Here is a 114,375-nt window from a genome sequence, read left to right as displayed (position 1 = left end):
TGGAAAATAGCATTGATAGAAAATGCAACCCACAAGCTAGAAGAAGATATTTTTAACACATATAGCTGACAAAACACTCACATCAAGGATATATGAAGAATGCCTACAAATCAATGAGAAAAAGACAGATACAACAGAAACACTGGCAAAGAAACTGAACATAAAATTCATTAAATGGAATCTCCAAATGGCTAATAAAAATGTGCTTGACTTCGTAAGTTATTAGGAAGATGAAAGCTAAAAACTATAGATTTTTGGTTTTTGATACTACTACACACCTACCAGAACGGCTAAAAAGAAAAAGATTGACAATACTAGGTGTTGACGAGGATGTGGAGCATCATATACAGCTGTGGGAGTGCAATTTGGTGCAAGTACTTTGGAAAACTGTTTGGCAATATCCACTGTATCTGAATATATGAACACCTGGGATGGAGAAATTTCATTCCTAGATATCAGAGAAAGGAGTGCATATGTCTTCCTAAATCACGTACAAGAATGGTCATAGCAGCACTATTTATAGTAGCTAAAAGTTGGAAACAAACCAAATATCCATCACCAGTAAAATATATTAAACACTTGTGGTGTATTTATGTAATAAAATACTGTACAGCAATGACAATAAACTAAACCACAGCAATAACATAGATGAATCTTGAATTTCACAACATAATGTTGAGTGAAATAAGTCCGACACAAAGAATTAAATATACAGTAGTTCAAAAACAAAATTAATCTACAGTGTTGGAAGTTAGGATGGTTGTTACCCACAGGATGCTGAGGAGGATGATGGGGAGGTGAGGAGAGAAGGTCTTCTGGGGAGGATAACCTATTTTTAATGTGGATACTGATTATATGGCTATACTCACTTTGTGAAAATTCTTCTAGCTGTAAACTTATGCTTTTCTGTATGTACTTCAATGTTAAGATAACTGAAAAAGAATTTTGAAGGACTGTGTCAGGAAAACACAAGAGCCAGCTTAAAGAAGCCCCACTGACCAAAGATTAAAAGTTTAAGTATTGAAATAATAATAATTATAGTGGATTAAAACTCATTGAATCAATGAAAATTTACAAGTTCATAGTGATACTCAAAAATAAAGAACAATTGAAAAATCACACGGTGCGCATTAAGCTGAAAGATTGACTGCATCTCCTCACTAGCCCAGGAAAATCCTGACTTAATTACTAATGGCACCCACTTTTACTCTCAAATTCTCCCTGTTTGGACACTAGATTATATACTATCCCACTAATAAACCAGCCACCTACCTTGTATTAATGAATTGGTAAATAAAGCAAAAGAATTGAGCATTCATCCTACCTTTTTGGGGTAACTAAACAGACTCAGATGAAGCGACTTACAGGTTTACTTTACAGAAGAATTTCTACTACAGAGACAGATGACATAGAATTAGAAAATCATCTTTCTACAAACCCTAACAAACGTATTGACTCAAAGAATGATTGTCAACTGTTAAAAGTGTTATTTTAAAATTATTATTATGGTTGATAGGAAAAGGGATATTCCTATAGTTCCAAAATAAAACCACAATAATCACTTGTTTTTGTTACTAAAGGAAAACATATATATATAGATGAAGAATGGAGGTATCAATTTGTTATGACCCTAATCCCAAGAAAAATTTTAGCATATTGAAGGCTAAATCAACAAGATATTACATCTCTGGATATGCTGTCATGTCACTTATGGTATATTCTAGAAACTATTTAACTTGATTCCAACAAACCTTTAGATTTAAATTCCAATTTACTAGAAATACAAGACAGAGAAACAAGCTACATGACATCATCAGACAAATCCAGAAGATAGAACAAACTGTAGGAAAACTGGTTCAGTGTTTTTTAACAGGTCAGAGTCAGTGAAAACAAATGTAGTGTGATTAAAAAGACTTAAGGGGCGTAACAACGAGGGGATTGCAGATCCTGGTCTGGATAAACCAGGTTTATAGTGCATTTTGAGAATCTTGGGGAAATTTAAATATGGATTGGGCATTAGATAAGATGGAAATGTATTGCTGTGAAAAGGCAGAGAGAGTTAATGGGGAAAAAAAGTAAGTTACACAACAACACATCCAGAATGATCTCTTAAAAAAGAAAATAATTATGTCCATGTGTGTCTTTGTGTGTGTGGGTATAAATGAGAATATCTGGAAGGATGTACAGATATTCAATACGGTTGTAGGAGTAGTGATGTTCTAGATGGAGAGAATTTAAAGCCCCTGTATTTAAACAAGATACATTTTTGGTTTGTTTATGTTTTCCAACTTTCTACAATGCATGTATACAAGTTTTATAGTAACAAAAGGCTAATTTCAATTATAATAGGATATTAGAAACTAAATAGTTAAAAAAAGGATAGGTAAATACAATTATCCAATTTTATAAATTTTATTTTTTCTTATTGCCATTAACAGGATATGACTAAATTATAGTACCCAGAATTTAGTGCGCTGATGTTTCAACCTAATAATCTCGTATGTGTATGCTTTGAGTTTATGTTACTTTTTCTTTCTGGGCATGTGTAGCCACCACCATGTCAGTTACTACTTCTTCACTATTTAATATTTGTATTGCTGTTCACTAGTTGATATACAAAATATATTCTTCATTATGCTTTAGATTGTGATGCTTCATCCAATTATATTCGAATAGGAATAACATTCCCAAAGAAATTAAAAGAAACAAATACTAATATTCCTTCCAGGGTATCCAAAACACTTTTATTGAGAAAACATTCAAAACAGCCATAGATGTCGAATATTGCCTTAATCCTCTGAAATATTTCCTCATACAAATAAAATCTTTAAGGAGGGAAAAATTTGAATCTCTAAAAGCTAATGAACTATTTAATTAATTTTTATCTTGCCTTTCCCCAGAAGGATTTCAAGAGACTTATTAGGATATACAAAACATGACCAATATTATATCATAAAATAAAGGTGGAAATAAAAATTTTAAAAACCAATGTTGAGAAAAAAGTACAATACAAAAAAAAGTTTTAAAATGCATAGAATAATACTTATGTAACTGGTAAACATGATCTAGAAATAACTTTTTACATTTAAATTACACAATTAATAATATCCATGAAATAAAAGTGAATCAATTGCTCTTAACTGTAAGATTAGATTGGAATTTCTCCTAAGAATATTGGTAAAGAGACAGCGTGTGAAGTCATAAACATCATTCTCAACAACATTAATATATGTATTAGGATTTTGTCATCTCATTTTCACATTATTTTTAGCTTTTAAATTTGGAATACTTCTTTAGGGGTCCTGAGAAATTTACAATTCAATTTCCATTTTTCCAGAGAACTGATTTCTAGTTCAGTTGAGAGTCTGTTAAAGTATTGCAAGGGTATTAATGCTATTCATGTGAATTACAAGGAATCAGGAAACTTGAGATGAAATTTTATAACCTTTTTAAAAACCCTACTAATTAAAAAATTCAAGGTGATTACATTATGAATATGAGTAAAATCCCTTTAGCAATCATTCACTGATTTAAGTATGTATATAATTCTATTTTTTCAAAAAAGCACATATTTTATGAGGAAAATTGATTTTTCCAGTAGAGAGTTGTGAACCTTTATTTCTTTCAATAAATAAATGTTTGCTAAATTTTATCATGTAGGATCTTTTGCTGGATGCTGAGGATCCAGTAGTGAGCAGACACTTGAATCTGCAAATTCTAAAATGGTAAATTCATGAAACGCATTTGGATACCCAATCAATAAATTAGTCAACTTCCTGGCTTAGCTACTACTGCTCTAGTCTAATAATTCACCAATGTTTAGGCAAAGTTGGAGTAGTGATATAATAATACACAGATCTCTTATGTTGTTAATGAGGAAGAAAGTCATCACTGATTCTGGTATTAATTTAACACTGTGCTTTTGACATCTAGAGTGTGGAGGGGAAACTTCTCATCTTTAACTCCCACCAGTGGCTAGTACATTAAGCTGTTATTCTCTTTTTCTACTTAAACAGAATCAGAGCAATGGAAGGCTTTGACATACTAGTTTGAATTTGGAAGAATCATCTTCTTCAAAGTTATCAAATAACTCACTCAGCTGAGAATACAGAAAGTGAACCAAAAGCCTGGGAAAGAACTAAAAGCTTGTCAATCTCTTCAAAGATTAGAATCTCTGGCTTCTTCTGAAGCTTGCTTTCTATTCTTAAAACGTCTTTTTATTTTAATGTCACCATGTCACAATCTCTAATAGCAATACAGAAATCACAAACAAATATTTTTCTATCCTAGCAAACTTATCTTAAAATATACGAAAATGGTGTGTGTGTGTGTGTGTGAGAGAGAGAGAGAGAGAGAGAGAGAGAGAGAGAGAGAGTGAGAGAGACAGAGAAAGAGAGAGAAGGCAGGAAGAATGAGGAAGAACATGAGAATAATAGAAATGGAGAAGTTATGGAGAATCAAACTGTTTGATTAAACTGAGCAATTAATTTAGTTGAACATGAAGCCTAAATAACTGTTCCTGGATTGACCCTATTCTGTTAACCTGAACATATTGATTGATTACTTAAATAGCACATACACACAGACTGATATGTGGCACTTTACACTCTTGTGTCGATAGCATACATTTTGGCAGTCTCTGTCCGAGGGGCCACATATGACTTGGCCATGGAAACATCTGCAGTTGAATAGGCCTTCCTCATGGAATAAGGATAGTTCCTCTCAGGTCCAACATCTGTTTGAAAGAGAAAAATGTAGATACAAAAATAAATATGACTCGTTAAACTTTGGAAAATTTAAAAAAAAAGTCACTTTATATATGCTTTCCTAAAAGAGGCAAGAATATGAATCTTCTAAGAAGAAATCGTCTGAAGAAATTGAGAAGAAAATCCAAAATTTTCATCCTGAAAGCTAATTTTAGATTTAAAGATCAGCCAAGCAATTTCCCTTTTTTCTTTCTGATGAGGAAAGGAATTCCTTTTGTTTTTTAAGTGATATCTTTGTTGTTGTTGTTGTTTCTGGTGAGCTAACATCTGTGCCAATGTTTCTCCACTTTGTATGTAGGATGCCTCCACAGCATGGCTGATGAGCGGAGTAGGCCCACACCTGGTATCCAAACCCAGCAACCCTGGCCACCAAAGCAGAGCATGCAGAACTTTGAGCCACAGGCCAGCACCTTTAAGTGATATTGGACACAGTTGTAGCTGTGGGGTTTGGGGTTTTTTTCCCCTACAAATAAACCACTAACTGGGTAATAAGATTTGAGTATTGCAAATCATTTGTCTTTGAACAATTGAAATTTTTAATGGTAATAGGTAGACATCAAGTAAGCAACATTATTTTGGGCTGGTGAGATGTGTTTCCATTGGGTTGGGAAGAATGATACTGGAGGCAAAGAAGTATGTTATTTTATTTTGTTCTTACCTCTGAAGAGGTATAAGCAGCACGTGAGGATAGCACCAGCCAAAAAACAACCGAGAGACCCAGCCATTCCAAGCCAACAAGACCAACCAAATTTATACTGATTGCCAAGAAATATATTGTGGAAAACCAGAGAAGAGCGTTCCACGTAAACATCAACAGCGTACCACACAGAGCCAATGATTCCTGGGACACCTGAAAGAAAGGAAAGATGCCAAAAATAACACAAGCCTTTTTCAAATTTAAATCTAAGGGGATCTGCCTGCTGCCCAAAATGGATGGCATCATTTAGAGGGATAATAATGATACTACGGATTCATGGTCAACTCAAATTTTGGTCACCTCTTCTATGTCTTCCATTTGCCTTCTATCTTGTATTTCTTCCCAATTATACCTCAGTTTATGCATAAAGAGAAATGCAAAAATTAAATAGTGCAGGACTCATCTGTGTAAACCTAAAATAGTCACTACGGTTTTCTTTAATTTTCCTATCTTTTCAATGCTATTTTAGTGCTATATAAAGGAAAATATTAAAAACAAAGGGAAAAAACACAAAATAGCAGATGAATAATACGGAGCATATGTTCATTCTATGTTAATTTTTTTTAAAATTGAAAGTATTTGTCTTCAAGAGTATTCTTTTGCTCCCCTGCCCCAATCACCCAGACTCACCATTGAACCTATGCCGGCTACATAATCAGCACCCACATGGAAACTATGTTTTTAAAGTCATTCATTTTAGTGTGTGAGATTAAAAATAAATACTAGAAAAATTGTCTTCATTTTAAAATAAATCTCATCTACCATCCACATACCATATGAGAAGAGTCTAAGAAATTTTACTCCTTTTACATAAAATTTAATCCTCACAGGTTAGTCTATCTGACAATTGATTGGCTTGAAATGATGCCTCTAGAGTCTTCTTGCTTTAAAGGTATAAGTTCATGTCAGGGACTAGATATGAGAAAAAAACGTAGGGAGTTGTAGGGTGAAACGCTATGTAAAAATGGTGTTTCCGAAATTTGTAGCCTCCAAAAACCTTTCAGATTCTTTTTCTAGGGAAGCTGTGATATCTACTTAAGTCACCGTTTCATTGCATTCTTTTCCCAATTGTTCAATGCAAGAAGTTTAAGAAGGGCCAGGTCATGAACATATAATCTCCTTTAGATAACAGGGTATAAATTATAAATTACCAAGCCTTTCCTATAATACTGTAACTTACAGGTTTAGGATGGAAATTCCTTTTTTGAAACTTAGAAACAGATTTTGAAATAGATATATCTCATACTAATTTCAAATGATGGTGCCAAGGCTTTGGCCATCTCTGGCAATTTAATTTAGTCATTTCTTCAGCCATTCCTGCAGGAATTTTCACCATCTACTTGATTTTCTTTAAATTTAACTTGTTTTGTCATTTTATAAAACATGGAATATCCAGATGTATCTCAAAAAATATTCTGGAACAAAATCACATAGCATTAAATGATGTTTAAATTTGTTAAATAAAACATTGTTACATACAAAGCTTTATGTTATTACTACAGTGGATATGGAAATGAATATCCTAAAAAGGAAAAACTACGAAATTCTTGTGACTTTTTAATACAACTTAAGAAGCATCAGGGCCTTGACTCCATATTTGTGTGTGAAAAATTCAGGGAGGCCCTAGTTTTGACTGTGTGGTGGGTTAGGCTCTCTGCTATGGGCTTACTCTGCCCACGTTAGATCTTCACAACAGGAATTCAGAGTAGATATTATTGCTGAGGCTTCACCCTATTCTGCAGACCAAGAAAAGGTGACAGGTTAAGTAACTGGCCTAAAGTCACACATCACGCATATATCTCTCCAGGTATTTTTAGTTCCCAAATCCCTGTCCATTTGCCCTACATTGCCTGGTCAGGTTCCCACTTATATTTGCTTTGCTAACTTTTTGCTGCTACCAAAAAAGAAGACGATTTTGTCTCTGGAAGATGCGCCCATTGGTTTTCAATCTGCCTGCATATTGATGTCTTCAACAGTGTACTTCCTCCCAACTTGCATTAAGATCCAAAGAAGCCATCATGTTGTGAAAAAGAAAGACTGAACTTTCAATTTGATGGCAGACCTGAGTAAAATATCAATTTTGCTGTTTCTCTGGTAAACACCGTGTGAAGTGATTCTTGACTTATCATTCGTCTTACTTGATCTATCAGTCTTCAGAACTCCATTTATTTCACCTGCTTTTTGATTGGAGATAATAATATGATCTGTTTATTGTTACATTTCTGATCAAATGAGTTGGAATATGAGAAAAGTCTAACATAGGACTTGGCACAATTTAGTTCTTTGCTAAAAAGAATTGGGGGGGGGAGGTAAGTACAAGTAGATAAGGAGGAGGTGGCTTGGGGCTTACTTTAGGAATAATCACAAAAGAAATTATTTCTAAAATTTAAAGCATTTTATAACTTTTTAATGGTTAAAAAACAATGTGAGGGCTTCAGTAAACTGTGATCTGGGATATTAACAAAAGATTAATTATCTGATTCCAAAGCTAAGGAAAGGAGGGCTGGTGGATGGGTTCTTTATTCCTTCAATCTAGAAAAGAAAATCACGTGATCCTGAAATGAACTGCTTCAGAACAGCAGCCTTCCCCTTCATATTAAGATCTTAGATGAGTGTCTCTACCCCCATCACTAGACCAGACCAGTACCTGCTATTAGTAATGTCATCCCGGCAACAAAGCAGATGCGGACTTTGATGTATGGCTCATCAGGGAGGAATTTCACGCAGTCAAGACCAAGGAGGAGGGTGATAAATCCAAATCCAGCTAAAATATCTGCAGTAATCATCAACGCCCGAGTTGCCACCAGCTTTACTGGAAGATCAGGGCATGTGGTTACAGCAGAGTCAGAGGAAGGAAACACGTTAATGCACAGACGTACACCAAAAAACAGGTAACCACAAATATTAACACATGCCCACTGAAAGAATCAGACTTTAAATTTGCATGAACTTGGAAATGAATATCCTTTATTTTTTCATAAAATGCAAAAATATTATGAGACTATTGACATTATCATCTGTTTCCACACTGATTATTACATAGTCTTTTCAGCCTCCTAGCAAAATGCCCAGCATGTAGTGGGAACTAAATAAATGTTTCCCTTTTTATCTCCTGTTCTGGACTGAGTCTTGTTCACAAGTATTATAGCTGAATGCTGAATTGAAAGTAGAGTGTCAGTTCTGCAGAAGTTACCTAATACATATTCAATAAATAAATGATCACTATCTTTGTTTGAAGTTTTACTGAAAACAATGAAAAATAATTGGTCAAAATTTGGCATAGGGAAGCAGGATAAAATACTTGAATACACGTCTTGTCTATTTGGGCTGATGGGAGCCATGAACAGATGTTTAGAAGGAGAAGGAGCTTCTGTTATTAAGTACATGACTATTTCTGGAAGCCAGACCATATTCTGTTTCATCCCTTCAGGCTGTAACCCTTTTCCGCCAATACTCCATATTAACCTTCAACCTTGCATTGTCAACTGAGCACATTTTAAAGCTATATCCGATGAGAATATACAGTAGAAGCTCCAGAGGAGAGAAGATCAGGTAAATGGAAGTGGAATCATGGCAGTCGTCTTCTACACTGTAAGCATCTTCAACTGTGAAAGCCTCCTGAACTGAGTCCTAGTTATGCTAAATCAAAAATCGGGAAATTTTGCCAAAAATGGAGAGTTAATTACCTGAAGCCAGAACTGCTACTATTTTAGCTGGCTAATGGAGAGGAATAACAAAATTTATTCCTTTGATGGTATAGTAATTGTTTTATTTTCATAGTGATTTGAAGTTTCCTTGTATTTTAAATAATTTTTTCCCAATGGTGACATAAACGTAGGGCCTGTTTAGTAATAGGTCATTTGTAAAAGTGTGACCAATTTTCCTTCTTTAAAATAAAAAATATTTTTGTGATCCATCCAAGAGAGGACATCAATGCATAAAATCAACTTCTACCTTATTAATAGGTGAATATTTGATATCTCAAAATGTGGCATTATTCAAAAAGTATAGGCTCAAATTTCAAATTTAGGCCAATTCTAGGGTTAATTTTCCTCAAAATTGAGGAAAGAAAAAAATATGTAACTCTTTAGGTGATGTCAGTTTTTATTTCAACTGATCTTCTTGATCCTCAAATGGTATGTACTGATGGGCCTCCCACTCAGCGCTCCAAGTCAAGGGGTCCCACACTTAGAAGTGCCTCCCTTGAAATGTTCTAAGCCCCTTTTGAAAGCAGGGACCATCCAGGTTTGCCATCTGGATGGGGTGTCCTGAAATCATTGTGGGCCCTGATCGTCCCCTTTCTGACCCTTGATCGCACACATGGCATGATTCAGATGCTCTGTGAAACTCCAGGACTTATACCTACTCTGTCTTCCAGGCATCCCATGGCTAGCCCCATTCCAAGAGGGCAGCTTTGCAAGCAGGTTGCTAAGGCTGGCCAGCCAGAAATTTGGGGGGATAGTCTGAGATTTGGCTGCCACAGTAATGTTAAACACTCTAATTAGAGGGAGACTCAAACTATATGAACAGGAGCCCTGAAAAAAAAAGATTTATCTGGGTCTGCATACTCTAGGTATACAGGGCAATGGAAAAGGTTATCTAATTGTGATTGTATAAAAGACACTAAAGACTAAAGATAAAATCCTACTCCCTTATAGGTAGCATCCTAACTTAGAAGGTATAAATATATTATTTTCTTAGAATACATTTTCATCTTTGTTGTCTTTAAGCTTACGATAGAATTTTTAAAGGAAAGTAATGGGTATGTAGATATTATTTGAAATTTAAAGGTAAGAATATATCCAAAGAAAAAGATGAGACAGCATAGGCCAAATATAAAAAAAGAACTTTAAAGCCTAAAAAAGATAAAAAAAAATAACTTTAAAATATATATAAACAATGTTTTTCTCTTTGCAGTGAGCTCATAAGTGATTTTATTTCTTCCTGCATAAATGTACATAACGACACTTAAAAGTTTGAAATATTTCATCTTTCTTTTTGCTTCTCAGCTGTAAACACAGCATGGCATTTCTGGAATAGTCTAGCGTCCACATGGACTCCATTCCTATTGACCAAATCATACTTCTTTACAGATAGAACTAGGTTAGTGCAAGGAGGGAAAAAGAGAAAGAATTAAGAAATTTTTTTTAAAGAAATGAAGTAAAGGCTTTACGAACTATGTTAAAAAATGTTCCAGGCGCTCAAATCCTAAATGGTGGAGGGAGATATTTTAGAGCACTGCTCTTTTTTAGTGCTTTTCCCTGGACTGAAATAGCTATCCAGGGGAAAAAGTCACATTCCAAGGATTTACGTTTCATTGATCTTGAGAAAAGAAGTTGCCATGTTATATCATCACCCATCATTTGCTTTGAAAGAGACTGAAACCAATTTGCTTTAATAACAGCACCAGCCTTTCTTGGCACGATTTGATGTTCTAAATAAATAAATAAATGGGATAGAGAAGAATTGGGAGAATCAACAGTAAGATTTTCTAATCTATGAAATCTCTTTATTCACGGAAACATGCGCTTTGCTAACAGCAATTATAATTTAAAGCGAAAGGTAAAGAATTTGAAGCCTCTGGTTTTACTATTTCTGCTAATAATGTCATGTTTTTGTTTTGTTTTTTTTTCATTCCTGATCCCATAGTCTGTGTCTCTCCTTGCCTATCTACCTCCTTATCTGTTTTTATGGCTCTCTCTCTACCTCTCTATCTCCACCTTCTCTCTTTCTTAGCAATTGTTCCTTTGAAATACTGTAAACTTTCTCCTTGAAATAAGACATGGCTAAAAGACATTTTGGAAATGCTTTTCATCCAATCTGTCAATTCCAATCACAGAATTACAGCACCCTAAATAATTCATTTCCATTTAAAAAGTGTTTACTATGAGCATACTGTGTATAAGTCACTATGCCAGGCCCTTTGAGGGATAGCAAGATGAATAAGATAATGTTTTTACCATAAAGGAATTCATAAATACATGGGAAAAGATAAAATAGACTAAAAATATTTCAATTCACATTTCAGAAGTAAACTAAATTTCTAGTCTAAACATTTAAAACTTGACAGAACCTTAATACAGTACTATTGAAAACAAAAACACGCAATGGAAACCTGAGTTCAATGTACTTTGGAATTCCCTCCCTGGCAAGGGGGGATGTCAACGCCATACGTACAGGAGTGTTCGGCAAGTATAGAATCATAATCCTCACAGGTGCGAATCCCGTCAAAAGCATTTGTGACACACTCCCACCAGAGGCCTCGGCATTTTGAGCTCACCTAGATGTTGGAGAAGACAACATGTGAAACAACTCGTGCAGACGCACTTCAGTCCCCCTTGATCAAAGAAAGAACTTGGCTGTGGCGACTTTGACAGCAAAGTACAGTGGTTACAAGCGTGATCAGAATTTCATTTACAACAAACACAATCAATGCACTTTAGAGTATTTTCCCTTAGGCACTAACAAGGAAAGGCTTTCCCGACCAGGAAATGAAGTCACTTCCTGATTTGGGGTGGGGAGAGGCTGGATAAGTCATGTCTAAGATGGATAAAATCAGAACTAAATATATGCCAATTCTTATGGCTGGTTCCATCACTGAGTCATAGGTTAACATGGAGACAATTCATTTCACTTTCCTGTGCTGACATTTATTCATCAAAAAACAATTTTAAAATCAATATAACAATAGGTGGTAACTGTGACATCTAGAGTTTATTAGGAATGTACGTTAATTTTTCTTCATCATGAACAATGAGTTCCATGAAGAAAGATGTTACTATATGTATATGAGGCTCGTAAATTAAAAATAATTGCCAAAGAAAGGTGTACATAAAGACGCCAGTAAATGAAATATAAAGACCCCAGAACTTCTTCCTCCTTGCTCCACTGACAGACTACAAATGCTTAAGTTATGATATGGATATGAACAAACTGAGCATTAATTTCATACAGTCTGACTGGTGTAAACCACTTTTACTTAGAAATGCTGTGCAGGTGATTCTAAGTATCCACTTAGAGCTAAAAGGTACCAGTGCTCTGAGCTTTCACGTACTTTGTTCACGGACTGTAAGCCACGATAGATTTCTTAGAATTGTAAACATGCCAACAGAAAATAGCTTCAAGTATTCTTGACAGAGCTCATGCATATGGAACAGAGCTAATATGATTGTTTCTTCTGACTCAATTACAGATTCACATTACCTTGGAAATCTGGGAATAGTCTAGTGAGATTTAACTGAGAATTATCTTGGAAAATGAAGACTTCAATTCTTCCTTAAAGAAAGAATAAATAACAGGGCAGAGCAGGGAGAGAAATGCAAAGGCAGGGGAATTAAGACAGGAAGGAACATAAAACACTGATTTGCAGAAGAAATCATATCAGTGAATATTTGCACTATGAAACGCTCCACCCCGTGTTCTGTTTTGAAGCTGTGTTGTGTGCCAAATAAAACTCTACTGCTTGCTACACCATCACAATTTTGAATGTGGTACTTCTGTTATCCCTTTATATGTAAAATACTTATAACTGGTAATAATTAATAATTCTATATTGAGTCTATACTATTGCAATTACTGTTTAGCATATTATTATCTCAGTTATTCCTTAAAGGACCCTGTGAGATATAAATTATTATCATCTATTTTACAAATAAGGAAAATGAGGCACAGGAAAGTTAAGTGATTAACTCCAAGAAAGCCTCATTAATAAATGGAGGAAATAGGACTCGAACACAGCACTCCGATTATATGTTTTCAAGAGTTCCACTACGCTTAACCCCCATTTTCAAAAGTTCCAGTCCATTTCAGGCTACAGAACTCTAGAAATGGAAAGTGAGATAACTTGTGAAGTGGTAAACCCTAACTTTGTTCTCATCCTATGACCATTATTCTACAAAACCTCACTTTGGCTTACTCTTCCCAACGTTGAATTTGGAAACACTATTCTGGAATTTATGGAGTATTATCTGAGGAACCTGAGGAACCATAGAGACCGAAAATTTACTGAAGAAAATCCATCTGGTGAAATTAAACAGATCAATTTCTAAAGAAGGATGTGAATGAACATGGAAATTTTTATATGCATGAAATTTAAGCCAAACTTTAAAAAATATATATTTTAGATATAAATTGACGCTCTTTTTAGCTGTGTTCTATCCTTGGTCGAGATCTCACCTTTTTTGAGCCTCATTCTCCCATCTGCATAAAGGAGACAATGCTAGGATGGTTATAAGAATTAAAAATAACAAACACACACACAATATAAATGATTTTCTCAATAAATAATAATATCAGTAAAGTACCAAAACATAATAACCTGAGTAGTGACCATGTTCAGCTTTACTAACTAGCCATAATGAAAGTGGAGAAAGGTAGGTGTCATGGGCTGAACAATGGCCCCCAAAAAGATATATCCATGTCCTTATCCCCAGAACCTGTGAATGTGACCTTATTTGGAAAAAAGGACTTTGCCTATGTAATTCCGTTAAGGATCTTGAGATAAGGAGATCATCGTAGATTACCAGGGTGGGCCCTAAATCTAATGACAAAGTGTCCTTATAAGAAAGACGCAGAGGAGAGATGCAGACAAAAGAGAAGGAGGTAATGTGACCAGGGAGGCAGAGACTGGAACGCTGTGGCCATAAGAAGTGCCCACAGCCACCAGAAGCTGGAAGAGGAGAGGCATGCTTTCTCCCTAGAGCCTTCAGAGGTGGTGCAGCCCTAGTAACACCTTGATTTCAAACTTTTGGCCTCCAGAACTATGAGAGAATAAATGTCTCTCGTGTTAAGGCACCAAATTTGTGGTAATGTGTTACGGCAGATCTAGGATTTGAATGCAGTGGAGATGATTTCTACTGAACTATTGCACCGTGTCAGAAAACAGGCCTTGTCACAGCCTGTTGCCCTTCGGTCTCTCAATCAACAGGAACATACTGGAGCCAGTTTATTCCAACTTGAGCTAGTTAGGTGGATTTGAAGTCACCGCTTTACAATTAGACAGTGACTGTCTACGATTTCCTGCTGTCTAACTCAGCCACTAAAACAAAGGAACGAACCGACTCCAGCCACTCTTGTTACATATGAGGTTATTTAAAAAGTGGCCTGAGATATACATGTGAGAATACTTATGTTACGCTGAGAAGAGTATTTCTTTCTTGCCAAAATAATTCAGTAGTGGTGTCATTTTCAAGGCTATTGATCATTTACCTGCAATGACCATATTTAGAAAAGCAATGAGCTCATTAGAAGAAACAAAGAATCCAATTTCATTAGGTATTAATGCTCAGGGGCACACTACTAGATTGCTTGGTATTCGCACTCAGTTAAGGTATGTGAGAATAGTGGCTGAAATTAACTAAACTTCTGTGTTAATATGGCACTTACTGGAGACACCCTTAAAGGTGCCTTTGTGTACAAAAGACAAGGTTAAAAGATTTTACGCTATTTGTCATATTTAGGAAAGCCCTCTTTGTCTATAATATCCACTCTTCACTTACTTATCCCTCTGTGGTACAATGGCTTATAAAGAACTCTCTAAAAGGCAAGTAAATCTAAGTTCTTAAAAGTTTTAACATGAAGTTCTTAAAAAGCAAACTGATGCTTAAAATGTTATAGTTAACCTTTCTGAAGGGACAAAAATGCAAAATGTTAACTAATAATTTTTACCTCACAGGATCATTCAAAACAGAGGATTCCAAATTTAAGCTTTCTCCTTTTAATGTGCAATTTATATATTAATAAATAGTATAGAAAATGATTTGTGTGTTTTTTCAATGAATATCTGTTGATCCTGAAGTGAGGAGAGGATTGTCTCCTAAATCCGGAGAAGTCAGTTTATCCAAGGTGTGACAATAGAATTACAAGCAGCAAGCATGAGGCCAGCATAAATCTCTTAATATTAATTCGTTGCCAATAGTACAGAACAGTCCAGAGCTCTGGCTTCCCTTGGAAACTTGTCAGTCTGGCCACCTGGACTCCATGTCCCATTTGGCAAGAATTAACACCTAAATGGGAGCTGAGTGGCTGCTCCCCTGTGGGTGAGGCTTGTGCTCACGGGTTCCTCACTATTCCTACCCAGTCTGCCTCTCTCACAGATCTCAGCTACCTGGTTCCTATAGGCATCTGAGTTCCCCCTCAACACCGACCACGACAGTATATAATAATATGGATAACTCCCCTTGCTCTCAACTTGTCAAATTTCTATGTATTATTCAAATCCCACTTCAAAGATGTCCCTTCTTCCATGAAGTTTTCCCAGTGTCCTCCAGCTGGAGTTAATCTCTTCCTGGATCCCACAGTAATTTGTCCATATTTCTATAATGTTTTTAGTATTGCGTTATCTGTTTTTATGTGCATTTATATGCATCTGTCACCTAAGTTTGTTTGTTGGTTATCTTTCAAACTATATTCATTGAATGTCTGTCATGTGTCAGTCAACAGGCTAATTAAATGCTTGGATGCTGCAATGACCAAAACAGGCATGGCGTCTTGCTTCAAGGAGCTTATAGATCCTCCTTCTTGGCACATAACAAATGCTCCATAGATGTTTATTGAGGAAAAATATCTGTCAATTTTTCTAATCCATACACATTAGCTCTCCTTTGAATTTCAGTGTAGAAAATGATTACTGATACACTGTATGTACAATTGACGCATAATATGTGCTTTTGCTTTGACTGAATAGACTAGAACAGCTAAATCCAGGAGCCAAAAACTATTATTGAGACTAGAGAGTGCATGCTGATTTGGGTCAGCCTGGAACCTATCTACTCAATTGGCTCTGGAAAGTATTTCCCACAGTACTAAGGATGAGCAGGACATCATTCAGAAAAAGCCTTAGGAAACCACACTGGGGATGTCTCTTCCCGGTTGGGTTTATGGTGGCATCAATTAACACCTTAGTCCTGGGATTCCTTGTTCCGAACCCTGTAGCAGACTCCCATTAAGGCTTCTCTATCCTAGTCTTTGCCAGTTTCTCTCACCACTTCAGAAATACCTGCAAGCAGTAACATACAATTTTGCCTGCCTTGTCTTGTTTACTGTAGTTTTGGGTGTGTTTGTCTCGCCTCCACATATTTTATATATCTCTTGAGAATTAAGGAAACTTAAAAATAGTTTAATTAGTTGGCATTTATTTCTCCTCCAGTTATAAAGGAGAAAAAATATTTATGTAGTAATTAGACACAGTAGGCTTAGTAAATATTTATTGTTGATTGACCACTAATAAACAAGATTTTTCTTTATCAATATGCATTAGATTATAAACGTATGTGCACTGAAATTTGTGTATAAATAAAATATATATGAGAAGAATAATGCACAAACCAAGAGAAAAATAAAATAAGTTATGAAGATGTATTATTTTAAAAATCACATTGCAAACATATTATTGGAATTTATACTTTTCACATCACTTTAACATCCTTGTGCTAGTATGCTTTAACATTGAAGATACAACTTACCTGCTTCCAGTATTTACTTAAATATATTTATTAAGATGCAAAAGTTTTAGTAATATTATAGTAAATAATTTAGTATAATTTAGTATAAATAATTATAGTAAATAATTTAGTTTTACTACTAAAACTTGAAACATTTTCAATTTTAACACAAATTACATTTGAATTTTTTATACTAGGATTCCAAACTTTTTATTTTTATATTTTATCTTATTTTTCTTTACTATCCTAGAGTCTAAAAGAACTTAAGACAGGCATTTATAAAGATGAGGATACAAGATTAAAATAAACATAATAGACATTGCCTTGCTTTTCTGCATACTCCATTTGCGCACTATGAGTTTACTTGCTAAAATATATTTGGTTTAGTCCTGCTTGCTTATTTGTGGAGCACTGCCTAAAAGTATACATGACAAAAATGGGATAACACAAACTTCGTAGGTAAAATATAATTTTTGTGGCCTTCGTGATTATACTACTTAATTTCTATATCTGAACTATCTAAATATTTCAATTTTAACATTTATTGTTTAAATTATTTGTCACATATTTACTCATTTTAGAATTTTTTCCTTACGAAAGCATAGCATCACAATTTTACAGTGATTACTGCCCAGTGACAGAGATCACAATATTTATTGAAAGAATGCTTATAAAATATTATTTTCTTTCCATCTCCCTCCTTTTCTTCATTTCTTTCTCTCTCTGAAGCACCAAGCAGAACAGTCATATTCTCTAGACCAGAATATACTCTTCACCAACTTTATTATGTATCCCAGAGATTAGATAGTCATTCCTATCTTATTAAAAAGAGGAACCAAATCCGTATCTCAAAAAAGTTTAAATTGTGTCAAGATAAAAGATCCTGCCTAAAATAGTGGTGCTGTCTCTAAAGAGATATTTCTCATTTAGGTCTCAAAGTGAGACTTCCAAAGATCACCTCACATTATATTTCATTCATTTATTCATTCTTTTAATAAATATGCCAAATATCTTAACAGGTACCCAATCTATTCATGTTAACAAATGGATTATAAGTCCCCATTATGTGGAAGGCGGTGCTAGGTGCTGTAGAAGATCAAGAGATGAATGAGAGAATATCTGTAGCTTCCAACATCTGCTGAAGGAGTTTGAAATCAGTTGGAAAGTAAAACTAGTATATATATATTATTAGAGTACATGTGAAATGTAATAATTTTAATATTTATGTATGAAAGAATTGTAGCATCATTAATGCAAATAGAAATCCTAGCAGAGAACCTGGTTATAGGGATAAAATAAACTCAAACAAATTCAAAAGTGGGGAACTTTCTTTCGAGGTAATAAAATTTTAGTCACAACCACGCTTGCTGTATAGAAGGTTCTCAGTAAATAATTAACAAAAGATTAACTAAAAATGGAATAATCTTGTAAAAACATCTTTTCGGTCCCGATAACTGAGAAACCAGTAACTTTGTTCCCAGAAGGAACTACCTCTCTATTTCAATGTGAATAATTAAGAAGGACATATCTTATGATACAATTAACATATCAATAATGTTATTAACCCATAATTTTTCTTTTTAAAATATATATAATAGATAACATGCCATTTTGTCTCTATTATCTGTCTTGTTCTTTTGGTTAGACAGAAAAGTAACAGTCATAAATATAAAAATGAGCAAACCACTACTCAGAGAAATAAACAAAATTTCTCCAAGAGAATCAATAGTGAAAATAGGAATAGAACTTACATCTCATATCTCTCCCTTAAGTGAAAATTATATAAAATGTCATCTCCTCCTCCAGAACAAAAACAAAACAATAAACTGCAAATAGACAATAATATATCTAATGTTTATTGACTGATTTGTATTTGCCTGGTACTGTGGTAAATGCTTTAGAGATACAAACTCATTTAATCCTCGTAAGACACTTATGATGTGCATATTATTATTCTCCCTTTACAGAAGAGGAAATGTGGTTTATAGCAATTTAAACGTCTGTCTAAATTCACACAGCCACTGCCTGGTTAGGTCTCTCCAACATCAAGTCCAACCTGTAAACTTCTCCACTACAAAGCATTGTATTCTTGGCTCCCCAAGGTCTGTGTCATAATCAAAGTATGAAAACAATAGTGGGATGGTCCAGGGACATTGCTGCTTGATGACTTCTGTATAGAAACTCATTTTCTTCCATTTAAGCTCTAGGTGAGCATTCCTCCAATTGCCCAAGAACAGTAAAGTGGATTTCAGCCTTGACTTCTCCCTCTTCATCATTCTTCTTTCCCCACATGCAGTCAATTAGAAATCCTATCAATTGGTGTTCTTTAGAGTTTTCCCATATCTTCACATGTCTCTTCATGCTTGCTTCTGCACTGGTTCAGACCATCATTGTTTCCCTCTTATTTTATGGCAAAGCCTCCTAACTTGTCTCCCTATACTTCATCTTACCCTTTCTAACCATTCTTCACAAGTAGCCAGATTGATTGACCTTTCTATGTTTGTTTACAGTGAAGCGCCCTTGTCTATGGCATACGATCTATATCTTACATGTACACAAAGCCCTTGATGACTCAGCTCCTATATTCTCCTCCCTGCATTGGAAACTCTTCTCATGCTGAAACACGTCCAAAGTCACGAACACACAGTGCTCTCATACCTGGATCTCTGCCCATACTATTTCCTGTGCTTGGAATACTCTCTGCTTCTCCCACCTTACTCTCCTGTCCTTCAAGTACTAGTTTAGATATTTCTTCTTCTAAGTAGCCTTCACTGTTTATACAAGACTGGGTGATCAGGCCACTCAGAGTTATTGGTCATCACAGCTCTTGTCATATCATACTGTAGCAATCAGTTCACTGTCGGTCTCCCTCAATATGCTGGGAGCAACTTAAGAGAGATCCAGGTGTCATCCTCCTTCATAACCTTGAACCTACCACAGTACCAGGTAGACAGCAGGTGTCAAAGACAATTTGTGGAATAAAGTAAGATAGAAAGAAAAGAAAAAAGGGAGAGAGAAAGGGAGGGATAAAGAGATGAAGGAGAAATGGAGGAAAGAGAAAGAAGAAAGGAGAAGAGTGTAAGGGATAGAAAAGGGAGGAAAGGGAACAGGGAAGAAGGAAGAAGAAAGAAGAGGAAGAAAAAAAGAAAGAGGATGGAGGCAAGGAAGGAGGAAGAAAAACAGTAAGGAGAGAAAGAGTGTGGGAGAAAGGAAGAAAGAGCATATGAAGTTACAGAAAAGTCAAGAATCTTCATACCAGAGTCCCAGTGGAAATTTCTGGGGAAGCTCTAGATGCTATTGGTCCTTCAGTGATTAGCTGTCTCTCTGGGATTGCAGACATGGTCAAAGTCAAGGAGTCCTGGTGTTAAAGAATGTAAAGACTAAAAAAGATCTTAAAGTAACTGAGTTCAACTTTGCCTATAACTGAGGAAACCGAACTGGAGACATGAGCTGTGACTTGCTCAACAGAAGACAGTTAAGATGTGAACACAGGCTGAAATAATCTCAAAATCCAAGTTCTCATCACCACATCAGTCTTCCAGAGACACAAGTGAATCAGTAATGACAACGGCATGATGACTTAGAGCCCCAGGTCCCTGGTTTAGAGCTGTGTACACTGCAATTCCAGGTGCTATTTCTTTTTTCCTAACATTTTTACTTGATGTAAAGAACTTCAGGGCAGGTAAAATAATATTTCGTAGTCTTTTGAGTATCCTGTGTAAGACAAAAGAATATTTGAGCTCTTTCTGCCTCGTGCTGCCTGTTGCTCACCTTATCCTCTAAGCAGCCTGGAGCTTTTCCCCATTCTGTTCTTCTGCTATGTGTCCTCTTGTCTGGAAGGCTGCTGCTGTCGTTTCTACGTTTTGAAATCCTCTGCATCTTTTCAGGGTTTTGCTCAAACGCCTTTTCCTCCCTGTGGCCTGCTTCAATGTCCCTGACGGAATAATCATTCCATCTTCGTTGCTCCAGTGGTACCATGTTGATTTCTTTCTCAAATATGAATTGGCTTCTGCGTTTTTATCATAGCTTCATGTGTATCTTTTTTCCTCCCTAAATGGACCCTCCTGGAAGGCAGGACTCCCTCTAGCTTTATCTTTGTCTCCTCTAGTAGGATTAACCCTGTACCTTTTATATGACATGCATTTCACGTTTGTTATGTCAAATTGAACTACAGAATCCATGTTCCAACTTTGATGCCTATATCACCTTAAAATATTAACAAAGCTGAAAATTCATAATACTCCTTTTTAAAAATTTTCCATGGGTATGATTTTTTTGAAGCATTTTTGTGTCAATTTTGTCCAATAATCATTTAAAGTAAGCTGGTAATATGGACCAAAGATGATATACACATGAGAAGGGAAGCAAGGAGAGAGAACAGTATAATTGAGTCAGTGAGGATCAGAACACTGAAGTTTATGGATAATAGTATGACTTGATATGCTGGCCAACCAAAGGAGCAATTATTATGAGAGTTCCCTGTATCTTTAAAAATATTGACAAATAAAGAGATTGTTGGGTGAAAGGGGGCCTCATTTGTTACAAGGTTCTTCTTTTAATGTGGAGATTTCTTGGGGAATATTTATGGAAATACATTTCAAGAATGGGAAATAAGAAAGAAGCTAAGAAATACTCACTAACTCTTGTCCAAGGTTAGCAAGGATTTACTCGAGGTGAATAACCTGGACTGCTCATTCCATTCATTTTAACTAGAAGTGTTGCACAGAGCGGATGGCAAATTGGTTGGATGTACTGAAATGAAAGCAAGAAGGCACTTTAAATGCCAGACTCCCAATCTCTCTTAGCAAGGTTTGACCCTTTCTAAACCTCCATTCCTTACCAAGTGAAGTTAGCTATTCCATCAGTTTAAGCAGAAAGATTTTGAAATTGTTTTAGAAAATATTTTAACATGCTTTTAGATGAGATTTTGCAAATTTTTAAAAACATAATTTTAAGTGTGATCAAGTACAATGTATTTTGGTGTTAGTCACCCACTATTGGCAGTCCAGATTCCAGCAAGCTAATGGCACAGATATTTTTATCTGCACTTTTCTCTGAGCACTGTTCAAAGAGCATTGTTTTTTCATTGCCCACTTATATGCCTGGCCAGATAAAATGCATCACTGGACTCATGTATAGTAGATAGTGTTTCAATTCTCTCACAATTTTCAGAAATATAGCATTAAAGAAGTGTTTATAACTCCATTGGTTTTGAACTGCCATGTAGACGTCAGAGGAAAATTAAAAGCAAGAAAAAAATAAACAGCAAACATAATACACATCAAAATAGGAAGATTATTACTTTCCATTTCTAACTCCAACTTGAGAGTCTAATAAATAAAATTAGGAGAAAAAATATATAAACTCACTGTCGGGTATCTTCCTTAAACTTCACAGAAGTGACATTATAGCATTTATTAGAGTAAATTGTTCCCTTCAGGATATACATAGGAGAGCATATTGAGTTGCTATATTCTCTTTATTTGAGCTCCTGATACATGCTTTCTTTTTCTTACCAACACCTTCTGAAACCTTACTAATGAACAGTAACTGATTCTGAAGTTTGATTTTCACTCTGGTTCTACCTCTCTCAGATACCTATAGCCACAGGAAACACTTTTAAACTTCAAAATTACTTCTTTCTGAGCTTCTCCAGTGAGAAAAGTAAACTCTTCAAACATAAACTGCTCACTCGTCTCTTGTATAACAGCTGGTTCCCAAGAGCAACTCACTTTTGAGAGAGGGTTTCTTAGCTGCCCACTGTACTTTGGGACAGACTGAAATGGCTTGTCATCCCTTGGGATGTTTTCTCCTACTTGGGAACTCCTTAAAATAACATTTTTCTATTGCATACTAATTGAGTAGGTTTTATATGCCTCAAGTTTGATTTCTCAGACTATTATTATGTCTTAAGAAAGCCTATCACATTACTCTTAATGCTGTCATCAAGATTAGCAAATTTATATTTGAGAGAAAGTATGCTACTGGAACTTTATTCGGTTTGGTATGCAGCAATGGAAGAAGTGAATTTCTGAATGCTCAGTGGCAGAGATTACATAATTACCCCTGTGTGAATTTATCCTTCTGAAAAAAGAGGGATTATTCAGTTACCCCACCTGTAAAATGGGATGACAACAATACCTACCTCATAAATTAGCTGTGAGAATCACATGAGTTAATAACGTAGAAACTCAATATGTAGTAAGTAAGGAGCAAGTCTGTCCATGTTGGCTATCATTTCTGTCATTAGTCCTAGTAAACATACGGAGGCAGTGGGGCTGGGAGAAAATTTGTGTGGGCTTGGATCAGAAAAAGAAGTTGCTGACTTCTTACCTCCAGGGAGTCATCGGCATTCACCATCCAACAGTCTGTCCAGGTGGCCACAACCAAGAACCCGGTAGAGAAAAAGGCAAAGAAGCAGGCAACATACTGAAAAAGATCCCTTATTTCAGCAAGCATTCTGCCTGGAAGAGACACCTGGGCAGCTGCCAGCCCTGGGCCCATGCAGATAGCTGGAACACTGTCAGTCTTCTGAGCTTCTGGTAGCTAGGGATGTGAAGATACTGTCTTTTCCTTTTCCTCACAACCCACTGCAGGCGTCTTAAATTGTGGTAAAAGCCATACCAACAGGCTGTAACCCACAGAGGGGTCCTGGAGGTCATCATACGAAGCAACCAGCCTCCAATCAGAAGCCAGGTCAGTGAAAGGACTGAGTATGCTTTGAGTGGGGGAGAAAAAGGGCCCTGTTAACATTTTCTGCCCAAACTTGGGCTAATGTGAGATGATGGTCACCAGAGGCACGTGCTAGAGTCAAGATGGAGAGAAGGAAGAAGGGTCACACCCCATGCTGACGCCTGTAAGCTGATCTTTCTCAGGCCCTCCAGGGAAAGTGAGCTATTCGCCTCCCGCTCAGTAAGGAGGCTGCACGGTTGACTGAGTGCTGTTTTGTGATTAGGACAATTTTAATAGTCGCTGACTACCTTAGACAGACAGGTTATTGGTGAAACTATGCTAAATAAGCGCTTGCTCAAGGGAGCCTGCATTCCAAAGTGTTGGGCAGAACAGCCCCATGAAGAGTTTCCAGCACCTGGGCCCCAGGGAGAGCCACGGCCTCCAACCTTTCAGCATCACAGAGTGGGAAAGAGCACGCATTTTAATCCAGACAGCTCTGGGTATAAATCCTTGCTCTGAAGCTTATAGGCTGAGGGTACTTGGGCTGCAGTTTCTGTAAAGTGAGAGTATTAATACTATTTTTATAAGAAGTTTGTGAGAATTAAATGATATTGTATCTGCAAATCATTTAGAATAGTGACATAACCAAGAATTCCCTATATGATCACTTTTCCCCCATGCACCAATTTTTTTCTCCCCCAGAAAGAAAGAAAGAAAAAGAAAAACCTATTTATGTTAGGAAAAAGGTTGTTTTTTAAAAAAGTTTTTGACGTGGCAGGGGCAACTGGAATTTTACCTATCCCTGAATGGGTAGCCTTATTGGGTATAAATATTCCATAACCACTAGTATTTGAAAAAATACTTAAAAGAGCATACATAGCTCCATTTTATCAACATTGGATAAGCTTCTCTATACTAAAATACAAAATTCAAGTAATAATAATAAAAAATATTTTGCATGGTTCTTAATGCAAGAGAGAGAAAGAGAAAGGCAGAGAGAGAGGAGCAGGGAAAAGGATTAGAAATAGGTCATTACTCTGGGAAGAACCAGCTACTAAGATAGTTATTTTAGTCACAGCTCATGAAGGGATTATTTTTTCCACTTGATAATGGTTTTGACATAGTATTCAGGGTATAAGGCTAAAATCAGTATCAATACAACATCTTTCAAGAATATATTAAAAGAACGTTTTGTGACTAAAATTTGTTGTTTTCTAATTCTAATCCTTTTGTATTCAAATATGTAAAATGTAAATTTAAATGCAAAAGCTGGATATAAAACAGCATGAGGAATATAAGCCCAATTATTGCTATAAATAGGGATATATACATATATGTTAACAGTAGTTATCACTAGTTTGTCAGGTGCGTTACAAAGGATTTTACTTTTACATATTTTATTTGACTTATTTCACTCAACAGTTAGGAAAATAATACTTATTTTTTAAAGTGCTCATTCAAACAATGGAATTACCTATTGCGTAAGGCAGTCACAATGCATGCAATGCATGCTGCTTCGCTGAGTCACAGAAACTCTTTCCCTATGCCCTAAAATCTAAAATGCTCGTGCTCTGTTGCTCTGGGAGAGGAAACCAATTCCGAAAGCACATGGCCATAATAGGAAAAGTACTGAATTTAGCTGCTAGTTTTCCACCCAGGGACCTTTCACAACGTACCTTTCCTGCTAACAGAGAGCCCCAGGGCAATGGTTCTTCAACTTGCCTGCACCCTGGAATCTCCAAAGCCACTTGTTATAAATGCAGACCAGGGAGCTCCATCCTTGCAGATTTTGGATTCAGGAAATTGGGAGTGAAGGCCAGGAGTTCACATTTTACAACTGTCTTGTATAAAATTCTGATTCTGGGACAGACTACTGTGTTTTGAGAGATGAAGAAGAGAAGGAAAATCAGTATTAAAACCAGCATCCTACTTTTCAGAGTCATAGTCTATGGATCACAGACAAAGTTGTGGAATGGGAAATCAGAATTACATCTTTGGTACCAACTCTTCCCTAGTTAGTACCGACAGCAGATTCCAAATCCTAATATCAGAAGTTAATGGAAAGGATTAAGTAAGGGAAAAACATTGAGCACATGCATGCATTTCACATGCAAACACACACACACTGTAAACATGTATCTCTGGAAATCAGAGCTTATTCCACAAAAAAGCTATAGACTGTAACTTACTTATTTTATTTCCCAAATTGTACCACACATCGTATGTGGTTGAGGGCGGGGGAACTATTCATGCAACTATAGAACCAAATCAAAGTTTACTACTTTTAGAGAATAACATAAGACAGTCATGGTTAAGTGTTAATTTCCATGGCTGAGGCCAAAGTGTGGTAGGAGATCCGAGAAAGGGAAGCTGAAAGTCATGAAGATTAACAGAGTAGGAAGAACTTCATGGGTGAAGGACTTCATAGGTGGGACGTGAGTGTACTTCTGAGGTAGAGATAAATGTACAGGGAGCGATGAGGATGGAGGATGCAGATGCAGAATAAATCATTCAGAAGTCTATATAGGCAAAGCACTTTCACTTTCTGCCCATGCTTAAGACTCCAATATTTAGGTTTATCACTTCAATCCTAGTTTAGCTCCATTCCATTCAGCACACATTTATGGAAGCCTATTCTGACTCCAGCACTATGCTAGATCCTGGGGACATAGAGAAAACAGAAGATGGAAAATCTAGTCCCTGTCCTTGAGAAGCTACAGTGGGTGAACCAGAGCCAGGCTCATGGTGTGAAGTGAAGAGCTCCATTCAGGTAACTCTGAATACAACCTTAAGGTATAGTACCACTCCCAATATTAGTACACAAGCACATTAGTTATAAATATGCAGGGTTTCCCAGTGTAGTATAAACACAAAGGACAATTATCACTATGCCCATGGCTTAGAAGTGTTTACAAAATATTTTCAAATGCGTTATCTCATCTAAGCTCCAGGAGGCCAGATTTGTTTTGCTCACCAATGCATCCCAAGTGCTTAATATTCTGCCTGGCGTATATGATGTTGAGTTTAGTTTAATCCTCATATGCCCCACATTTGACAGAAGGGGAGATAATGTTGGACTTGCTCTTTCTGAATCAGGGACCCTCAAGATAAAAGCAGGCTGGCAGAAGTGACTCAATCATCTTTGCAGCTCCAGAGCTCTTTGTTCCACATGACCCCCAAGATATTTTGGTGAATTCATATGCACTGTGTCCCCACTTGCCCAGTATTTGCACTACTCCTGGTTGAAGCTTCAGAGCCACCTGGTGATGAGGTGAGCGGCGCCCTCAGCCTAGCACCCTGACCGTTGGTCTATGAATGGAGGTAATTGTGCAACTGGAAATACTGCAGTTGTCCCTTTGGCCTGCAGGTGGAAGCAGGTCTGCATTTTCAGTTGAGAATAATAGCAAGTTGTTTTGAGTTAACTCTGCTGTTTCTGTCAGTGTCACAAACTGTTCCTTCTATACTCATTATAATAATACGAGTCCTTAGAAGGAATAAGCTGATTGATATCACATCTTATTAATAATCTTCTCACTTCTTTTTAATTGCCTAGTTCCCACTGGAAAAACCTACACAACAAAATCGGTTGCTGTTGTCAAAACCATGCTGACTGTAACTAATGGCAAAATAAATTGGTGGTTCAAAGCTTGGACCTCAGAGTCAGGCCGAGCCAAGTTCAGGCTAAGCCGCTTAACATATGTGAGCTTTTGGGCGAGCTACTTAAGACCTTGCTCAATAAAACAAGAATTATGAATTCTAAGATGGCTGTGAAAAATAAGTAATTGTAAAGGTCTTAATATAGCACCTGGAAAAAAATAATCAATAAACTATAGCTATCATTATTTTTATGTTACAACCTTGCTCTTTTACATATGTGCCATATGTATACATATGTGTGTATATGTATGCATATGCTTTTGTGTCTGCATATATATGTGTGTGTGGCTATATATAGGTATACATATATATATGTGTACCTATATATATATATATATATTATATATATATATAAAACAACTTAGTAAATTGAACATAGAGGAAGAGAAAGCTGTAATCACGAGGCAATTTTATTTTTGTCACCTATGGTCCTTTCAAACCCATTCACTTTAGGTCAATTCTTCCCTTGCCTCTTGCATAAAATCTAGGGTAAGTCTCATGACAATGCTGAAATTCTTAGGTAATATAAATTATTCTGCTCATTCCAAGGCACAAAGAGCCAGCCTCATTCCAGTGATGTAATTATCCGTGCTCCTGTATATAGGCCAAGCCCGTTGCAGCCAGTCAATGGGCTTACAGTCATGATGCAAACCTCAGAGCAATGCCCCTGCCACCATCCCTGCCCTTTGAATTTCTTAGGCCTACGACATACAGCAGTCCATTACGTCTCTCCAGATCCAGGGAACAAATCCCAGACTTTAGGAGTAGACGAGTTGAACTCCTTGCCCTAGGCTTAAAGTGAGGTACAGGAACTCTCACCCTCCTCCATGGTGACAGGGAAGTGGGACTCAATATATACCAATAGCTCTCTCCAGAAATAGTTTCTAATATTTATCTCCTTTCTTGGACTTAAGCTTGTTTTTTTGGGAGATCTGGGGAGGGCAGGATGGAGATAGCTGGTCCATCGAATGTTGCAAAACTGGTTCTAAGATTCTTCTTTTGCAACTCCTGCCTGGGGTCACTCAACTCACTTTGGAATGTGATATTTATTTTCTAGTGACCTCAGTTGAAACTGAGACTAAAATGGTTCCAATCGAAAAACCTATTACATAGACTTATGTGGTGTTGGACTGGGACTCTACTATTCATCCTGGCCAGACCACACCTGGATTTGTTGTGTTTACTCCTGAGTACCAGCATTTAAGATAAACTGGAGTCCATCTACGGGAAAAGGTTCCAGTTAGTGAAGTTAGTGAGGAGATTGGCAACCATCGCATGTTAGGTATGACTGAAGGAAGATGGGGTAAGGAGGGTATTTTAAGTTTAAATAAAGGAGACAGCACACATGACAGTGGGTTTTAAATAAAAGAAGGATTGTCATATGAGAAAGGAATGATGATCTTTCTAGGAGGCTTCAGAGAACGTGACTAGAAAATATTGTAAAAGGACAGAGAGGCAGAATTGTGCTCAATTAAGGAAGAACTTTCCAACAAGTAGAACTGACTGAAAGGAAGGTGACCTGGTCTGGTGGGTTTATTGACATTGGAGACATTCAAATAGAGGAAGGATTACCAATGGTAGAGGATTCATGAGTCAGTTCATGATGGGTTAATTGAACTCTCTGATTCAGAGAATGCTTGGGAGAGTGTGGGACCCTCGGAAATTTATGCTCTTAATTTATCTCTTACCTTACACAGAATGTGAGTCTTACTTAAGCCAAACCTCAGAGGTGACTTGGTGAGTCATTCATCAAAAATCACACCTCAAATTCAGCAGCAATGCATTTATCATTACTCATTCTGTAAATTATTTCACCTGGAAAAACAAGACTTTCATCATACACAGTACTTTTAAGACATCAAGGGTGCTTTGAGTGAACCATGATGGAACAAATGTTAGCATTTTACTCCCTTTGAGTTAACAGGTAACTCATGAAGCCACCCTAACAAGAATTTGTCTCTCATATGCCCTGTGCCCTTTCACATATATCCTCATGTTCATTATTAAATTGGTATTAAACGAATCCATCAGAATCAGGATTTATTTCACAAGTTGTACTTTTTTCAGTCAACTCAAGCACTTTCAATTACTAATATTTTCCTCACTGTTTTGCATTTCCTTCTTGTTTTCTCTCTACATATTTAAGCATTCACTTACAGAGTCAGTTTCAGCTCATCTTTTTAAATCATGAAGGTGAAGTGAATGGTGAATGTTCAGTGTATACTTAATCCAGGTTGTGGAAGGAAACACTGAAGTTGTCAGGAAATTGTAGGACACGCTCTTATAAACTGTCAGGTTGTGTTGCCCTTGCATCCACCTTTATAATCCAGTTCGCTTAACTGATGTATTCTTAACTCAGTTCATCTGGAATGACAAGGGTACAAAGTTCCTATCTAAGACAGTAGATGACTAACTTTCAGTTTCATTCAATATACTGGTGCTAAATGATATCAGTGATAAGTAATGTCATCAAGGGCTTAGAGGCTGGAGGAGAAGGTGTAAGACGAAGAAGCAGTGAGTGCTCTACTGTACCCATAGTTTAGTATTTGTTTAGGACAGTACAGAAAAAATGAAGCTAGAGTGGCAGGTTACAGTCACATTGTGGAAGATCTTCCATTCCAGATTGAGGAGCATAGATTAACTTGCTATTCATTGAGAACCACTGAAGGTTTTAGACAAGAGAGCAAGAGTGACCAAGTAGCAGACAGACCAGGTAACATCATTTTTTACTACTATCGGTAAACTTAATTCCTAGCTGCTCTAATCCTTAGCCTTTGAACCAGAGTGATCTCCCACCAACTAGGTTTGGGGAAGCAAGTATAAACAACTCCTCGTCAATTAATTACATTTTACGAAATTACCTTCACTCTTTCCCTTGCTGTTTGCCCCACATCACACTGTATCACTACCCTGTCTTCCAATGGCTTCCTGGATTTGAAGACTTTGGAGTTTATCTGTCATTTAAATCTCAGTACCAGGATTTTCAAATCCAGTACATCTTGGATTTGAAAATTGACTGATCCCCTTGCATTGACTTGGTGCTCCCTAGGGCACAGCTTGTGCTCACCTTCCTACTCAGTCTGAATAGCTCTCATGCCATCCTACTCAGCTCTACGTCCTGGGACTCTACCTTGTTTCAGTTAATTTGCAAGACCCTTTTCCTTCAGCCCACCAAGGAGAAGCAATTCCAGGCCTTGAGTGCCCCTCTGATTCCTTGGCACGTGACCTAAAATTCTACTAATTTAGAAACAAATCCATCAGCCTAATTTTTTTTTCATCTTCATAATTTATTCACACCTCATACATCCAGCAGTATTTTCATGGGCAGCCTTGAGCTGGAAAAGCATCAGGGAGGGAGAGGAGAACAGAAATTCAAAGGACTCGCGTGTTGTGGGGAGGAGAGGTGTGGTGGGGCATTTTGTTACTCCTCTGTATCCTATGCTGTGCTCTGAGTAGATGACCATTGCTGGAACCACAAATATCCTGTCTTTTCCTGATCTGACCTTTGCTCATGCTGCTCTGTCAACAGGAATGACACCCACTGGAACTTCAAATCCACTTATCCCAACCCTAGGTGTCCTTCGAGGAGTCTTTTTCAGAAAGCCTCTTATTAATAATGCTGGACAAAGTTTATCTTTCCTAATATTTTGTCTATATGTCTTGTGATAGCTAACTTTATGTATCAACTATAGTGGGCCACAGAGTGCCCGGATATTTGCTCAAACATTACTCTGGGTGTTACTGTAAGAGTGTTTTTGGGTGACTTCAACCTTTAAATCGGTATACTAAATAAAGCAGATATCCCTCCTTAATGTGATGGGTATCATCCAGTCCATTGAAGGCTTGCATAGAACAAAAAGGCTGGCCGTCCCCTAAGTAAGAGATAATTCTCTCCACCAGAACTGCCTTCAAACTGAGACATTAGCTTTTTTCCTCCTCTTAGCTAGAACTGAAACATTTGTTCTTCCTTGGTCTGGAGACTGCCAGCCTTCAGACAGAAACTCCACTATTGACTTTCCTGGTTCACGGACCTTTGAACTTTGGATTTGATTCCCTGGGTCTCCAGATTGCCCACTCTCTTGTCACATCTTGGAATCTGACTTGCCCACCTCCATAATTGAGTGAGCCAATCCCTTACAACACACATGCGCACACACACACACACATATGTATCTATATAGTCTCCCACATCCTATTAGTTCTGTTTCTCTGTAGAACTCTGACTGATATACCTCTCATAAGACAGTTATATATCACCCTCTCTTTGCTAGCTCAGTCCTTCTCAATGTAGTTGCCATTCTAGTCACTATGCAGTAACCTCTGGTTATTTCTTTCTCTGAACATATGTTTACACTGTTTCTTCTGGCTGGAATGCTTTTTATTTTTCTTGCTATTTATTATAATCCTCATCATCAACCAAGGGATGAATATGAACTTCATGAAGCCTGATTTGATATCTTTAGCTCACTCTCCTCTGTCTGTTGGACTTGTAATTAATAACCACATAGTTCAGCATGTCATCATTTCAGGTTTTCTATAGGTTAATTTGATGTCTCTAGATGATGTTTAACAAACAAAAAGGAATTCACCAAGTAGAATGTGTGTCAGGCCCAGGTTAGGCACTTAATTTTCAAATAGCAATAAAATACCATTCCAGAAGTTTGCAGTCAAATAGGAGAATAGATAGATTGATAGGTAGATCAATTGATTGATCTGGTGTTGAAACATAGGTTTCTGAAAAATGTTTTAGGAGCATAAATGATGGAGTGATTAATAGCTCTAAGCAATCATTACAAAAAGTTTCATGGAAGAGATGATGGTTGATTTGGTTCTTAAATGATTAGAATTCGCTAAACACAAAAGAAAGAAACAGAGTATTCCTGACGAGGGAAACATCTTGAGCAAAGGCAAAGGGATGTGAATGTACATCACATTACTGAGGATGAGTTTACGACAAGCATCCTATAAGCAACTTGGGAGCAGGGATCCTTCTTGTTTTTTGGAGCAGGGCCTGTGCTTTAAATGCTCAACAATACTAAGTACAGTGATTGCATCACTGTAGAAACTCACATGCTGGGGGCGTTTGTTTGTTTAAGAATTTAAGCCTCATGGAAATAGCAACTGTATGATTAGCTTTATTGAATGCTGGGTTTCAGTAAATATATGTTGAGTGAATGAATAAGTAAACGAATGAGTCCTATGTGCCAGGCATCATGCTAGGCCTAGAAATTCATCAAAAATGAAATATTCTGGTAAGGCAACAATATCTGACACTATTTAGACTCTTAATAGATATTTGCTATCTCTCTGCCATGTGAAGATATGTTTGCTATGAGCATTCTAAAGAGGTTGTTCTAAGGTGGACCAGGAATAGTGTAGTCTATCTGGAATATATTTTTAAAAAGCAGGGCATTTTAATAGAAAATAATGGCCTGGAATTCCATATACTTGGTTGTAATCCCAGGTACAATTTAGATTTTATTAGTTTGCATTATATGATAATAAGGGAGCTTTAGAAATCTATGTAAGTGAGGCTCAAAACAAAAAATTCAAGTAAATGTCTTTATCTATGTCTCAAATGAGTAAAAGGTCTCTATATAGCAATTTTTAAAGAATTAATGGGAAGAATTCTTTATCAACATTCCTCATTTTGGTCATATTTGATTAGAGTTTATAGACATTTTCATTTATATTATTTAATTTTGTATTAAAGTCATACTTGCAAAGGTATCATATCACCACTTTACAGATGAGGAAAATGAGGACCATTTTGGAAGTGACTTATCCAACCTGACAGAGCTAGAAAGTACCAGAATCAGGACTGGAATCCGCAATAATCAAAGTGGAACATAGGCAAGCATCCAATGGAAACTATGAACGCCAATGTAGATGAGTCAGGGAAATGGAAGTCTTCCGAAGGAGAGCAAAGGCTACTCACATGTGGCAAATCTTCAGGGACAGGTTTCCTCTCCGCCTGCTACCTGTCCAAAATCCTGACTCCTTAAGATCATAAAGTAGGATTCAGATGTAAGATCCTCACCACCATTATATAGGATGGAATTAAGGGTCTGACACTGTTGATATTTAGATTATTATCCTGGTACTACAAAAGCTCTGTGCTGAAACTAGAGAGCAAGTAACTTTACCTGTTTGAATTTATCAGTGAAATAGTTTCAACCAATCTTCCCTCAGGGAGGGAGTGAAATTGGGTGACATCACTCATGGAAGGTGGAAGGCTCTATTGTACTTTACATCCTGTTTTATACGCATGTAGAAACACTGTGAAGTTCTGCCCTGTTTTAGAAAGACCTTCTCTTCCCACTCGTCTCTTCTCTCTTGTCTTCCAAACCTACCTGCTGAGATCCCTTTCCATCTTCGTAGATCTTCTTAAATGTTACTGTAGGGGAGGAAGTCATTTCCTCTACACTCTCTGGGTTCTTCTGGCCAGAGAATGAATTAAATTCACATGAGACAGAATAACAGGAGAAAATTAAACAAAACTTTATAATATGTATACATGAGAGAGGCTCAGGCAACCTGAGCAACTTGCCAAAATGGCTGAAGCCACCACCTTAAATATCATCTTCAGCTAAAGACAAAGGAGGATGTTGGGGGTGGGGGTAGTCAGTTATGGGAGATTACCACACAAGTACAGTAAACAACAGTCAGGTTATTATGCAGACTTGAGTCCTTGCCTTCTACACTGATGAGCCATTTCTAGAGATAAGGTCATCCCCCCTTCTTCCTGGTACAGAGAGGGAGACACCTTTACAGATGGAGATTTCTTTTACAAATGTAAATGTCTCTTAACAAAGGGTAAGTAAATTCTGCTTTTCAGAGTTTCTTTCCTGACTACAGTTTTTTAAAAGTAACCAGCCCAAAATATTCCTCATGCCAAAGAGACATATCTTGGGGTGGCCAATTCCAGTCCCCTACATTACCTTCTTATGAGTGTGTTGTGGGGCTCCCATTTGTACATAATCTCTCCTTTGAATTAATATTAAATCCTTGCTTTTTGTAATAATAATAACAATTATTATCATATTATTATTATTGTTATAAAGATTTATTGAGGGCTTATTACATTTCATGGACTGAGCTAATTGCTTTTCAAGTATTATCTTTTCTTTCTCCCAACAATCATAAGTCTCCATTACCATCAACACCACCCAGTATCTGGAAGAAGCTCTTCTCTCTACCTGGAATCCCTGCCTTTCCCCTCTCCTCAGCACTTAATTAATTTTTCTTCTTCCTTCTAGACTCAAGTCTCAGTACCTCATAGCTGATTAACTCTAAAACTCTTTTGATCAACAGAATCACCCGAGAAGTTGTTATGCAAAAGCAGATACCCACAGAGATTGTGATTTCCAGGCCTCACAATTTCTTAAAAGATCTCTGGGATCTTTCAATAAATAAATATATCTGTAATTGATAGTTTCAGCAAAATTTATTCTGAAGGCAGGGATTAGTTTCCAAATTGTGCCTCAACCATCCAACCCTAAATTTCCTTCAGTTCCAAGCTGTGCCCAGTAGCACCTACAAGCAAAAGCAGTACAAGAGAATGCTTGTGATGCTTGGCAAAATGAAGGAGATGGTTGCTGGTATTGTTCCAGATGTGAAGATCTGAAATCAAGATACTGAAACAACAGAGATATAAATTTGGAGCTATGTAACTAATCTGGTGTTAACAAAAAATGGAAGAGCTAAGCCAAGGCAAGGGTGAAGAAATAGACAAGGATTAGAGAAGAAAGGTGACAAGAGGACAGTAATAACTGAGTTGGAGAAGCTGAATCTTCTAAAAAATGGATATCCTGTGAGGCACTAATTTGGATTAACCCACAAATATCTTCTTGGGTAGAGGGAAGGCTCTTGAAGGGAATAAACTGCAATCAACTTTAAATGCTGAATAAATGGTAAATGATGAATGAATAAATGCATGAAAGAATGTCTGCTTCAATTTATGTCCATGATTTCAAGTAATACCATCATACTCTGTTCTTCAAACCCTCTGAAATCCTCTTTGGGAAGAAATGTCTATATCTTTCAACCATAACTGGGCTCTAGCACAAAACAAACTGGTTACCTCTTTTGTGAGCCATATTCATGTCTGAAACATTTCCTCTTACCCCTATCATACGGGTTTCCTTTCAGCCTAGTTTCTGCAATAGCCAATGGCTTTTATCCAACACAAGTCAGATCTATAATGAGGCTACACTTGTAACTCTGACAGCACAAAGAGCCCAGGGGTTGAAACAAAATTAAATGCCAAGTCTGCAAAACAAAATGGAACAGGCTAAATCCCCTTGGTCAGTTAACATTTGCAAAAATGCAGTCAGTAAGTTATTAAGCAAACACTATTTGACCTTCAGGAATTATATGTGAAAGGAAAAGGTAGGGCTGCATATCATTTATCCTAAAGTGTATCTCACTAATGGAGTTTGAGCATCCCTTCTGAATATATAAAAATGACAGGGGTTCAGTGTAGGAAGGAGAAAAAAAGAACTATAGTACTTCACAATAACACAAAAAATATCTTTAGAAGTTTTGTAAGTATACATCCCCTTTTATAAAGAAATATAGTATAGCTATAAATTCAAAGACCTCTAAGTCTAATACTATTTAAACTTTTCTAACTGTTCCTTACTCTGCTACCTTTAATCTGAAGATGTCAAACACAATGATAGACCTAAATACTTTTTGCTTATATTCTTATTATTGATGCTTAAGATTAGAGCAAATATAGAGCAAATATAGTACTAGAACATGGCATAGAGTAAATAAAACATTTTAAAAATCTTCTTTTAGGTATTGTAGCCTTCAGTCTTTTTTTTAAAGAGCCTTTTTTGTCTATCTTAACAATTGGTATTGTCTTTAAAAAAAACCAACTGAATGTCAACTAAAAATTAAGTCTAATAAATGATGTGCTTAATCTAGCTAGATAAGTCAATGTCTGTATGTGGGAGAGAACTCATGAATCTTACATGCTGAACTCCACGTGCTGCAAGCGTTACGTTCAACCACAAGAGAACTGTTTTTCAAACAGATGGCCAGCAACGAGTCTAGTCCTGCAGAGTGATAAAGAATGGAGTGTTTCAGGGTGTTAGAAAGGGCAAGAGGGGGGGAAGTAAACAGTCAGCTTGCCACTCCTTTTGATGGCATCCTTCATAGGCTGTGAAATTTTTTTGGCTAAAGCAAACTTGTTGATAACTTAACTATTTGGCCCTATACACATTAAGGACCTCTGACCCTGGCTCCAGGAAAAAAAAAAAAAAAAAAAGGTATTTTCAGTGTTAGAGGGAAACTAGAGAAACCCCTGTTGTTGCCTTCAGTGATTGATGGTCCCATCTCTCACATGGTAGAACAGATTGTATTCTTGGTATCTGGAGTTCTTTACCTGCCTTTTAGTCTCTCCAGAACCTTTCTATGTCTGAGTTCTATGGTTACATGAGATAAAACCTAACTAGCTCAACTTCTGCTGCCTAAAGTCCCTGTTCTTGCTTTCGTCACCCATAAGGGAAGATAAGACAGACCCTGCAAAATTTATCCTTACAAAAAAGGAAAGAAAACAGGGAGTCAGGAGTTTCCTAACAAGTAAGATAAGTTTTTTAATTGCAGGGAAAATGTACAGATCAGATCCCTTACAAGACCACCAAAGCAATGCTATGCCTGTCTTATATTTTTAAAAGTATAGGTGCATTCTGGACTGTGATATATTTTCTATGTCGTTGATGGCTTCTGAAGAATTTATTCATAAAGAAAAAACGTTGCCTGAGCATTGTACTAGATATTGGACAATCAAAGATGACTAAGATGTCTAAGATATTCTCTAGGAGCGCACAAACTCCCTTGAGCACAATAGCATTATTTCAGGCAATGCAAATTACTTAAATACCATGTATTACCACTATATTTGAGGCATATCCACTCCTTATACTTAAGAAGCTCAGAAAAGGAGAGTCTCTCTTAGAACTTTCATGTTAAAAAACAGAATTTAGTTCAAATTTCTCTATTTAAGCTCGCCAAGTAGGTTAGGAATATGGGAACATATTTCTTTTTTCACAAATGAGTCACTCCTAAAAATGCAACATGTTCTTAGCCTGTATGCTTTATGGAATCATTCATAAAGTCCCTCAATTGCCATAGGTGTGAAGTAAGAATTTGCCAGCTAATTGTCTCTGTGATACCCTGGAGGTGGAGGTAGGTTGTGGATGAGGAAGAGGGAGCAGGGTGAATGAATCAATGGACTAAGGCTCTGGAAGATTCAGGTTTCAGCCCCAACTCAGACATAGGATCATTATTTTAGGAAAAATATTTTATTGCTTTGAGCCTCATTTTCAAAGCATGGGAAGGAAAGGAAGAGTTCTCAACTCCTTAAAAGTCTTAGTCTAAATTGGATTTCTTAAACCCTACATATATCAAACTAAGGACACTGAGAGACAGAAAGAGTTGGACTGGTTATGTCAGTGTTTGGAAGGCAGAACAAACAAAGGGGCTGTGTTCTGAGATTCAGGCAGCTATCAGCATGTACAGGATCGAGATGCAGGCAGAAATACCAGAGGTGAGTGGTCAAAGGCCAACGCCATTAGTTAGGAAATACGATCTGGCAGGATGGAGCTGAAGAGGCAGGCCCTGACAAGCAGATCAGATATAAGCCACTCGCATTAGGAAGACCGTGATACCTAAGGCAGGTCTTTGCCAAATCCCAGCCTTTATGTTTCCCTTTAAGAAAAAGGATGGAGGAATCTAATTTGCATATAATTACTAGGTATCAAGGGCCATATTATGCACTTCTACAAATGCTAGCTGTTTAATTCCACTTGCTTTTGAGGAAACTGAGATCCAGAGAATGTTAGTAACTTGCCCAAGGTTCAGGGGACATGAAGGAGCTGGGTGTCCATTCTGAAAGGGTCTGGTGATAAGCTCTTTGGCTGACAATGAGCCCTGACTCTTTTGCAAAGCTTTTCCAAATTATTTGGGTTTAAAAAAAAGTCTCTGAATGTTGTTCAAGTGAAAGATCTATCATCAACCGGGCTTCAACTATAAGAAGTCCTGGGAAGATGTGAGCTAAGTGGGAATTGAGGAAAGCTGAGAGGTGGGACCTGAAACCTAGAGATGAGACGCATTTCACACTGCAGCAGGTGCTCAGAGCCAGACTAAGACCTCTGAGATTGGAGAGCAAACAGCTCAGAGGTGGAACACAGAAACAAAGGATGATGGTGGCCGTGGACAGGCGGCAGCCCAGCCAGGCAGGTGGTCAACCACCTGAGGCAGCAGACAATGGGAGTCAGCGTAAGAGGGTTTGGGGCCTGGCAATATACAAAACCAAGGAGAATGGCAGAAGGTTTAAAGGTAGATGTCTGGGTGCCTGACTTGGAACGAGGATTCAAAAGCAGGCAAAATGCCAGCTGCCTGTTGAATTGGACAGAATAACAGTACCCGGTCCATTAATTAACAAATCAGCAATTATTTATTTTGTACCTACTGAATTCAAGGCTCTGTTCTAACCTGGGGTTATACCAGTGAATGAAGAAGACAAAAATGCCTACCTTCATAGAACTTACCTTCTACTGGAAGAAGAAAACTAGCAAACAACTCAGGTACCAAGCAACAAGGTAAGAATGTAATTTCAAGAGCAGATATTAGTGGTGTCAATGCAAGTAATCCTTAACCAATCTATAAATGAAAATTGGGGTGAGTTTATTCTGAGCCAAAATGTGAGGCCCATATAGTCCGGGGCTTTCCTTCCCCAAGGAAAGAAGGGCACCAAAGAAGTGGGGTGTACACAGTGCTTATAAACCCTCAAAGAGAGTGTTTCACATGATTGAAATGTCCCTTTTACAACAGTCACGAAATTGCTCTGTCAGCACAGCAATTGATGGACACAGCAGGTAGGTTTGCTGTCTCCATGGACACAGCAGGGTGGCAGGTCTGTTGTCTGGAGCTGGGTGGTCACAGGTGAGCCCAGCAATCAATTCCTAGTCTAGGGAGAGATGCTTATCCTTAAGGAAATGTTAATGTGGGGGAAATTGCACCTTCATCTTAAGGGCATTTGCTCTTGCCATAGGAAATGTTTAAAGCAGATACACAATGCATGCTCAATGGCCATGTCAGGCCCTTTTGGAAAAACAAAGTAAGGCTGAGTTAGTTTACAGCTAATGGCTCCCTCATATACTCCAATATTGCTTGCCATTTCTATTTGCCAGTGGGAAAATTGAGAACATCAGAGAGTCTGACTCAATTCTCTCTACCTGAACTATTAGCTTATGAGTTACAAAGTTCCTTCTTAATAGAGACACTCTTGATCTCAAAGCCTGGAGCGACAGTGCATCTACCAAGTGTAGAGATTGGAGAGAAAGGACAGCAGGAGAGTCACTACTGGTATCAGGATATATTAAATTATCACGAATAAATGCAACCCTCCCCTATGTATGACTTACTCATATCCACTTGATTGCCTATATGAGAAGTTTAACAATCATGAGAACACTCATGGTCACAACAGAAGTGTACGCAGCTTATACATTACACAAGTCTGGTTCATTGTTCATATCATAGTCTGTGTGAATTACATCCCTGCAGATATGCAGTGCACAACTTGAATAGACATATCCAGCTGCCCTAAACTTTTAGCAAGAGCTGCAATGACTGACATTAACCTAGTAGTGAAGTTTACCAAAATGTATGACACTAAAATAATTCACTAAAATTAGTTTGCAAAATACAAAGTTAAATGAACCCATTTAAATTAACTGGTATGTTCAAAATTGGATAACTAAAGATACAGCATAAATTGAGGATATTTCTCCTTTCTTCTAGCAAAAGGAGGAACTTTCAAATTAAATAAAAATAGCTAAAGAAGCAAGACCTACACATGACTGACTCTCCATGCATTTTTTTAAGGAAAAAACACGTCTGTCAATCTAATCTTAAAGACCTATAAAAGGGCAGAGCTAGAATACCTCTAAGAGACTTCTAAAAGAGAAAGAAGCCCTCCCAAATTTATAGAAGTGTAATTGACAGTCCTAGATCCAGAACTCAGGTTTCCTGAGAGCCTGTTTATGCACTGTCATCTTCTACTGCACTGTCATGGCCTTCATATAAAAGAATGTCAGCTGTTTAGGGTAAAAGGAAATGTTCTCTGTATTGCCTCAGGTTTTCTCAGAATATAAAATTTGCTTGGAGACTTTGTATTAATTCTGATTCAGTTCACAGAACCTCCACAGGTTTCGTCTACGCACACCTACTTTTGTTTGAGCAAGAGAAAATAATATTTAGTTCTTCCTTCTCACCGACAAGTCTCAACAAAGCCAAAGCTGGTTTAGTCATTTTTCCAGCCATTCCTTTGTAAAATCTTGTTTATCATAATGAGCCTGAGTCACTGTTTCCCTAAAGATAGGCGGGAAGAAATAAGTAATAGAATGATTATCATGGCATAGAACTCAATAAACAAATTAACATATTTATATTTGTCAACATGGAAAGATGTTCATGATAAATTTTTAAATGATAAAAAGCTAATTAATAAATAATGAGTTTATTTTTGTAAAGTACATATACAGTTTTTATTAGAAAAAGGCTAAGATAATTTACATCAAAATCTAAATAGTCAGGCGTTCCCGCTGATGGATATATTTCAGATTATTTTAATTGAGAAAGTGGTTTACTTATCTAGATTTTCTATTTTTTCCATAATGAATACTCATTGTATAATAAAAATGATAGAATAATCAAATTATACTGGCTTTCTATTTCATGTTCCTTTCTGAACATTTAGATCTCAAGTTAAAGAGAACTTTTATGCATCTAACATAGATTTACTAAGCAATTACTATAAATCAGACTTATATACAGTTTCATTTGAACCTCACAGTAGCTTTGTGAGTGAGTTAGTTAAAAGTTCTGCTGGAACTGAGACGTTAGTAGTAATCACTAGAGAGAAAAGAGAAGGTATGGTCAGGTAGAATGGGCCAGTAGAACTGACCTGACTTTAGGACTGGCCCCTCAGAGGCAGTTGCTATCTGGGGATGGGGTCTAAATTGGAGCATGGCACATCCAGAGTAGTAGGATTTGCTGCTCAGTAGAGACAACCTAAATGAGGTGAACAACCATGTTACGCTGAAGGGAGTTCATCTAACAAGAAGCAAGACTCAAGACAGCACGATCCAGGGAAAAGGAAGGAGAGCTAATCACGTTGCCAAGATCTATGACCAGGTGTTTGAGATCCAGAGAATCAGAGACTCAGGGCTCTTTGACAAGACGGCTCTTTTTGCTCTAATAATACAATGTAAGCTAAGATGCTTGTTAAGGTTCAAAGGCATGGTTTCTGCCTGTGTATACACACTGGGATGATTTTGTTAGCAAATGACAGAAAACCCAAATCAAACTAGTTTAAACAATAAAAGTTTTAGTTGGCTTACATAAGTGAAAAGATAGAGAGGAAAGATGGAATTTCAAGCTTTTAAAATTTGTTTTATCAGAGTTCTGGCTCTGTCTCCTCAATTCTTTATGTTCTATCCTCTTCACAACGGCAGCTGTGTTCTCCAGTTGGGTTTCCTCATCCTGAAAGAATGATGCCAACATTTGCACACACAGTTCACCATCTAGGAGATCAGAGACTGTCCATGTACTAGAATCCGCACTAAAAGTCCTGGAAGTCATTCTAAAGGGACTAACTTGGGTCAAGTGTTCACCTTTGTTTCTATCACTGTGGCAAGAGGAGTGAAATGCACTGATTGACTTAGTTAAAATTATTGCATTAAGTATCTACTGCTGTGTAACAAATTATCCTCATATTTAGCATCTTAAAACAACAAACATTTATTTCCATGGATCAAGAACCGGGGGACAGCTTGCTTGGGAGGTTCTGACTGAAGATCTCTCCATGAGGTCAAAATGTTGGCTGGGCTACAGTGTCATCTGAAGGCATAACTTTGAGAGGATGTCCTCCCACTCCATTGTTGTTGGCAGGCCCCAGTGCATCACTGGTTATTGGCTGCTCACTTCAGATCTTCATTATATAGGCCCGTCCATTGGCAGCCTGAGTGTACTCATGACATGGCAGCTGGCTTCCCACAGAGTGAGTGTTCAGAGAGAAACAGTGTGCTCTCAGGAAGGAAGCTGCAATGTTTTCATAACCTAATCTCAGAAGTAACAGACCATCAATTCTGCCAAATTATCAGTCACACAGACTAATGCCAGTAAAATGTGGGAGGAGACTATCCAGTGTGTGACTACCAGTAGGAGAGACATCTCCGAGGGCTATCTTGGAGGCTGTCCACCCCTCTGCAGCTAGGAGCTGTGTCAGCTTCCCTAACACCACATGGGAACCCAATATAAATTAGACCCCACTGTGTTCCCATGGAACACTAATTCTGATGAATTACAACGAGTTTTACAATAAAGTGGGATCTGTGGCCAAAAAAGTTCAGCAAACAAAACAAAACTAATAGGTTTCTTTTTGGGTAACAAAATTCTTTCAAAACGAAGCATTCTGTAGGTCCTGATTTATGTGGAATATTCTCTGACAAAAATTAATTAGACATGTGGAAAGATTTTCCCCTTGATCCTCCTCTAATCCTAAAGTATTACATACTTGTTGCTTATTCAACAAGCGTGTGTTGAAGGTCCTCCTGGAGAAATTCTCACTGGAATAGTCTTTCTGAGTCTCTAGCTCACAAGCTAAATTTCGCTATTCAAAAGGTTTCATCTGGTGTGTGAGTAAATTCCTGAGGGGGGACAATTTATGCCTATAATTTCAAGTTCTAAGCATCAATTTTCCAAAAGGACAAAGAATAGAAAGATTGTTTCATGGAAGTAATAATGATATATATGATCTTGCTTTCTATCACACTCCACAGTTTCACTGTGCACTTTTATAGCCATCATCAGATACAAACTTTTGCAGTTACCAAGATAGAAAGTATTATCCTATCACAAAATAAAGAATAAAAAAACTTTTTCTTTCAGAATGACAAATGAATCTCCCTCTTTAAAAGGAAGCAAGATGTGAATGATAGTCTTTGCTGAAGATAAGAAGGATTTTTAAAATAACCCAAGGTTTTAAATTTTGTGTCAAAATGAAAATTTTGAATGCTTGTATTTATCTTGTGACTTGAACACTCCTACATCCTGCCCTGGAGCAATTTTAAGGCCTTTACAATCCTCAGATATTCTTATTTTTTGGAGGCCTCAGCTCACATTATATCAAATATAATGAGAGCTGTGTTGTGTTGCCCAAATCCCTCTAAAAGTTAGGCATTCACTCCCCCAAGCTTCTCAGAGTGTTGGATGCTGGTGGATCTCAGCTGAGACCTTCTTCCTGGTGTTGCTGTCAGTTACGGAGAGCTTCTCATCGAAGCATGTACTCCTTCCTGGGAAGCAGCTCACATCTCAGGATGTAGGGAAACAAACTCATGGCCCCCTTCTCCAATTTGGCAAGACTCTGAAGGGTCGTTCCAAATCAAGAGCTCCCTATGGGATTGACCAAATCCTTTTTGCAACACAGTTCAACTTCTCCTTCTGTCCAATCTTGTCACCTCATCGCCTTGCAGGTACAACAAAGGAATAAAAACAGAATGAGAAAAATAGAAAACAAGTAACAGGATATAAGACTTAAGTCCAACCAAATCAATGATTACCTTAAACGTAAATGGCCTGAAAGCTCTAACTACACGTTGTTCTTACCTCACCCACCCTCCCCATTTCCACCCTCTCATTATGTCAGTGCAGCTTCTTATCATCTCCATTTTAATGATTGAGAAGGCTTCCTAAAATGACCTTCCTGCCTCAGTTTCCTCACATGCCACTCTAGCACCAGAGAAATCTTTCTAAAACCCAACCCTTTTCCTTGGCCTAGATTTCTGACTCTCTGGTCTAGCTCTTTGGGCATCTATGCTTGTTTTGCAAGGTTTCTTTGTTTCTTATCTACTTTGCCCTAAATACTGTAGTCAGTTTCTTCTTTGCTCCACAGTTTAGAGGTCAAGAGTCAGCCAAGGGTTAAGCCTATCTCAGCCCAACACAACATAGGCCAGTCCAGCCCAGTTAAGAATCCTGGCCTTCATTCACATCAAGCCCCACAGCTCCTTCTTCAGCCATAGGTTACAGCTACACTAAAATTTCAGAAATTTGCTGGACACACCTTTCTCCATCTTCTGTTTGCATCTTTCTGCCCCGTCTCTCTTCTTTCTGAAATACTCTAACCAATTCTCTGCTTTGGGAACGCTTACTCATCCTCTAAGACTTAGCCAAAACTCATACATACTGTTTCCCAAGCAGACTTAGCCTGCCTCCTCTTCCTCAGTGTCCTATGATACTTTGATCACCAGCACAGATCACATTATAAGTATTGCCTGCCTGCTCCAACCATCAAATTGTGAAGAATGAGATTTTGTTTTTCATTGGATCCTCCTCACACTTATAACTAATGCTGATATTTAAAATATTTTCACTAAGTGAACCTTGACTGAATATACAGTTTGTTACAACCTAGAACAAGAAATTTATCAAAAAAGCATGGAGTTGTATCCATTAACTGGTTAGAAACAACTGTAAGATTGCAATAAAGTTGGTCTGAATTCACTCATTTAATTCAACGAGAGTTTACTAATAACTTATATGGAATTAAAGCTCAAGAGTATGTGGACCAAACTTATGGTTAATAATGCTGAATAGGTAGAGAGAGAGTCAGATTTAGGAGCCCTTCATGCAAGATGTGTGAAGTTTGAACTTAAATGTCAGGATTGTTTATTCAGGAGCAAAATTGATCATAATCTTTATTTAGCAACATTTTTGCAGAGATAGGGCAAATTATAGTACAAACAAGATTGTGGGAAGTGCTTAAAACACTTCCATGACCAAATTCTGGCACTTTATAAGTACTCAATTATACACAGAAAATTGCTACCCTGATGACAAATCATACTGTGCTCTAAAAAAAGTTCCTAAAGACTTCTATTCAATAATAATTTAATTAAGTTAAGTAAACATATACATCAAAACAATAGGATATTAGAAAGTTAGCCCAGGATGAGATCATCTTCAATTTGTTAAGCTGCTTTCTTTAAAAATAATAATAATAAATTAGGTTTCAATAATGTCCTGGATCATGAAAACTTTCCAAAGGAATGGCCATAAGTTTTGTTATTTAGGTAAATTTACCTACTAAATTGAACTATAAATTTCAATAACTACTGAAGTCCTTCCAAGAATGGTAACCGGAAAAAAGAAACATAATCTGCAGCAGAACTGGATTTAATTAAAAGACTGTTCATTAAATTTCAATTTAGCCAGGCCAATACAATAAATCAGACCATCGGCTATTTTCTAATACAATCTTGGTATGTTGGAGTCTTGAGCAATGAACTCATGTTTGAATTTTCCAGTAAAAATTCACTGTGGAGATTAATTATGACATCCGGGGAATAAGCAGCCTGCTCTCATCTTAAAACGCTACACAATTTGCAATCAGCTTACCAGTGCTGCTCTCCCTGGAGATGCTCTTACTTTCCTGCCCACCTTTCGTATGTGGTAGAGAATTTATAGAGTGAGTTTCTCTATCTGACTGATCCATTTGTTTGTATTCAGGAGGAATTCACCAGATTTTTATGCTACTTATGTCCTCAGTCCTATGTGGCCTTTCTCCTTTGAAAGTTGCTGAATTGGGGAAACGAATGCATTAATGGTTAGATATTCTTCTTATGTTGTAAAAGAAAATATGCTTTGTAAATCATGACTTATTTCTGATTTATCTTTATAGCATCTCTCAGTGGGCCTTATTATGATATGAAATCCACAGAGTCACGTGCTGGGCTTACAAAACAGGAATTTGAGGCTAGAAGAAAATAATTTTCCCCATTTCACAAAGAAATTTATATTCAACCCAAGGAGAGAACCCAAGGAACAGAGTTCAAAATCTCAAATTCCTACTATTTTATAATACTTCTTATTCCTCAATATGTATAAGTCTCATGTTTAGAATCCCAATCTATAACAATGAATTGAAGATTTACTACTTATAGGCCTCTGTGCTACTCCCTATGACCTGGAGAAGATGCAAATTTAAAACAAACAATTCCTCCCCTCAAAGAATTTAAAAATTGTGGCAGAGAGATAAACTGTTGCTAATATAAATTAAAATGTAATAAGGGCCATGAGACTAGTTTGAAGTGCTGTAGGATCATGAAGAAGGAAATATAAGTCACAGGGAGATTCCAAGATGGCTTTAGACAGGCTGAGACACTTGAACTGGATTTTAAAGGAAGGGAAGAATTTACAAACAGCACAAAAGAGGCAGACTTTCAATCTAGGCTGACAAAAAAAAGCATGAGTAAAGCACTAAAGTGGGAAAATGCATAATGAGAGTGCAGGATGTGATATAGGGTCGGAGAGGTAAGTTCAGATCATGTTTGTGACAGACTTTAAGAGTCGTGCTGAGAAACTGGACTTTAGTCTTCGGGAAATCAGAGGCCCTAAAAGATCATATTTGGAATTTAGAAAGATCCCTTTAGAACAGGGTAAAGTGTGGAGGAATAACTGAGAAGAGGAAAGGAGAAAAAAATGAAGGCAAAGAAAATAGTTAAGTGCTTGCTGTTTTAGTCCAGGCAAAGATAAAGAGCACTTGCATAATACTGGAAGTTCTGGTCAGAGGATTTAGGAAAGAAAAAGAAATAAAAGGCAACCAAATTAGAAAAGGAGCAAAATAATCTCTGTTTGCAACTAATATGATCTTACATGTAGAAAACCCGTAAGATTTCACACAGAGAATAATTGGTGGGACTAATAAATGATTTCAGCAAAGTAGCAGGACACAAAGTCAAGACACAAAAATCGGTTGCATTTCTATACAACAATAATGAACAATCTGAAAATCGTTCATTTCCTGAAAAAGGAAATTATAAAAACAATTCCATTTACAACAGCATCTAAAACAATAAAATTTTTAGCATCAAAATTAACCAAGGAGATGAAACTCTTGTACGATGAAAACTACATTGCTGAAAGAAATTAGAGAAGGTGTAAGTAGATGGAAAGATGTCCACTGTTCACAGATGAGAAGACTTGATATCGTTAAAATGTCAATACTACCCAAAGCAATCTACAGATTTAATGCAATCCCTATCAAAATCCCCATGATGTTTTTTGCAGAAATAGAAAAACCCATCCTAAAATTCCTATGGAATCTCAAGTGACCCTGAATAACCAAAACGATCTTGAAAGAGAACAAAACTGGAGGACTCACACTTCTGATTTCACAACTTACTACAAAGATTTAGTATTCAAATCAGTGCAGTGTTGACACAAAGACAGACATCTAGACCAATGGAATAAAACAGAGAGCCCAGAAATAAACCCTCATGTATAGTCAAATGATTTTTGACAAGGCTGCCAAGACCATTCAATGGGAAAAGGACAGCCTTTTCAACAAATGGTGCTGTGAAAACTGGATATCCAAATGCAAAAGAATGAAGTTGGGCCCTTACCTAACACCGTATAAAAAATTGATTCAAGATTTATCAAGATCCTAAATGTAAGACCTAAAACAATAAAACTCTTAGAAGAAAACATAGGATAAAATCTTTATGACATTAGATTTGGCAGTGGTTCCTTGGATATGACATCAAAGGCATAAACAACAAAAGAAAAAAATAGACATATTTGGCCTCATGACTATTTAAAAATTTTTCCATCAAAAGACACTATCAACAGAGTGAAAAGACAACCCACAGAATGGGAGAAAATATTTGCAAACCATATATATGATAAGGGATTGACATCCAGAAATATAGATAACTCCTAAAGCTCCACAGGAAAAAAATCACCCAATTCAAAAATAAGCAAAGGACTTGAGCAAACATTTCTCCAAAAAGATATGCAAATGACCAATAAGCACATGAAAAGATATCAACGTCACTGATCATTAAGGAAATGCAAATCAAAACTACAATGAAGTACTACCTTATACCCATTAGGATGAGTGTTATCAAAACAACAGAAAGCAAATGTTGGCAAGGTTGTTGAGAAATTGGAACCCTTAGTGCACTATTGATGGAATGTAAAATGATACAGTCGCTATGGAAAACAGTATGACAGTTCTTCAAAAAACTAAAAATAGAAGTACTATATGATCCAGCAATTCCACTTCTGGGTATACATCCAAAAGAATTGAAAGCAGGGTCTCAAAGAATATTTGTACACCCAGGTTCATAGCAGCATTATTCATAATAGCTAAAACATGGAAACAATTCAAGTGCCCATTGAGGGATGAATGAATAAGCAAAATGTAGTAGATGCATACGATGGAATATTATTCAGCCTTAAAAAGGAAAGAAATTCTGACAGTGTGGATGAACCTCAAAGATATTATGCTCAGTGAAATAAGTCAGTCACAAAAGGACAAATTTGTATGATTTCACTTATATGTGATTCTTAGAGTAGTCAAAATCATAGAAACAGAAAATAGAATGGTGGCTGCCGGGAGCTGAGAGGAAGGGGAAAATGGAGAGTTATTACTTAATGAGTATAGAGTTTCTATTTTACAAGATTAAAAGAGTTATGGAAATGGATGATGGTGATGGTTGCACAGCATTATGAATACATTTAATACTACTGTACTGTGCACTTAAAAATGATTAAGATGTCAAATTTAGTGTTACATGTATTTTACCACAATAAAATTTTTTTAAAAAAGATAGAATGCTTCAACCAAAGTGTAGGCTGTGAGGATAAAGAGGAGGTAATTAACGTGGGAAATTTTTCAATGACAAAATTCAAAGTTCTCAGTTAGGGAAAAGTGTGGTTTAACGATTAAGTAGAGTCAAGTCATACTCTCCCCTAACTGAGAACTTTGGAATCTTGATTCTAATCCCAGCTCTGCTATTCACTAGCTGCATAGTTTGGAGAAGTCTCCTGTCTTAGAAGCACATCTCCAGAATTCTGCCAATAATACAAAAAGTATGAATTAGGACATACTCCCTGAGAGGATATTGACTCCTTCAGAACATCCTTTGTAAAAATGGAGGCAACTTATTGAGATTAAAAAAATGAGGTTTATGATTAATTTAAATTCCTTTAAAGTGGGTAGGGTATTTGAAAAAAACTTTGCGTATATTGGATAACAATCAGAAGGCATTTTCATAATATGAAGCATTAATTTTTATCTTTTGAGACTATAAAGTGAGAGAGTGTATAATCTAGCATGAAGAAACACTTACTGACTATACTAATATCCTTGTATACTAGTTCACACAGGATAATTTCTCAATTTGAGTGCAATATTGTATAACATGCTTGATAATTGAATGATAAAATATTTTCAACACAAATAATGAATCTACAGTTATTAAAATTCAAAATTATATAAATGATTCATAATTGTAATAATAATGCTTGCTTTCTTTTATAGCATTGAATATTATTTTAGCAAGACTTTGTGGTGTAAAGGAAAGATGTAACTTTATTTTCTTAAAAATACAGAGCTATTTCAATACCATTTATTGAATATCATATCCGTAATTGCTTTTAAATGTCAGGTTTATTACAAGGTAAATTATTTTATATGTTCGAATTTGAATAACGCTGGGTTTTAAGCAAGACTGGGGAAGGTTATCTAATCATTTTGGATAAACATGCCTTTGGCTGACCACAGATCAGTAATTTACTACAGTGTTAATTGTGCCTGGCAGGTCAAAAAATTTCCATCAACAGGCACATTAGTCTGAAAATCTACAGATTCACTCAGACATGATGTATCTATGCTCCATGTATGCAAACATTTTGTTACAAATAAGGATTATCTAAATTTGAAAGTTATAATGGCTTTCAGATCATCTTATGCTTACTATAGCAATATTTTATTAGCAATTAAAGCAGAACAATCTGAAAAAAAGGAAAAGACATATTCAAGTTTGGTGCCTCTTAATCTCATAAAATGCAGTTATAAAAATAACCTAAAGACGTGATTATTAATTTATTGTTTACCTTTATTTGGTATAAGAACTTAAAAGAACAAAAGCTCACACCTGTTGCCACTCTTCCTCTTTTTTCTTTTCCTCCCCAAAGCCCCAGCGCACGGTTGTGTATCCTAGCTGTAAGTTCTTCTAGTTCTTCTCCATGAGCCACCGCTACAGCGAGGCAACTGACAGATGGGTAGTGTGGATCTGCCACCCAGAAGTTAACCTCGAGCTGCCAAAGTGGTGAGTGCCAAACTTTAACCACTAGGCCATCAGGGCTGGCTCACAGTTCACTTTTTAATGACCCTAAAGATCTTCATGGTAAAGACCCTAAAAGGTAAAATGTGAACTTCAGATGTCCTTCAAATAGAATAGTAAAAAAAAAGAAAATCGACAAATTAGAAATCTAACTATGAACCTGGATATTGCTCCATTCTTTTTAGTCTGATTTCATACCTAAGCATGACAATAATTAGTTATATTGCGATTTTCCTTCTATATGGGTGATCTCCTGGCATTGACTATATACACGTCACTGGATGTTAGCGAATGTGAACATACTATTAAAATGCCCTATGTTGGTTCTTACAGGATTGTGAGGAAAACTGTCTTTCTAAACTGTCATAACAACATGTGTGTTTATTATTAGAATCACTAGAGAATAATATGCAAAACCCATGAATCACATTATTTTTCTAGTAATCTGAGGTTTGATGTTTTCTCTTAGATTCTTATTATTTTTAACTCATCCCAAAGAAAAGGTGGAACTTTCTACAAAATTATTTCTTAAGTAGTTTTTATTAGAAAGTTTTCAAAAAGCCAACAATAAATAAAGCGCATAGCACATTGCCCTTATATTCCCAAATCAAAAATTTAAAAGAAAAGATTAAACTCTGGGGATTTTCAACAAGTCAGTAACTGTTTAAGTATTTGGCTAAAGTGAGATAAAGAAAGATCACAGAAATCTATATGTTGGTAGAAACGAAAATATAAAAACAACAAAGTGAAAGGTGTCAACAAGTCAAAAGCAAATGAGTCTGAGTCTAGCCACAGCAATCCTATTTATCACAGACATTTAATTATCTCTGATAGTGTATAATGATGGTGTGAGAAAGAGGCCAGATTCCTAGGAGGGTTTCTTGTGTGTGAGAGTAAGGCTAACACAAGGGAGTTCTAAAAATAACTTCATAATGTTTTATATATATTTGAGATTCTTTTAGTTTCTTTTCTTTAGATCAATAAAATAAAAACCACTCCTAAAATGAAAGATCTGTAGAATAATGTTTACTCATTGAACAACTACTGTGAACACCTTCTGTGAACCAGTCCACTTGTTAGGTATTCCAGATGTGTTAAGCAGAACTCTGTAATGTGTATAGAAATCCAATTACTGAAAGCAAAAGAGAAGACTTTATGAGCTGACACAAAAAGGTAGGGATATCAGAAGTGGCAGGGGTAGATCTGGTCTCAGGGACATCCAAATCCAGGGTCTTAAACCCTTTAGGATTTCCCATCTCTTCCCTCTGTTTCTTCCTATCTATCGCCTTCATTCTTTAATGGCAGAAACTCCACAAGGCCTAACTCATGGTTTCAAGCAGTTCTAGGCTTACATTCCCCACAGTCTTACAACCAAGGAGGACAAAATTCTTCCCTACTGTCATTATTTTTAAAAAGTAGAAAGGACTCGCATTGGCCCAGTTTAGGTCACATGCCATTTCAGACTGTAGCCCAGGCCTGAGGGTACAATGATTGGTCCACCTGTCCTGCCATCATAGGAACAAAAGGACTGTGACAGTCAACACAAAACACGTGGAGAAAGAATAGTTTCCCAAAGAAAAGGTTGTGTTATTATCAGAAGAGAGGATGCCCACCACAGTAGGGGAACAAGACATCAATAATATGCAGTTCTTGGCCTCAAGACATTCACAATTCAGTAATAAATGCAATAAAAACTAATTATAATACCGCGATATGAGTGCTGTACCAAAGGTATGTACAAAGGCCTAATGGACAAAGATATGACAAATTTTACCTGTACCAAAAATGGTAGTTGGCTGAGAAGGATTCCCATGGAGGTCATATTTGAGCTGAATCTTGAATAACGAAAGGGAGTTTAGCAAGTGAAGGGAAACAAGGGAATTCTTGGTGAAGCTGTTGAAATAAGAGTCTTAAAAAACGTAGAAAACAGAACTATGCATTTGGAGATGAGTGAGTGCTCTAGCATTAACAAATGGGCCACGAGGATGGGAGGTGGATTGAGGGAGGGTGATCAAAAAATAGGTTGAAATCACATTGTAGGGGTCCTTAAATGTCAGAGTAATGATTTCAGATTCTGTTAGACCAGCTAGGTAGTCTGTCTAGCTTTAGGTCAACTAGTCAAATGTCAAACATGTGCTAAGCAAAGTATCCTCAGATGAATAAATTGGGAGGCCCACAAGGCTGGGAGGCTGACAGTGGCACTTCCTCTCACTTATTTACATTGAGAGTACAGCCACATATTGCAGTTTACATGTATCCATATCAGTAGACGATTTTGTCTAAGTTTAGATACCCCAATTCTCACAAAAGGCTACCTGGCTTTGTACTGCTATCCTGTTACTATTTTCTGTTGCTGAATAACAATGAACCACAAACTAAGTGGCTTAAAATAGCACCCATTTATTATCTCACAGTTCTCTCGGGTCAGGAGTCCATGCATGGGTTACCTGGATCTTTTGTAAGGTCTTGCATGGCTGCAATCAAAGCAGTGACTGCAGCTTCCATCCCACTTGAGCCTTGCTATTCTCTTCCAAACTCATTCAAGTTATTCAATGAGTTCATTGAGGAATTCAGTTCCTTTTAGCTGTAGTACTCATGGTGGCTTCCATCTTATTCAAGACCAATAAGAGAAAAATCTCTCTCCCATGCTTCAAATCTCTTCTTTTTAAAGTCAGGGCTACCCAGATAATCTTCCTTTTGATTAACTCAAAATAAACCGATTTGGGACATAAATTGCATCTTCAAAATCAATTTTGCCATATAACATAACATAATCACAAGAATGAAATCTGTCGTGTCACAATTCCACCCACACCCAAGGAGAAGGATTTATAAAAGGTGTGTATACAAGGGAATGGAAATTTGGAGAGCCACTTCAGAATTCTGCCTATCTAGGCTTATTAAAGATTCCTGCAAAGGAGCTTTGGGAATAATCACCCCCCCCCCCCCGCCCCCACCGTCAAAGATATCTATGTCCTTATCTGTGAATGTTATCTGATACAGCAAAAAAGAACTTGGCAGCTGTGACTACATTGAGGATCTTGAGATGGGCAGATTATTGAGGACTACCAAGGTGGGCCCTAAATGAAATCACATGCATCCTAATAAAAGGGAGGCAGAGGGAAATTTGATACAGACAGAAGAGAAGGCAGTGTAATCACGAAGGTAGAGATTGGAGTGATGTGGTCACAAGCCAAGAAATGTTGGCAGCCAGCAGAAGCTAGAAGACAGAGAAAGGATTATCCTCTAGGGCCTGCCTCCAGAGGGAGCACAGCTTGCCAACACCTCAATTTCAGCCCAGAGAAACTAATTTCAGACATCCGGCTTCCAGAGTTGTGAGAGAATAAATTTCTGTTCTTTTAAACCACCAGTTTTGTGATAATTTGTTACAGCAGCCATAGGAAACTAACACAGAAACCATGAGTTGAAAAGAGTAATAATGTTAAAAGAGGCAAACTCCACAGGAACAGCAGGGCTGTCACTTTTTCTACTGGAACCAGCTCTTTGTCTGCAACTCTATGATTAAAAATGATGTTTACAAGTAGGCCTGGTAGAGACAAACAAACAAAAAAAGTTATATCGAGATATCAACTACTTGATATCTCAATTGTTAAAATGGACTTTATCTTAAGTGAATATTGTGGCTTGAATACTAAAATATATCCACCACGATTAGTAGAACCTTTTAAATTAGTGTTTATTTAATCTTGATCACAACTTTTTTTAAGGTTTATTTTTATGTGTTTATAATGTAAGTAGTATAACAACTTAATGGTCTATGAATATAATAAATAGCTAATTAAATATAAACGTTTCTAGAGTATATGCTGTAGGATTTTTTTGTGTGTGTGTGGGCTTTTTTACTGTTAGGAGTTTGAAGGCCATATCCACAAAAAAATGGAAAGCTATTGGAGGCTTGGGATCATGGGCCTGTCATGATAAAATTTATATTTTAGAAAAATAACTGGTAGTAGAATGGAAAATAGGGATTAAAAAGAAGAGATGGAAAGCAGAGAGAACAGTGAAGTGGTTATTGGAGTAGATTGCTCACACTAGGTCACTCAGACAGAATTATGGATGAAGGTAGCACAGTCTTATAGTTAATCTAGTTAATAATATAACAATAAGCAACATACAGGATTGCCAAGTGTGTGGCAGTCTCTGTGACTTTATATTAATTCTCATAATAATAATAATTAATCCTCACAAAAATACTATGTTGATTCCGTTTTATAAGATCATTTATTCAACAAACATTATTGAGCATTTACGATGGGTTTAGTAGAGACTCAGAAGGAAGTTAAGATTAACTTGGGATCAAGGGCCTTTCCAGGTCACACAACTTCTAGATACTGAGCTGATTGCACATTCAGGTCTGTCTGACACCTATTTCTAAAGGGCAGAAGAAAGAAGAGAGCCAAACATGAAATAATTTAGGGCTATCCTAATTGCTTAAAACCAGTAATCTACCCATTGCCTGGAGGCAGATGACATGAGAAAAGGAACAGAGCCCTGATAAACTCTTAAGAGATGCTCACTGGGGGTCCCAAACTATTCTGAAAGCAACAGCAGCATTTCAAGGTCCTTTTGATGTCCTGAAATTGTAGTTTTGGTTTATACTAATGAGTCACTAAGAAAAAGAAAGCCATCACATTCAAATACAGCAGTTTTCTGTGCAATTTTTCTCAACCATATCTAATTTGATTTCTAATTACATGATTAGAAGCTAACCTGATTAGCTCTGTCTGGGTTAAGTAATTCAAACGGCACTTTGCTACAGAAAGTGGAATTTGCTGTTGGATTAAGCATTCCAGAATAGTGCATAAATATTCCTAAAGCTGGAAATGACCTTGAATGTTCACCTTGTTCATCCTTCCACTTTCATCCTTTGTAGATCTGTAGGGGAGATCTACGTCCTGTCCTCTGTTCTGAACCCTGTATCCCATTTCTGAAATACTCCAATATAATTAAACGCAACATATTTATTGAGGATTTATGTGCTAAGCACAGTGTCTAGAAAAGCAAACTAAAATTCCCTTGGTAATCCTTCCTTATTCTTTAAAAATTTTTAATTGTGTTTGACATTAGAAAGAAGCAATCCTGAACTCCCTTCATCTTTCGTTAAGGTTTTTTATTTTCCTTTATTTTAAAACAAACCCACTCCTTTAGTTGCCCTCCAGTTTCAGTTTCAGACAAGTAACATTGAGTAACGTGTGATCCAAATTGCAATCACCATCAAATTAAGACCATTAATTACCTGTGTGCCTGCCCTCTACCTAAGTAAAATGTAGAATGTATGTAATTACTGGGATAATTCAAGCCAAGAAAAACATTTTGCGGCACTTGCTAGACTTCTCCTTGACGTTCTGATTTATATTTGGGAGATGTTTAACCTGAATGCTCTTGAATTTTTCCATAATCAAGAGAACTTAGTCCCAATGTCTCTATAACACCAAGGCCAGGTTACTTCACCCTGGCATCAAATACCACTTTTCACTATGGATGGCTAATAGGTAAAATAACCACAGGTCTTTTTGTGATTTTTTTTGACTACTTATATTTGCATCAATCGTGTCTATAGGGTGCTTCTTGATCATTATTTCATTTTCCACTTATTTTACACCTATTTCTCTTTAGCAACAGACAGTCCTCAGCACAGAATCTGCTAATGAAGTACACGTTTTTGACTTACAAAAATACCTTAACAGGTAATAATAACAACCACAATAATAAATGAGTTTATTAATTAATTTAAACTTTATAAATGCCAATCACTATACAATTTTGCTTTAAATTCATTGGTTCTTTTAAACCTTATTACAATCCTACGGAGTGGGTTCTATTTTGAACATGAGGAAACAGACTCAGGAAGGCCAGAGTGTTAGGCTGGGTCCTTAAGAAGCTGCTGCCAAAATGGGATTAAATGTGCAAAAAAATTTATTAGAGGAAACATTTGTGTGAAAGAAGATATGGAGGGAACTGGAGGAGACCGAGAGAGAAACCAGACCACAACCAAGTCTAACTCAGAATAAAGGAGGAAGGGCGAGGAGGTTGGGTGCATCCTAGACTGCCTGCAGGCTAAGGCAGTTTTAGCAAAACTGTTGGGGGCCCTTGAGCCAAAGTCATTGACAAAAGAGAATGGATCATTGTTTTCAAATTCTTTGGATAAATACCCAGTAGTGGGATAGCTGGATCTATGGTATTGGTATTTTTAATTTTTTGAGAAATCTCCATACTGTTCTCCATAGTGGCTGCACCAGTTTGCATTCCCACCAGCAGTGCATGAGTGTTCCCTTTTCTCCACACCCTCTCCAACATATGTTGTTTTTTACCTTGGTAATTATAGCCATTCTGACCAGTGTAAGGTGATATGTCATTGTAGTTTTGATTTGCATTTCCCTAATAATTGTGTTCATTACAGCACAATTCACAATAGCCATGATGTGGAAACAACCCAAGTGCCCTTCTACAGATGAATGGTAAAGAAGATGTGGTATATATATATAGTATATATTGTGTATATATATATATATACATATAATGTATATATATTTGTATATATTCTCCTGGACTCTTAGAACCTTCATGAAATATTGAGATACAGTTAGATGTGAGTGCTGACTAACTGCTGTCTTTCATGCCTTGCACTGACTCACCCATCAATTCCTTACACCCATCAATTCCTTATTGTTCTATAGGTTGTTCAACTAGGTCACCCCTTTAAAAGATTGGTGTATCAGCTAGCTACTGCTGCATACCAAACCACCACCTAAATCAGTGGTTTTAATGCCAAACCTTCATTTTTCTAACTTTTATTCTTGTGAGTTGACTGGGTTGATGTAGGCTAATCTAGGCAAGACTCACTCACAGTCATGTGCCACATAATGACGTTTCAGTCAATGATGGACCACTTGTATGATGGTCGTCCCGTAAGATTAGTACCACATAGCCTAGGTGTGTAGTAGGCTATACCATCTAGGTTTGTGTAAATACACTCTATGATGTTTGCTTAAGGACGAAATTGCCTAACAGTGCAGTTCTCAGAATGTACCCCTGTCATTAAGCAACGCATGACAGTACATACCCGCATCTTAACAAAGGGCATCTTCTCTAGGCTGGGCTTTCTGGGGCAGCATAGCTGGGGCAGCTGCATTCTGGCATCCATTATCCTCCTTCCTCTGCCTGGGTCTAGCCAAGGCATCTCTTTCCTATGGTGATGGCAGAAAGGCAAGAGTGTAAGAAAAGACACATGAGGCCCCTTGAGGTCTGCGTTCAGAGCTGGCACACTGTCATTTCCACCTGGAAAAATAAGTCACACAGTCAAATCCTATGCAAGTCAACAGTTGGGAAAGTATACTACATTCTTTTTGTGGAAAAAAAAAAATTAAAGTCACATAGCCAAGGACATGGACTCAGGAAAAAAATAAAGACTTGGTGTCATTGATTAAAAATACCACAAATGGGGGTCCTACCTTACTATTGCCTTTTATCTTTTGAAATTAATCTGTTAAATATATATTGACACAATTTTGTGCAAGAAAAGTGTTTTGGCAATGAGGGAACTGCTTTCAATTTAATAGGGGAAGTAGATGTGAAAGCGTATTATTTTCTGGTCTGACCACCTCTTCTCCATGAGACTTAAGTAACTGCAGGCATGTCTTTTTCTTCACTCTGCTATCTCTGCCTGGGTGATATTTTCCATTTCCATGGCTTTAAACAAAACAAAAATCAGATTCTGTTACTTCCAAAGATACACACATGCACACACATATACCCATGCAGGGCTTCCTACTGACCTTGGCATCCTGGCCTCATCCCCTACTACCCTCCCAACTTCCTAGGTTCCCTATGCTCCAGCTTCACTGTCATTTTTTTCTGTTCCTCATGAACAACAAGGACATCCCTGCCCCTGGGGTTTTGTACACTTAGCTCCAGGAAGTCAGCTCCTCATATCATGAAGGTCTCAGTTCAAATGTCACCTCCTCAGAGAAACCTACTCATGCAATCCAAACTGAAGAAGGTAATCTCTACCAATCATTCATTTTCATATGATCTGTTTTTGTCGTCTACACAGCACTTTTCTCTATTTGAAATTGTTTATTTTTGCTGTTTATCATCCATCTCCACCATTAAGAATGACATATGTATAGAGCAGAAATGGCCTATTTTGTTCACAGGTATGTCCTTGGTGCCTATAACAGTAACTGATACATGGTAGGTACTCACAAATACTTGGTGAATGATGAATGAATGATTTAATTTTCTGATGCTCCAGCCCAATCCTTTCTCTTGAATGCTAGACCATTACATCCATTTCCACTTAGATGTTCCATGGATACCTCAAACTCAACATTAACAACTCTGAATGTATTCTCTTTATCTCTAAAGCTGCCTTTGGCCAGTGTTCTCTATTGCTGTAAATGATAGAAACTCCACTCAGTTGCTCAGGTCAGAAAACTGGTAATTTTTCTTAACTCCTCCCTCTCATGTATCCTCACATCAAAATCATCAACAAATGTTATTGATTCTACTTTAAAAATATTCACCAGAACAATCTACATTTTCCATCCTCACTGCTACTACCATCATCACTCTGCATTGGTTTCCTAAGTGGCCTCCCTGCCAATCCACTTCAGCCACATATTATCTTTGAGACCTTTGACATACTTCTTAATGTCACAATGCCTCCGTTTTCTCACCTCTTAACTTGGGTTAATGTCTTAAGGTTATTGTGACAGGTTAAATAGCGACCCCCCCCCTCAAAAATTCACATCTACCCAGAACCTCAGAATGTGATCATTTAGAAATAGGGTCTTTGCAGATGTAATGAAGTTAAAATGAGGTCATACTGCATTAGGAGGGGCCCTAATCCAGTGACAGGTGTCCTTATAAGAAGAGGGAAATTTGGATACAGAGACAGAAGGAAGAAGATGGGAGACATGAGGGAGAATACTATGTGAAGATGAAGGCAGAGATTGGAGTGATGAATCTACAAGTCAAAGAATGCCAAAGCTTGCTGGCAACCACCAGAAGTTAGGAAAAACCTAGGAAGGATTCTCCTGTAGAGCCTTCAAAGAGAGCATGACTTTGCAGACAACTCGATTTCTGACTTCTAGCCTCCAGACCTGTGAAAGAACAAATTTCTATTATCTAAGCCACTCTGTTTGTAGCAAATTGTTGCAGCAGCCCTAGGAAACTAATACAGTTCTTGTGAGGATTAAGTAAGACAATTGATGTAAAGAACTTACAGCTGTGCCTGTAGTAAGCATGCAATAAAAGTTAGTTATTATTTTGTTTTCATTGAAACTCTTAAAATGTAAATATGATCAGGGCACATCCATACTTCAAACTTTTCAGAAGCTTTTTATTGTCCACATGATAGAATCCAAAACCTGGAGCTAGCTCAAATGCCCTGAACAAAATCTGACCACACACCCACCTCTATATATTTCTTTCTCCTTCATTCTCTCTTCTCCAGCTATACAGACCTTCCTTCAAATCCTTGTGCTCACCCATCTCCAGTCATTCTAACATGCTATTCCCTCTGTCTGGAGCATTCTTCCTTTTGCTTTCCCAGGACACTCTCATTCTTTAGGTTTCTGAGTAAAGTCCTATAAGGGAGGTTTTCTTGATTAGGAGAGATTCCTCTGTCTTACATCCCTTTGTACCCTCTACTTCTGTCTTCTGCTACTTTCGTCACCCTTGTGAACATTCATTTGTATTCTTAGTTACACTGTAAGCTCTAAAGGGACTGGCCACAATTGTCCTGTTCTTTGTGCTCGGCCAGTACCTGGCATATAGTCAGCACTAACTCAATAAATATATATTACATAAATAAATGAATAAGATTATTTAAATATAAACTCATAAATACAATAATAAATATACAATCATGACCCATAAAGGGAGAACAGATAGGCAGGCTCTCAGGTCACCTAAGACAAACTAGGATTCACAGAATTTTACGGATAGGAAAGTCACTAACTTGTATCTATTTCACCCCCTTCTTGTATTTCATGAATGAGTAACCAGAAGCCCAGTGAGGTAAAGTATTTGCCCAAAGCTAAACAGCCATCAATGGCAAAAAATATAACCAAAATTTCTTTTCCTCTCCAGAGTTCTTCCACAGCATTATGCTGCTTACACTAAAGAAAGATGGAGGGGCTGGCCTGGTGGCACAGTGGTTAAGTTCGCACATTCTGCTTCTCGGGGGCCCAGCGCCGGTTCGGATCCCAGGTGTGGACATGGCACCGCTTGGCAAAGAGCCATGCTTTGGTAGGCGTCCCAACTATAAAATAGAGGAAGATGGGCATGGATGTTAGCTCAGGGCCAGTCTTCCTCAGCAAAAAGAGGAAGATTAGCAGTAGTTAGCTCAGGGCTGATCTTCCTCAAAAAAAAAATGAATAAGAGATAACACAACCAGGAATGGACCCAGGAAATACACTAGACTTGTTTACAGAGGGCAGAAATAATACCAATGAGGTGAGACCACGTTCAAATGATTCCAGGATTGCCAAATAGGGTGATTAAAAAATGATAGGAAGTAACTCAAATTCCTTAAGTTCAGTGAGAGAAAGTGTAACTAAGGGAGGAGAAATTAAATTCCTGAAGTTCAGCAAGTGTGTGATCTGGGGAGGAGGAGAAGAGAAATTCCCTAAGTTGAGATATATCACAGAAGGAACAAAGAGTTTATGAAAGACCTCTTATTTAGTAGTAACCATCCAAGCCAAAATCCTATCTCAGGGCTGGGAGGGGTATCTTTAGTCCCATTCCTTTGCCTCCTAAATCCACAAATTCCAGTGTCACACTGGTGTTAGATTAACTCTTCCTCTGTCCCAGAATTGTGCCTATTTGTCCTATATTCTTTTCTGAGTAAAAGCTCAGTCTTCCTAGTCCCTCTACTTAAACTTCTGGGTAAATGGAATTATATCCACTCAATCAGTCAATCTGGCAAACTCAGTTACCTGACCCTCCTCTGCCAATTTTCAGTCAGTCCCTAAATGCCCACCAAATTCTTAGCATGGCCAAGAAGATCTTTCATAGCTTGGCTTCAGTTAACTTTTAAAACTCTCTCTCTCCAGACATTTGTCCTCATATACTTTATACTTTAGCCACACTGATCTCTGAAATCTTTAGGTATTTTTTCTGCATTTTCATATTTTTGTTTGTTATTCATTTCTGCAGGAGCAAGGGTTATAGTCATTTAATTCTGAATGTTTTGACAAAATAAAAATTTGGGCTGAAATTATATATTCATATACAATTTTAATATATTATATAATTTTAATTTATTTTCACGTATATAGAATATACAATATGTAATAAAGTATACAGCATGTATAATTATGAAGTCTATATACATAACATACACATTATTCACTACTCTACTATACTTATATGAAAATTTAGAGTTTGCAATTTATAGACACATTAAACCCATCAAATGCTGACTGTTTAAATAATATTTAATAGCAATTTCTTTGTAATTCTTTTAATAGCAGTAGTGAATATTATTAAGATAATTAAACACAGCCCCTGGGAGAAGAATGCCAAAAAATCCACATTTGGCTTTTTGGGAGGTTTAAGAAGTTATTCAGAGATGTTTGGCTAATGCAGTAATTTCTTTGAAGATACGTGTTTAGTTTTGGAAATTAGGCAATTCTGTACTTTGTAACCTGAGAGTGATGGCTATTCCCTATTATGTGCTTTCACAGATTTTTGCTTAAAACTGTAATATAACATTTACTTTGCTTTGCCTTTTATAAAAACTATCAAAATAGGCATGATTCTCCATTAAGACCACAAGCTCCTAGAGGGTAAGAGTAATTTATTTGATCTATAGGAATGGTCAACCTGCAAAAAAAGAAATCCAAAGCATTTAAGAGGCAAAACATTTATTTGGGGTTAAAGAATTGCAATTTTGGGAGCACGGATTCAGGTAGAAACCTGAGTAGTGTCAGAGGGTTTTAAAGGCAAAGAGGGGAGGTTGTATTACAAAGAAGAATTTAATTGGAGCTGGAGGCAGAGAGTTAGCCTTGGCTGAACACTGGCTGACTATTCATCGTATCTTAAGAAAGCCCACAGTCATTAGTCTTTGTGGTCAGGATGTCTATTCTCCTGCTGACTTCTGAAACCATTGCTTGTAAAACAATTGACATTTTGACCACGTCTGAAGTTTTGGCCCATTCCAAGGTTCAAGACAGCAAAGTAGTTTCTCTGGAAAGGCAGCCCCAACTGCATTTTAAAATGGCTCCACTACAGTCAATTTTGACATTTTCCCCTTTTGATTGAGATCTTTCTCTGAAAGCATCACTGATCAACCATTTGAATGCATTGCTGATCAACAATTGGAAAGCATTGCTGATCAGCCATCAAAGCATTGTTGTTCCTGGTTACCAAGAAGGCTCATTTCAGGTACGCCATGACCCACATAGGAGGGAAAGTGGTTTTGATAGGAGCATTAAGCCGTGTTTGAGCAACAAGAGTGCCAGAGCAGAGAAGAGCCTTACCATCAAGTTCCTTTAAGGGCAAATGTTGTCTGCAGTTCCTTGAAGTTTCTCAGGTGAAGACTCATAAGCCTTAGTAATCACTTCAAAGTACTGAGCAACCATTATCTGAGTAGTGTTTTTTTTAACATTGAGCTATGCAGGAGAGACAGTTTTACAACAGTGAGAATTTCTATAATACACAACAAAATGCTAAGTCCAAACTGGAGAATAGCTCTGAATGAGGAAGTAATTCCTGAGGGCAGCCAGCTAAAGCAATCAAAGAACTTATGGGATGTCAGTCAGCATTGGATTTAACCATTTAGCCTGTGCTCAGATTCTGTCTAGTTCAGTTTTTACTTCTCCAGAGGTGTTTACCCAAGTACAACAGAGGTGTTTATCATAGCACAAACCCATCTTGTTCACCGAGGAGGTACCCAAGAGCAGTTCTATTACATAATACAACTTGTACAAAGGAATCCAAAGAATTTTCCTGGGAAGCTATTGCTTTAGTGACAGAGTTAGCAACATCCTCCAGGGTTATAGATAAATTTCTGATCATACATTCATTCATAGTAATGCCTACCCAGGGAAAAAGTATTTTTCCAAATCTGGTATCTTTGCTACCAGGGGTTGCTACCATCAGGCGTTGAACACCCTTGACTATGCATTCAGCTAATTTCACATTTACTCTGTGAAGTAGATTCAGAGGTGATGCCCAAGGCTGAGTTTCTGATTGATCATATAATAAAATAGGTATAACCAATAATCAAATTGCATTATGATCTCTAGTTAGAAAGGAATTTAAACAGTGTGTTCCCTATAGATCTTTCTGCCAAGTACAAGTGAAAATATACCCTAAGGGAGCACAAATCATGGAGTCATTATAATGAAATCAACTAAACCAAAGACTTGGTTGGTTAGGCCAGGAGTTCTAGACACTTAGCATAGGGAATTAGGGAAAGAATGACAGAGAGATTGGTAATTAAAGGATCTATAGATTCGTGTACAGAATGAGGCTTCTGATGACAACCCCAACAATCAGAAAGAATTCCCCCTTTTATAATAGATTGGAAGATGCATATCAGGGTATTGTCTTGCCAAGAAAGAGAGGGAGAAAACAAGGTAAGAAGCAAGAGTGATTAAAAGGTATAGAAGCCTTTTCTGGCCATGTGGGGAAAGCTGTCTGCCTCAGATGTCAGTTGTTTTTCTTCCTAGTCAATTTGGTTTGGAGGCCTCCAGCATTTGTACAGGATAGGATGTCAGGTAGAGACTTCTTAGCTATGAGATGTAACTCCAGGATTAAATGCCTTCTAGTTCTGCAGCGGTGTCAGGGGTCAGGAGCACTTGGTAAGGCTCTTTCCAACCAGGCTCAAGGGCTGTCTTCCTCTGAGGACACTTCCAGAATACCCAGTTACCAGGCTCTAGACTGTGACCAATAGGATTCTCTAAATTGAAATCCAGGAAAGCTTCTATAAGCTGTAAAGGATAGACCTGAGTATAAGACATTAGAGACTTATAGTAGCTGGTCATACCAGCATAAGACAACAAGAAATCAGCAGAAGGTTGTATACCAATAGACATTGATCCGATGGTGACTATCTCATGTGGAGTGAGTTTGTATATTTTAAAGAGGGTGCTGTGAACAATCAGCAAATACTTTAGGCCAGGGGAGTCCAGCCTACAAGTTTATAACAAAACTTCAAAGACAGTTAACAGGACTAGAATCTAATATCTACAAGGGTGCAAACATAATTTTTCTCTCTACAATTATCCTTATTTTTTTTTAACCAAAGATAATCACAGTAAAACTAATTTGTTTATATTAAAACTTGGCCTGATTATTTATAAAAGTGAAAATAAGAATACTCACCAAGGGTTTCTGAATTCTAGAGGGATCAGATAGAAAGAAAGAGAAAATGTTTCATCTTTGTTCACAAAGGTATATCTTACAAAATTGTTGATAGCTTAAGAGAAAAGACTTCTTTAAATCTGGAAAAACAAAACATCAGAGCATCTTCCTTGGTTTGTGTAGTCACATATAATTAATATTTGTTCTTGATCTTTTGTCAGCCATTTTATGAAGCCATCAGTTTCTCCATTAGAGTTCTATAATATCTTACCTAGTTTAGTTTTATGATCTGAAAGTTTGTCAGAAAACTGAAAGTGTCAGGGTGCTTTTCATGAATCTTCCTGAAGATGAAATGTATTTGCAAAAGCATATGGGCTGGCACCATGGCCGAGTGGTTAAGTTTGAGTGCCCTGCTTTGGCGGCCCAGGGTTTCACCAGTTTGGATCCTGGGTGCAGACGTAGCACTGCTCATCAGACCATGCTGAAGTAGCATCCTACATGCCACAACTAGAAGGACCCACAAATTAAAAAAAAAAAATGCAACTATGTACTGGGGGGATTTGGGGAGAAAAAGCAGAAAAAAAAGCATCAAAGTAAAACACTAACTATAAATGACAAAAGACTTAAGATGGCATGGATAAAGATTTGATTACAATGCAATTGACAAGGAAATTTGATCATTTCTGTGATATATAATACTTTAAGATACCTAGAATTATGACTGATAACATTATACTAGGACATATAAGATTTTTAAGAATTTTGTATAATTTTTAGAACACATATTAATAACATTCACCCATGCAATATAACCTAAGAAGGTTTATCAACATTTATTTGACAATGCTTCCCATGTGATTTAACATACCAAATATGCTTAATTAGTTAGTATCTCCCTTTCTATAGGAAGAGAGAACCAATTCTTTGCAAAGTCCCAGGGGCCCCCTGAAAATTCTCAAAATTACTTTCAGATAAAAAAAAAATAAAAGCCTTTATTTAGGATTTGAATTTTGGAGAAGTCTGTCAAAAATATCAAAGATTTCAAAACACGGTCTATAAATAGGATCATAGGTCACTGTGAAACAATGCTTAGTTATCCATTTAACCAAAGTGACAATACAAGATGTTAAAGGCAAACACAGAGAGTCAAACAGTTAAAAAAAATATTAGCTCTCAATAGCAAGGTCTCAGCCTTTTAAATGTAGAAAATTATTTTGACAAAACATAGAATTCCTGCCTTTTAGGTAGACTTGCTCAAAAATAAAGAAAAACCTTTCATAATCTCTTTGTCAAGAGCAGATGAACAGTCCAAGAAAACTGTCTTTTAATAGAGAGGAAACCAAATTCTAGTCCTGCATCAGTTTCTGTCTGATATTAAAGTTCATTCTTTCAATTAAATTCATTTTAATCCCAGCCAGTCCTGGCCAGGCACAAAATGCCTCTCCAAAGATCTCCCTTCACAAGCATTCCATGATTTCCTTTTTGTTCAGCTCTTGTCCCCTGCCTTCCATCCTTCCCATCTTCTCCTTAGGAGAAAAACTACTTTCCTTCTTCTTCACAATGAATGTATTTCCATTCCTCACACCGTCTATTACTGGAAACATATATCTTGCCTTCCTTGTATGAAGAGATGTTTCCCTTATTAATTTTAGTAGTTTTAATCACATATATTAATTAGAATTCTTAACCCTTAATTTTTAGTGAAAACTAAGAAGTAAGCAATTATGAACTGTCTTTTACATCAGTATTCTGTGGATTGGCAGACTTATAAATACTTTCTAGAAACATGTGCTTTCTCATAGAAATTTGTCAGCATGGAACAAAACACTTTTATTAATAAACCCAAATATTTTTAACTTTTTCTGTAATAAGAAGCCAAAAGTAGATAACTCTGTACTTAGTAATTAATGTCTAATATTTTGTCTTGTTTGGAAATGATCTAGATACTTACATTTACGTAATTTAAGCTACTTTAGCAAAGTTCTAAGGTTTCAAGTTACCAAAATGATTTTGGAAGATATTTTTAAGTACATATACCATAACACATAAAAAGTTCACCTTTTATCTTACTTACATCTATTTAGTACACTTGTTCCCAATAATTATGTTTAGATTGCTTATAAAAACTTCATGAAACATTAGATAAAATCAACCATCAAATTTTTTTTGCTGCCACTTTTGTAGCAGAGATAACATGAACTTGCTTAACATTTGGTAAACCTACATAGAACAAGAGTTTTATGTTTAATGCTGATAACATCAAAGACATGCCTATTTTAATTAAGCCAACAAATTTAAACTAGCTTTAATATTGAATAGTTTCCTAGATCATGTGATCCTGAAATTCATTTGGGTTAGTTATTGGGTTTTTTTTTTTTTTTTTGAGCGTATACTCAATTTATATACACCTTGTTTATAAGTCAATTAAATAGCGCTCTCTTATAAACTAGTCTTGATAATACCATTCAGAGGTAGAAAAACATCACATGAGTATAAGATGCTTGCATAGATGCGCATTTAAACACACAAACAAATGCAAACAGGGGTCTTACAGCCTCCATTTTAAAGTTTTCCTTAAATTAGATTTTTGGGCAAGGATGCTTCCATAGCAATCTACGTCTCCAAAAGCTTCTTTCACCTACTTTTTTTCCCTTCAGTCTTAAATCAGGGACGGTCTAGATAACAGTTCCAGGAGAGGTTAAAAGCCTTTTAAGATAAACAGGAGATGTTAGTTGCTTAGCAAGGGCTGACACACTCATTCAACTACATTATCCTTAGCTTGTTTCCTTCCCTCTGAGTACATAGCTTCATTGTAGCTTGGGGAGGAAAGCCTAAAAAAAGCAATCCTACCAGGCTCTGAATATCAGCTTCCAATTTGGCCAAATTTTCTGATCACAAGTTATTAAATCCTTTCAAATATCTTGTCAGGTTTCAGCTGGGACAAACAGTAAATATTTCTGGCATTATTAAATAACTTCATTAATTTTTAATTTTAGTTTCCTTTCGGCTGTTTAAGGAAATAACATAGCAGTTTAATGGAAAATCTCTATATGGGGGCCTACCTTCAAAGGTAGATAGGGGGTTGTCTGTAAAGCCATTAACTTAACAGACTTTTGTATAGTCTTTTCTTTTAGGTACTTTTTACATCTTAATTTTTCATTAGTTTTTTGCAATGACACTTCAATAAGGCTACTTTGGAATTTTGAAGGCTTCACTTTTAAATGCACTTCTTAAATGATCTTACCTAATTGGAACGTTCCTTCTAACGGTCAATGTAACTCCTCTGAGGCTGGCGCCAGTTTTAGATTCCTTTCATTGTTTGGATGCTTCTAAAAGCCAATCGAAAAATGCATTCCTTTCTGCCACCCTGATTTTAAATTTGTGGTTGTTCAAGTTGGTTACATAAAAAGACAAGTTTTGGAAGCTCTAAAGAGCACCAAAGTGATCATGGTAATTTTAAGTCACCTTTAGTAATTTTGTTCCATTGAGGTAGAAATTTACAAGAAGAGGAACCACAATTTTTTTACTTTGTTTTTCCTTTGAGGAAGATTAGCCCTGAGCTAACATTGCTGCCAATCCTCCTCTTGTTTGCTGAGGAAGGCTGGCCTTGAGCTAACATCCATGTCTATCTTCCTCTACTCAATATTTGGGTACCTGCCACAGCATGGCTTGACAAGTGGTGTGCAAGTCCACACCCAGGATCCAAACTGGCGAACCCTGGGCTGCCAAAGTGGAAAGTGCAAACTTAACTGCTGCGCCACCCAGCCAGCCCTGAGGGACCACAATTTTTGAGCATAAAATCAGCTGGAGTTCCCGAGGGAGTTACCTGTAAGGGATTTTCAGAAAGTGAAAGCTCCATGTTAAAGAAGAGTGCACAACTTGGAATGGAAATAGTGTTTTTTATATGCACATTACAGGATTAGCTAAGCCTTGGGTCTCTTGGAGCCAAATTAATACCTAAAAGACATGTGCCACAGGGATGGGGATGATGCAGTTAGTGTACACCATTGTACTTCATCTCCCAAATTGGAAGTTTTCTTGAGGATGGTGGGTGACCCAGTGTTGATCTAACCTGCTCTGTGACCAACTTTTCCTATCACAGGAGCCTTCTGGAGGTGGTGAATGCCCTAATGTCTCTTAAATGCTCGACCCATGCACACCAATTTTGCAGTTTTGGCTTCCAAGATGCCCCTTAGCAATAGCTTTTACCTCACGTGCATATTCTCCCACAGCAAAGTTTGTCTAAGCAGACATTTCTACTGAGGGAATCTCCTTCAATTCTATTGCGGGAATCCCCTCTAATTCAGAGAATTCAGAGCAATCATCTGAGGGAATCTCCTCCCTCAGCAAGATCTGCATCACCACCATAACCAAAGAATCCCCTGCTTTCTTGAGAGAAAATTCTGCAATGATGAAAGCCGCCGCATTGATCCCAAAGAAAGGTACCGACCTCAACCAAAGGGAGGGATGTCTGCGCCTATGGGGTCCCATGATCAGAGGGGTCAGTTGTCTGTGGAAGTGGCTGAGCACAAAAGGGGGCTCATGTTGGTACCAAACATGTTTCCAGGGGACTCTGGTCCACACAAGTAAGATGGCTTCAGGTCCCACTTCTGACACCATATGTCAACCTGAAAACACATAAACCAGTTTAAGAGGCAAAGTGTTTATCTGGGATCAAAGAATTGCAATTCAGGGAGCACAGATTCAGGTAGAAGCCCAAATAGTGTCCTGCTAGGGAGCAAAAGTCAGGAGCTTTTAAAGGCAAAGAAGGGAGAGGTTGTTTTACATGATATTTTAATTGGAATTGGAAGCAGAGAGCTAGTCTTGGTTAACCATTGATTGCCTATTGATTGACAATCCTCAGTCTTTGTGATCAGGATGTCTGTTCTCCTGCTGACTTCTCGAACAATTTCTTGTAAAACAACTGCCATTTTGGCCCCGTCCAAAGGCTTGGCTGAGTCCAGGGTTCAAGACAACAAGGCAGTTTCTCTGGAGAGACAGCTCCAATTCCATTTTAAAATGGCTCTCTTATAGTCAGTTTTGACAGGACACAATCACTGTTTAATGAATTAATAAGACACCATGTGTGGTTTTAGTTCACTTAGGAAGTTACAACATTTTAATCTTTAAATCAATTTTACTGCCTACCTCTCAAATTTAGCCCCAACATGCTATCTCCATGGTTATTGAACTTTAAACTTTTTCAATTACTTTCTGGACTATTATAATAACTTATTAAATGATCTCTTTACATCTAGACTTACCTTTCTTACAATCTCCCCTCTATGCTGCTGCCAGATTGATCTTTCTAAACATAAATCTGATCAGATTTCTCCCTGCTTATCCCTACTTTATAAGTCAGGATTGTGACAGGAAATCATTGTCACACAAAAATGGGGGAATTGGGAAGAGTTAAATGATGGGGCTACTTTTAAAGATGTGAGCAAGATTCAAGGAATGGTAAAGCTCCTGGGACTCTCAACAAGAGAAAGCCACTACCACAAGGCATCCAAAAAGGAAAGAGGAGAAAGCCTTACCAAAACCCAATGAGAGAGCTGTAGTTCCAGGAAACGACCACCAGATGAGGCTGTGGTCCTCAGTAGAGTAAGGAGGCCATCGCCACACCCAATTAATTATTCTCAGCTTCTTCAGAATTTGAATTGGTCCCAATTTCTGGGAAAACTTGGAAGAGGAGCATTAGTAGGATGAATTACAGCCTTCTTTGCCGCAATTGGTTTCAAGTTTGTAAGTGGTATTCATCATCTCCTTCTCCTACCCTTCTAAATGCCTCTTATTCTCAGCTAGAACTTCAGATGGTTTAGGCTTCAAATGACTCAGACTCTCATCCCTGAGAGGCTTGATACCCTGGTTATCATATCCTTGCCAGGCAATGATAGCTGTAGTTGTTCACTTATAATTAAAGTTAGGCATGGAAGTACCAAGAGATATCCTGTAGTTCACCTGAGTACCAAATATATTCCTCTATGCCCCTCTTAAATAGTCCTACCTCCTAGAGATAATTAGGTTAAAATACACCAGTGTATACAGTTGTGCCAGTATACCAACTCATTTCTTTGCTTGCTGAAGAATTCTAAGTGATCAGGTAGCAGCCATGGCTTAAGTTTAGTGGGACTCTTGCTGTGTCTCCAAGTGGAAGTATAATAGTTGATCTTAAGTTAACATGAGGGGGGCCATCTTAGGGGAAGGAAGCAGTATTTAACTATGAGCCTGACTCACTAGTCTGTCAATACATTCTAGCCTGCACATAGCCAGATGGTTAAACACCTCTCACTTTTACAAAATACATCATCTGCTATTTCTATGACTCTTGCTTACAAATAGCTCTCAGATGTGATAAGACAATTTTGTTCTCTAAGTTCCCCAGGAACATGATGGCCTCCAGAAAGAAAAATTCCGCATTGGTACCCATCATGAATGACAGAAGAAAGAGATAATGTGGAGCCTTGAAGTTTGTCACACCAGATAGTAGACATTCCTAACCCCCCTTCCTTCCCTGCCCACTTCCGCAATATAACTGCCTCAAGATTCTGTGTGATTTTAAGATGGTTCTTTAGGACACTAGTCTGCCATCTTCCAATTATGCTCGCTAATCATATGCATTTTCCTTTCTCAACCACTGGCTTATTTGAAATTGATTGGCACCAGATTGCAGTGAGCAGAACAAGCCCCTTTTTTCTCTGTTACAGAAGCATCCCTCCTCTGGGAAATAGGACCTCTAGACACGCAGGATCTAAAGTTGAGGAGACAGGAAACACAAATTCTCTCAGTGAGGCCCTGCAGTGATGGTGAAGGAGGGCCACGACTTCCTCCATCTCTTCATTTCTGAACTCATGTATTGCCCCTATTCAGGACACAGCACCATACAATGGCCATTGGTTTAGAATAAATGTACTGCTTTCTGAAGGATAGTGTGCCCTTTACAGGGTATCATCTCAAAGCTGGTGCTGCAGCTGTGCCTTAAAATGGGCATTTCCATACTCTATCAGGTCAATAGCTTCAAATGATTCAATATATGGTAGGACCAAAGGATCCTTTTGCTATGTTCCCACTGTCATGCCTCTTTCAGCATAAAGGGGGTATTTTGGTCTGAGATGATATTATGTGGGATCCCATCCAATAGATCACTCTGTGAGCACTTGCATGTAATGCTGACTAAAATACTGCTGGCAGGAAAGGTAAACACATCCTTGAAATATGTGTCACTACTGCTCAGGACAAATTGTTGCCCTTGTTAGGATCACAGGGGTCCAATGTTATCAACTTGCCTCCAAGTGTCTGGCTGGTTTCCTTAAAGGATGGTATCATATTGGGGGCTCAGCATTAAAATTTGTTCCTGGATGGATTGACATTTGGCTGTGCCATTAGCTAGATCAGCTTCAGTGAGAGGGAACCCATGCTATTGGGTCCATAGATAGTCTCTATCTCTGTCACCATGGCTACTCCATTCATGAGTCCACTGAGAAAGCACAGAGGTCAGTTTATAATCTATTGGACCAGTCATCCACCACTCCTGGTTGTTTTGTGTCTCTTTGACCACAGATGCTCTCTGGTAGGTGCTAACATATCATGGTAAATTTCTCTTACTTTTTGCCCAATCTCATATGTCCATCAAATTCTTCTTTCCTGAACCTCCTTGTCCCTAATCTGCCAATTTTGATCCTTATAGTGCTCTGACCCATTCACTACTACCCACTCATTCCTGTATATCCTTATTTTGAGCCATTCTTCTCTCTACAAAATTGGATGATGAGTAATACTGACCAAAGCCTTGTCTACTATCTGGACTTTCTCATCACTACTGTCTTTCAAGGCTGCCCCTGAGTGGGGCTGTATTGTAAGAGCAGCCCACTTTTAGCCCACATTAAAATACTGAGCTGAACCATCCATGGACCAAGTCTGAGTTGTTTTCTTCTATTAAGCTGGTCATAAGGGATCTCCCATGAAGCCACAAGTGTGAGCTGTGTGAGTGGTGTCTGCTGAGACTGCACTGGATGACGTGGAAGTCTAGGATACTTGTTCATCCAGCTTAGTAATGCCCTTTGGATCTCCTTAAGGCTGATTCAAGATGTAGCACTTCCATTTTATAAATAATTGCTGCTGGGGCTGCTAAATTTTATAACTTGTTGGGTCTGACAGCCACCAGCTTACAATAAGCAGTTCTGGTCTCATGGCTGCTTGATGTCCTTTGGTTAGATGTTTACTCTCTCTGTGATCTTGTCTACCAATGGGAAATTGGAATACTACTCCACAATGGAGGTAAGGAAGGGTATGTCTAGAATACAGGAGATCTCTTAGGGCATCTATTAGTATTACCACACCCTAAAATTAAGGTCAATGAAAAATTACAATAACCCAATAATACCAGGCAGGACTATTAATGGTCCAGACCCTTCAGGAGTAAAGGTTGGGTCATCCTGCCAGGTAAAGAACCATGGCCAGCTGAACCATGACTCTTTGCTTGCTGAAGCCAAAGAGAATACAGAATCGGTAGTAGAAAGTAATTATAAACACCAGTTATGACCAGGTTACTAGGTATAGAAACAAGGACTGCCATTGTCATGAGTATTTCCTCCTAATTTTGTTATGAATACATTTGTATATATAAAAATATATTAAGCAAATATCCTTATTTTCTTTCCTCTCTTATTCCCTTATCATGTAAAATAAGATGTATTGACTTTATATTAGTATTTAAGTATTTCATACTTTATATTAGTATACTTCATGTATATTAGTATTAAGTATTTTGCATCATAGTATTTAAGTTACGAAATATCTGGAGAAGAGTAAACATCACTCAAGGACTTTACCTCCTCTTCTGGAGAAGGGATTAGCATATTTTCAGTTGTACACAGGATAGTTGTTGATGTAAGGTGGAATTATGACCTTGTTATTGTCTTTATTTGGAAAGTAAGTATAGTTTAAAAAGATGCTTATAGATTCCAACTTAACAAGGGGTGGACTTGTGATGGTTAATTTTATGTGTCAATTTGACTGGGCATGCCCAGAGAGCTAGTAAAACATTACTCATGGGTGTGTCTGTGAGGATGTGTCAGGAAGAAATTAGTATCCGAATCAGTACACTGAGTAAAGAGGATATCCCTCACCAGTACAAGTGGATATCATCCAATCCATTGAGAGCCTAAATAGAACAAAAAAGCAGAGACAGGGTGAATTTGCTCTCTGCCTGAGCTGGGACATCCATCTTCTCTTGCCCTCAGATGTTGGTGCTCCTGGTTCTCCAGCCATTGGACTTGGACTGAATTCTACCCTGGATTTCCTGGGTCTCCAGTAGATGTGGGACTTCTCAGCCTCCACAATTGTGTGAGCTAATTCCTATAATAGATATCCTCATATATATATATATAAAAAATACATTTTATATATCATCTATAGCTTCGTATTAACAATATATAATTATATATTAATATAATATACATTTTATATCATATCATTTGTATGTTATATATAATATATAACATAATATATATATGACATATAATACTGTATGTACTATTGGTTCTGTTTCTCTGGAGAACTCTAACAAGCTATGCCCAGTAGTGTTCCAACAGCTGCATTTTGAATGGTGTTCTCTGCTGCAGATGGTATGATCTTGTTCTGGAATCTCAGTTGTCTGCTTTCAAAGTCTCCTGTTGGGGCCTGTCAGAGACTCCACACACATCACATCTTTATCTCCTACAGATAACTCTTGCACCATTGTAGGATCTGCTGGGTCACATGACCCAAGTGGTAAGACTGTACTATCGTAGGGTACATAGATGTGCCCTTTCTTGCTCAAGGCCCCCACTGAAAACAGGCAGCTTTCCACATCACTTGCGAAATCATTCTGTGCAGTATTCCCAAGTGTGGTATTTGCTTCACTTTGTTTCTTTTTTAACGGTAGAATGCACAAGGCAAAATACTTTCCCCTTTACCTTGGAGAGGATGTCCCAGATCACTACATCCCTAAAAGTGTCACAGATGAGACAAGCCACTGAATCTTTATATGGCTTATCTCCCCTACTCTCTGAAGCACATTTCTTATCATGGCTTCTAGAGTCTTACCTAGGACGTGAATTCAGCCTTCTCTGATGGTCTGCTATTCTGACAATTAAGTCCTGTGCCCATTCACGCACTCAGTATGCCCTCCAGCTGCAAGTGACAAGGATCTCTTTAAAGACTGCCAAGGAGGACCTCTGATTTTCACTCAGCTTTAAATTTATTGTTAGTCATTTTCTATCCTGAATGCACCAGCAGACACTCACCAATAGTGACCCAATTCTGCATTCCTTAATTTTATTATTTTCCCTGTATCTTTCAAACACCAGAGACACTGTAAAAGGTAACACATCCCTATTATTTTAGCAACTGTACTACTACAACATCCAAGGAACTATCAACATTCCATTTACTGCTAGGAATGAGATCTTCATTGCCATCCAGCTGGTATATAATCCAACTTCAGAATTAAATCTTTAGAGTTTGCTTTACAGGACTAGTTCTGATACCAACTATCTTAAATTAGGCTCCCTAGAGATAGAGTCTGAGGCAGAGAATCTTATGCAGATGATTTATTCAGGGAATGCTATGAGGATAAACCTTTAAAGGAGTGAGGGAAGCAGGACAGGCTGGGGAAGAAGCTAGAAAAAGATGTGGTTTCAGAAGAAATTCATCCTCAGCTTAAACCCATGAGGCGCTCTGGAGTCTAAATTGTTTACAGGGGTTGTACTATCTAGATCCAAGTGGGCTGGGCTGTTACCTTGCATTGGTCAATCACTGGTTACTGGCCACTGATAAAGTGGAGGCTTGAACAACCTTAGACATCTCCTGGTAAGATGATCTCTTCTTCTCTCTAAGGGCTCTCCTCCTTGCTGCTAAAATATAAGTTGCTAGTAGTCAATACTTGCAGCACTTGTAAGATGAGTATACCATCTTGACAAAGAAGATAGGGTAGGGTACCAATAGCATCTACCATAGCAGTCCCAACTCTCTTCCAGCCCTCTGATTTCCTAAAGGTGGTTCTCTTCATTCAAAGTCAGAGGGCAAAAGAGACCACAGGTGCAATTATAAGGATTCACCTTCTGGGACACAGAGCATGGTGGAGATGATTGCAGAATGGATGTGGAGGAGCACACAGAAAATGTCCAGTGCTCCTACATAGAATCATTCAGGGCTTCCACATAAACTGAAAGATAAAGCTCAAACTCTTCGGCATGGTGGGCTCTTCACAGCCTCTCTTTCTTGCCTCCCTTGAGGATGCTTATTTCATGGGTCCCTACCTGATATAAATCTGACCTAAATTTCTCAGACTTCCATTTTTGAAATACCTTCCCTGGTGTTCCCCTCCCCAATCTCAGTACCTCATCCTGCCACCCTACCACAGCTTCCCCATATTGTGCCAGAAATACACACAGTTTTATCCTAACAACAATCACCGTCTACTCTAGCTCTTTATAGGTCTATTTCTCAAATAGATTTTGAATTACTTGAGAAGAGGGATGGCTTTGTTTTTGCATTGCTTTGGCACAGAGTAGCAATGAGTAAATGAACAGAAGAAATAATGAACAATCTGTTCATATCCTTCAAGATTCAGTCTTAAGTAAATCTTTTTTAATGACAACTCTGGCCTTCCCTTCCTGTCTCATTTTAGGTGCTCCTCCACCCTGTTTCCATAACTCTTTACCTACATCTTTCATAGAACTTACCATATGGCATTATAATAGTTTGGTCAAGTGTTTGCCACCCACAATGGAATATGAGCCTTTCATCATTATATTTCCAGTGCCTGACAGATAATAGGTCCTTGAAGAATGTGAAAGATGGATAAATGATTGAATGAATGAATTAGTGTAATAGACAGTAAGAAACCATATAATCACCAGGAGAGGGAGCATATTTTTCTTTTTCAGAATCAGGGGAAGAATTCCAGATTATAGTGAGATTTTAATAAGTTTGACATGTTCAATGGGCTGCACAATAGTTGACAGAATATCACAGATAGAAAGATGATCTACATGTAGCTAGATTATATAGACAGAGATAGGGTAGGTTTATCTAATTAGTTTTCAATTCCTATACAGGAAAATTTCCAATTGATATTATATTAATTTTATCTATAGTTTTTGAATAAGGATACATTTAAGGTAGAGTGTTTTAAGGCACTCAAAACTGCTAATTTGTTAATATCTTTAGAGTATCATTGGCCCAAAGATTTCTAAGAATCTGACTGATTTCTAGAATAACACCCTTTAAACAAAATCTTTTTAAAACACCTTGATCTGAAAGTGGTGGTTCTTCAGAGTTCTCAAGCCCAAGGTTTATTTCATTCAAAAAGCTCCTCCTTCCAGAATTTTACGGAGAAAAAGCCCTTATCTCATCCTTTGGAATGATCTTTCAGTGAACTCCTGCGTAACACACATGTCAATGCTTACAGCACAACAGTCTCAGTTGTTTATGAACTTTGTTGAGTGCAAAGGTTTATTTGTGTAAAGTCGGGTAGCTTTTGACAAAACCGTAGCCCTTCTACTGGCAATAATATTCATGTGTTTTTCTAAACACCCGATTAAATAAAGCAGGGAGATGAAAACTTGTTGGAAAATGTTTTGGACTAATAGTTAATGTCAGTCTAACCCAACTGGAAATATGCTCTCTTGGTATGCTTTCTTCTAATCTTGATCCTAAATAAGTCAGTGTATGCAATCACAGTTTCCAGGCTCAGTTTGACTATTTCTACCCAGTTGTTTACCTCTACAACCATAGTATAAGTTATCTTGTAACAAAAATGCAAACATGCTCTGCTATCTCTTATTAAATCGCCTCTCTTTCATCTTCTTGTACCTACTGTTTTGTCGGGGTTTTTGAATTTTTTAATGAATTCTTTTATTCTCTGTCATTCAACAGAAGTACTAAAGGTCACAAGATGTATGCTTTCTTTCTTTTTGATTGCAGTAACATTGGATTATAACATTATATAACTTTCAGATGTACATCGTAATATATTTTGAATTCTGTGTAGATTACATCACATTCACCACCAAAGACTAATTACAATCCATCACCACACATTTGTGCCTAATTACCCCTTTTACCCTCCCCCTCCCCTCTCCCCCTCTGGTAACCACCAATCCAGTCTCTGTTGCTATGTGTTTGTTTCTCGTTGATTTTATCTTCTGCTTACGAGTGAAATCATATCATATTTGACTTTCTCCCTCAGACTTATTTCACTTAACACGATATCCTCCAGTTTCATCCACATTGTCACAAATGGCCGGATTTCATCATCTCTTATGGCTAAGTAGTATTCCATTGTGTATATATATCACATCTTCTTTATCCATTCATCCCTTGATGGGCACCTAGGTTGCTTCCAAGTCTTGGCTGTTGTGAATAATGCTGTGATGTGATGAACATAAGGATGCATGTATCTTTATGCATTTGTGTTTTCAAGTTCTTGGGATAAATACTCATGAGTGGAATAGCAGGATCATACGTGTAGATCTGTTCTTAATTTTCTGAGGAAACTCCATACTGTTTTCCACAGCGGCTTCACCAGTTTGCACTCCCACCCGCAGAGTACCAGGGTTCCCTTCTCCCCACATCCTCTCCGAGACTTCTTGTTTCTTTTCTTGTTAATTACACCCATTCTGACCAGCGTGAGGTGCTATCTCATTGTAGTTTTGACTTGCATTTCCCTGATAGCTAATGATGTTGAACATCTTTTCACGTGCCTGTTGGCCATCTGTATATCTTCTTTGGAGAATTGTCTGTTCAGATCTTTTGCCCATTTTTTTTTTTTTAAAGATTTTATTTTTTCCGTTTTCTCCCCAAAGCCCCCCAGTACATAGTTGTATATTTCTCATTGTGGGTTCTTCTAGTTGTGGTATGTGGGACGCTGCCTCAGCGTGGTCTGACGAGCAGTGCCATGTCCGCGCCCAGGATTCGAACCAACGAAACACTGGGACGCCTGCAGCGGAGCACGCAAACTTAACCACTCGGCCACGGGGCCAGCCCCTCTTTTGCCCATTTTTTAATTGAGTTGTTGGTTTTTTTGTTATTGAGACGTATGAGTTCTTTGTATATTTTGGATATTAACCCATTATCTGATATATGGTTTGCAAATATCTTCTCTCAATTGTTAGGTTGTCTTTTAGTTTTGTTGATGGTTTCCTATGCTGTGTAGAAGTTTTTTCATTTGATGTAGTCCCATTTGTTTATTTTTCCTTTTGTTTCCCTTTCCTGGTCAGACATGGTACTTAAAAATATGCTGCTAATACTGATGTCAAAGAGCCCTCTGCCTATGTTTTCTTCTAGAAATTTCATGGTTTCAGGTCTTACATTCAAGTCTTTAATCCATTTTGAGTTGATTTTTGTGCATAATGTAAGATAATGGTCTACTTTCATTCTTTTGAATGGTTTTCCCAACACCATTTGTTGAAGAGACTCTCCTTTCTCCATTGTATACTCTTGGCTCACTTGTTGAAAATTAGCTGTCCATATATGTGTGTGGGGGGGTTATTTCCGGGCTCTCGATTCTGTTCCGTTGATCTGTGTGTCTGTTCTTGTGCCAGTACCATGCTGTTTTGGTTACTATAGGTTTGTAGTATATTTTAAAATGAGGGAGTGTGATACCTCCAGCTTTGTTCTTTTTCCTCAAGATTCCTTTGGCTATTTGGGGTCTTTTGTTGTTCCATATACATTTTAGGATTCTTTGTTCTACTCTGTGAAAAATGTTGTTGGACCTTTGATAGAGATTGCATTGAACTATAGATTACTTTAGGAACTATGGTCATTATAACTATGTTAATTGTTCCAATGCAAGAGCATGGAATATCTTTCCATTTCTTTGTGTCTTCTTCGATTTCTTTCAACAATGTTTTATAGTTTTTAGTGTACAGATCTTTCACCTATCTGATTAAGATTATTTCTAGCTATTTTATTCTTTTTGTTGCAATTGTAAATGGGATTGTATTCTTAATTTCTCTTTCTGCTACTTCGTTGTTAGTGTATAGAAATGCAACCAATTTTTGTAGGTTAATTTTGTATCCTTTGACTTGATTGTATTCATTCATTATTTCTAAAGTTTTTTAGTGGATTCTTTAGGGTTTTCTATATATAAAATCATGTCATCCACAAATAGCGACAGTTTCACTTCTTTTCCAGTTTGGATCCCTTTATTTCTTTTTCTTGCCTGTTTGCTCTGGCTAGAACTTCCAATACTGTGTTAAATAATAGTGGTGAAAGTGGGCATCCTTGCCTGGTTCCTGTTCTTAGAGGGATAGCTTTCAGTTTTTCTCCATTTATAATGATATTAGCTGTGGGTTTGTCATATATTGTCTTTCTTATGTTGAAGTATTTTCCTTCTATACCCATTTTATTTAGAGTTTTTATTATAAATGGATGCTGTATCTTGTCAAATGCTTTCTCTGCATCTATTGAGATAATCCTGTGATTCTTATTCTTCATTTTGTTAATGTGGTGAATCATGTTGATTGATTTGAGGATGTTGAACCATCCCTGCATCCCTGGAATAAAACCTACTTGATCATGATATATGATCTTTTCAATGTATTTATTGTATTCAATTTTCTAGTATTTTGTGGAGGATTTTTTGATTTATGTTCATCAGTGATATTGGCCTGTCATTTTCTTTTTTTGAGTTGTCCTTGTCTGGTTTTGGAATCATGATAATGTTGGCTTTATTGAATGAGTTAGGAAGGCTCCCCTCCTCTTGAATTTTGTGGAAGAGTTTGAGAAAGGTATTAAGTCTTCTTTGAATCTTTGAATTCACCAGGGAAATCATCTGGTCCTGGACTTTTTTGTGGGGGGAGATTTTTTATTTTTTTTAAAGATTTTATTATTTCCTTTTTCTCCCCAACACCCCCGGTACATAGTTGTATATTCTTCGTTGTGGATTCTTCTAGTTGTGGCATGTGGGACGCCGCCCCAGCGTGGCCCGATGAGCAGTGCCATGTCCGCGCCCAGGATCTGAACCAAGGAAACACTGGACCACCTGCAGCGGAGCGCGCGAACTTAACCACTCGGCCACGGGGCCAGCCCCTGTGGGGAGAGATTTTTGATTACTGATTTGATCTCCTTACTGGTGATTGGTCTATTCAAATTCCCTGCTTCTTCTTGATCCAGTTTTGCAAGGTTGTGTGATTCTAAGAATTTATTCATTTCTTGTAGATTATCCAATTTGTTGGCATATAGCTTTTCATAGTATTCTCTTATAATCTTTTGTATTTCTGAGGTGTCTGTTGTAATTTCTCCTCTTTCATTTCTGATTTTATTCATTTGGGCCTTCTCTCTTTTTTTCTTGGTGAGTCCTGCTAAAGGTTTGTCAAGTTTGTTTATCTTTTCAATGAACAAGTTATTGATTTCGTTACTTTTTTCCAATTATTTTTGGTCTCTATTTCATTTATTTCTGCTCTGATTTTTATTGTTTTGTTCCTTTTGCTGATTTGGGGCTTTGTTTGTTCTTCTTTTTCTAGTCCCTTTAGGAGGACTGTTAGACTGTTTATTTGGAATTTTTCTTGTTTGTTGAGGTAGGCTTGAATTGCTATAAACTTTCCTCTTAGAGCTGCTTTTGCTGTATCCCATAGATTTTGGCATGTCGTATTTTCATTTTCATTTGTCTCCAGGTATTTTTTGATTTCTCCTTTGATTTCTTCAGTGACCCAATCATTGTTGAGTAGCATTTTGTTTAATCTCCACATTTTTGTGGATTTTCTGATTTTCTCACTGTAGTTGATTTCTAGTTTCATATCTTTGTGGTCAAAAAGGATGCTTGGTACTATTTGGATCTTCTTAAATTTATTGAGACTTGTTTTGTGGCCTAATGTGTGATCAATCTTGGAGAATGTTCCATGTGCATTTGAAAAGACTGTATTCTGCAGTTTTTGGATGGAATGTCCTATGTATATCTACTAAGTCCATCTCCTCTAATGTATTGTTTAAGGCCAATGTTTCCTTATTGATGGTCTGTTTGGATGATCTATCCATTGGTGTAAGTGGAGTGTTAAAGTCTCCTATTGTTATTGTGTTACTGTCTATTTCTCCTTTTATGTCTGTTAATAATTGCCTTATATATTTAGGTGCTCCTATGTTGAGTGCATAGATATTTATAAGCATCATATCCTCCTGTTGGATTGTTCCCTTTAACATTATTTAGTGCCTTTCTTTGTCTCTTGTTACAGTTTTTGTTTTAAAGTCTATTTTGTCTGATATAAGTATTGCTACCCCAGCTTTCTTTTCTTTGCCACTTGCATGGAGTATCTTTATCCATCCTTTCACTGTCAGTTTGTGAGTGTCTTTAGGACTGAAGTGTGTCTCTTGTATGCAGCATCTATATGAGTTTTGTTTTTTATCCAATCGGCTACTCTATGTCTTTTGATTGAAGCATTTAGTCCATTTACATTTAAAGCAGCTATTTATAAATAGGTATTTATTGCCATTTTGTTACTTTTATTTTCTGGGTGTTTTAGTAGTTCTTCTCTGTTCCTTTCTTCTCTCTTGTTCTCTTCCCTTGTGATTTGATGGCTTTCTTTAGTAATATGTTTGACTTCTTTCCTCTTACTTATTTGTTTACTTATTATGGGTTTCTGGTTTGTGATTACCATGAGGTTCCTATATAATATTCTACATATATAGCAATCTATATTGAGTTGGTAGACTCTTTAGCTTGACCTCTTTCTAAAAGCTCTATTCTTTTACTCCCCTCCTCCCACATTTTATGTTTTTTAAATCACATCTAATCTCTTGTGTCTGTCTATCCATTACCCTCTTACCATTGAAATAAGTAATTTTAGTGCTTTTCTATTTAACCTACATATTATCTTCATAGGTGGTTAATCTGCTACCTTTACTGTATTTTTGCCATTACCAGTGATTTTATTGCCTTTTTAAAAAAAATAATAATTTTCTTACCCTTATTTGTGGTCTTCTTTTTCCCACTTAAATAAGTCCTCTCAGCATTTCTTGTAGAACTGGTTTCTTGGTGATAAACTCCTTTACTTTCTGCTTGTCTGGGAAGCTCTTTATCTCTCCTTCCATTCTGAATGATAAGCTTGCTGGATAGAGTATTCTTGCTGTAGGCTTCTCCCTTTCAGCACTTTAAAAATGTCATGCCACTCTCTTCTAGCCTTTAGTGTTTTGGCTGAGAAGTCCACCAATAGACTTATGGGCTTTCCTTTGTATGTAACTTGTTGCCTTTCTCTTGCTACTTTTATGATTCTCTCTTTATCTTTAATTTTGGACATTTTAATTATAATGTGTCTTGGTGTGGGCTTGTTGGTGTTCATCTTGTTTGGTGCTCTCTGTGCTTCCTGTACTTGGATGTCTGTTTCCTTCCTTAGGTTAGGAAAGTTTTCAGCTATTATTTCTTTAAATAGATTTTCTGCCCCTTTGTCTGTCTCTTCTCCTTCTGGAACACCTATAATATGAATGTTAGTGCACTTGATATTGTCCCAGAGTTCCCTTATACTGTTCTCATTGTTTTCAATTCTTTTTTCTTGTTTCTGTTAAACTTGGGTGATTTCCTCTAGTGAAGTTTTCATTTCCAGTATTGTATTCTTTACTTCTGATTGGTTCTTTTTTATATTTTCCAATTCTTTATTGATGTTCTCACTGTGTTCATCCAGTCTTCTCCTATCACTGAGCATCCTTATGAGTTTTTGTTTGAACTCTTTGTCAGGTAGATTGCTTATTTCTGTTTCATTTAGTTCTTTCTCTGGGGTTTTGTCCTGTTCCCTTGCTTGGAATGTATTCCTTTGCTTCCTCATTATGCCTCTTTCTCTATGCTTACATCTATGTATTAGGTGAGTCAGCTGTGTCTCCTAACCTTGGAGAAGTGGCCTTGTGTAAGAGATGCCTTTTCAGGCCTAGCAGTTGCTTCCCTCTTGTCACCAGTCCAAATGATCCAAGAGTGATGCCTGTGTGGGCTACTCATGCCCTTCTGCTGTGGATGGGTTGCTCTTATTTCAGGTACCCAGGTAGTCTAGTCTTTCCCTTCCTGGCCAGTTGTTTGTAAATCGGCTTTGGGGAGCCCAGCACTGTTGGCTGCAAGGTCTAATAGCACAATCTTGTCAGTTTTCCTGCTAATTGTGTAGGTACCCAGTATAGCTAATTGCTAGGCTCAAGGGCTTACAGTTGCTGTAGGCCTCAGGCCTAAAAGTCTGTTGTCAGCTCTCTTAGGAGTGTAGCTGAGTAGCGCTGGCCCCAGGCATGGGAGCACCCAGTTGTTTCAGGCTTTGGAAGGTGGGCCAATCTTCTTTGTGGCTATTTGTGAAGCACAGGTTTTTCCCCACTGATAAGCCCCACCTCTCACAGATCCACACACATCATCAACACAGCCCTGGTCCATACAGACTTCCCCACCCCCTGGAGTGTACCCAGTTGCTCCACTGCAGAGGCCACCACCTCTCCACCAATGCCACGCACAGTTCACCTAGTCCTCACACAGGCCCTGCCACACAGAGGTGGACACACTCACCTGCCTGTAGAGGATCAAGGCACCTAGCCTATGCAGGCCAGCAAGTAGTCTGAGGGCTTTCTGTTGGGTGGGGCTGATCCCTAGGGTGGGCTGCCTGCCCTGGCTGTACTAGATTAAATCTGTGCTCTAGTGGCTATCAGACCAGAGGGAGAACTTCAATAGCATCTGCCAAGGTCTGTGTCAGCAGGCCTGTACCAGGTCACAACAATGGCCGCCACCAATGTCTCAGTCTCCTGGAGAGGTCCCACGTCTCACCGAGATGCACCCAGAGCCTACCAGGTAAGTCTCGTTTCACCAAAGGACTATGCAGCATTCTTTTTGGTGATTTTAGGTTGCTCTCTAAGACGGGTGAATTTGTACAAGGGCACTTTAAGAGTTAGGTTTTTGGCTTTTGTCTGATAGCTTTTCTGGGGGTATTCCCTGCTGCAGTTAATAGCCAGCGAAGCCAGATAGTTGGACACTAGTCTCAATTGTGCTGAATCTGAAGGATGATGCTTATAGCAGTGTATGTATGTATATATGCCCCTGCTAAGGTTCCCACTTCTCCAGGGAGGGCTGTATCCCTTAGGGTGGCTTCCACTCGGCCAGCTGTGAAGCGCTGCTGCTCTTGAAGGCTTTTTTCTCTCCAGAAGGAATTCCTGCCTCTTCCACCTCAGTCAGGACTATCCCTTGTTGTGAGGGTTCTTTTTATCCAGTTTTCAGTTTTCTCTCCAGGGTAATTTTTCCAAGAATAGTTGTAACCTGGTTGTTTTTGTGGGAGGAGGTGAGTTTAGAGTCTGCCTATTCCACCATCTTGATGAGATCTCCCTGTTTGTCTTATTTTGAAGCAATATGGAGCAATTCTGTATTGCTCAACATTATGCTTTTTTACAATCTTATCCTCTCTTCTACTTTAATTCATAAAGGAAACTTTTAAGAGTTGGAAGAGACATTAGAGAAAATTTTATCTGCCCTCCTGTTAGCCACGTGAAAAACAAATTCAGAGAAATTGCACGGGTGAGTAGGTGGCTATGCTAGGGATAGTACCCTGTTTTCCTGATTAATATTCTCTACATCTCCTTCATGTATTCCACACTACTGGTTAAGGTGCCATTAATGTCTGTATTCACTCATTCATTCATGAGTTCTTACATGTAAGCTCTTAGAATCTTAGACCTCAGTGTCTGGTGCATATTAAGTATAACCTATTGATATCTTATTTTTCTTGTAATTAAATTATTTCATTACACGTAATCAGAATTTTTGTTAAATCAGAAACATATTAGTAGTTATCCATAATATATTTACACAGCATCTCACTTCAAGGAAAATCACTGTCCTTTATAAAACGTTTATTCATCAAGGTAGATAGAACAATAACCCAACCCAAAGATATCTGTGTCTTAACTCCCTAAACCTGGAAACATGTTACATGACATGGCAAAGGGCGAATTAAGGTTACAGCTGGAATGAAAGTTGCTAAACAATTGACATTGAAGTGTGGAGATTGTTTTGGATTATCCTGGTAGGCTTAATGTTATCACAGGGGTCCTTATAACTGGAAGAAGGAGACAAAAGAGAGACAACTAAAGAGATGGCAAGGAGAAAAGGACTTAGCCCTAAGTTGCTGAGTTTGAAGATGGAGGAAGAGAGCTAAGAGCCGGGGAATGCAGGTGGCCTCTATAATCTACAAGGACAAAGAGCCTCCAAAGAGGTATGGAGCCCTGCTGACAACCTAATTCAGTCCAGTGAGACCCATTTCAGTTTTCTGAACCTATAGAACTGTAAGATAATAAACTTGTTGTTTGAAGCCATTAAATTCATGCTAACTTGTTACAATAGCCATAGAAAATTAATATACTCATTTTTAGAGGGATATAAAAAGCAAATGTCAAAAGATGTAGAATCCATGTATTTGGTCAAATCCATTGCAGAACTGTGACCAGAACACTCCAGTACTGTGCTGAACACTAGAAGAATCTGTGATGATGGAGTGCTCTCCATCTGCATTGTCCAGTACTTAGCCACTCACTACATTAAGCCATTGACATATGGCAAGTACGACAGAGGAACCGAATTTTTTATTTTAATTAATTAAAATTTAAATTGTCATATGTGACTAGTGGCTACCAATTGGAGAGCACAGTTGGTTTCTGGATTATAATTAAATGTTCTCCCCCATATCCTGCCAAGTGATTGAAAGATAATTCTCACGAAATAATAACATTTCAAATCAGAAACTAGTCTTTGCCTGTTGTAAGTACTGGAGCCGTGTTTAGTAAACTATGTAGTCAGTAAATATTTAATGAAGTTTGTGGGAATGTGGTGGCAGCCACCATTAATATCAAAGAGGTAGAAGAAGGCAAGTACCAGGGGAAAGATAGCAACATTTTGCAGCCAAATTCCAGCCCGTTTGGCCTCTGCAGCAGTAAGGCCAGGAGCATCCAACCAGCAAACCACTCGCATCTACTGGCCCTGACCCCATGTGTGTGTGGTATGACAGGTCAGAGTAACAGAAAATCAGTTTCAAATTCACTCCTAACTGTGGGACTTTTGCAATATCGCATCCTTTGTTCTCTTCCTATTTCTCCTGTTTACTCATTGATTCTGGTTCCACCTGGTTTAACCTCTACCTTGTGTAACTTTCACAGAATAAGTAGTCTTTTCTAAAGTTTTCTCAGGTGGGAGAAAAATGGGATGGGGGAGATGACCAAAACAGGGCAAAGTTTGAAAGTTTAGTTTTTAATTTGAAGGTAAAATGTACGTATACGTGCATATGCCTTTGGAAAATTAATTTCAATTAGTTTTTATTATTTTTCTGTGGGTTATGGGATTTTAATTATTTATTTAGACTTCATCTTATGGCACAATAAGGCAGCTTCTCTCACTGCAAAATCTCTCTCTGCCTCATTATCCATCCTCACTATTACATACTAGCTCAGAGCCTCACTGTCTTCCTCCTACTCCAATTATTATGAAATAAGACTTATTGAGCAGTTAACATGTGCCTGGCCCTTTTCTAAACATGTTTTATGAAATAACCTTCTTACCACCACCCGATGATGGTACTATTACTAGTATCATTATTTTGCAGTTGAAGAAATGAACTATCCAAAAGATAATGAGTAACTTGCCTAATGTTAAACAGCTAGCAACCAGCAAAGCCAGGATTGGAATGCCAGAAATCTGAAGCTCCAACCCCTGCTCTTAGCCGTTTTTGCTACATTGACTTCAACAAATTCATTATCATGCCAGCCAGTGAGCATCAGTTAGAAGATGAATCATAATTAATTTGTTAGTATTATAAAATAGTCTGGTTAATAGAATAATTTAATAGCTAGTTAGTTTATTCCTTGGAGCCAACATTTGGCAATAATTCTTTTTCAGTAAAACTGAGGGAATTCAAGTTTATGTTTCTAAAATTCTTAGGCAGAGGATCTAGAATAGTGAGATAGAGTTAGAACTCAATAAATGTCAAGGATTATATTTGTGAACTGGGAAATATTTATAGCTTGCACCTGGAATTACACATTATCCTTCATTCTGCCATGTATATGAGTAAGTAAAGAGGAAAAGGTTGAGATCTTTGTCTTACAATATTTCAATAGCCCCTTAATTAGGCAACTAACTGGTCTCCAGCACACCATTGAGCTAATTCTCGTATACTTACTCAACTGGTTATTCCCATTTTTCTCTCAATTTGGACCCTCCAGTGCTGGCCTTCAGCTCTCACCCAGAACACAGTCGCATCCTTCTACCTGTAATGCACTGTTGTACTCCTCTACAATCCCCCTCCACAACCCATTCTTCACTCTTCAGAGTAATGTTGTTAAATACGCTATCAAACAGGGCCAGCCCTGGTGGCCTAGTGGTTAAGTTTAGTGCTCTCCACTTTGGCGGCCTAGGTTCAGTTCCCAGGTGTGGACCTACACCATTCAATTGTTAGTGGTCATGCTGTGGTGGCAGCTCACATAAAAAAGAGGAAGATTAGCAACAGATGTTCACTCAGGCTGAATCTTCCTCAGCAACAAACAAACAAACAAACCAAAAAACCACATTATCAAACAAACCTGATTAGGTCTTGCTCCTAATTAAAACCTTTTAATGTCTTCCTATTGCCCTCAAGAAAAAATCCAAATAACACCAAGTAGAGCTAATCATTCATATCTACATATTAATTGGAAATAATCTCTAATACTCATTCTTCCTCACCAATCCTCCCCATCCAAAGTCTCATTCTTCCTCCATACAATATAGCAGAGTAGTGTTTTACAGACTAAAATCGTGTATAATGTTATTGTCCTTGAAAATCTCCTAGGAAAGAACCATATTAAAAGCTGACATACTGTGTAAATCTAAAAGGTCCAGCTTCTCTTCCATCTTTGAATGGAGGGAATGGTGGTCCTGTTTCCCATCTACCATTCTCCTTTTAGCGACACACATAATGTCTGTGCCCTGTGTTGGTGGACAAAACCACCTAGTATTTTCAAATATTATTACCACTCTTGGCTCAACATAAATATTTAAAGTCACATAAAGGCATGCAAGATTCATCTCCACCCATCACTGGCAGGTGCACTCTTCTCTCTGTCTCCCATGCTGTTGCCTGTGACCTTGTTCAAACCGTCTCATCAACTCATTCCCACACTCTTTCCAGAGCATTTTCATTAGCTGACTTCTATCGCTGCCTCCTACCACCCAGAAAAATTTTTCTAAAATGCAAATCTTCTCAAATCTCTTCTTAAAACTCTGTGATCAGTTCTTATCGCCTAGTACTTTATAAAGTCCATACTCTTTAGCATGGCATGAAAGTCCTGTCAACTCAGCTACTTACTACATGCATTTGCTATGTATACATTGGCACCAAAGGCCGATAGGATCTATATAACTAATATAAGTGAATGAAGTAGGAATAGCAGACACTGTAGAGAAACGGGAAACCAGAGCATCCATCTAGAACTGCACTGTATTGCCATCTCTTTTTAATTAAAGTCTAGATTTTTTTCAAAGGAAATCTTCCAGTTTGTCAAAGTTAAAGTTAATTTAGCTTTTGGAAAATTCCTGGGAAGTTCAAACAAAATGCACGTTCAGGTCAAATTTGAGATGCAGCTCACCAGCTTGTAACTCTGCCCTATATTTTGGTATAAATTCTGTCCTTTGTCTAAAATGTCCTTCCCCTTATGTAGCTGGAAGTTTAACTATTTAGTTCAACATGATGAAATCACAGCCTGCCCACCACCCGCTATTCTACAGCAGTGGGACACTCACCCAGGTTCTTAGAGTGCAGCTATCATTTACCAACCAGTTTCTATGGTCAGGTACAGGACTCAGCATTTTATATGGATTACCTCAATCAATTTTGTCTACTCACAACACTGTGGGTTATAGATCGATGATAGATGGATAGACAGATAGATAGACAGACAGAGACAGATTTTATTTTAAAGATGAGGAAAAGTAGACAAAGAGAGATGAATTAACTTGCCTAACGTAATATCTCATGCAGGCTCATGCAGGGAAGAAACAGTATTATATCCTAGATTCCGTGTTTTCCCAAAGACCAAAGTATTAAAAAGTATGATTTTTATGACATTGACAATTGTTTTTGTTTTAATCTCCCCTTCACACTAAGCCAGAATCTCCTTAGGGTCAAAACTATGTTTACTCACCGTTGTATTCTAGTGCCTCAGATTCCTCATCGTAAAGATTGGAGAGTCCGCCCCATCAGTCCATCCATCTGTTCATTCATTCACTTAGTTATCCAATACTTACTGAGCCTACTACTCATCTGATATGACCCTGACCTGGGGACTTGTTGAGGGCTCAGCTTGTGGACATCACTGTTCTGGGTGGTTGGGAGAGTCACACAGGAGGTACAAAGTAAGCACATGCTTAGGGTTAGTACAGCGCACTGCACAAGCTCTCTGCCTTGGGAGCCAGATCTACTGAGTTTGGACGCCAACTCTGTCCTTTAACTTGGGGCAAACTACTTTATTCATCTGGGACTCAGTTTCCTCACATATAGTGATAGTTACCTAATTCACTCGCTTTTTTGAATACTAAATGGGTTCATACAAATAAACCCCTGAGAATCTAAATGATCAGTAAGCATTAGTTACTATGATTAATTTTATGTCTCCACATGGCCAGGCTATAGTGGTCAGTTGTTTGATCAAGCACCAGTCTAGATGTTGCTGGAAAGGTATTTTTTTTTAGATGTGATTAACATGATCTAAATAGACTTCAAGTAAAGCAAATTGCCATCCATAGCTTGGGTTGGCCTCATTGAATCTGTCGAAGGCCTTAAGAACAAAGACTAAGGTTTCCTGAAAAAGAAGAAATCCTCCTCAAGACTGCAAAATTTTAGACTCAAGACCTCAATATCAACTCTTAACTGAGTCTCCAGACTTCTAGCCGACTCTAGAAATTTCTGAATTTGCAGTTCCCACAATTGCTTGAGCCAATTCCATAAAATATCTCCCTATCTATCTATCAATCAATCAAACTAACATCATGTCTAATGCAGCAATATATACATATCTTCTAATGGCCCTGTTTCTCTGGAGAACCCTGACTAATATAGTTAGCATTACATAAAAGAGATTAAATGTAAAATATCATTAGCAATTTGACCTTCATTCTTGATAATCAAATTAGTGGAGTGTTTCTAGCATCCCTAATGATTAAAAAGAAACCTTTCGTCAAATAGAATATAAGCAAAGGGATAAAGTAAGGAAATAGTCCTTCTGCAACTTGCTTGAAAGTAAATGTTTATGATTCAAAGGGTAGATTTTATGGCTGAAATTAATTCCACCTTTTGCTCCCTCCTTTCTGAAGAGATAGATCTGCCAAGCTAGGAGCTGAGGGGAAGGCCTAAGGGGGAGTTTATGTCCACATGATAACAAGGCCGAGATTTGGTAATAAAAATCTTAAACTGGGGATTTTCCCCCTGGCCCTCTGAAGAGCTTCACTGATCTGCAGAGAGAGTTATGTGGCGCCCCATCTCCATCCCCCCTCTGTGCTGGGCCCACCTTATCTCAGAAAAAGATCCTTGGCCTTTAGTCCTAGCCATGGAAACTACACAGGACTCAGAGGGGAAACCTGTCCAGAGCCAGGGGAGGGAGCCTAGAAATCTCATCTAGAGCCCCTACCCTCTCATTGCTGTCTTTTCGATTTCTGGACACAAAATTGCATCTGCCCGCTAGAAACACTGAATACCTTGTCACCATTGATTTAACTACGGCATTAAGTGGGATTCTCATAGGATCAAGGCAAAAAAAGAAAAAAATCTTTCTGAACAAATGTGAGGATCACTTGTAAATGGCAGGGTTAGCAAATTAAATGTACCTGTTCCGCTTGAAAGAATCATAACTGCCATTTCATGTGCTTGCTGTGTGCCAAGCACCGTTCCAAGCAAGGTGCATGTATGAACTTGCTTAACGATCGTAACACCATGAAGTAGACTTTTACTCGTCCGAAAGAGGAAAAGTCCAAGGCACAAGTATGTCCCACAAATTTTCCAAGGTTGCTCTACTGGTACGTGATAGAACTAGGCTTCAGAAAGTGTGTGCTTTTAACCACTTACATCTTGCTACCTCTCAAAAGCTCCAGGAGTTTCAAAGGACTGTTTTGAGTAGTTATGACAAGCAGGCACCAATGGTTTTTAATATTAGTAACCTGCGTGTTCTAATACTAAAACTCATGTAAAATTTTCACATTTGTTCTCTGATCCCTCTCTCAAGCTCTAAATAATTACACAATGAGCTGTTTACTTAGTAATGTGTCCATCCATCCTGCTTTTACCACCTGAGAAGCCGTGAAAAGTCAATGTTAGCAAGCACTGTCAAGAAGTGAAAAACGTACATCCCAAAGGCTTTCTGACTATCATCAATAACCATTTCTGAGACCCTGCCATGCTGCCTCTTGGGAATGTGTTTCTTTGCCTACAGTCTCTTCTACTACTCTTAGTCTCACCGGTACTTTCATCTTCTGTGTATGTCTTCTACTTATTCCTGGGTCTTGGGAGCATGGCTGGGCTTAAGCATCAGTCACATATGGACCAGGAGTAAATGCAAGCTCTTTGCTGTTTTCATTCGTACTTCCCTCCTCAGCAGCAACACCTCCCCGACATGATTCAGGATTCCTAAAGTGTAGAATCTCAGTGGGCAGCAACAGAGATTGTGAAGGGATAGGAAGGAACAGAAGGGCAGTCACAGAGTGGAACATCTCACTACTGCCTGGAGGTAGGAACACGGGGTAAGGATGTGTAGGCCGTCCAAAAAGCCAATTGTCCTCCATTGATTTGATTCACACAGCGAACTACTGTAGGATAATACTTAAAGTCATGCGCTCCAGCGTCAAAGTGTGTAGTTTGGAATCTCAGCCCTGCCATTTACCAAACATGACCCTGGAGAAGTGTTTTGTCCTCTCTGTGTCTCCATCACCTTCACACAGGAGACAGCACATAAAAATCTCTGAGCTCAACAGTTGGAGACGATGGTTGTTACCCGCAAGAGTCAGCTATTATTACTTGAAGTCATAAGCTTTAGATTTGGGTGGCCTTTTAGAAGTCAATTCCTAACTTTTATTGATAGGGAAACGGAGACAGGAATTAATTTATCTGAAAGTACACAGCAGATAGTCCTACTCAACAAGTCAGGACATTTGCCATACCATTACCAGGCTTTCTAGAAACTTCTTGGTCACAGTACTGTCTTTGTTGTTTATGTTTCATATATGAAAGGCCAACATTTGTAAGTTGTTTTTCCCCTTGAGTTGATGGATTCGTGCTGAGCCATGATCTCACCTATCTGCTCTGAGGGAAGGACAGAAAACCAGACAGGATTAAGGACGCCAGAGATGGGCCTGGGTCACAACGGAGTAAACAGCGTTCACCGCAACCCCACAAACATGGCTGTGGGCAATGAAGTAATCAGCCTCACATAGACCTGGAATAAAAAACAAAAACACGGGGCCATACTGACCACAGAATTCATCCCTCCCATTCCTTGCCAACAGTCAGTTGATAGAAACAGGACTTCAAGTAGATTAAAAGCCCTGTGCACAAGTATATTCGCTAAACTCAAATCTTGTCTTCATTAATCCAATCTAAACAACAAATAGAGAAACAATTTAAAAAATAGCTTTAATTCTGAATTGACTGGAACAACAAAAAAATAAAGTTATATGATTCACAGGGACCTGCAAATTCTAAGAACCTCATCTGAACTAAGTAATCCTGGGGAATAAATAAATAAAATGGGATTAATACTGCTTCATCCACACCCACAGGCCCACAGAACCTCCATCTGGACCCAGAAAGACTTGTTGACTGTGGGCCCAGACTCTGGGGACTCAACCTGGATGCAGTCCTGCCCTATACAGCTGCCTTAGAGCCTTCCTGGGGTCTGAACAGACTGGCCGAAGAAGGGCAGCATTCACTGCTTGAATCTCCGTTACTCCTAATTAAATCTCTTCATCCAGCTTGTGTGTTACACTCTTCATTGCTAGTCTTCACATCTCTGTGCAAACCTGTCCTTTGGACTTAAACCTTCAAAAAGTATCTGGAGATAGCCAGGAAGAAGTGAGGTGGTGAGATTTTTGCTTTTTTGCATTTTTATAGACATTTTTAGGGCAGTTTTAGCTTCACAGGAAAACTGAGCAGAAGGTACAGAGATTCCCAAGTGCCCCCTGTCCCCACCCATGCACAGCCTCCCCCAGTGTCAACATCCCCCAAGGGAGAGAGCTTTCTCATTCCTCCCATTCACATTCTGAACTTTTTAAATGTTCCTTCCTTTGCACGAACTGGCAGCTCCCATAGTAAATACTGGGGCATATCTTGTTTTCTCCTTAGCACATTTATTTCTGCCTCCGAGATGCTTCTGTTTTTACTAAAACTATAGAAGCTTCTCCTCCCCATCACACTCCCGCCACACACAAAAATCAGTTGGGAAAACATTTTAATTATTCCAAACCACAACATCACTTCTGAGTAACTACAAAGAAGGAAGTTTTAGAGACCCATAAGGGAAACTAAAGGCTCAACTAGACCAAAACCTGGTGTGGTGGCTATAGCCAGTCACTGTGAGAATCAAGACAGAACCCAGACTTACTCAATCCCAGCCCAGTCCTCTTTCTGCTGGGGAAGACAGACTAGACGCTCTTGCCTTTGACGAAGAGCATCTGATAATTCATTAATGAAGCATCCTTTGGGGAGGGGTGAGAGGGGTTCATGGGCCAGGTCCCCCTGAGAATGAATCATAGCTCTAAGAGAAACTGCTGTGGGGAAGAGGCCGGGGTGTGTATGTGTGTGCGTGTGTGTGTGTGTGTAGGAGCCGAGGAGGTCAGGTTGCATTTTCATGAGGATGATAACAGACTAAAGGACATGTATTTCAGTTAAGTTGAGATGCAGTGGAAAGCAGAGTGGGCTGAGAACCAAGCACTGGATATGCTACTAACTTGCTGTGGGATCGTATGGAAATCCTGTTTCCTCTCTAGGTCTCGGTTTCCTAATTTATAAAGTTAGAGATGGCTTACATCCCTTGCAGAAATATATGATTCTAGGAGAGACGGTGAGCGGAAGGAGCAGAGGCAGGAAAGGGGAAGCGGAGGAAGCTGAGCAAAATGGAGAGGTGTGTGTGTGAGGGAGGGGAGGAGAGTGGAGAATAGGAGATGCCTTTTATAAGATAGTGAAAAAAAGTTGAAAATGAAACTCTAGGTCTCCTTTGAGGGCTCCATTTTTCAGCTTTATCATTTAAAAATGTGTTTACACCTGCATAGTAATTTTTGGATGAATGTAGATTGAATGAAGGGAAAGCCTGAGAAGGCTCACAAGGGTAAAGGGAGGGAGGGGAGAAATGAGAGGGGGAGCGCCCAGGAGCACACCGCATACCCGATCCTTCTCAGGTTGTCCCCGCACCGCCGGCTGGACTTTCCCGCCACGGCGCGACGGCCGACGATGCTCCCTCTCGCTTTCCCAGCGAGCCGACCTGAAACCGCCAGGGGGCGCTGCGGGCGGCCGGGCCGGGGGCGGAGCTGCTTTAAATCGCGGCGCTCAGCGGGTCGGCGTCTCAGTCTCGGAGCCGCCGCAGCTTCTGGCATCCCGACTCCAGCACCGACTCGGACCCGGACCCGGACCCAGAGCTTCTCCAGCAGCGGCGCAGGGAACAGGGCTCTTTGCAATAACTTCCTCTGCGCGGCTCCGCCACCCCTGGGAGTCCCGGGTGCGCGCCTGCAAACTCCGCAACTCCGCCTTCTGCACCTGTCACCCCTGAGCCGCGCGGGCGCCCGAGCAAGTCATGGCCAACGCGGGGCTGCAGCTGTTGGGTTTCATCCTGGCCTTCCTGGGCTGGATCGGCGCCATCGTCAGCACGGCGCTGCCCCAGTGGAAGATTTACTCCTATGCGGGCGACAACATCGTGACGGCCCAGGCCATCTATGAGGGGCTGTGGATGTCCTGCGTATCGCAGAGCACCGGGCAGATCCAGTGCAAAGTCTTCGACTCCTTGCTGAATCTAAGCAGTGAGTGCATTCCCCATCCCCACAGGTGTGACCTAGAGACCCAGACCCGCAGTGGCTCCGTTTTGGAATAGTGGCTACCAAATGATTCTGTTGTGTGACTACGTGGTGGTTAGTCTTCAATTGATCAAATCCTCTGAGCATGTGCTTTGTAGGGAGGAAGTGGAGAGAACGGTGGTTTGGGAAAGGGGAGGCCCGAGCCTAAGCTCCAGTTTTTCCTCTAACTCCCTGGGTGGCGCTTTTCTGCTCCGCTGGGTGTGGTTTCCTCTTACATTCCATTGAGAGTCGGGTGAAGATTGAGAGGTGAAGGCCGACCTTGAGCTTGAGCTCCTTCCTAGGCCTCTCCTGGCCATTCTAAGATTCTCTGTAAATTGAAGAATGGTAGGGTTTGGACAAGAAAATTGTGTGCCTTGAAAAATTTGGAGCCTGATAGCTTCTCAAGTTTGTAAAATTAAATAGATAATCCCAGAGTATTAGATACATTTCTTTACTCTATCTTTACTATGAGTTTTCACGGTGAAAGTCACATTTCTATATGGAACATCGCAACTCAGGGTCTGCTACTCACACTTGAGTTTGAATCTTTTGATTCTTTTGATTTTTAAGATCCAGTACGTGCCTGGAGGCCCCTTTGCATCCCCTTCCATAGCTCCTTGAAGAAGCCTCTTGAGATTCCCCTTGACAGGTTTAGCTTTCAAGCCAGGGGTCTTCGGAGGAGGCAGATTGTGTTGTTACTTTGGAGAGTGAAGGCTGCTGGCAGGTGGAAAAAGGATGACAAGGGAGAAAAGTTCCAGATAACTTCCCATCATAATATGAGGGACGAGTAAAGGTGAAGAAAAACGTCACAAAGGAGACACAGCTGAGGAATTCAGCAGCGGTCAGCCAGGAAGGAAGGTAGTGAGAGACGGGTGGGTCTTCTCCAAGTTTCCATCTTCCACAAGGGTATTTCTCTGTCACAGATGTTCACTTCTTATTTCTGTCAAGTTGGAAAGGATTATGTAGAGAGAAATATTCCTAAGGATGGTGGGGAGAAGGATGACAGGATCGCTTTTTATTTGTATTATTTTTTTAAATAAAAGCTTTTGAGTGCCTTGTCAGAAACTCATTAAATTCCCACTCACTTAGGTAATAACAATTCATGGCCAGAGTATCTTCCTTGAGGTGTTAGGTTAGTCGTCAAGCAGTGCGTCTGTGTTATGCCCTTGAACTAAATGGAAGAAAAGCTGGCTTAGTCTTTGCCTAGATAAACAAGCCGGCCCACCATCCCACTTGTGTGCTGAGGGTGAGCAGTGTTGTCATCACTCGGGTTTACTTCAGTGGCTTTGTCTGCCTCCTGCATGTAGCTTTGTCAGAAGCTGTGTAGTTTAGAGTTATGGAATCAATTCCGAATCTGCGTAAACACCTTGAACACTTGTGGACTTTGGTGACGGTTTTGAGTGTTGTCGTTTCAGTTTTTCAAAGTTCCTATATCAGGACTCCTTTATACCAAATGTAAGGAGTATATTAGGTATACTCCTTTATATAACCATTGACTCTCCCCATGGAAAGATAAATTCGTGTAAGGAAATGGTGTCAGGCATTTTGGGTGTCGTGGAGGAATCGGCAGATGGAGAAGTTTCTACGGGCAATTGCAGAGAAGTCTCTGATGCTTCTGAACAAAGTAGTTCGTTTTCAACAGGTTTAAATGGGTTTCCTTTTAACTTCCTTAAATGACCAAATCGAAGCAGATTGATCCATGTTGTAAATACTCAGATCATCTCTTCACATGGTAATGTGTTAAGCTATTTCGTTTTGATTTATTCGTAGTTAATATAGCTAGTACAGTTTCTGAATCGATGGTGGAAGAACTAAACAATACCCTCCCTCTCCCCTCCATACACATTTTGGAGATTTCTTTGGTTGAATTTTTTTTTTTTTCAATTCCAGATCAGATTCCTCTTTTTTGTTTTAATTAAAGCTAGAACTTATCCAAGGTGGGGCGGAGGCCTGTCTTTCAAAACTGATACTCAGAAGAGGGAGCCTTGACTCACTGGGACTCTCCCCAACCTTCCAATGACTCACTGCATGCCGTTGGATGGATCCCAGAGAACCTCTCTCCATTTCTCCACCTGTGCGGCGGTGCTCACACCCACCTGATGTAGACACTTGAGGTGGCTATTCATTGGTTGATTTGGGTACATCTCGTTTTGTGACATCTAAAGGTGAACAGGATTATCTGTCTATATAAATAGTAAAAGGTTCCTTTTATTCCTTGTAAAAGGTTGCATTCCACGAAGTGCTTTCAGGTGAAAAGCTTGGCTAGAAGTTTCCTGAAATTGTACCTTGTTCTCTTTGCCAGTGGAGCCTGCTTGGCATCTTAGGGTTGAAACACAGGGATTTATCAAGGTTGTAGCACTAGACGTGTTAAAAGCCCTTGTTCCTCTGCTCTAACTGGTGTCAGCTGTAAAAAGCACGTGACGTTCATAAAATGTCTACAGGCATGCAGGGTGCTTAAACCAATATAGGAAACGAGATACAGCAGGGCTTCTTTTAGGTGGTTCTCGCAAAGCAGTTTATGAAAATGTAACTGAGAAACTTCCCGGGGAAACAAATGTTACACTGTGTGTTGTGGTTCTGCTGTGGCTGAGAAAATTTCAGTTCTGTCCAAAGTACTTGATGTTTATTGACATTGATGACTCCTGCAGCTGATAGTTGGAATATACAAAGGAGAGTGCCAGATACAGTTGCGGTGGACTTTTCTTAATTAAATTGTACATCTTGCCTTGTTTTGATCCAGTTCTCAAACTTTTGGCAAACTAGTGCCTGTTTTATGTGCTTAATTTTAATAGCTAGAGCTGTCCAAAGATTGGGCTGCCCTAGGAGGCTGCGTGGTGGGAGGTGTGCAAGCAGAGAAATTAAGTAAGCATTCTGTAGGAATGTTGTAGGGAAAATCCAAGCCCCAGACAAATGGGAGGTTAGGCTAGACTCTCGCTAAGTCTCATCTAACCTTGGTATTCTGTAATTTGTTTATAAGCTCCTCCAGCCTGTTCAACTTGCTTTGCATGAATCCACATGTGTGTAGGTGTGTTTAATGAGTGTTGGTTGTCAGTGAGGTTTCCCAGCACTCTCACCATGATGTCAGGCTCAATCAAAGAGGCAGAATCACTGACTTGGACAGTCTTTGAAGCACAGGCAGAGAGGGGGGAACCCACTTACACTTCCCCAGACTGCATGAGGCCTGCTGAACCAAGCGTGTTCAAGGGGCTGTTGGTGTTCATATCTGCTTCAAGAATCAGTTCAGACTCTTGGCATGAGGGAAGTCAAAACAAAAATCCAGGCTTGAGATCGGAGGTTCTCAGTTCTTACCCTGATTTTGCACTAATTAGCCATGTATATGAGCCACTTGATGTGTCTGGGCTGTAGTTTCCCCACTTATAAAATAGGGCAGAGTGGGAGGAGTGGGGAGATGAATCCATGATTCATCTATCCATGATTCATTCATCCATCCAACAAACGTGAGCCAGGCCCTATTCTTGTTCCTAGGGATGCAGCTAAGATGATTTATAAGGTACCAACATTGTTTCCTTCCAGTGCCAATGTTCTTTGTTACTAACTGCAGTGATTGAAAGCAAAAAGGCATGGTTCAGGTTTCCTTGATTGGAGTGATGAGTAAGTGGCACAGAGGCAATATCGAACCACAAATTTAATCGTGAGGCATTTTCTCTAAGAGACAAAAAAAGGCAGCAAAATTGCTCTCATCCTGAAAAGTGGTACCTCCTCCCTCATCCCAGGCCACTTCGCTTACTGACTGTGCCAGTGTTCTGAGGTCACACCCATCAATAAAATGGAAATGCTAACAATGAGCACTCTTGAGAAACTTTCAACTGGAGTAGGGACGAAAGATTTAATAAGTGAAAAAGCTGTGAAAGCATAATTCTGTGACAGTCTGTGATGAGCTCATTTAATTGCAGAGGAGAAGAGAGCATTTTTGTTCTAGTTACCCAACGGTCAATTCATTTATTTGTCTAATGCTTATTAAGCAACTACTGACGTAAAGAGGGACTATGTGAGAATGCAAATATAATTAACATGTATTTTATTTATAATACATAGTACATAGGGTAACAATGTAGTAATATAGCCAGTAGATAGTATAAACAATGTCAGGTATTCACAGGAGATTCTGCTGTTTGTATAGTAAGACTTTAGAAAAAGAAGGAGAATTCCACATACTTGTCTATGCTTGTCTTGCTGCACTTATGTCGATTAACCTAACTGTAGTAGGTTGGTAACTTCCAACTCATTTCTTGTCTTGTAAGTAGAGATCTTTGTAAGTACTTTTCCAAATTATACTTTCAGGTTGCAAATGGTGAGAACTCCTTAGGGGGTCTTTACTCTCAAGATTATGAGTCTAGCTAAGTATAATTAAAAGCCTGCCTTCTCCCTTTACTGCTGAATAATGATGAGAAACAATAGTGTAACCTTTGAATCTTTGCTAACCATTTTGTCCACAGACAGCTTTAGTCAGTGATGATAATATTGTAGACATATCGGCAAATGGAAGGGACCAGGAAAGGAATGTATTTGCTTCTAGATTTGATCCAATTAGACCAGCTCAGAGTTAATAGTCCAAGGCTATACTGTATCTCTCTAATCCAAAATTGTATTCTGTGGCTTTCAAACATTTCTCAACTTCTTTACCCTGCCGATCCTCATTCCACTAGGAAAAAACTTCATCTTGGAAGCTCATTTGATACATAATTTTAAAATCTAGAAAATTTTAAAAGATAAATCAAGTTAAGCAAAAAGCATGATTTTTTTTTCCTTCCCTGTATGTGTTTCTAGCTTTTAATGGTCTCAACTAAGACTGGCTTTCTGTAGCAGGATTGTAACACCCCGGCCAGGTTCTCCAGGGAGGCATTTCCCGGTATTATTTCAAAGATTAAGCTAAACACAATAGAGGAAGTATTTTTACCTATCATATTAGTACAATTTTGAAAGAATAAAGACATGTTCTAATTTAAATTAATTGAACACAGATTGAATAATCCACGTAGCCTGCCAAGTACTGTTCTTAGTGTTTTGGTTGGAAATATGAACAAATATCTGGCCCGCGTCGTCGGGGAGCTCACAATTGCATAGTTTAGATCTCTGACATAAAAGGCTGCCATAAGACCTTAATCTGAAGGATTCGTCTGGTTCCAGCTTAAAACTGTGCAATTTAGATTCTACCTGTGCATAAAACCCTCATAACTTATAACACAACACCTGCTTACTGTGACTTGTCATCCATCCTTACATTTCCCTAGCTCTTGAGTTTTCTTGCTGGTATGATTCTCTGCCCTTTTTTTTTGTATGTTTTGCATTTCTCCCCACATATCGATATAGTTAAAAATCCATCCAAATGTCTGCAGTGAAGCAAGATGAGATTTTGTGTTTGATATCCATCTAGTATTGTAAAGTAGAAATAAATTTTGTATGTCAATGGATCCTAGGCTATAAATGGAAAATATTTCTTTTCAAGATAACACCATTACTTTATCAGTTTGAAAAAATGAAACATGATCCCCTACTCTATATGGTTTTTATGAGTCCCTAGGGATAGTTTTTCTTCATTTTCTCTGTTATTTTTTGTGTATTATACAAATAATACGTTATTCTATAAGGAAATAAAACATAGTAAAGTTTGTAGCAAACATAGAATAAAATATCTGCCCCCTCTTTGTAAAAGAAGTGGAAAGAGTAAATGGGTATGGTGTGAATCAAATGTGTTTTCCTTGAGAACTTGAAGGGGAAAGAAACCCTGAGAGATGGACACTGTGACTATTAGGACATTCCAGGTGAGTGCAGATGGAGCCTTGGAGTGGTTTATCCGTGTGGGTTGCCCTCCTGGGTGGTTTTATACAAGCATGACTCATGAGGCTGAGGCCCCGTCGACTCCTCGTGAAGAATGCCGTGTGAGCCTAGTGCTCAGACCTGCTGGACTGGTGGCCTGCTGTTTTTATGTGAGGTACAGGTCAGAATGGTTATTATAGAAGCTGGGTCCAGTTTGGGGCCCTACAATGCAGACAAAATGGAAAACTTGGAGAGAAATCAGAGGAAGCAACAAAAGTGATTAATGAAGGGCTGGACAACTGGGTATTTATGAGAAAGCAAAGCTGAGGGGCTGAGAGATGTAAGAGGCTATACAAATTTGAAGAACTATCATAAGAAAAATATACTAATTGTACTCTCTCTACTGAGGGTAAAAATTCTGTCACTCCTTCTTTAAGACCCTCCCATGACTTCTGATTACACTTTGAATAAATTCCAAACCCCTGACCCTAGTTTGCAAAGCCCTGCATGATGCATGTCTTCTGCCCGCCCTGCTAAACCCACCTTTCCACATCCTATCATCCTCCCATAGAGTGACCACCTGTCCCAGTTTGTCCAAGATTGAGGACCTTCTCGAGATGCAGGACTTGTAGTTTTAAAACTAAGATAGTCCAGGCAAACAGACAGGTGATGACTCTTTCCTCCTGGCACGTGGATCATCACTGTGACTTTCAGCATCCCTTCTTCCAGTGTTTCTTTGCCTGTAATGCTTTCCTTCTGAGTGGAATTTAGGACCAAATCTGAAATGTATGTTTTATATAAGGGCTTCGTTATTTTATTTTTCATTTTCCTTCTATGTAATGATTGTGTTTGCAAAACCTGTTGGTAAATCAGAAGGAAAGACACACCGTAACTGTGGAGTCCTTGGTACTTTCCTTTTCATACCACAGTATGGTTTGTGATTCCAGGGAAGAAGTTTCACAATAATCTTATAAGCAGCTTCAGTTCCCGGTAAGCCCATGGTCCGTGGAACATGTGTTTTGATTCAGCAGTTCTTATGCCACTGTGGAATCTTAAGATAAGTGTGTGGGTAGGGTGCATCTGTGGCCACACAAGCTTATGAGGAGGTGGATATGTGAGGGGAGCAGGGAGTGCCTCCATTTTGCTTTATAATTAAATCAAGTAAAAATTTATCCTGGCTTCCAAAATCTCTCTCAAATACAGTAAAAAAAATACCTTTGATACTTCTTAGAAAGAGATTACTATGATTTTATCATAGGTTGTCTGGTTATGGCAAGGATATTAACAAATTAAAACTGAATAATGTTTTAGAAATCTTCAGTGTTAATTATGATTGGTACCATAAGTTTTCACCTCTGAAATTACCAAGACTGAGCCTAGGTCTAAATTAGTGTGATACAAAACGTTTCTGTCATGTCAGCCACTTTTGAAAAACCTCAAGAAGTCGATTGTTCCAACTCCCTGGTTAGAGGTATCATTATTCACACTTTACCTAATAGAAACATGGTCCTAAGGAATAACAAGTAGCTTACCCAAGATAGCATGGTTTGTTACAATGTAAATAATATTTATATATGCAAAAATACTTGTCACATGTTATCATTGTCAATGAGATAATGATCTTTATTTGAAGGAGGAAATACATCTAGAATTAATCAATCTCATCTATCCAGTGTAGTTTCAGCTTGTTTTTTTTTTAAGTCTGTGCCTTTATTCCACAATGATGATATAATGTTTTTACTCTTTAAGAAACAAATTGGGATAATCTCTCAAACCTGACTCTGTCTATTGATCATGACTTAGTACAACAATGACAATAACAGGAAATTCGAAAATTAGTGGAATCCTGAGAAATACTACATTGAGTTATTTTCTACTATTTTACAACATGACAGTTTAAATAGTTTTAAAAACTGGTGATATCTCTGAATATGAATCTACTATGTTCTAAAGTAACATCTCAAAGGTCATCTTATTTTGTTCTAAGAAAATGACATTCATACTCCTCACTCACACTCCAGCCACTAGAGCTGCTAATGTTGCTTATCCAGCCAGGACAATCTATAAGAAATTCATTTATCTTCAAATATTCACCTGGTTTTTCTGAGCTTGCTGACTGGAGTATATAGCTGTTGACTAATATCAAGATCTATCGTTAACCAGTTTAATTATAAATGGTTTAACCTTAAGGATAATACATATGATTGTTATTTTAGAATTAAAATGCTTTGTTAGTAAGGATTAAAGATGTATTAGGTCAGCTAAACCTATTCAAGCAGATCATTAATTACGTTTCCAGAGGATTTTGAATTTATTGTTGAAAACATAAAATGTTAGAGCTGGAGAGGATCTTATTCATCATCCAGCCAGGCATTTGTTTTTCTGGAAAAGAAACTATGTTGGTTACCTAGAAACATCACTAGAATTGGGGTTTCCTGGCTCCTGGTTCAGTTTTCTCTCTTCCACACAATATTGAAATATACTAGGTCTTCTGCCACTCTTCTCTTGTTGGTCTAGGCCTGATTTTTACATGTTCTAAAATTTTTTTCTGCCAGGTACTTTACAAGCAACCAGAGCTTTGATGGTGATTGGCATTCTGCTGGGACTAATAGCCATCTTTGTGGCCACTGTTGGCATGAAATGTATGAAGTGCATGGAAGATGATGAGGTGCAGAAGATGCGGATGGCTGTCATTGGGGGCGTGATATTTCTTTTTGCAGGTAAGAGAGGCCCTGCTCCCTTTTCACCTTACTGCACTGTCTCTGACATGGTTTAAGATGTAGTTTTCAGTTTCCTTAGATTATATTGGATTTGTTGCACTTCAACTGATGTATTTCAGCTCCTTTAAATCTGAAGACATAGAAACCTTAACTCCAGTTGACTTTCACATTCTCAAGCAGGAGCCACATGAAAATTTGAGATCTGTGCTCACAGCAAGCAGGTCTATGTAGTGAGAGAGAACATAAAGAATGTGTGAATCATGCTGCTTTGTAAGGACTGAATGGGATTGGGATTACTGGAGAAAAATGAGGACAACGTTCCAGGTGGGTGGATGTACCCATAGATCAGTGAAGAGAAAGGCCAGTGAGAGTGGAGGTGGAATGTTGAAATGGTAGGAAATAAAGTTAAATGAGTTAAAAAAAGCAAACAATACAGAAAGCCCTTGAAAAAACCTTGATAAAAGGATGAGGTTATATTTTCCATAGAAAATAAAAATGTATTTGTTGCTTTATTCAAGTGTTGATTGATGAGTTAGATATGTGACATTTAAGAAAAATGAGAGCCAGAAGAAGACATGGATAGTTCCATTGTAAAGCCTTATAACAAGGCTTATATTAAATAAGATAGTGTGTGTGTATAAAATAGTGTTTGTGTGTGTGGATTTATGTATGTATAAATATATATATATAAAACAATAGACTGCTGTATATATTATATATAGTGTATGTATACTATATTATGTGTAGTAGTCTATTGTTTTTGAAAATGACACCAGCGATATAATCTACCACTAGGAAAAACTAGAATTAGACTTTCCTTTCTTATTTTCTCTTTGACAAAAGACCTTGCAGGGGTCTTTGTGCCAGCATAATATGTGGAATTAAGCAATAATGAAGGAAGAGTGCCTGTGGCTTTGCTAAAGGTTTGATTAGTTTAAAGTGATCAGTCTTTCAGTTTATCCAGATTAGCTTCTGTCAGAAAAAGCATGACTGGCATTTTATTCACAATGGTTTAATCTGGCGTCAGAGGCCGTGAATAAACTTATGCGTGGCTTCACTTGCCTTCTTGTAACTGCCATCGGTGATGGCATCATTCCCACTTCTGTTTCAGGGGCTTCCTAGGGAGTGAGGGTTGCAAATTCCAGAGCATACTCATGGTCTATCTAAGCAGCCAAAAGAAGTAGTGTTTTTTGTCAAGTATTAAGAGGCAATTAGATTGGGCCATTTTTGGAGGGTGAGGTAAGGGGGAAAAGCGAGTAGCATAGAAAGATTTAATGTTTATATTGATGGTTTCTTAGAATTACTATAGAAGATTATTTAATTTCTTTGGATAAGAAAAATTGAGATATTATACTTCTTGTAAATGACGGAATTATTTTGATTAAGTAGTCTCTCTGGTATTACTGAAATATGAAATGTGTGGGAAATTGAGGGTACGCTGCATAAATTGGTCTGACATGGCACCTCAGCAAATCTCAAGGCAATACCTGGCATGTCTGGCCAGTGGGGCAGTAGGAATTTGCGTGGTCTGTGGTCTGGTTCTTTCTGAGACAGGTCATGCTCTTCCCTGCTATCTAGCTCTTTACTTTCCTTTTGATCCTGCAGAAATGTAAATTTTTAGTTTTGGTCAAGAAGAATATAGAAGAGTTTTTGCATCATCCCTTTTGCAAGTGATTCTATCTATAGTAATAAGGACATTGGTTTTATCTAAAGTAGTTAGTACACTACTGTGTAACAGTATCTTTGAAGGAGATCTTTAATGACATAAATCCGTTGAATAGTTTCTAAAGAAAGCATTATTTGTGCCAGTGACCTTGGACTATAAGTGAATAAGATGACAAGAGGGGTATAAACTATGCCTAACTCTGGCCTATTAGTTTTCTCTGTCTTAACAGAATACTTGGAATAAATCATGTCTGAACTTCTAATCTCCCTAAATTAAAATTATCTAAATTAAAATTGACTAAATTAAAAATGTCAGCATGATGAAATTTAATTCTTGTAAAATACTTATAAATTTAATGGGCTGTATATTTTTGCTCAGTGTTCCATAGTGATTAACAGTCTTTTGTTTTGAATTTCTGTAGGTCTGGCTGTTTTAGTTGCTACAGCATGGTATGGCAATAGAATTGTTCAAGAATTCTATGACCCCATGACCCCGGTCAATGCCAGGTAATGCTGTTCATGCGCAAAATAGTTTGTTTTCTGAGAAAATATCCTTTTTATGTTCTGCAAAATCCAGCTAGTGCCATAGCTTCCCAGATATACTTTTCAGAATTTTATGAAATTTTATGTCAAACTTGAAAATAATTTGAATGGCCTGTGACTCATGTTAAAATGAGTTTAATAATCGCTTTAATAACCTATATTGATGACAAAATACACTTAAAAGTAGAAAAGTTCCAAGCTCTATACTTTCCAACTGTATGCTGGACTATTTTTTTAAATATTAGTAAAGATGCTAATATATTTGAAATTTCCTTTTTTGAAGTTTATTCTGATACTTACAACACTTAATTCTGATTGTTCACCACTAACACTTATGATTTCGGGAAAAAAATAGTATGACTGCAGGGGGTTAATGAATAATACTTCCTTCCCAATAGTTTAATTTTATTTATGAAAAATCAATTTATTTATGAAAAAACTAGCTGAGACACCACTTTGAAATTTTATGTTCCATCACAACTATAAAACTGACTTTACTAAGGTCATGTTTCTTAATATCGCAAGTTGTGGAAGTTAAAGAGCTGATTCTTGGCTCTCAGGTGCTGACACGACACTGTGATCAGAGACAAGGCTCTTTGTCTCAGTGTGATCACATCTTTAAAGCCTAATAACTACATTCAGAGTCAGGATGTTAAGATATAATTATTGTTTGTTGACCATGAGGATGAATGGATGAAAAACCCCTGTGGCTGAAGATTAAGTGTGCTTCTTTTTATATAATCACTCACGTGCAGGAAAGCACATACTGCAGTGATTGTGTTGGAGCCCATCCCATAAGATTTACCATGTAGGGACTGCTGGAGGTCAACAGGCTAAAATTTTACCAGTAATGGATGTGAAAGCATGTTGTAAATTGCTAGGTGCACTGTACACTTGTTTACATTGTCTCATGTGATCCCGAAAACAGTTCAGTGAGGCAGATGGCACGATCCTGCTTTAAGAAGAGCAGAAACTGAGGTTGAGAGGTGAAGATGCTAGCTCGCAATTGCAGCACTTGAGAGTTGGCATCAGGATTCAAACTCGGGCCTTATAACTCTAGATCCAATCGTTCTCTACCCTTACTGTTCACCGTCAGTCAGTCACAGATCCTCTCCCCAAGAGTCTGGCTTAATACATCCACCTTGATCAGCTTAATCTGGAATGATCCATGGACTGCTTAGAAGCCTATTTTTGCAAAATCATAAATATCAGATTTCAGTGTATATAGGTACTTGGGATCAGTTATCGAAAACTCTAATAGTCTCCATCACACTCTAGTAGTTTCTTTATAGGATATAGACTGCTACGTGGCAGTAACATGACTTGTTAAGTTTTAGCTGAGGAACCATGGTCCAAACAAACCCGACTTCTAAAATATATAAACATGCTTTGCAAGTCTCCTACACATGGAAATGTCTTTGGAAATACTTGTGTGATTAACCTGGGATTGCATGCTACATTGCCTGATCTATTGTTGCGGTTGTCAACAACTGCAATGTAAACATTCTTTTCTGTGTGTGTGTGTGTGCTCACAAACCTTGAAGTGCTTCCCCAAGGGATCATAGGGGATTATTTTCAATGGAAAAAAATATAATGAGTATGATATTGATTTCTTTCCTTAATTATATTAGAAAAGTTTCTAGTGATTCATTGATTAAACAAATGCACTGTCTTGTCTTTTCAGGTATGAGTTTGGTCATGCTCTCTTCACTGGCTGGGCTGCTGCTTCTCTCTGCCTTCTGGGAGGTGGCCTACTTTGCTGCTCCTGTCCTCGAAAAACAACGTCTTACCCAACACCACGGCCCTATCCAAAACCTGCACCTTCTAGTGGGAAAGACTATGTGTGACACAGAAGCAGAAGGAGACATCCCTATTGGAACAAACAGCAAATGGACATTGAAATACTGTCATTGACATTAGGACCTTAGACTTGTGACTATTGTAGTCTGAACCGTGGTATTACAAAAACACATATTTTTTTAAATACCCATTGCTAGAAGTGACTTAGTCTTATCTCCTTTCCTCAATATGGAAGGGAAGACTTTTCCATTTGTATTACTGCTTCCCACTGAGGAATCATCTCAAATGTGGGGAGAGGGCGCTCCTTAAATATATACAGATATGTATATATACATGTTTTTCTATAAAAAAAATTAGATAGTAAAAACTCTTATTCTCATTATGTTGGTACCAGCATAGCTAAAATATATCTAAATATATATATATTTAATTCTATTTTAATTAAATAAGCAGTTTATTTGGTATATTTCTCTCTCTAGCACTGCACATATATGTTAGGTCAAATATTATTTACTCTCCTTCATCAGCTTTTAGAGTCTTTGACAGAAGCCCTAACCTACTCTACCAAGTATGAATTATTTCAATTCTTCACATGTGCCCTTTTCATATGCTAATTTTCTATTCTTTTTTTTACTATGATCTTATAGCACTTGCTTTGTCATCAGTCAATCATTTTTCATGCCTTTGTTTTTTTAGGAGGTTGGGCTTAACCCTTGAATCTGATAACATTTCATATACCTGCAATTTAATTCCTAAAAGTTCATAAGAATCTCTTACAGATCAGAGCTTTCGGAGCAAATCTGTCTGCATGACCAGGTGATATATTCCTGTTGACCTTCCCACACAATCCCTGTACTCTGACCTACAACACTCTTGTTTGCTTTGAAAATATTTGTCCCTTTGAGTAGCGGTGTGCTGCTTTCTCAGGTGTTGTAACAATTTTATTGATTGAATTTTTAAGCATCTTATTCACAGTTGTATATCCCCCCTAACTACCGATTTCGTACCCCCCTCCTCACTTGTAGTATTTTCTTATGTGTAATTATCATATAGTTTACTCTTCCCAGAGAGGTATGGCATGTTTGTCTGAATGAAATGCTAGACTTTCTGTAGTGATAATCTGCTGACAAATATTCTCTCTGTCGCTGTAAGCAAGTCACTTAATCTTTCTCCTCTTTTCCCATCTGTCAAATTGAGATAATGATACTTAACCAGCTGGTAGAGGTGGAATGAGTATTAATTAGCTGATATTATGCTCATTCTTTGAACATGAAATGTGCCTAAGTCGTGTTTTTATTTGCTCAATTGGCTGTTAAGAAGTCATTGAACCAAACCTACACACACGCCTTCACATTGTTCAGCACCTCCCTTTCTCCACTGGCCAATTCTTTTCTTTTGGCTTTGGCTAGCACGTGGTTGGTGCTCTGTTCCATTTTAACAATTGCTCTTAGTTTTCCAGTCGGTGGAAAGTGCTCCTTCACTTGGGCAAGATGATGTAATGGAAAGGGTGTTGGCTTTGGTGTCTGGAGACCTGATTCGAGTCTTGGTGCTATCAGTTACTGCGTGACTTTGGGCAGGGCACTTGACTGCCCTAGATTGATTGCTTCATCTGTAAAAAGGGGATTGTAATTCCTGACCTGCCTACCTCACAGGGCTGTTGTGGGGATCCGGTGAGATGCAAGACGTGTAAATGTGGTTTTGTAAGGTGAAAAGTCTTGTGCTAGTGGAAAAAACTAAGGAATTTAAGTGCATAGGTTTTGGATTACTTTTCAAATGACTGAAAAGAGGGAAATTTTAAGAAAGAGGTTTCTCGCCTTAACCAGTCTCTGAAGTGATGAGAAACTAGAGCAAAATTCGGCTTACTAAATGAAAAGGATTCTAAGGACATCTTAGTTTCTTCAATCAGTATGGCCTGATGCTTTTTTGGGTCTAAGGGTTTCTCCTTTCAGGAATGCAGACTTGACCTAGGACAAGTTTGCAGATGTAATGGGTGAAAGAAAAGTGTAAGTGTTGGCAAAGCCAAAGTATAGAAGATTTTTTGAATTATAATAACCTGCAAAGGTATACAAGGTGGATATCTGTTAAGTGATGCCATCAGAGGTGTGGCTATTAGCTGGCAGCCAACACTGCTAGGATAGTTATTTTGGGAATGGTAATTCATAGTGAAACCACATGGCGGAAGTTATCTAAAAGACTGCATCATATGAGGATTTGAACCTAGTACATTTTAGAGTGTCTTCCACACCTGAAAGTCTATGCTCCTAGAAGGCATACTTCAAAGACCCTTTGCTCCATATGTAGATCCTAATGATGTGTGAGTGTAAATGCATGTGGTTACTAGTTGCTAAACTCTACCAAGAAATCTAAAGTCTAAAATGGCCAACAGAATTGTTACACCAGAATTTATCCAATTTTGATATTTTTGTATTCTATTACCATACCTGGAAACAGAACAATAGATATTTGGGGGTTTTGTAATGGGAATTTGTATAAAGCATTATGCTTTTTCAATAAATTGTTGGGTTTTTTTAATAAAAAAATAAATACTTGGCTTGTTTTTCTAATCATTTATTTCAAGATCGCCATGCTTGGAAGAGGAAGTGGCTTGGGATAGGGTCTGACTCACATGTGTTCCTGGGGAAGAGCTGTGGTGCCTCTGGGCTATCTGTCTAACAGTTGAGTGACTCCACCCACTCGAAGGCCTTATTTCTCTCAACCTGAGCTGCTTCCTCATCAAGGCTGGTGATAGAAGAGAATGCCAGGAGAAGTTGCTTGGTTTTTTTCATCTGTAAGAAGGGGACATGCTGCAATGAATGACTAAATGATAAAATAGCCAACTGTCAAGCACTGTGCAAGCTTGGTGGTCGGGTTCCTCACCTGGTGAAGAGTGAAGACAGCAGGCTAGAAATTCATTATTGTTTTTGTAATGATTATCATCCACACTACCTCTTATGAAAGCGAGTGAAGAAACTCATTCACCCATTATCTGAAAGGAATAATTGATAAAGCCTTAATTGTAACCTCTCCCTGGGCAATTTTCATATTAAAGAGACAAACTTGTAAACAAGGGATGACAGCTCTATGTGGAGTCTCAGGCGTTAGCAGGATGGGTGAGAGACTAAGATCATTGTCAGTCAGTTTGATTTGAACTCCCCTTAAATTAAGCAGATGCATCAGAATCTCCACTCTTTCTGTAGAATTGAAATCCCCTGGGATGGGGCCCAGGCCCATGAAGTTTGAGAGGAAATGAAATTCCTAGGCGCTCCTGCGAAAAACTCAGAAGAAAACCTGGAGTGTAGTTCATACCAGACGTCCACCTCTGTGTGGGCACATCCTTATTAGACGCCGTTGTTCTGCAAACTGTGTCATTCTTCCTCCCCTCTTCTAGCACTTTCTGTGTGGGCACATGCCCAGATCCAGGGAAAAATCCATACCATCCCCAGATTCCCACATTTTCAAGTCTGTTAATCCTACCAAGATCTGGTAGTGGATTTTTGCCCTTCTTTTTACATGTGGTTCATGTGTAAGATTTCTGCAGTCCTCTCCTGCCCCACCCCTGAGGGACCCCCAACCTGGCCTAAAATCTCTACAATTAGCTAGTACCATGGAAACTGACAGACGTCCTTGCAGGTTCTAGGGTAATGTGAGGACAGCTTGTTGAATGAAAAAACAGACCCTCAGAAACTGTCTCAATGCTTCAATCCTCTGCAAACCTCATGGCAGTTTGTATATTCATCCTCCATTGACAGGTTTTTCCAACACAGCCAGTATTGGCAACTGGACAGGAGACAGGAATTTATTTCATTAATATTCACTGAACACCTACCACAGGCCTAGTGCTGTTAAATGCAGACAAGGCTAAAGGAGGTTGGAAATGAACGAGACTCTTTCCTAGGCCTGAGCACGGTGAAGAATGCCAAGTGGGAAAAGAACTGAACCTGAAATCCAGCACAGCTTCTACCATTGATCAGCCATGGAGAGCTATGGAGGTTTCCATCCACTGTTTTTTCATCTGTAAAATAAAGACTTGGACCCATGCAGTGGTTCTTATCCATGACAATATGTTTGAATCCCCTGGGAGCTTTTGAAATTTCCCAATTCCAGAGCCTTAACCCAGACCAGGGAAATCAGAACCTCTAAGAGGAGGGTCCTTGGTGTGAGCGTCCTAGGGGATTCCAAGGCACAGTCTGGATTGCAAACCACTGGGCATGTCATCTCGCAGGACCAATCTTGCTCAACAAATTTTCTGAATAACCACACATCTAAGCACTTCATAGATCACTGCCGTATATTCCCCCTTCCTCTGATTTACAGTGCTATTTTCTGGTTTTGGATTTTTTGTTTGTTTTTGGGTTTTTTTGGTGAGGGGTTAAAAGGAGGTGGCCTTTAGAAGCTTTTTTCATATTTCTTTGATAAATAACCTCCTCTCTTGACATTTTCTGTTATTTTTAAATTACTCCCAAGAATAGTCATTAATACAAAGCAAATTCTGTTTTAAAGAACAGACTTCTGTTTAACAAATAATATTAGCTCAAGAGGATAAGTGATTATAAAGTAGAGCCTGAATTATTTTCATTTGTTATGTGAAATTTTCAGGTAAGTCCTTAGCTAAACCAGAAACTTGCTTTGATTATTTTTAATTGAATACCATTTCTGTGATCTTATTTCATTATTTCTGTGCTGTATTGCTTTGCTTCTCTGCCCCCCTCAAAAAGAAAAAGAAAACACACACACTCTAACCAAGTAGGGAGGGCTAAAGTTTGAAGATTGAACAAGTATTTTTTAACTGAGTCGACCTGGACTAGAGAACATTAATCCCCCAAAGGGGCTTTTTTCTTTTTAATCATTTTTGTCAATTAAGTTTCATGTTTCCATTAATGCTGTGCTTTCCCCAAGAGTCTATTGCTGCTGCTTGAGTATAAAGAATCCAACAGCCTGTGAGTGACCTGAAATCAGCAGACATCTGAATGGGGTAAGAGGGAGCAGAGAATATTTCCAGGAGATAAGAGGGGAGTACAAGGAAGATAAAAGAACTCAAATGTAGCAAGGACAGAAGACTTTATTTCTGATGAATATTTTTACCACGATGTTTATTTTTCCAGATAATAAAATTAAAACTTATCAATTAATAGAGTAGAAAACATAGATCAGCAGAAATAATTATTTTAAAGACTATAATAAGTCATATTACCCAAAAGCAAAATTATTAATTATTTGATGTGATCTTCTCTAGCCTTTTGTTCTTTTTCAAAGATAGGCTTTGAGGTTTGTTATTTTTTACATAGTATCAGTTGCAAAAATAATTTTGATTTCTGCTTTGTTTTTCATTTAAATATATGATAATATACTGGTACCATGCAGACTTCATGAATGTTCATTCATTCAGATAATATTTTTAAGAGTCAAGTATTTGCCAAGTATTTTCTTCCACAGTGGAAATGGTGCCACTGGAGTTCTGCAACATAGCAACCATTAATAAAATAGACAAAATACATTTCCCTCTAGAAACTTACATTCTAGAGGGGGAATATAGACAATAAAATAAAGACACTAAATATATAGCGCAGTCATGCACCACATCACGACATTTCAGTCAACGACAGACTACATATAGATGGTGGTCCCATAAGATTAGTACCATACAGCCTAGGTGTGTGGTAAGCTATACCATCTAGGTTTGTGTGAGTACACTTTGTGATGTTCACACAACAATGAAATCCCCTAAAGAAGCATTTCTCAGAACATATCCCTGTTCTTAAGGAATGCAGGAGTGTATACTAAATGGTGATAAGCCACATAAATAAAAAGTAAAGTAGGCAAGGAATAGGAAGGTTGTGGGAGGGTAACAATTTAAAATAATGAGGTCCTGGAAGTTATCAATGAGAAGGTGACGTTTAAGAAACAATCTAAAGGAAATGAAGAGGCAAATCAAGTGGTTATTCAGGGGAAAGAACATCCCAGAAAAATCAGTTCTAAATGCCCTAAAGTGGAATCATGTGTAAAATGTTGAAGAAAGGGTAAGAAGGCCAGTGTAGCTGGAATGAATTAAGCTA

The 114,375-nt window shown here is 38.1% G+C and overlaps 2 protein-coding genes across 3 annotated transcripts; one reads left to right on the top strand and one right to left on the bottom strand.

Annotated features, from left to right (window-relative positions):
• Nucleotides 1-2,718: 2,718 nt before the first annotated feature.
• CLDN16 (claudin 16) lies at nucleotides 2,719-96,971 on the bottom strand. Of its 2 annotated transcripts, XM_070582520.1 has the most exons (6): nucleotides 95,155-96,971; nucleotides 57,522-57,645; nucleotides 11,641-11,743; nucleotides 8,111-8,275; nucleotides 5,425-5,616; nucleotides 2,719-4,735 (listed from the first exon to the last, which is right to left on the bottom strand). In XM_070582520.1, exons 1-6 carry the CDS (start codon nucleotides 95,361-95,363, stop codon nucleotides 4,602-4,604), a joined length of 927 nt encoding a protein of 308 aa, XP_070438621.1. In that variant the 5' UTR covers nucleotides 95,364-96,971; the 3' UTR covers nucleotides 2,719-4,601. The 2 variants fall into 2 exon arrangements, with proteins under 2 accessions (XP_070438621.1, XP_008539125.2); XM_008540903.2 differs by lacking the exons at nucleotides 57,522-57,645; nucleotides 95,155-96,971 and adding an exon at nucleotides 23,238-23,843.
• Nucleotides 95,243-110,873, top strand: CLDN1 (claudin 1). Its single transcript, XM_008540800.2, has 4 exons — nucleotides 95,243-95,783; nucleotides 104,150-104,314; nucleotides 106,402-106,486; nucleotides 108,207-110,873. The coding sequence occupies exons 1-4, from the start codon at nucleotides 95,561-95,563 to the stop codon at nucleotides 108,367-108,369; spliced, it is 636 nt and encodes a 211-aa protein (XP_008539022.1). The 5' UTR covers nucleotides 95,243-95,560; the 3' UTR covers nucleotides 108,370-110,873.
• The last annotated feature ends 3,502 nt before the right edge of the window (nucleotides 110,874-114,375 follow it).

Source organism: Equus przewalskii, chromosome 18, assembly GCF_037783145.1.
Source record: "Equus przewalskii isolate Varuska chromosome 18, EquPr2, whole genome shotgun sequence".
In the NCBI taxonomy this organism is placed as follows: Eukaryota; Metazoa; Chordata; class Mammalia; order Perissodactyla; family Equidae; genus Equus; species Equus przewalskii.
The sequence above is the reverse complement of the archived record's forward strand: the minus strand, read 5'-3'. Positions and strand labels throughout refer to the sequence as shown.

What these genes read in the sequence shown, in the direction of transcription:
- CLDN16 (XM_070582520.1), bottom strand. Translation starts at nt 95,363, where the DNA reads ATGCCAGAAGCTGCGGCGGCTCCGAGACTGAGACGCCGACCCGCTGAG. An exon ending in TATACTTGCCGAACACTCCT is followed by an intron (nt 8,276 to 11,640) that starts GTACGTATGGCG and finishes CTGATCTTCCAG; the next exon opens with TAAAGCTGGTGGCAACTCGG. An exon ending in GATGACATTACTAATAGCAG is followed by an intron (nt 5,617 to 8,110) that starts GTACTGGTCTGG and finishes CCTTTCTTTCAG; the next exon opens with GTGTCCCAGGAATCATTGGC.
- CLDN1 (XM_008540800.2), top strand. Translation starts at nt 95,561, where the DNA reads ATGGCCAACGCGGGGCTGCAGCTGTTGGGTTTCATCCTGGCCTTCCTG. An exon ending in CTCCTTGCTGAATCTAAGCA is followed by an intron (nt 95,784 to 104,149) that starts GTGAGTGCATTC and finishes TTTTTCTGCCAG; the next exon opens with GTACTTTACAAGCAACCAGA. An exon ending in CGTGATATTTCTTTTTGCAG is followed by an intron (nt 104,315 to 106,401) that starts GTAAGAGAGGCC and finishes GAATTTCTGTAG; the next exon opens with GTCTGGCTGTTTTAGTTGCT.